Here is a 139104-nt window from a genome sequence, read left to right on the forward strand (position 1 = left end):
CCACAACACCTGGGAATTTAAGATGAGATTTGGGTAGGGACCCAGCCAAACCAGATCAGTGTGTTACAGTGCTTGTGATGAGGGACTGTTGTTACTTAGGTCTTCATTGGATGCAAGCAATAGAAACCATCTGCTCTAACTTGGATTAAAATAAAACTTTCTGGCCCGGTGCAGTGGCTCACACCTGTAATCCCAGCACTCTGGGAAGCCAAGGCGGGGTTGATCACCTGAAGTTAGGAGTTCAAGACCAGCCTGGCCAACATGGTGAAACCCTGTCTCTACTAAAAAATACAAAAAACATTATCCAGCTGTGGTGGCAGGCACGGGTAATCCCAGCTACTCAGGAGGCTGAGGCAAGAGAATTGCTTGAACCCGGAGGCAGAGGTTGCAGTGAGCTGAGATCGTGCCACTGCACTCCAGTCTGGGTGACAGAGGGAGACTCTGTCTCAAAAAAAATAAAATAATTTTTTTTTTTTGAGATGGTGTCTCTCTCTGTCGCCCAGGCTGGGGTGCAGTGCCATGATCTTGGTTCACTGCCACCTCTGCCTTCCGGGTTCAAGAGATTCTCCTGCCTCAGCCTGCTGAGTAGCTGGGAATACAGGTGCATGCCACAACACCTGGCTACTTTTTGTATTTTTTTTTTTTTTTAGACGGAGTCTTGCTCTGTTGCCCAGGCTGCAGTGCACTGGTGCGATCTCGGCTCACTGAAAGGTCTGCCTCCCGGGCTCATGCCATTCTCCTACCTCAGCCTCCCGAGTAGCTGAGACTACAGGCACCTGCCACCATGCCCGGCTAATTTTTTTGGTATTTTTAGATGGGGTTTCACTGTGTTAGCCAGGATGGTCTGGGTCTCCTGACCTTATGATCCGCCTGCCTTAGCCTCCCAAAGTGTTGGGATTACAAGCATGAGCCACTGTGCCCAGCCTGTATTTTTTAATAGTTTTCACCATGTTGGCCAGGTTGGTCTCGAACTCCTGACCTCAGGTGATCTGCCTGCCTCAGCCTCCCAGAGTGCTGGGAATACAGGCATGAGCCACCACACCGGGGCTGATCCTTCACTTTTTTAAAAGCCAGCACCCTCTACAGTCACATTGTCTTACGTGCCAGCCATTTGAACCCTCCCTTTCTGAACTTGTCCACTGGCGAACTCCTAATCAGCCAGCAGTGACCAGACCTATGCTGGAGATAGGAGACCAGTGAGACCCAAGCCATCACCACCCTTAGGGCAGAAGGGACAGGGAGGGAATTTGTTACCTGTCTCCAGGGATAGTCAGAGTTCCCAGAGGAGCTGTGGTTCAGAGGGGGAGGCCACGGCCACTGTGAGACTAAGGGAAGCAGAAAAGGGGCCCAGGAAGTGAGTGTACCCTGACATCTCTCCAATGACCCTGTGGATGGAGTTTGCACTAGGCCTATCCTATCACCCTTAGGTCTAGAAGACAGTTTTCTGCCACTCTTGGGTCAAAGCCTCCTCTCCTCCTCCCCTCACTCCCCACCTTTTGTCCCTTCCCCATTGCCCAGGTTCTGGGAAAGTAGCCCAGCGCTGCGGAAGCGTCCCTTTCATCGGGCATCCGGGTGCTCTTTCGACCCCTCGTGGCCAGTCTTGGACCTGCATGGAAAAATGCGCCAAGAAAGTTCTGCTGGAAAAGTGCTGGTGATTCTCCACGTGACCCTCCTCCGCGCCCCCAGGGTCAGTCTCAGCCTTCCTTCCCCAGCTCGAGGCCCTGGGAGACTGCAGTTTGCAAATTCTATCCTCAGGGTCGGTGGAGAGAGGTCAGGGTATTTGCTTCCTGGGCCCCTCCCTGCATCCCGCACTCACAGTGGCTGTGGTTCCCCTCCTCTGAGCTGCAACCCCTCTGGGAACTCGAGCTGTCCCTGGAGACTGGTAACAGACTCCCTCCCTGTCCCTTCTGCCCTAGGCCGGCGATGGCTTCGTGCCCAGTTCGGCTGGTCCCCTGGTGCCGCCCCATCCTTTGTGGCTTTCTCCACTCTGCCCATCCCTCTATAAACTGCCCATAAATGCTCCCAGTTAAACTCGGAATGGCCACTTGCTTCCCTCCAGGACCCTGATCAAGTCTCAGCATAAATTTAGGATGAGCCAGAGAGAGAAGGGGACCTTAAGCCCAGCAATGAGCATTCAGAATTTATCTTTTTACTATTATTAGTTTTTGAGTTAGTCTCACTCTGTTGCCCAGGCTGGAGTGCAGTGGCACAATCCCAGCTCACTGCAACCTCTGCCTGCCAGGCTCAAGCGATTCTCATGTCTTAGCCTCTCGAGTAGCTAGAACTACAGGCGTGTGCTACCATGCCCAGCTAATTTTTGTATTTTTAGTAGAGATGGAGTTTTGCCATGTTGGCCAGGCTGGTCTTGAACTCCTGGCCTCAAGCAATCCACCTGCCTCGGCCTCCCAAAGTGCTGGAATTACAGGCATGAGCCACCGTGCCTGGCCTGAAGGAAAAAAACATTTATTCCTGGCCGGGCGTGGTGGCTCACGCCTGTAATCCCAGCACTTTGGGAGGCCGAGGAAAGTGGATTACGAGGTCAGGAGATCGAGACCACGGTGAAACCCCGTCTCTACTAAAAAATACAAAAAATTAGCTGGGCACAGTGGCGGGTGCCTGTAGTCCCAGCTACTCAGGAGGCTGAGTCAGGAGAATGGCGTGAACCCGGGAGGCAGAGCTTGCAGTGAGCTAAGATTACACCACTGCACTCCAGCCAGGGTGACAGAGCGAGACTCTGTCTCAAAAAAAAAAAAAAAATTTTATTCCTATGAGTGTTGTTGGTCTCTCGGGTCTTTGATTAACCTGCTCACTTTGGCTTGGTTTGGTGGCTCTGGTAATCTCAGTGCTTTGGGAGGCTGAGGCGGGAGGATCGCTTGAGCCCCAGAGGTAGAGGCTGCAGTGAGTTATGATGGAGCCACTGCACTCCAGCCTGGACAAAAGAGTGAGACCCCATCTCTTAAAAGAAAAATCCCTGAGAGGAAGGGGCTAATGTGGTTCACAGAGGTAAAGTCACCTGTCCAAGGCCACACAAGATTATAAGAATAGCTATCTGTTTTTGTTTGTTTGTTTTATTAATTAATTAATTTATTTATTTATTTTTGAGACAGAGTTTCGCTCTTGTTGCCCAGGCTGGAGTGCAATGGCGCGATCTTGGCTCACTGCAACCTCCACCTCCCGGGTTCAAGTGATTCTTCTGCCTCAGCCTCCCGAGTAGCTGTGTTTACAGGCATGTGTCACCACGCCCGGCTAATTTTGTATTTTTAGTAGAGACGGGGTTTCTTCATGTTGGTCAGGCGAGTCTCAAACTCCTGACCTCAGGTGATCTGCCTGCCTTGACCTCCCAAAGTGTTGGGATTACAGGCATGAGCCACTGTACCTGCACTATTTATTTATTTTTTGAGACAGAGTCTTGCTCTGTCGCCCAGGCTAGAGTGCAATGGCGCAATCTCGGCTCACTGCAACCTCCACCTCCCAGGTTCAAGCAATTCTCCTGCCTCAGCCTTCTGAGTAGCTGGGATTACAGACATCCACAGCTACACCCAACCAATTTTTGTATTTTTAGTAGAGACGGGATTTCACCATGTTTGCCAGTCTGGTCTTGAACTCCTCACCTGAAGTGATCTGCCCACCTCAGCCTCCCAAAGTGCTGGGATTACAGGTGTGAGCCACCGCACCTGGCCGATATCCTGAGTCTTGATTTGGATGTTTAAGTACATGGTGTATCCAATTTTCAGGATTCCTTATATTGTTCCCTTAAGAGCTGAACATTTTAAGTAAATTTTTTGAGACTAATTGTTAATTAAATGTAATTTTTAATTACATTTATTTTTTAATCATGGCTAATTTTTATTTATTTATTTTTTTGTAGAGATGGAGGTCTCACTTTGTTGTCCAGGCTGGTCTCAAACTCCTGGGCTCAAGTGATCCTCCCGCCTTAGCCTCCCAAAGTGCTGGGATTACAGGCATGAGCCACAGAGCTCAGCTGCCCTTCTTTCCCCCTCTGTTTCCCAGGCTGTAGTGCAGTAGCGCGATCTTGGCTCACTGCAACCTCCGCCTCCTGGGCTCAGGTGATCCTCCCACCTTGGCCTGCGCAGTAGCTGAGACCACAGGCACGCACCACCCAGCTGGCTAGTTAAAAGAAATTTTTTTTTGTGGAGACAGAGTCTTGCTATGTTGCCCAGGTTGATCTCAAACTCCTGGCTTCAAGTGATCAGCCTGCCTTGGCCTCATAAAGTGATGGGATTACAGGCATGAACCACCATGCCTGGCCTACATTTTAATTTAATTTAAAAATAAACACAAAAGAGCCAGGCGCAATGGCTCATGCCTATAATCCCAGCACTTTGGGAGGCCGAGGCAGGCTGATCACTTGAGGTCAGGAGTTCGAGACTAGCCTGGCCAACATGGTGAAAACCTGTCTCTACTAAAAACACAAAAATTAGCCGAGTGAGGTGGCATACACCTGTAGTCCCAGCTACTTTTTTTTTTTTTTTTTTTTTTGAGACGGAGTCTTGCTCTTTCGCCCAGGCTGGAGTGCAGTGGCGCAATCTCGGCTCACTGCAAGCTCCGCCTCCCGGGTTCACGCCATTCTCCTGCCTCAGCCTCTCCGAGTAGCTGGGACTACAGGCGCCCGCCACCACGCCCGGCTAATTTTTTGTATTTTTTAGTAGAGACGGGGTTTCACCGTGGTCTCGATCTCCTGACCTTGTGATCCGCCCGCCTCGGCCTCCCAAAGTGCTGGGATTACAAGCGTGAGCCACCGCGCCCGGCCTAGTCCCAGCTACTTGAGAGGCTGAGGCAGGATAATCACTTGAACCTGGGAGGTGGAGGTTGCAGTGAACTGAGATGGCACAATGGCACGCCAGCCTGGGGGACACAGCAAGACTCTGTCTCAAAAAAACAAAAAACAAGCCAGGCGCCGTGGTTCATGCCTGTAATCCCAGCACTTTAGGAGGCTGAGGCGGGTGGATCAACTGAGGTCAGGAGTTCGAGACCACCCTGGCCAACATGGTGAAACCCTGTCTCTACTAAAAACAAAAAGATTAGCTGGGTGTGGTGGTGCACGCCTGTATACCCAGCTACGACGAGAGGCTGAGACAGAATCGCTTGTACCCGGCAGGAGGAGGTTGCATTGAGCTGAGATCATGTCCCTGCACTCCAGCCTGGGCACAGCAAGACTCTCTCTCAAAAAACAAACAAACAAACAAACAAACAAACAAACAAACAAACCTGACAGCTATCATTTTTTAGTATTATATGCCACGTCTATCTGAAGTCCCTTGACCAATACTGAATTCTCATGATTAGTTTATGAAAGATGTGATGTTAATAATAAAAATAAGCTAATGTTTTAGGAGCACTTGTCATTCATTTGTTCACTCCCTGAAAACAATGTTTTTTTTTTTGGTTTTTTTTTTTCTTTGAGACGGAGTCTTGCTCTGTCACCCAGGCTGGAGTGCAGTGGCGCGGTCTTGGCTCACTGCAGGCTCCGCCTCCCAGGTTCATGCCATTCTCCTGGCTCAGCCTCCTGAGTAGCTGGGACTACAGGCACCCACCATCACATCCAGCTAATTATTTTGTATTTTCAGTAGAGATGGGGTTTCACTGTGTTAGCCAGGATGGTCTCGATCTCCTGACCTCGTGATCTGCCTGCCTCAGCCTCCCAAAGTGCTGGGATTACAGGCGTGAGCCACCACACTCTGCTGGAAAACAATGTGTTTCACATCTATCACCTGCCCAGCAGTCTTCTAGGGCAACAGACATGCAACAGTAAACAAGCCAAACCCAAAAATGACACTCTTCCTAGTAGGAAGGCAGGCAACTAGAAAAAAAATAAGGGAAACAGAGAATGTCGCCTTCCCCAAAGGGTAGGGGAAAAGTGAGGCAGAGAAAGACGGGGAGTGTTGGGGTCTGGTTGGCATATTTTACAGACTTGATAGCATTGACAGCATTAAATGAGACCGCCAGGAGGAAAGGACCATGATTGCCGGGCTTGGTGGCTCAGGCTTATAATCCCAGCACTTTGGGAGGCCAAAGCAGAAGGATGGCTTGAGCCCAGGAGTTTGAGACCAGCCTAGACAACATAGTGAGACCCCTGTCTATAGAAAAAAAATTTTAAAAAAATTGGCCAGATGTGGTGGCACGCACCTGTAGTCCCAGCAACTCAGGAGGCTGAGGTGGGAGGATCACTTGAGCCTGGAAGGTTGAGGCCGCAGGGAGCCATGATCGTGCCACTGAACTCGAGACTGGGCAACAGAGTGAAACCCTGTCTCAAAAAAAGAAAAAAGGTGGGGCACGGTGGCTCACGGCTGTAATCCCAGCACTTTGGAAGGCCGAGGCGGGCGGATCACGAGGTCAGGAGATCGAGACCATCCTGGCTAACACAGTGAAACCCTGTCTCTACTAAAAACACAAAAAAATTAGCCGGGCGCGGTGGCGGGCGCCTGTAGTCCCAGCTATTCGGGAGGCTGAGGCAGGAGAATGGCGTGAACCCGGGAGGCGGAGCTTGCAGTGAGCAGACATCGAGCCACTGCACTCCAGCCTGGGCGACAGAGCCAGACTCCATCTCCAAAAAAAAAAAAAAAAAAAAAAAAAAAAAAAAAAAAAAAAGAAAAAAGGTGGGGCACGGTGGCTCACGGCTGTAATCCCAACACTTTTTGGAGGCTGAGGTGGGCAGATAGCTTAAGTTTAGGAGTTCGAGACCAGCCTGGCCAACGTGGTGAAACCCCGTCTCTATTAAAAATACAAAAATTAGCCGGGCGTGGTGGTGCGTGCCTGTAATCCCAGCTACTCGGGAGGCCGAGGCAGGAGAATCGCTTGAACCTGGGAGGCGGAGATTGCAGTGAGCCAAGATTGTGCCGCTGCACTCTAGTCTGGGCAACAGAGAATGACTCCGTCTCAAAAGAAAGAAAAAAGCAAAGCAAGGCAAAGAAAAGCAAAGAAAAGAAGGAAGGAAGCAAGCAGGCACCATGAGTGACCACCTTGATTCAAAGAGGAAACTGAGGCATGGAGATGTCACTAGCCTAAGGTCTGACAAGAGGCAGGCTGGAAGTGCAACCCCAGAGCTCCTTCTAGGGGTGGCCCTGACTTTGGAGTTGGGGACCCAACAGAACCCTTTATTCTCTCCGCTGTTGGGGAGGAAGATGCAGAAGGTTAATGACCAGAAGATGAATGACTGAGGCCTGGGGTCTCTAAGGGAGGAAATGGCTCAACCCAGAGAAGGTCAGTAGCGGGGGGCCTCCTCTTCCCATAGCTGAGGGCCTGATAAAGTTGGGGGTGTGTGGTTGGAGAGAGAGGACCTTCCAGCTGGGAACTTGGAAGGACTTGGGGGGGTGTTCCAGCAGCAGATGAGCCTCACCCGTGGCTGCAGGCGTTGAACGGGGTGAAGCCTGAAAGAGGTTAAGGGGCAGCGGCAGAGGTGGGGTTAATGGGGGCGGGCCTGGCCGGGGCGGGGCCTCGGCTGGCGGCACTGGCCCGGGGGCCGGGAGGAGCAGCCGCTGTTCTGCCCCGCGGGGGCATCCGCTGGGTCCCCGCGCCGTCGTCAAGACCGGGGACCTAGACGCAGCCGAGAGAGGTGCCGCCGCCCTCCCCGTCCAGTCGCCGCGCGCAGGTAAGTGCCAGGCCCTCCCCGGCTGCCCGCGATGCTGCGGGGTCTCACTAGGTTGCCTTGCTCGTGGCGAGACCGCTGCTACCCGCCTCCTCGGGGGCTGCCTCAGTCTCCCGCGCCGTCTGGGTGCCCGCCCCCTCTGTTGCTCTCCCTGGCTCTGCGTCTGTCCCCAACTCCCGCCTGATGTCTCCGTTTCTGTGGTCCCTCTGCCTCTGGACGTGTCTTTCCTTCTGTGTCTCTGGATGTCTCTTTTTCTTGATCTCTGCCTCTCTGTCTCCATCTGTCTCTGCCTCTCTGTCTCCATCTGTCTCTGCCTCTCTGTCTCCATCTGTCTCTGCCTCTCTGTCTCCATCTGTCTCTGCCTCTCTGTCTCCATCTGTCTCTGTCTCTCTGTCTCCATCTGTCTCTGCCTCTCTGTCTCCATCTGTCTCTGTCTCTCTGTTTCTGGGTCCCACCTCCCACTGCCCCCGCCTCTCCCCCGTCTGTTGTGGGACCTCTGTGGATGTCTCTGCCTCTGTCTCCATCTCTCCCTGTCTCTGTGTATCTCTTTGCTCTCTCCCTTCCTGTCTCTTCATCTCTATTGCCCTGTCTCTGTCTCTCCCTCTCTTACAACACTGTTTTGGCACCTTCAGCTCTGTCTTCTCTCCTTCCAAATCCTCCGCATCCCGGAACTTTCCTCTGGGCTGGAAAGCTGCTTGGGAGTGGGGTAGGGGGCAGGAGGCTTGTGACCTAGGGTAGACGGACTCTAAGTGATACCATGACCCCAGCGCCCCCTTCACGGAGCCACCCCACTGCCCCTGAGGTCGCACCCACCCCGCCCACCAATTTCAGGAATTCCTGGCTGGGGGGTGGACTTCCTCCCCTGCTTCCTCTCTTCCAGGATTTGGCTGGGTCACCATTAACTCTTTCCTGCTTCCGCCTCACTCTGCCCCCTGGAACTGGACAACCCCTCCTCCCAAACTAGGCTGAGGAATAGCTCTAGAATGTCTGTGAGGTATCGGTTGTGGGATGTGTGTGTGTGCATACTCGGGCTGGATATGCATTGGGGAATTTGCTTGGCGCAGAAGTGGAGAGGATGGGGCCACACCCTCCAGCTCCCCCTCCAGAGCCCACCATCAGCCCCCCTCCTCCTGAACCCACCTTGGGGGCATCCACCCCCGGCTCTGTCTTTGTAGATGAACTTGACTTCAGGTTTGGGGTGAGGATGAGGAGGTTTTCTTTTCTGGGGGAATCCCAGCTGAAGAGGATGAAAGACCCATGGGGGCTCCTGGAACCCTGGGAATCATATGATCAAGAACCTTGAACATGAACATCTTTGAATGGAAGGGCCCAGATGGAAGAAGGATCAGAGGGGAGGCCTGGGAATTCCAGATCCTTCCAATCAAAGGTCCTGGGGATACTAGAGTCCTTCAATGCAAAAAGAGGAGTGTTGAAATCTTGGCACGTTTCAGTGATGGCAGCTGAGAGCTGGAAAGGGTTTGCAGAGCCACCTAGGCCAAATCCCCCCGCCCCCATTTGATAGATGGAGAAACTGAGGTCCAAAAGCAGAAGTCCCCACAGTGAGTCAGTGCCAGGCTGGAGGGTTGGGACCCCAGTTTTCAACCGAAGCCCAAATCCAGAGAGCTGTCTTCTTCTGCTACCACTAAGTCGGATTAATTTGGGGAAAGAGGTCTTCTCAATGAGGAGGGAGAGACGCCAGGGTGAGTAGAAATGGCTGGAATCCAGAAGGGAGGGTTTTAGAAACGGAGGAGAGAAAATATTTCTAAAACCATGGTGGTGGGGAGGGAGAGGGGCAAGAGTTGGTTTGGGTGGAAGGGGTGGAGTTTCGGGAAGAGAGGGAGGGAGGTGGAGGGGAACCGGGATTAACTCCAGCTTCAGTCTCCTGACCCTCCGCCTGGAGCCCACCGTTCCCTCGGGGACAGGGCCTATAATTTGGTTTGTGTCTAGACAAATAATAACTCAGCTGGTGTGAGCGGGGAGGGCTGAGACTAGGCCCACTAGGGAAAGGGTAGAGAGGCGGCCTGGATATAGCATGTCACCCCCAGGTGGTGAGAATTTAGAGGCCAGGTGGAGGTGGTGACTAACACGCCCCTCTCTTCCCTCCGTGAAGCCATAGTTTCTTAGAATTCTGCACAATCTTAGAAATCAGGCTGCTGGAATGTTCAAAAGCAGGCGAGAGAAGGGGGGAAAGAAAAGGAAGTGAGGCTCACCGTATTTAGTGTATGTTCCCATTTCTGTAAAAGAGAAAAGGGAAATACGTGTTCCTGTTTGCTGGGGAAAGATAAAAATCACTGAGGGTTTAATAATAGATTATGAAAGTCATAGAATGCTTAAAAAATCATAGCGTGTTCTAACAATAGAACTTTCGAATCTTGGAATGTGACACTCCTAGAATATTGGAAACTTAGGGTAGGTACTTACAAAGCCACGATGTAATAAATAGAATGAAAGAAGAGTAACGCTCTAGAATGTTATAATAGAACATTCAACTGCGAAGTGAACTAAGGATAGAACCTGAAGACTGCAGAACCGTAGGGACCTAGAACGTCAGAGAGGCTGTCTAAGGACTGGTATCCCTAGTGGGCAGTGTGGGCATGGGGGGCACAGAGACCCCCTCAGTTGAAACAGGGGTACTGAGGTGCAGTGGGGTGGTCAGGGTAGCCCGAATGCCCCCTGGTTTCCGCTGGCCGCCAGGGCACCAGGTGGGGAGCGAGGACCGGTGATCACATTTCGTCCCTAATGAGCAGACCGGAGCTGGCTGGTCCCCTGGGGCTGCAGGGAGAAGGTGGGGGGAGGTGGGGGGAGCAGGAGCCCACAGAGGAGGAGGAGGAGGTGAGATAGTCTGGTGGCATCGGGGACAAGGCCAGTGAGTGAGCCCAGGGGTGCTGGGGGATGCGGGGGGCTGTAGCACTTCTCCCTCTTGTCCTCGAAATCCTCCAAGTTTTTCAGGTTTGCTGGGTTTTGGGGTGGCTGGCAGGATGCGGCAGCCGAGGCTGCTAAATTGGGGGGGCAGGTCTTCCTAGTCTTTCCTGTCCCCCACTATCGCTCCATCGTTGGGTATATTTCTCTTCCCCCCGACCCTCTGGAAGGGGCCAGCAGGGACCCAAGAAGTGGGGGCCTGCGGGACAGACAGGGGGAGCTTCTTGTGGACTGTGAGATTTGGGGGTTCACCCCATCAACAGAGCCTAAGTAAGGGGCAGAACTTAGATCCCAACCAGAGAGGGTCCTGGAAGGGGAACGGGGTTATGGGGATCAGGTGATGGAAGGTCGCTTGCTTTCTTTGTGGTGAGAAGGTCATATCTTCCAGTAGGTTCTCAGAGGGGCCAGAGACGCTCAGAAAGACTTGAGAAAAATTACAGAAGTTCAGAGAGTGAAGAGAAAAACCTGAGGGGAAGGGAAGCTGTTTAGTTAACAGCAACAGGAGGTTTGTCTTGAGACATCAAGTGACTTAGACAACTGTCTTGCTGCTGCGGGCCTCGGTTTCCCCATCTGTACCAGGAAGGGGTCAGAAATAGCCTCGCACCCCCAGCTGTCACACATACATCGGCTGCACTGTGGCGTTCTAAGAGTCTCACGTTCCATGCTGACTTTTGAGGTTTCCGTGTTGGGCAGAACTCACGTGGGGAAGAAGAGAGGGCTGTCTGGGCACCCCTCCCGCCATGTCCAGCATCCCCAAGATGGCAGCAGGTTGGGGAGGAGGGGTGGGAGGAAGGAGGGGTGAGAGCTGGACCGGTTTCCCCTTGAGGAAATTAGCAATGGGAAGTGTATTTCCTCCTCTGGCTGCCGGAAGTGTCTCCTGCCCGGGCACCCGAGTTAGGTCAGCAGAGCCCTGGGGGTCGACAGAAAGTGGGGCAAAGGGGACTTCTAGCCCTCAGTGGGTGCCTCCTGCCATGAAGAACTGGTTTATTTCTTGTCTCAGCCCCCTAGTTCCCGTGGAATAATAATAATTGTTCAAATACTGCATGTTATGGAGCTGATATCGCATTCTAGCAAGGACGTTCCAGTCTGTGATGTGATGAATATAAAGCCTGTGCCCCCTTTTACAGAAGGGGAAACTGAGGCTCCTGGAGACCTAATTCTCTAAATGTCACAGGAGGAAGGGAGAGACTAGGGGCAGAGAGATGAGGAGAGAGAGGGCAGAGGAGAGGGGAGGGAGGTTATTTTGAGTGACTTGGTCTGGGTGGGAGGTTTCAAGTGGAAGGGAGGGGCTGGATCACACTGTTCCAGCCTGGAGTACGCCCCCACCCATCCCATCTCCACAGGACCCACAAGCTTCTGCCCAGGAGTCTGGGGTGGGGGAGGCAGCTCTGCTGCTGAGGACCCCACAGGGGGCAGGACTTACTGAGCAGGACTCAGCCCTGACCTTTCAAAGTCAATTAAGAAGCGGATAGATCCTGCCCTTTCCAGCTCTCCCCTGACCACCTCTTCCCCTGGGAACGGACTCTTCTCCCTCCCTTCCCCCTCCTCCCCATGCCCTTGTTTGAGCCTGGGGTGGGGTGGGGCAGGCTCATGGGCAGAGAATATGTTTTTACTCCATGCCTCTGGCCTCTGCAAAGCTTCTGGAATGGTTTTTCCAATGGCAAATGGCTCTGTGCTCCCTGACCATGACCTTGGTAATTTATTGAGCACCTACTGTATGCTGGGCCTGTCCTGGGTGCTGGCGATACAGCAGTCAACAGGGCACACAAAGTCTCTGCCCTCCTGAAACACCTATTCTAGACAGACAGACACAAACAAAACACAGGGTGATGTGAGGAGAGGGTCCTGGGGCAGGGGAGAGTCAGGGACTGAATGGAGAGGGACTCCCGAGGAAGTGAACGAGGGAACGGAGCTACTCAGACTATCTGAAGGAAGAGCAGTGGCTCACATCTGTAATCCCAGCACTTTGAGAGGCCAAGGTGGGTGGATCACTGGAGGCCAGGAGTTCGAGACCAGCCTGGCCAACATGGTAAAACCCCATCTCTACTAAAAATACAAAAATTAGCTGGGCGTGATGGTGCACACCTGTAATCCCAACTACTCAGGAGACCAAGGCAGGAGAATCACTTGAACCCAGGTGGCGGAGGTTTCGGTGAGCCGAGATCGTGCCACTGCACTCCAGCCTGGGTGACAGAGTAAGATTCTGTCTCCAAAAAAAAAAAAAAAGAGCATTCCAGACTGAGAGTATGGTAAGTGTGCAAACGTTTGAGGCTGGAAAAGAAGGTCACTGGCCTTGAGCCTGCTGAGGCAGGAAGGAGAGGTGGGTGAGGCTGGCTAGGCTGCCGCAGCAGGCCAGACAGAGCCTTGTGACTCCGGATGAGGAGTCTGGATTTTACCGCAAGCCCATTCAGAAGCCATTGGAGGATTTCAAGCAGGGAAGTAACAAGAACTAGGCTGCATTGGTGGGTCATGCCTGTAATCCCAGCACTTCGGGAGGCCAAGGCAGGAAGATCTTTTGAGCCCAGGAGTTGGAGACTGGCCTGGGCAACGTGGGGAAACCCCATCTCCACAAAAAAAAGAACAATTAGCCAGGTGTGGTGGCACACACCTGTAGTCCCAGCCACTTAGGAGGCTGAGGTGGGAGGATCGCTTGAGCCCATGAGGTCAAGACTGCAGTGAGTCAAGATTGCACTACTGCATGACAGAATGAGACTCTGTCTCAAAAAAGAAAGAAAGAAAAGAAAAGAAGAAAAGAAAGAGCTGAGTTTCATGTCAGAAGGATCTTGGCTGGGCGCGGTGGCTCACGCCTGTAATCCCAGCACTTTGGGAGGCCAAGGCAGGTGGATCACCTGAGGTCGGGAGTTCGAGACCAGCCTGACCAACATGGAGAAACCCTGTCTCTACTAAAAATACAAAATTAGCTGAGCGTGGTGACGCATGCCTATAATCCCAGCTACTCCAGAGGAAGAGGCAGGAGAATCACTTGAACCTGGGAGGCAGAGGTTGTGGTGAGCCAAGATTGGGACATTGCACTCTAGCCTCAGTGACAAGAGTGAAACTCTCCGTCTCAAAAAAAAAAAAAAAAGAAGAAGAAAAGAAAAGAAAGATCTTTCTGGCTGCCATATGGGAAGTGATTTGAAGGAAGCCAGAGTAGCAGCCCAGAAAAGCAATGGTGATGCTACTGCAATGATCCCAGCGAGCGATGACGCTGACGCTGACGCAGAGTGGACAGTGGCAGGCGTTTGAGAGAGATGCACACAGATTCAGGAAGCACTGGGGAGGTGGAGCCGAGAGGACTTTCCCATGGAAAGATGCTCTGGCATCTGGGAGGCTCCCATGGACCTCCTTCCGTCCCCTCTCTGGGGCTTGGTTTCCTCATCTGTCAATAGACTCCACCTTAAACTCCACTTTTAAAATGTTTTTAAAGTGCATCCTGGGGATTCTTCAGAGCTGGCCTCTCCACCCCCACCTCATTTCACCAGAGCAGCTAGCAGCTCACCCTTTTCACTGTTTTAGATTGGTTTCTGGTTAAGATCTTGTTGGAAAAAAAAAAACAAAACAGGCTTCACATCCAAAAGAACTAAACCAAAAGACCCCTGGATGGAATGGCTCCTGAAGCTGCCAGTGACTCTGGACTTGGTTCTGCTTCTCTGCGGGGTTGATGATAGTCAGGGGCTTGGTCCATGAATATCCTTTGCCCTGTGTATGCAGATCTTCCCAGAACAAAGTGGGTGACAGGCTCAAGGTTCTCACTCAGGAAAACTGAGGGGGGGGTAAGGGCAGAGACAGTGAAGAGAGTGGTCCCTGAGGGAGAAGACTGCTGGCGCTAACCCCAGGGCTTCCTCATGCTCCCTGATCTTGATCTTGACCTTGACTGTTCCCAGCAGCTCCTGGCTCTCCCCTTTCCCTTACTCCTCTGCAGCTTTGGTTCCCAGTCCCCACTGGCAGCCCAGGGCCCTTTTCTGTCCAGTTATTCTTTTTTTTTTTTTTTTGGAGATGGAGTTCACTCTTGTTGCCCAGGCTGCAGCGCAATGGCACCATCTCAGCTTACTGCAACTTCCGCCTCCCAGGTTCAAGCAATTCTCCCACCTCAGCCTCCTAAGTAGCTAAGTAGCTGGGATTACAGGCATGCACCACCACACCTCGCTAATTTTGTATTTTTAGTAGAGACAGGGTTTCTCCATGTTGCTCAGGCTGGTCTCAAACTCCCGACCTCAGACCTCAGGTGATCTGCCCGCCTTGGCCTCCCAAAGTGCTGGGATTACAGGCGTGAGCCACCGTGCCCGGCCTTCTTTTTTTTTTTTTTTTTTTGAGATGGAGTCCCTCTCTTGTCTCCCAGGCTGGAGTGCAGTGGTGCTATCTGAGCTCACTGCAACCTCTGCCTCCCGGGCTCAAGCAATCCTCTCGCCTCAGCATCCCGAGTAGCTGGGATTACAGGTACGTGCCACCACGCCCAGCTAATTTTTGTATTTTTAGTAGAGACAGGGTTTCACCATCTTGGCCAGGCTGGTCTCGAACTCCTGACCTCAGGCGATCCTCCTGCCTTGGCCTCCCAAAGTGCTGGGATTACAGGCATGAGCCACTGTGCCTGGCCTGTCCAGTTATTCTGGGGTGGAAACTGAAGCACAGGCTGGAGACAAGGACTGACAGCGGAGATGGCTGCACTCCAGACATCAGGACCTTGGACAGGTCTCGGAACAGCCCTGTGCCTCAGTTTGTCGAAGAGAAAGAACAACTACTTTCCTCATAGAAGTCTTGAAAATTTCAATGAAGTGATAGCCATAAATCAGCCGGGCATGGTGGCTCACTCCTGTAATCCTAGCACTTTGGGAGGCCAAGGTGGGAGGATCTCTTTTTTTGTTTGTTTGTTTTGAGATGGAGTCTGGTCTGTCGCCCAGGCTGGAGTGCAATGGCATGATCTCGGCTCACTGCAACCTCCGCCTCCCAGGTTCAAGCGATTCTCCTGCCTCAGCCTCCCGAGTAGCTGGGACTAAAGGTGTGTGCCACCATGCCCAGCTAATTTTTGTATTTTTAGTAGAGACAGGGTTTCACCATTTTGGCCAGGATGGTTTCGATCTCTTGACCTCCTGATCCGCCCGCCTCGGCCTCCCAAAGTGCTGGGATTACAGGGAAGGATCGCTTGAGCTCAGGAGTTCGAGACCAGCCTGGGCGACACAGGAAGACCTCCATCTATTATATGTGTGTGTATATATATATATATATATATATATATTTTAAGCCAGGCATGGTGATGCATGCCTGTGTTCCCAGCTACTTGGGAGGCTGAGGCAGGAGGATCACTGGGAGCCCAGGAGGTTGAGGCTGCCGTGAGCTGTGATCATGCTACTGCATTCTAGTCTGGATGAAAGAGCAAGACCCTGTCTCAAAAAATAAATAAATAAAAAGAAATAATATGCATAAAAATGAATGCCTGGAATGGGATCTGCTATGTAGTAGGGCTCGATTAACATTTGCTGTTATTACCCTTGTTGACAAGAATGGGATTCCTGGGTAAGGAGTTGGAGGCTGGCCCCAGGCCTGGTCCTATTGCTGCCGTGCTGTGCATCCTTAGGGAGGTGACTCAGCGTCTCTGGGCCCCTTCTCTCTGTCTGTGACATGATAGAGTTAGACTAGTCTGGCATTTCCTGAAGCATGATATGACACCTGTGCCAGTTTTACAGGGATTCTGCAGGAAAATGCTAAAATCTGAGTTGGGTCATTTTTTTCCCTTTTTCTCTTTCTTTCTTTCTTTTTCTTTTCTTTTCTTTTCTTTTTTTTTTTTTTTTTTTTAAGACAGAGTTTTACTCTTTTGCCCAGGCTGGAGTGCAGTGGCGCGATCTCGGCTTACTGCAACCTCCGCCTTTTGGTTTCAAGCAATTCTCCTGCCTCAGCCTCCTGAGTAGCTGGGATTACAGGCATGCACCACCACACCCAGCTAATTTTTGTATTTTTAGTAGAGATGGGGTTTCACCATGTTGGCCAGGCTGGTCTTGAACTCCTGACCTCATGATCTGCCTGCCTCGGCCTCCCAAAGTTCTGGGATTACAGGTGTGAGCCACCGCATCCAACCTTTTTTTTTTTTTTTTTTTTGAGACAGGGTCTCACTCTGTTGTCCAAGCTGGAGTGCCATGGTCCGATTATAGCTCACTGCAGCCTGAATCCCCTGGGATCAAGTGATCCTCCTACCTCAGCCTCCCCAGTAGCTGGGACTACAGATATGCACCACCACACCTGGCTAATATTTTTATTTTTATTTTTTGTAGAGACTGGGTCTCACTGCATTGCCCAGGCTGGTCTTGAACTCCTAGGCTCAAGCGAACCTCCCACCTCGGCCTCCCAAAGTGTTGAGATTACAGGCGTGAGCCACTGCACCTGGCCTGAGTTGAGTCTTTATTCTAATATCTATCAGGGGAAAAATATGCCTGACACCTCAAATCTGTGTTCTCAGAGAGTGGTTGCTTAGGATGGGGCTGAAGTAGGCATTGTTGGGGTGTCCAGTCTCTGCAGTTCACAGCAATTATGGTGAGGAGTGTGGGGAGAAGAAGGTTGGAGTGTCCATGACTCCCTCACTGCTGTCCTCTCTCCCAACAGGCACTGCAGTCAGCGGTGAACTGACTTCATCCCAATCCCTCAGCCTCCACCAGTACCAGTCTGGAGTCCCTCCCCTGCCCCCATTGAAATTTCCCTTCTGTCCCCAAACTCACCTCTGATCTAGACCTTACTCACCTCCTTCCTGTTTCCTAAGACTCCTTCCTGCAGTCCCCAGACCGAGCCTTTCATCTTTGTCCACCCTGTGCCAGACACCTCCTTTTCCAGAACCTTCTCCTTACTGGTGACCTTACTTATCTCTGTTTCTTTCTGGGGTCCTAGGAAATGCCAGCACTCCCACCCGCATTGCCTGAACTTTCCAACACTCCCTAACTGCCCTGTGTCCTATCTCAACACTTTCTCATGTATTTCCTGTGTCTTCTAGAACATTCCCCCACCATTATTACTTCAATATGGCTACACATACTTCCTAACTGCCCTGCAAACATCTCCTTCTCACCATTGCCCAGCGATGCTTTCGTCTCCTCCATAAACACTCCCGGAGACCAATTTTTGTGTCACCCCCATACTCCCTCATTGACACACTGACTGACTCCATACATAACTTCCTTGAAAAACCTCTTTATTAATTTCACCATCCTCCAGACTTCCCTTCTGTCATAATTCTATCCCTCCTCCAACTTTTTCCTCTCAAGCTCTGCCTTTCCCAGCCCAGCCCAGCCTACCCAACCTCATCTCTTCCCTGTAGACCACATCCCACCATGTTCCCCTGAGCCTCCAAGGAAGGGGCTCGGGGGCCCCATGGCCTCCCGCTCCCTGTGGCCCCACAGCCCCCGTGGGCCAGGGGAAGCGCCCCAGAAGCCGAAGTGCCCACCATGGGCAACCACACGTGGGAGGGCTGCCACGTGGACTCGCGCGTGGACCACCTCTTTCCGCCATCTCTCTACATCTTTGTCATCGGCGTGGGGCTGCCCACCAACTGCCTGGCTCTGTGGGCGGCCTACCGCCAGGTGCAACAGCGCAACGAGCTGGGCGTCTACCTGATGAACCTCAGCATCGCCGACCTGCTGTACATCTGCACACTGCCGCTGTGGGTGGACTACTTCCTGCACCACGACAACTGGATCCACGGCCCCGGGTCCTGCAAGCTCTTTGGGTTCATCTTCTACACCAACATCTACATCAGCATCGCCTTCCTGTGCTGCATCTCAGTGGACCGCTACCTGGCTGTGGCCCACCCACTCCGCTTCGCCCGCCTGCGCCGCGTCAAGACCGCTGTGGCCGTGAGCTCCGTGGTCTGGGCCACGGAGCTGGGCGCCAACTCAGCGCCCCTGTTCCATGACGAGCTCTTCCGAGATCGCTACAACCACACCTTCTGCTTTGAGAAATTCCCCATGGAAGGCTGGGTGGCCTGGATGAACCTCTATCGGGTGTTCGTGGGCTTCCTCTTCCCGTGGGCACTCATGCTGCTGTCGTACCGGGGCATCCTGCGGGCCGTGAGGGGCAGCGTGTCCACCGAGCGCCAGGAGAAGGCCAAGATCAAGCGGCTGGCCCTCAGCCTCATCGCCATCGTGCTGGTCTGCTTTGCGCCCTATCACGTGCTCTTGCTGTCCCGCAGCGCCATCTACCTGGGCCGCCCCTGGGACTGCGGCTTCGAGGAGCGCGTCTTTTCTGCATACCACAGCTCACTGGCTTTCACCAGCCTCAACTGTGTGGCGGACCCCATCCTCTACTGCCTGGTCAACGAGGGCGCCCGCAGCGACGTGGCCAAGGCCCTGCACAACCTGCTCCGCTTTCTGGCCAGCGACAAGCCCCAGGAGATGGCCAACGCCTCGCTCACCCTGGAGACCCCACTCACTTCCAAGAGGAACAGCACAGCCAAGGCCATGACTGGCGGCTGGGTGGCCACTCCGCCCTCCCAGGGGGACCAGGTGCAGCTGAAGATGCTGCCACCAGCACAGTGAACCCTGAGTGGCACAGAACTCCCAGTTTTCCCCTCTCATCCCACAGTCCCTTTTCTCCTGGTCCGGTGTATGCAAATTGTATGGAAAAAGGGCTGTGTTAATATTCATAAGAATATAAGAACTTAGGAAGAGTGAGGTTGGTGTGTCACTGGTCAACCTTTGTGCTCCCGGATCCCATGACAGTTTGGCGGTTGTGGAGGGCCTCCTGGAGGAGGAGATGAGTAAATATATTGTTTTGGAGACAGGGTCTCGCTGTGTCACCCAGGCTGGAGTGCAGTAGTGCAATCATGGCTCACTGCAGCCTCCACCTCCTGGGCTCCAGCGATCTTCCCACATCAGCCTCCCGAGTAGCTGGGACCACAAATGTGTGCCACCATGCCTGGCTAATTTTTGTACTTTTTGTAGAGACAGAGTCTCAATATGTTTCCCAGGCTGATCTTGAACTCCTGGGCTCAAGAGATCCTCCTGCCTCGGCCTCCCAAAGTGCTCGGATTAGAGATGTGAGCCACCATGTCTGGCCAGATAAATTAAGTCAAACATTTGGTTTCCAGAAAATAAAGACAAATAGAGAAGGTTAGATTTTTTTTTTTTCCAACAAGTGGATAAAAGTCTGTGACTCGGTGGGAAAGTGGAAGGAGAAATGCAGCGGATATAGAGTCATTATGTTTGCAAAGCCCCTGGTCATACAGGCAAGGGAACATAAGACCGCAATTCTAAGTTTCTAGATAAACAGCAATCTCCAAGTCAAGACTGAGGATGAAGAGGGAGAATGTCAGAACTCAGGTGAAGGGCAATCAGCGCAGACTGCCTGGAGGAGTGATGCAGTAAGGTTTGAGAAGAAGGTGCGGGACAAGAAGAAAGGGTATTTATTCATTCATTCAACAGAGGTTTACGTAGGGCACTGTGCTGGGTGGGGCCGGGGATACAGCAATGACTGAGGCAGCCTGGCCTTGCCTTCACAGGGCTCACCATACACAAGTAAATAAAAAATATGTAATGTTTGGAATTGCTAAATGTGAAGGGGACATTTTTCCATGTAAAGCCAGTTGAGGGGATAGAGGATGACCTGGAGTCTGATCTAAATAAGGAGGGCAGAGGAGGGCTTGCTGAGGTGGCTTTCCAGCAAAGACTTGAAGGATGTGCGGCACTCAGCCCTGTGGCTGTTGTGGGAAGCGCATTTCAGGCAGAGGGAACTGCAGGTGCAAGGGCCCTGGGGTTAGAAAGTGTCTGAATTTTGGGTCGGGTGCCGTGGCTCATGCCTGTAATCCCAGCACTTTGGGAGGCCAAGACGGGCGGATCACCTGAGGTCATGAGTTCGAGACCTGCCTGGCCAACATGGTGAAACCCCGTCTCTACTAAAATACAAAAAAAGTAGCTGAGCGTAGTGGTGGGTGCCTGTAATCCCAGCTACTCAGGAGGCTGAGGCAGGAAAATCGCTTGAACCCGGGAGGCAGAGGTTGCAGTGAGCTGAGATTGTGCCACTGCACTCCAGCCTGGGCGACAAGAGCAAAACTCCATCTCAAATAATAATAGAGTGTCTGAATTTTGAAAGATAGCAGGTATGGCAGTGTGGCTGGAGAGGACAAGAGGAAAGGGGAAATGAGACAGGAGAGGGGACAGCAGGTCGTGTGGGGCCATGTAAGTCCCAGTGAGGACTCTGCCTTTTAATCTGAGATAAATGGGAGCTATGAGGGGGTTCTCAGTAGAAGATGAAGGTGATTTGACTTAAGTATTAACAGTATCCCACGGGCTGTTGAGAGGGGAGTAGAATATGGGAGATTGGCTGGGCACAGTGGCTCAAGCCTATAATCCTAGCACTTTGGGAGGCTGAGGCAGGAGGATTTCTTGAGGCCAGGAGTTTGGGACCAGCCTAGGCAACATAGGGAGACCCAGTTTCTACAAAAATTTTAAAAATTAGCCAGGCATAGTGGTGTGTGTCTGTAGTCCCAGCTACTTGGGAAGCTGAGATGGGAGGATCACTTGAGCCAGGAGGTGGAGGCCGCGATGAGCAGCAATTGCACCACTGCACTCCAGCCTGGGTGACAGAGTGAGACCCTGTCTCAAAATAAAAAAGGAATATGGGAGACAAGGATAGAAGCCAGGAGCCCAGTGAGGAGGTGACTGCAGGAGTCCAAGAGGGAGGTGCTGTCAGTTGGGCCGGGTGGGTGGTGGTTAACAAGGAGCAGTGATCAGCTTTTGGAGTTTTATTTTTGTTTGTTTATTTATTTATTTTGAGACAGAATCTCGCTCTGTCGCCCAAGCTGGAGTACAGTGTCAGGATCTCGGCTCACTGCAACCTCCGCCTCCTGGGATCAGGCAACTCTTGTGCCTCAGCTTCCTCCTGAGTAGCTGGGATTACAGGCATGCACCACCACGCCTGGCTAATTTTTGTATTTTTAGTAGAGACGGGGTTTCTCCATGTTGGCCAGGCTGGTCTTGAAATCCTGGCCTCAAGTGATCCTCCCACCTCAGCCTCTCAAAGTTCTGGGATTACAGGCTTGAGCCACCGTGCCCAGCCTTGGATTTATTTTGAAGGAATCCTTTAATGAAAGAAGCACAGGTGCCAGTGGGATTATGAAACACGAGTACTTCACTCATTCCAGGAAAAGGGTGACTAGGGGGTCTGAGCAGAAAAAACTTCCAGGAAGGATCCCAGGCCCTAGTCTAGGGCGGTCACCAGAGAGGCCAGGCGACCAGTCCAAGGTCGCATGGCTGGTGAGTCAGCGCTGGAGCCATCTTGGGTTCCCTCTCCCCTCCCCATCTCTGCTTGTGTTCCCACGCCCCAGGGTGGCCAAGGCTGCCCTCCCTCCCCTGGTCTCAGGGGTCACCAGGAATGGCCACTGTTCCATAACCAGGCTAGAGAGCAGGAAGAAGCACCCAGCTCTGAAAAGGCCTGGCCCTTCAGAGAAGGTCTCCTCTCCTCTTCCTCCTTATGGGTGTGTAAACAGACTCCTGAGGTGTGAAGATCCACCCACAACCCTTCTACTACCCCCACCCCGCCCTCCTCCCTCCACAGAGGTTCCCAGAAGACTTTCCCGGGACCCTTCTCAGAGAAAGGAAGAAGGAGGAGAGGAATAGGGGAAAAAAATGCACTCAATGATTTTTCTGGGGTGGGGGGTGGAGGGAGCACAGAGATGGGGGAAATCAAGGCTTTGGTGTTGGTGGGCTGGAGGGCTGGAGAAGAGAGGGAGGCCTGGGATCTAGGAGGCCTGGTAGTCTTCCCACCCCATCACACTGCCGTAAAGCTACGGGAATAGAGGTGTTGGGGCCAGAATTTTTCTTTTTTTTGGGACTGAGTTTCACTCTTGTTGCCCAGGCTGGAGTGCAATGGCGCGATCTCAGCTCACCGCAACTTCTGCCTCCTGGGTTCCAGCAATTCTCCTGCCTCAGCCTCCCGAGTAGCTGGGATTACAGGCATGTGCCACCACGCTCTGCTAATTTTGTATTTTTAGTAGAGACAGGGTTTCTCCATGTTGGCCAGACTGGTCTCAAACTCCTGACCTCAGGCCTCGGCCTCCCAAAGTGCTGGGATTACAGGCGTGAGCCACTGTGCCTGGCCAATTTTTTTTTTTGAGACGAAGTCTCGCTCTGTCGCCCAGGCTGGAGTGCAGTGGCGTGATCTCAGCTCACTGAAAGCTCCGCCTCCTGGGTTCACGCCATTCTCCTGCCTCAGCCTCCCAAGTAGCTGGGACTACAGGTGCCCACCACCACGCCCAGCTAATTTTTTGTATTTTTTTTAGTAGAGACGGGGTTTCACCGTGTTAGCCAGGATGGTCTCCATCTCCTGACCTCATGATCCGCCCACCTTGGCCTCCCAAAGTGCTGGGATTATAGGTGTCAGCCACCGCTCCTGGCCAATTTTTTTGTTTTGTTTTGACACAGTCTCACTCTGTCACCCAGGCTGGAGTGCATTGGCATGATCTTGGCTCACCACAACCTCTGCCTCCCGAGATCAAGTGATTCTCCTGTCTCAGCCTCTGGAGTAGCTGGGATTACAGGTGTGCACCACCACGCCCAGCTAATTTTTTGTATGTTTAGTAGAGATGAGGTTTCATCGTGTTGGCCAGGCTTGTCTCGAACTCCTGACCTCACATGATCTGCCTACCTGTGCCTCCCAAAGTGCTGGGATTACAGGCGTGAGCCACTGCGCCAAGCCTGGGGACAGAAATTTTATTTTATTTTATTTTTTTGAGACAGGGTCTTGTTGTGTTGCCCAGGCTGGAGTGCAGTGGAGCTCATGGCTCACCACAGCTTCAACCTCCCAGGCTCAAATAATCTGTAAAATGGGAAGGGGGCTGGTCCCAAGTGGATGATGGACCTTAGGTAGTCCCGAGTTTCTGCATACCTTCAGTCTGGAAGGGACCCTGGGAAAGGTTGTTTTTATGAAATCCTGGCATTCTTAGCAATTCAGAATATCAGGGTTCACACACACACCAGCACCATCAGTACAGATGAGGAAACGCAGGTCCCTCAGTGCCAGGAGCTTGACAAAGGACACTCAAGAGAGTCAGAGTGGATAGCAACGAAGTCCAGAGCCCCCTGATTCTGTGTCCTGAATGTATGTTTCCTCCTACACACCACTCCTCTGTTCCTGTTTTCTTTTCTTTCTTTTTTTTTTTTGTGAGACGGAGTCTTGCTCTGTTGCCAAGACTGGAGTGCAGTGGCATGATCTCGGCTCACTGCAACCTCCAACTCCCAGGTTCAAGTGATTCTCCTGCCTCAGCCTCCAGAGTACCTGGGATTACCAGTGCCTGCCACCATGCCCGGCTACATTTTTTTTTTTTTTTTAGTGGAGATGGGATTTCACCATGTTGGCCAGGTTGGTCTCAAACTCCTGACCTCAGGTGATCCACCCTCCTCAGCCTCCCAAAGTGCTGGGATTACAGGCGTGAGCCATGGCGGCCAGTCCTCTGTTCCTGTTTTCTTGTGTCCCTCTGCCTCCCAGAATCTCTCAATTACCCATCAGCACTCCATCATCCAGGAATTTCTCTCAACCCCTTCCTGACATTGTTTATATGATTTTACTCCCTGCTGGGTAAGAAAGGACAGTCTGGGACATGTCCTTAAACTTATTTCTGAACTAACTCCCTGGGGACCCTACCTCCTAATGAAGGAAGTTGGGTTGCTTGAGAACGGGTATGGTTTTATTAGCCAAGATGCTAGGCTATCAACCTCTGCAGGAACCTTGTGTCACCCCCTGCCCCGCTCTGGGCCTCAGTTTCCTTGTCAGTTACTTGGGAAAGGGTTGGATTCGCTGCTTCTGGGGGTGAAATGCACCCTCAGGCTGGAGCTAGCAATAATATGCAATTATTACCTGTATGGTAAGAAGGGTTATTTACTGAGTGCTTAGCTATATGAATGGCACCCTTCTAACCACTTCCCATGGTCCACTGTTTTACACTCAAGATTAGCATAGAAGCCTCACAACAACCCAAAGAGGCAAGTGCTATAAGGATTCCCATTTGGTAGACGGTAATACTTAAGTCCAGAGAGGTTATGCCATTCATCTAATATTACACAGCGAGGAAATGGCAGAGCTGGGATCTCAACCAAAGTCTGTATGACCACGTGGCTTCCTCTTAATCCCAATGAGAGCCCTAGCTTGCAGAGGAAGGTGTATTTGGGCCTCACAGGACTAATTAGGACTAATTAAGAGCCTCCTTTGGGTGGGGACGACAACTCGAAACGTGACATCACGAAGGAGCACAGTGACGTCTGCCAAGGCGGGCGCATCCGTTTAACGGCACCGCCCCCTGACCCGCCTCACTTCCGTGTATATTTGCATATTCAGCGAACGGACGTCGGTACGTCAGCGTCGACGGGGTGACGTCAGGATGCGCCTCTGCAGTTTCCCTCGAGCGTACGTACATACGTACTGACGCACGCATGGCCACGAGAGGGCGGGGAAGGAGTGAAGAGGTTAAGGCGCCCCGCCCAGTCAGCAGGGTTGCGCGTGCCCTGTGAGACCGCCAAGATGGTGGTAGGCGCGTTCCCTATGGCAAAGCTGCTATACTTGGGCATCCGGCAGGTCAGCAAGCCGCTTGCCAATCGTATTAAGGAGGCCGCCCGCCGAAGCGAGTTCTTCAAGACCTATATCTGCCTGCCGCCGGCTCAACGTGAGTCTGACCCGAATTCCCTCCAACCTTTTTCCGTTCTCCAACTCCTGTCCGGTGGTTGCTCAGGGGATGGACTTCTGTCTACGACCAATCACAGCCCGAACCGGCAAAGTCCAGTGGCCAATAGTGGGGGTTTCTGATAGAGGGGCGTGCGGGTGGCCCAATGTGAGGGCGGGTCTTGGCGTAAGGGGCGGGTCAAGGCGCCACCGCGCGAGTAGGAAATGCCGTCCAATAGAGGAAGAGAGCGCTTGGAGACTGATGCGCTGTTAAACCAATAGTGTGAGGGATGGGAAAAATTTGGACGGGGCTTTCCAAGATAGAGGAGCTAGGGGAGGGGCTGAGGAGAAACCGGACGGGGTCCTTTGCCCGGCCGTCCTTGGGCAACTTCATTTCAAAAGCGGCACCGTGTGCCTCATTTTCCCCACTGATCTGGGAGGTGATTGTATATCCTCCGTTTAGGACGTCGACGTGCCTCAGTTTTACTGTAGGCAGTAAGTCTGGATTAGGGGCATGGTTCGGGGGTGAAGTCTGGGTTCTGGAGGCATGGCCTGGGATTCTGGAAAAGGATTTTGAACCAGAGAGGACAGTCATCTGTGTATTCATTAATGCGCTCATACGCCGTCCTTTCATTCGGTTGACAGACTGCGGCCTTTTTGCTCTGCACTGGGAGATACACTCCTGATCCATCACTGTCAACCCAGAGTGGTCGGGAAAGTGGGAGCCCGGGAGCTCAGAGGAGCTGGCTGACCCAGGGACCTGAGGCCAGCAGGGCTGCCTAGAGGGGGCCGCCCGAGCTCAGATCTAAAGGGCATAGTAAGGTCTGGCGCGGTGGCTCACATCTGTAATACCAGCACTTTGGGGACCGAGGCGGGTGGATCACATGAGGCCAGGAGTTTGAGACCAGCCTGGCCAACATAGTGAAACCCCGTCTGTACTAAAAATACAAGATTTAGCTGGGTGTAGTGGCACACGCCTGTAATCCCAGCTACTTGGGAGGCTGAGGCAGGGGAATCGCTTGAACCCGGTAGGTGGAGGCTGCAGTGAGCCTAGATTGTGCCATTGCACTCCAGCCTGGGCGACACAGCAAGACTGTCTCAAAAAATAATAAATAGAAATAAAGGGCATAGTAAACACCCAAAATATAAACTATTTTAAAAAGGTGATCTTGCGGGGCGCGGTGGCTCACGCCTGTAATCCCAGCACTTTGGGAGGCCGAGGTGGGCGGATCACGAGGTCAGGAGATGGAGACCATTCTGGCTAACACGGTGAAACGCCATCTCTACTAAAAATACAAAAAATTAGCCGGGCGTGGTGGCGGGCGCCTGTGGTCCCAGCTACTCAGGAGGCTGAGGCAGGAGAATGACGTGAACCCGGGAGGCGGAGCTTGCAGTGAGCCGAGATCGTGCCACTGCACTCCAGCCTGGGTGACAGAGCAAGTCTCCGTCTCAAAAAAAAAAAAAGAGGTGATCTGTGTGCTACGTGGGACATAAAATAAGGGAATTTAGCATAATTGGTTGGGTCAGAGAATCACTGAAACCGCCTTTGCAAAATTATGACTGACACAGTGAAAGAGATCTAACTTAACTGACTCCATCTTGCTTCTAACCTCCAAGCTATCCTTGTTCATTCCTGGGCGAAGGCTGAACTAACTTTGGGAGAGATTTAGTTTATAGTTTATAGTTTAAACAAACATGGTAAGAGCCAGTTCCCAAAGCAGACCTCCTTCTTGTCTGGGGACTAGATTGCCTTTGTAGGACTAACATTAGCCACAAGATTAGAAATTATGGTTTAGGAGTCATGCAGCTGGAGGATACAAGATTCTGACCCTCCCTAAACTACTCCTAAGATCAGTGCTTGAGATATTTCACAGACCCTGCACTTGATGGATCAGCTGACCTTACCCAGATCAATAAACTGGCCCATCTGATCTTGTGGCCCCCCAACCCAGGAACTGACTGAGCGCAAGAAGACAGCTCCGACGCTCCGACTCCCTATGATTTCATCTCTGACCAATCAGCACTCCTGGCTCACTGGCTTCCCCTCACCCATCAAGTTATCCTTAAAAACTCTGCTCCACCGAGATCGCGCCACTACACTCCAGCCTGGGCGACAGAGCGAGACTCCGTCTCAAAAAAAACCAAAAAACAAAAAAAACTCTGCTCCAGCTGGGCCCGTTGGCTCGCGCCTGTAATCCTAGCACTTTGGAAGGCTGAGCGGGGTGGATCACCTGAGGTCAGGAGTTTACGACCAGCCTTGCCAACATGTGGAAACCCTGTCTCTACTGAAAATACAAAAGTTAGGCGGGCTTGGTGGCGGGCGCCTATAATCCCAGCTACTCGGGAGGCTGGGGCATGAGAATCACTTGAACCTGGGGATGGAGGTTGCAGTGAGCCAAGATCACGTCACTTCACTCCAGCCCACGCAAGAGGGTGAAACTCCATCTCAAAAAATAAATAAATAAATAAAATAAAATAAAATAAAAATAAAATCTCCCTGAATGCTCAGGGAGACTGATTTGAGTAATAGTAAAACTCCTGGCTGGGCGCGGTGGCTCACGCCTGTAATTCCAGCACTTTGGGAGGCCGAGGTGGGTGGATCACGAGGTCAGGAGTTCGAGACCAGCCTGACCAACATGGTGAAACCCCGTCTCTACTAAAAATACAAAAATTAGCCGGGTGTGGTGGCTCACATCTGTAATCTCATCTACTCAGGAGGCTGAGGTGGGAGAATTGCTTGAACCTGGAAGGCAGAGGTTGCAGTGAGCCGAGATTGCACCACTGCCCTCCAGTCTGGGCAACAGAGCAAAACTGTCTCAAATGAACAAACAAAAAGCCTCCCGCACAGCCAGCTCTGCGTGAATTACTCTTTGTCTTGCAGTTCTCCTGTCTTGATGAATCAGCTCTGTCTAGGCAGCGGGCAAGGTGAACCCCTTGGGCGGTTACACACCATTCATCCCTCCATCCATTCATTACTTCCTTTAGCTAGTATTTTGTAACCTTCTGCCCTGTGCCAGGCCTTGTGCTGGCAATGCTGGCAAAACAGCAGGGACCAAGCCAACACCAATCTGTGCCCTCAAGGAATTCCTAGTCCTGCGGGGGAAGGATGTATCCCCCAACAGTAGGCAGAGCTGAGATGGGGGAGCCCTCTGGGCACCTGATGTGGCATGGGGTTCAGGGAGGGCTCCCTGGCGGAGGAGACATCTGAACTGGGACCTGAAGAGTGAGGACAACATCGGGACAAGGAGCAAGGAAAGCATTGGGGCAGAGGGAGGAGCACACACAAAGCCCATATGGTTAAGGGAGTGCACCTTTTTTCCCCTCTGTAAGTTTGGATGCTTAAAGTCTGCTTTCCAGGGCCCAGAATCCTTGGTTGCTCGGTGTTTGGTAGGGTCTTTGTTGGGGCTGCAGCTCTTAGAATGGGAAAGTATTAGATTTCAGTTACCAAAGTTCTTTCCTGTTAACCATCTCATTTGGGCCCCACAGCTGTTTTGTCCCCATGTCCGGAAAGAGGAATGACTTCCTCTGGTTTATAGAAGGGAAAATGGAGGCCTTGAGGGCAGAAGTTAATTGCTCAGGTCATACGCAGAGATTTGTGCCAGAGGCGAGACTTTGGACACTGGATTCCTAGACCCAGTTTGTTTCCTGTCTCTGCCTGTCTTCCAAACACTGTGACATTCTTAGCATTGTGGTTTAGAAAATGGCAGCCGAGCGCGGTGGCTCACGCTTGTAATCCCAGCACTTTGGGAGGCCGAGGCGGGCGGATCACGAGGTCAGGAGATCGAGACCACGGTGAAACCCCGTCTCTACTACAAATACAAAAAAATTAGCCGGGCGTGGTGGCGAGCGCCTGTAGTCCCAGCTACTCGGAGAGGCTGAGGCAGGAGAATGGCGTGAACCCGGGAGGCAGAGCTTGCAATGAGCCGAGATTGCGCCACTGCACTCCAGCCTGGGCGACAGAGCGAGACTCCGTCTCAAAAAAAAAAAAAAAAAAAGAAAGAAAATGGCTTCTGGGGCCGGGCGCAGTGGCTCATGCCTGTAATCCCAGCATTTTGGAAGGCGGAGGTCGGTGGATCATGAGGTCAAGAGTTCAAGACCAGCCTGGCCAACATGGTGAAACCCTGTCTCTACTAAAAATACAAAATTAGGCAGGCGTGGTGGCACACACCTGTAGTCCCAGCTACTTGGGAGGCTGAGGCAGGAGAATTGCTTGAACCCGGGAGGCAGAGGTTGCAGTAAGCCGAGATCACGCCACTGTACTCCAGCCTGGGCGACAGAGCGAGACTCTGTCTCAATAAATAAATAAATAAATAAATAAATAAATAGGCTTCTGTGCCGGGCGCTGTGCCTCACACCTATAATCCCAGCACTTTGGGAGGCCGAGGCAGGCGGATCACCTGAGGTTGGGAATTAGAGACCAGCCTGACCAACATGGAGAAACCCCGTCTCTACTAAAAATACAAAATTAGCCAGACGTGGTGGCACGTGCCTGTAATCCCAGCTACTTGGGAGGCTGAGGCAGGAGAATCGCTTGAACCCGGGAGGCGGGGGTTGCAGTGAGCCAAGATCGCGCCATTGCACTCCAGCCTGGGCAACAAAGTGAAGCTCTGTCTCAAAAAAAAAAAAAAAGGCTGGGCCCAGTGGCTCACGCCTGTAATCCCAGCACTTTGGGAGGCCAAGGCAGGCAGATCACGATGTCAGGAGTTCAAGACCCTCCTGACCAACATGGTGAAACCCCTTCTCTACTAAAAATACAAAAATTGCCGGGCGCGGTGGCTCACGCTTGTAATCCCAGCACTTTGGGAGGCCGAGGCGGGCGGATCACGAGGTCAGGAGATCGAGACCACGGTGAAACCCCGTCTCTACCAAAAATACAAAAAAATTAGCCGGGCGTGGTGGCGGGCGCCTGTAGTCCCAGCTACTCGGAGAGGCTGAGGCAGGAGAATGGCGTGAACCCGGGAGGCAGAGCTTGCAGTGAGCCGAGATCGCGCCACTGCACTCCAGCCTGGGTGACAGAGCAAGACTCCGTCTCAAAAAAAAAAAAAAAAAAAATTAGCTGGGCATGGTGGCGTGTGCCTGTAACCCCAGCTACTTGAGAGGCTGAGGCAGAAGAATCACTTGAACGCGGGAGGCGGAGGTTGCAGTTGAGCTGAGATCGCACCACTGCACTCCAGCCTGGGGGACAGAGCAAGACTCCATCTCAAAAAAAAAAAAAAAAAGAAAAACAAGAAAGAAAATGGCTTCTGGAGTCAGACTGACATAGGTTTGAATCCCTACCCAGACTGGTGACTTTGGGTACGTCATTTAGCCCCTCTTAGCTTCAATTTCCAATTCTGTACATTGGGTGTTACATAATGGTCACATTAACTGGGCTCGTACTTTGTGCCACGGCTTGTCTTGAGCACCTCCCAGCCTCTGGCATTGGGTCCTCACCAATTAATGATGAGGTAGATACTATTATTATTCTTATTTTGTGTATATACTATATATGCATTATGCTATAAATAATATTTATTGTGTTGTGGTGAGGATTAAGTAAATGGATTTAAAATGTTAAGTCAGTGCGTGGCGTAGGGTCATGGCTGTCATGTAGATGTTATAGATACAACAGGCAGGAAAAAGCAAAACATCTTGCCCTCAGGTACCTTACATTCTTGTGGAGGAAGCCAGACAATAAATGAAATAAATAGTTGGCTGGGCCCAGTGGCTCATGCCTGTAATCCCAGCATTTTGGGAGGCTGAGGCGGGTGGATCACTTGAGGTCAGGAGTTTGAGACCAGCCTGGGCATCATGGCGAAACCCCATCTCTACTAAAAATACAAAAATTAGCCAGGCATGGTGGCAGACGCCTGTAATCCCAGTTACTCGGGAGGCTAAGACAGGAGAATCACTTGAACCCAAGAGGCAGAGGTTGCAATGAGCCGAGATTGCACCACTGCACTCCAGCCTGGGCGACAGAGTGACACTCCATCTCAAAAAATAGTTAAAAGATGAATTATATTAGATAGCAATAATTGCTCTAGGAAAAAAATCAGGGTTGTAGAACAAGGAGTATTTAAAGGAAGGCTATAAGCCTAGATAGGATTGTCAGGGCGAACTCACTGAAAATATGCAAAGGAGGCAGAACGAGCAGCGTTGGCATCTGGGGGAAGAGACGTTCCAGCCCAGAGGATCCCGCATACACACAGGACCTGAGGCACGAGCGTGCCTGGCACACAGGACAGAGGAAACTGATGACGGGAAAGGGGGACAGTTTGTATGGGGCCTGTGGGTCACTGCAAATGCCTTGGCTTTACTCTGAGTGGAACAGGACTTACTGGAGGGTTCTGTGCAGCAGAGGGACAATATCAGAGTTCTGTTTTATTTTATTATTATTATTAGTTTTTGAGACAGATTCTCACTCTGACACCCAGGCTGGAGTGCAATGTCATGATCTCGGCTCACTGCAACCTCTGCCTCCTGGGTTCAAGCGATTCTCCTGCTTCAGCCTCTCAAGTAGCTGGGATTACAGGTGCGTGCTACTGTGCCTGGCTAATTTTTGTGTTTTTAGTAGAGACTGGGTTTTGCCATGTCAGCCAGGCTGGTCTCGAACTCCTAGTCTCAAGTGATCCGCCTGCGTTGGCCTCCCAAAGTGCTGGGATTATAGGTGTGAGCTACTGTGTGCCTGGCCCACAGTTCTATCCATTTATTTATTTATTTATTTATTTATTTATTTATTTATTTATTTTTGAGATGGAGTCTCACTCTGTCACCCAGGCTGAAGTGCAGTGGCGTGATCTCTGCTCACTGCAACTCTGCCTCCCGAGTTCAAACAATTCTCTGCCTCAGCCTCCCAGGTAGCTGGGATTACAGGTGCCCGCCACCACGCCCGACTAATTTTTCTATTTTTAGTAGAGACAGCGTTTCACCATGTTGGCCAGGCTGGTCTTAAACTCCTAACCTCGTGATCTGCCCGCCTTGGCCTCCCAAAGTTCTGAGATTAAGTTGTAAGCCACTGCGCCCAGCCTGGAGATATTTTTTACCTAACTTCTTTTTATATTTTCAAGCCCTCAGAAAAGTTGAAAGAATAATATAATCATCTGTTTACCCTCTACCACCTAATTCATCATTTATTAACTTTAAGTTTACTTTGTTTTTGTTCTCATCTGTGTGTATGTGTATATCTATGTGTATATATACACACGTGTGTTTTTTTGTTTTTTTTGAGACGGAGTCTTGCTCTGTCACCCAGGCTGGTGTGCAGTGGCGCAATCTCGGCTCACTGCAAGCTCCGCCTCCTGGGTTCACACCATTCTCCTGCCTCAGCCTCCCCAGCAGCTGGGACTACAGGCGCCCGCCGCCACACCCGGCTAATTTTTTTGTAGAGATGGGGTTTCTCTGTGTTAGCCAGGATGGTCTCGATCTTCTGACCTCGTGATCTGCCTGCCTCGGCCTCCCAAAGTGCTGGGATTACAGGTGTGAGCCACCACACCCGGCCACAGGTGAATATTTTAACTATTTAAAAATGAATTGTGGACGTGACACTTCACTCCTAAATATTTCAACCTGTATCTCCTAAGAACAAAGACATTGCCCTGTGTAACACAGTACCAATATCACACCTGAGAAATTTAACATTGATAATCATATTGATAACAATATTATTGAATATATGGCTCTTCAGTTATACCCCAAAATGTCCTTTTTAGCTGTTTATTATTATTTTACATCTAGGGTCTGCCGAGGGATCATGTACTGCATTTAATGTCTTGCCTTTTTAATTTCCTTTAATCTACAACAGGGTTTGGCAATCCGGCTCACTGCCTGACTTTGTAAATAAAGTTTTGTGGTAACACAGCCACGCCCATTTGTTTATGTATTGTCTGTGGCTGTAGAATTGAGTTTGTATGGCCTACAAAATCTAAACTATTATTTATTTATTTATTCTTTTTTTTTTTTTTTTTTTTTTTTTTTTTTTTTTTTTTTTTTGAGATGGAGTCTTGCTCTGTCACCCAGGCGCTGGAGTGCAGTGGCGCAATCTCGGCTCACTGCAAGCTCCGCCTCCTGGGTTCACGCCATTCTCCTGCCTCAGCCTCTCTGAGTAGCTGGGACTACAGGCGCCCGCCACCACGCCCGGCTAATTTTTTTTTTTGTAGTTTTAGTAGAGACGGGGTTTCACCGTGGTCTCGATCTCCTGACCTCGTGATCCGCCCGCCTCGGCCTCCCAAAGTGCTGGGATTACAAGCGTGAGCCACCGCGCCCGGCTTATTTATTTATTCTTGAGACAGAGTCATGCTCCATCTCCCAGGCTAGAGTGCAGTGTTGCGATTCCGGCTCCCTGCAACCTCCATCTCCCAAGCGATTCTCTTGCCTCAGCCTCCCGGGTAACTGGGACCACAGGTGCCCACCACCACTCCCAGCTAATTTTTGTATTTTCAGTAGAGATGGGGTTTCGACTTGTTGGCTGGGATGGTCTCGAATTCCTGACCTCAAGTGATCCGCCCTCCTCGGTCCCCCAAAGTGCTGGGATTTTAACCACCCAAGGGGTTCATCTTGCCTGCTGCCTAGACAGACCCGATTCATCAAGACAGGGGAACTGCAGCAGAGAGAATAATTCACACAGAGCCGGCTGTGTGGGAGACTGGAGTTTTATAATTACTCAAATCAGTCTCCATTCAGGGAGCAGAGGTTTTTTGTTGTTGTTGTTGTTTTTAACACGGAGTCTCACTCTGTCGCCCAGGCTGGAGTGCAGTGGCGCCATCTCGGCTCACCACAACCTCCGCCTCCCGGGTTCAAGTGATTCTCCTGCCTCAGCCTCCTGAGTAGCTGGGATTACAGGCATGCGCCACCATGCCCGGCTAATTTGTATTTTAAGTAGAGATGCGGTTTCTCCATGTTGGTCAGGCTGGTCTCTAACTCCCAACCTCAGGAGATCCACCTGCCTGGGCCTCCCGAAGTGCTGGGATTACAGGCGTGAGCCACCGCGCCTGGCCCGGGGAGCAGAGTTTTTAAGGATAACTTTGTGGGTGAGGGGAAGCCAGTGAGCCAGGAGTGCTGATTGGTCAGAGATGAAATCATAGAGAGTCAGAGCTGTCTTGTGCTCAGTTAGTTCCTGGGTGGCAGTGGGGGAGGGGGAGAGCGGGCACAAGATCAGATGAGCCAATTTATTGATCTGAGTGGGGCCGGCTGATCCATCAAGTGCAGAGTCTGCAGAATATCTCAAGCACTGATCTTAGGAGCAGTTTAGGGAAGGTCAGAATCTTGTAGCCTCCAGCTGCAAGACTCCTAAACCATAATTTCTAATCTTGTGGCTGATATTAGTCCTACAAAGGCAATCTAGCCGCCAGGCAAGAAGGAGATCTGCTTTGGGAAAGGGCTGTTACCATGTTTGTTTAAACTGTAAACTAAGTTTCTCCCAAAGTTAGTTTAGCCTTCACTCAGGAATGAACAAGGACAGCTTGGAGGTTGGAAGTAAGATGGAGTCAGTCAAGTTAGATCTCTCTCACTGTGTCAGTCATAATTTTGCAAAGGCGGTTTCAGGATTACAGGCGTGAGCCACCATGCCTGGCCTCAAAATCTAAAATATTTACTCTCTGCCCCTTTACAGGAAGAGTTTGCTGACCCTGCTCTAGAATAGTATCCCTGCCCTTGTTTTTATGACATTGACATTGGAGCCAGTCCTCCGATTGATACTGTGTCCCGCTGTCTGGAGTCTCCTGATTGCTTCCCCTGATTGGATTCATGTTGAACATGTTTGGCGGGAACACCACAGACTGGAGGTGCCTCCTAAGGACATCCCTTCAGAGGGCTCCTGAGGTCTATTTGTTCCGTCATTTGTGATGGTAACTTGGATCGCTTGGTTAAGGTGTGACCATGTCAAGAACCTTTCTTGTTCCTCTTAGTAATGAATAACCAGTAGATTTGTTTACAAGGTAGAGCCAGCAGGATTTCCCGTGGATTGAGTGTGAGACAGCCTACCGGAGGAGGGGCAGGTTGGACAGAAAGACCTGGAGCTCAGTTAGGGACAGGTCGAGTTGGAGATGCTACCAGATATTGCAATGTACTGGCTTCTTACATTTACACGTTTTAATTGCATCATTAGTGTCTTCACACTGCTAATTGCCCTTTGCTCTGGCCCCCAGCCATGGCGATTGGAATTTCCCAGGGTGCACTGGCAGCCCTGGATTCTCTCAGGTCAGGCGTCCTGAGCTGACCAATAAATCCAGTATCTGTACCTTTGGCTGAGATACTTTTGACTCAGCAGGCTGGGCCCAGCTGTCTCACAGGAGAGGCTGGAGCAGTAGCTGTGGCTGCCTGAGGAAAGAACAGTACATGCTAGAAGCATAAATCATCGATGATGCACCCTGCTGGGGAGGCAAAGATCTTTTTAAACACAGAATTCCTTTGTTTAAATTATTTTAACCCAAAAGTAAAGGAGGTTGGTGATGCTAGGCAGGTTGAGGCCATGCCTGCAAAGTGCACTTTTGGTGCTCCCAGGGAGGCTGTGAGATATCTCTGGGCAGTGGGAAAATTCCAGCTCATTTGTGTTTATTCTTTGGAGTACACTGGTCCTTTTTCTGGTTTATCACACACAGTAGGCAGTAGAGTGACTAGTCCCCCGAAGATGTCCACATCCTTATCCCAAGAACCTGTTGAATATGTTACCATGCACAACAAAGGTGCTTTGCAGATGTGATTAAATGAAGGATTTGGGGATGGGGAGATGATCCTGAATTACGCAGGTCAGGTCAGTGTGATCACAGGGGTCCTTATAAGGGAAAGAGGGAGGCAAGAGAGGGAATGATTTGAGGGATGCTGCCCCGCTGGCCTTGAAGATGGAGGAAGGGAGGCATGAACCAAGGAATGCAGGCAGCCCCTGGAAGCTGGAAAAGCCGAGGAGATGGATTCTCCACTGGAGACTTCAGAAAGGAACACAGCCCTGCGGACACCTTGAGATTAGCCTAGTGAAAGCCATTTTGGACTTTTTTTTTTTTTTGGGATGGGGTTTCACTCTTGTTGCACAGATTGCAGTGCAGTGGCACAATCTCAACTCACTGCAATCTCTGCCTCCTGGGTTCAAGTGATTCTCCTGCCTCAGTCCCATGAGTAGCTGGGATTATAGGCACCCGCCACCACACCTGGCTAATTTTTTGTATTTTTAGTAGAGATAGGGTTTCACCATGTTGGCTAGGCTGGTCTTGAACTCCTGACCTCTGGTGATCCACCTGCCTTGGCCTCCCAAAGTGCTGGGATTACAGGCGTGAGCCACCGCACCCAGTTTTTTGTTTTGTTTTGTTTTTTGAGACAGGGTCTCACACGGTCACCCAGGCTGGATTACAGTGGCGTGATCTCAGCTCCCTGCAACCTCTGCATCGTGGGTTCAAGCGATTCTCCTGCCTTGGCCTCCTGAGTAGCTGGGATTCCAGGCGCATGCCACCATGCCTGGCTAATTTTTGTATTTTCAGTAGAGACGGGGGTTTCACCATGTTGGCCAGCTGGTCTTCAACTCCTAACCTCAGGTGATCCACCCGCCTTGGCCTCCCAAAGTGCTGGGATTACAGGCGTGAGCCACCACACCTGGCCCCCATTTCAGACTTCTGACTTCTGGAACTGTAAAATAATAAATTTAGGGCAGGTGCGGTGGTTCATGCCTGTTATCCCAGCACTTTAGAAGGTCGAGGCTGGAAGATCACTTGAACCCAGGGGTTCAAGACCAGCCTGGGCAACAAATCGAGACCTTGTCTCTAATAAAAATAAAAAACAATTAGTGGGGCATGGTGATGCATGCCTATAGTTTTAGCCACTCAGGAGGCTGCGGCAGGATTGCTTGAGCCCAGGAGAGTGGGGCTGCAATGAGCTGTGACCGCACCACTGCACTCCAGCCTGGGTGACAGAGCAAGACCCTGTCTCAAATAATAATAATAATAATAAATTTGTGCTGTTTTAAGCCACTGCATTTGTGGTACTTTGTTATAGTGGCCATGGGAAACGGATACACCACGATCATTCATTCACGTTGCTGAGGTCATTTTTTCAGAAGTGCTCAGCACTGTGGCCATTCTTATGAATTTAGGCCATGGACTTGGTTTCAGTTTTCTTTTTCTACATAGCCATCTGGTCCAAAGCTTGGTGGCTTAACATAGTAACTCTTACCAGGTGCAGTGGCTCATGCCTGTAATCTCAGCACTTTGGGAGATTGAGTTGGGTGGATCACTTCAGGCCAGGAGTTCGAGACCAGCCTGGGCAACATGGCAAAACCCTTTCTCTACTAAAAATACAAAAATTTAGCGGGTACCTGTGGTCCCAGCTTCTTGGGAGGCTGAGGCAGGAGAATCGCTTGAACCCGAGAGAGGTGGAGGCTGTGGTGAGCCGAGATCGTGCCACAGCACTCCAGCCTGGGCAACAGAGTGAGACCCTGTCTCAAAAAGACAAAAAACCCAGTCACTCTTCGTTTCTGTTACCTTTGTGGCTTGTCTGGGCTCAGCCGGACAGTTCTTTTGCTGGTTGCTGCTTGGCAGGCTCTTATCCAGGTGCAGGCGGAGGTGGCTGGGCTGGAGTCATCTGGAACTGGCACTGGGACTGGGGAGCTGGTTCCCTCTCAGTGCAGTAGTCTCTGGGCCTCTCTTATCCACGTGGTCTCTCCTGTGGGGTAGCTGAATATCTCACATGGCTGCTCAGGACTCCCCAACAGCCAGATTTTCATGAGGGAAGAAGCAGAAGCTGCAGGTTATTTAAGGGCAAGGCCTGGAAACTTCCAGCATCATTTCCACCACGCTATTGATCAAAGCAGCTCCAGGCACAGACCACAGTGAGTGTGGGAAAGAACTGCACAGGGTGTGATACGAAGGGGTCCTTGATGGCCCCCTGCTCTGTCTGCCACAGAGTAGGTACTCTTGGCTTTGGATCTTGGCACTGCCGCTTATTAGCTGTGTGACTTTGAGCAGGCAGCTTGACCTCTATGAGCCTCCATTTCCATATTTATCAAATGGGATAATAATAGAACTTATCTCCCAGGATTCTTGTGAGGATGCAGCAGGATAGTGGATAGGCGAGCCCTGGTCTGGGACACGCCCATCTGGTTGCTACTACAGGCTACAGGGGATATACATGGAATCCCTTTTTTTTTTTTTTTTTTTTTGAGATGGAGTCTCGCTCTGTCGCCCAGGCTGGAGTGCAGTGGCGCGATTTCAGCTCACTGCAAGCTCCACCTCCCGGGTTCACGCCATTCTTCTGCCTCAGCCTCCCGAGTAGCTGGGACTACAGGCACCCGCCACCACGCCCGGCTAATATTTTTTGTATTTTTAGTAGAGACGGGGTTTCACCGTGTTAGCCAGGATGGTCTCGATCTCCTGATCTCGTGATCCGCCCGCCTCAGCCTCCCAAAGTGCTGGGATTACAGGCGTGAGCCACCGCGCGTGGCCCCCTTTGTTTTTTTTGAGATGGAGTCTAACTTTGTTGCCCAGGCTTTTGCCTTCCTGAGTAGCTGGGATTACAGGCGCCCTCCACCATGCCCGGCTAATTTTTGTATTTTTAGTAGAGACAGGGTTTCACCATGTTGGTCAGGCTGGTCTCCAACTCTTGACCTCAAGTGATCCGCCCGCTGTGGCCTCCCAAAGTGCTGGGATTACGGGCGTGAGCCACCGCGCCCAGCAGGAATCCCTTCTTGTCATTACTGCCCAAGTGCCAAAACCTCTGCTTCTAGATAAAGACTTCATGCACTTAGATCCTTGCCCTGCTGTTTACGTGGTGTGTGTCCTGCATGAGTCCCTCTGCCTTTCTGTACCATATAGCACTTACCTCATAGATCTGATGTTCCCTCAGCACCATTCAGTAAACAGTGTTTAGTGTTTACTGTTTACTGTTTACAGCCTGGCCTCGAACCAGGCTGCCTCCTTATCTATCCCTGCTCTGCCACTTTCTGTGTGACCCCAGGGAGAGTTATTTAACCTCTCTGGGCCTCAGTTTTATGCTTGTAATTGGGTTGCTATGTGGATATTAATATCCATAAAACATAGAAGTGTACCTGGCCCTCAAGTACTTTGTACATGTTTATTTACGTATTTATTTATTTTATTTATTTATTTATTTTTTTTTTTTGAGACGGAGTCTCGCTCTGTGGCCCAGGCTGGAGTGCAGTGGCGCAATCTCGGCTCACTGCAAGCTCCGCCTCCCGGGTTCAAGCAATCCTCCTGCCTCAGCCTCTCCCAGTAGCTGGGACTACAGGCGCCCGCCACCACGCCCGGCTAATTTTTTTGTATTTTTAGTAGAGACAGGGTTTCACCATGGTCTCAATCTCCTGAACTCGTGATCCGCCCGCCTCGGCCTCCCAAAGTGCTGGGATTACAAGCGTGAGCCACCGCCCCCGGCCAACTTATTTATTTATTTTTTGAGACAGAGTTTTGCTCTTGTTGCCCAGGCTGGAGTGCAATGGCGTGATCTCAGCTCACGGCAACCTCCGCCTCCTAGGTTCAAGTGATTCTACTGTCTCAGCCTCCAGAGTAGCTGAGATTACAGGCATGCGCCACCATGCCCGGCTAATTTTTTGTATTTTTAGTAGAGACGTGTGAATATAAGATGAGATTTGGGTGGGGACACAGCCACACCATATTATTTGGCCTGGGGGATGGGGACTATGCTGTGGGGGAACTGGGTAGGCAACAGCCTTGTGTAGAACCAGGTCTCTGGCAAGGTACCTGGTGAACTAGAAAAAAACCTCCTTCTGAAGGCACATAAGCCTTTGCCCTAGGTAGAGACTGATATGTTCTCCTCTGAGAATTTGTAGCCACTGACTGTCCCTCATGTGGGCTTGGGGCCTCTTTGAAAGGTCCTGGAAGTTGCAGGCTGAGAATGAACCCCTAGGGGTACCTAATTGTGTCTAAGCACCTGGCAAGGGCAAACATAAACTCTTCCTGCCTGTGCTCTCTCTGCCCAGGCCTTGGAGAAATCCTTCAGACAGAGTTCCAGCACATACAAGCTCACAGTAAAAAAACAAAATATATATATATAGATATACCGTATGATATATATATATCTATATATATAGATATACCATATGATATATATATCTATAGATATACCGTATGATATATAGATATGTATCTCATATATATATCTCATATATATGATATATATCTCTATTAATATCTTTTTTTTTTTTTTTTTTTTTTGAGACGGAGTCTTGCTCTGTCGCCCAGGCTGGAGTGCAGTGGCGCAATCTCGGCTCACTGCAAGCTCCGCCTCCTGGGTTCACGCCATTCTCCTGCCTCAGCCTCCCGAGTAGCTGGGACTACAGGCGCCCGCCACCACGCCCGGCTAATTTTTTTGTATTTTTAGTAGAGACGGGGTTTCACCATGGTCTCGATCTCCTGACCTCGTGATCCTCCCGCCTCGGCCTCCCAAAGTGCTGGGATTACAAGCGTGAGCCACCGCGCCCGGCCTAATATCTATATTATATATAGATATATATATATCTCATATATATATCAGACCAACCTGACCAATATGGAGAAGCCCCGTCTCTACTAAAAATACAAAAAATATATATATAAAAATATATATATCGATATATATATATACCATATGAAAAAAGCAGCCACCATGAGCGAGAGCCAGCAGAAAAACATGGCAGGTCAAAACCTGCAAACATGGAATTATCAGATGTGGATATAAAATACCTAAACTTATCTGTTAAAAGGATAAAAGAGAAGGATATTAAAACACAAGTAAAATGAAAAATTGCCAGGAAGCTGGAAAAAGAATTAAACAGAACTTCTAGAAAGGACAGCTACAACAGTTGGTGTTCAGCTCTCAATAGAAGGGCTAACTAACCACCAGATTAAACACAACTGCCAAGAGGATTGGGGAGCTGAAAGGTGCGCAATATGGAGGAAAACTAGTGAGCTTTGTGGGGCGCTTCCGGTAGATGCCCACGAGTGCTACCTGCAGGTCCTGATTTGGTGGACGTGGGGAAGGGGTGGACGCGTTTATTTTTAGCAGTCTCTAGAGTGCATTCTCACACGCACCAGTGTTTGAAAATCACTTTGCTGGAGTCTATTTATAATCACCAGAGCGTCACATCAGTTATATTATATGGCAGCCAGGCTGCTGCTGGTGACCTCCAAACATTTGTTATTATGTCCTCCTATCAAGGAAACACTTCTGAGATTCCTTCCCTAGCATATATGTATGCATGTGTGTACACATATGTAAAATTATTTAGCAGTCAGCCGGGCATGGTGGCTCACGCCTGTAATCCCAGCACTTTGGGAGGCCAAGGCGGGTGGATCCCATGAGGTCGGGAGTTCGAGACCAACCTGAACAACATGGAGAAACTCCGTCTCTACTAAAAATACAAAAAATTAGCCAGGTGTGGTGGCGCATGCCTGTAATCCCAGCTACTTGGGAGACTGAGGCAAGAGAATCGCTTGAACCCAGGAGGTGGAGGTTGTGGTGTGCCAAGATTGCACCATTGCACTCCAGCCTGGGCGACAGAGCAAGACCCTGTCTCAAAAAAATAAAATAAAATAAGTAAATAAATAAACAAATGAACGTATTTAGCAGTCATGTATAGCACTAACATATAATAGTATGTTTATATTATATGCATTTAAAAACATACACAAAAATTATAGGGATGAAACGAACATGTAAAAATTTTTTAAATAAACTTATTTATTGGTGCCCCCCCCCCAAATATTTTTGCTCTCACTGAAAACATTTTCCTGTGCAGACATTATTAAGTAAATTTGGAAACTCTTGGTGAAACCCTCTGTGAGAGTCTGGCTTTGAATTTTTTTTTTTTTTTTTTTTGAGACATTTTCTCGCTCTGTCACCCAGGCTGGAGAGTAGTGGCACAATCTCAGCTCGCTGCAACTTCCACTTCCCACGTTCAAGTGATTATCCTGCCTCAGCCTCCCGAGCAGCTGGGATTACAGGCTTCTGCCACCACGCCCGGCTAATTTTGTTTTGTTTTTGTTTCTTTCCCCAAGACAGAGTCTCACTCTGTCATCCAGGCTGTAGTGCAGTGGTGCGATCTCGGCTCACTGCAACCTCCACCTCCCAGGTTCAAGCAATTCTCCTGCCTCAGCCTCCCAAGTAGCTGGGATTACAGGGGTGTGCCATTATGCCCAGCTAATTTTTTTTTGTATTATTAGTGGAGATAGGGTTTCACCATATTGGCCAGGCTGGTCTTAAACTCCTGACCTCAGGTGGTCTGCCCACCTCAGCCTCCCAAAGTGCTGGGATTACAGGCATGAGCCACCACTCCCAGCCAGCTTTGGCATTCTTTGTTTGTGGCTGTCACAGCTGGCAAAGACCTAACTAAGGCACACAGTCTCAGATGGAAGAAGTGTGTTATTGGCTGCATTTAATCTCGCTGCTCCTTTTTAGTCCCACCCTTCATTATGCAGAGGCATTTGCTGGAATTTGCTCATGTACTCATGGCTAAATCTTCTGGCCGATTTCTGAACAGGGATCTTTTTCAGAAGCCCCTGTGTAGAGGGCTGGCTGATTTGCAACCTGAGTGCATCCCAGGGAATCTACTTGCCCTGGCCGCAAGCAGTATGCCAAGTGGACAGGAGAGGGCGCCCGTGTCAGCCTGGGGATGGCGCCTGCCTGAGAAAGCCCCAGAGGCCATCTCAGTCACTGACCCCGGTGTATCTCTGTATTAGTTTGTGCTCATCTGTAATTAATTGAAAACCCAGCCAGTAAATGTCAATCAAACCTTAAATCAAAAGGGTGTTTTTTGCTGGCTTTTCAGTAAGTCCTGAGGAAGGCCTTGTCGTGGTTGGTTTGGTGGCTCAGTGGTGTCATTGGGAACCTGAGGACTCCGTCTCTGCCGTGTTGGTGCTCAGGCAGTCCTCATGGCCCCAGTAGGGCTGCTGCGGCTCCAGGCATTGTGCCTTTATGTTTCATAAGGGAGGAAGTCTATGCGTGTGTGTATGGAGGGGCGGGTGGTCAGGTAAGTGAGGGTAACGCCTCAAGGAGGAAAATCCTTTTCCAGAAGCCCCCAGGAAACTCCCCTCACTGCCAGCTTACCACAACCGGGTCACCTCCCGCCCCTTGGTGTATGGGAGGTTGCAGTGGTGTGTATCGGCTTCTAAACTCTAATGGAGGTGGGGAGGATGGAATTACTAAGACAGTAGAGAATAATATAAAGTAGCACTGGTAATCAGAAGCACTAAAGTTGTTCTGAAATCTTTTTTGTTTATTTTGAGGCAGAGTCTTGCTCTGTCGCCCAGGATGGAGTGCAGTGGTGCGATCTCGGCTCACTACAACCTCTGCCTCCTGGGTTCAAGCAATTCTCCTGCTTCAGCCTCCTGAGTAGCTGTGACTACAGGTGCCTGCCACCACGCCCGGCTAATTTTTGTATTTTTAGTAGAGACGGGGTTTCACCATGTTGGCCAGGGAGGTCTTGAACTCCTGACCTCAAGTAATCTGTCTGCCTTGGCCTTCCAAAGTGCTGGGATTACAGGCGTGAGCCACTGCGCTCAGCCCTAGCCTCTCTGTTAATTGCTTCCTCTGAGCCTTAGAAACTCCTGAGTGGCCTCTATACCAAGTTGAGTTGGTCTCTCCAGGCCTGGGAGGAGAGTAGAGGTGGGGATCGTTTTCTGGGATGTGGCTTTGCTTCAATCCATTAGGAGGCTGAGTAATTCATTCACTCAACAAATCTTTATTTAGTGCCTGCTGTGTGCCAGGAACTGTTCTAAGAGGCATGACTCAGTAGTCAACAGAACAAAGATCCCTGCTCTCATGGGGCACATTTGAGCGTATTAGTTACCTGCCTAGTGACCCTAGAGCACAGAGGGGTGCTTCATCCCGGATTTCCCACCAAATCCCCAGGCTGAATCCAGTGGTCCACCCTGCGTCGCATCCCCATCCCAGCACAGTCTCTGTGGCCCAGGGAAAGCAGTGCCTTAATTAGCCAGGCTCAGGAGTGGGGTTACCTCCTCCTGAATCCCTTGAACCAAAAGTTGGGGAGATAGGATCCCCCAAGATGCTGGGCAGATGGAACCAGTCATGCCCCTCTGGTAACTGGAGCACTGTGTGTTACTGCAGTCTCGGGTTGCTGTAATGGAAAGATGAAGCCAGGTCTGTGGGAGGGAGCACTGCCTATTGTGGCCTGCACAATTCTGTTAATACTTGAAGCACTGTTAGGGCAAGCTTAAAACTGGCTGGATTGGGCGGGGCACAGTGGCTCACACCTGTAATCCTAGCAATTTGGGAGGCCGAGGTGGGCGGATCACCTGAGGTCAGGAGTTCGAGACTAGCCTGGCCAACATGGTGAAACCCCGTCTCTACTAAAAATACAAAAATTATCCAGGTGTGGTGGGGCATGCCTGTAATCCCAGCTACTTGGGAGGCTGAGGCAGGAGGATGGCTTGAAACCAGGAGGCGGAGGTTGCAGTGAGCCGAGATCATGCCACTGCTCTCCAGCCTAGGTGGCAGAGCAAGACTCTCTCAAAAAATAAATAAATAAATAACAAAATAAATAAACTGACTGGATTGCCAGGTGGGGTGGCTAACACCTGTAATCCCAGCATTTTGGGAGATTAAAACTGGAGAATCACTTGACCTCTGGAGGCTCAGGTTGTAGTGAGCTGAGATGGCACCAGTGCACTCCAGCTTGTGTGATAGAGTGAGACCGTGTCTCAAGATAGCAATAATAATCATCGTCATTATCATCATCATCGGACTGGGTCACATCTGGGGAAGGGCAACCAGGGCAGAGACTGGCTTGAAGCTACGTTTACCCTGAATAATAATTTATTGACTGATAATAACAGCTTTTATTTAATATGCTTTCCATTATCTCAGCAAATGATCTTAACCACCTTATTAGGGAGTTTATGACCATCCTGGTTTTATGAGTGAGGAAATCTCTCAAAGTGAGAGAAACAGGTTCCCTGAGGCAACACAGGATAAAAAGTCATATCCCACTGGCTCCCAAACTCCTCCTCTTATGTTTAGTTATTGGCACTTGATTTTTTTGGTATATTCTTTGTTGAGATATAGTATCTATACAATGCAAGGTACAGATCTAAAGGCTACAGTTCAATGAGTATTGGTACATGCATATACCCATGTAACTAGTACCCAAGATATAAAACATCGTCATCACTCTAGAAAGGTCCCTCCTCACCTGCTCTGTCTCCTTATCTGACTTCTCTCCTTATTGATTAGTTCTGCTTGTTGTTCAACTTGATGTAAATGGAATCATACACTATGAAATTTATGTTTAGCTTTTGTTCGTTTGATACTTTTGAGATAATTCTTGCTGCATGTATCAATAGTTCATTTCTTTTCTTCTTCTTCTTTTTTTTGACACAAGGTCTCCCCGTCACCCAGGCTGGAGGGCAGTGGCACAAACATGGCTCACTGCAGCCTCAACCTCCTGGGCTCAAGCAATCCTCCTGCCTCAGCCTCCTGAGTAGCTGGGACCACAGGCACATGCCACCATGCCCGGCTAATTTATTTTATTTTTTGTAGAGATGGATCTCACTAAGTTGCCGTTCGTGGTCTTGAACTCATGGGCCCAGGTGATCCTCACCGCTTGGCCTCCCAAAGTACTGGGATACAAATGTGAGCCACCATGGCTGTCCAGTTTATTTTGTTGTTTTGTTTATTACTCTTAATAAAAGTGTATTCTTTTATTCCGGTATATGAATATGCCATGCTTTGTTTAATAACTGTCCTAATGATGGGCGTTTGGGTTGTTTCCAAGTTATTGCAAGTAAAGGTGCTATGAACATTTGTGTACAAGCCTTTATATGGATGTTTTCATTTCTCTTGGTAGAAATGAAATTCTCCCAGTAATTATCTAGGAGTAAAATTTCTGGGTTATATGGTAAGGGTAAATTTAATTTTATAAGAAACTGGCTGAGCCATGCGTGGTGGCTCACGCCTGTAATCCCAGCACTTTGGGAGGCTAAGGGGGGAGGATCACAAGGTCAGGAGATTGAGACCAGCCTGGCCAACATGGTGAAACCCCGTCTCTACTAAAAATACAAAAAAAAAAAATTAGCTGGGCATGGTGGCACGTGCCTGTAGTCCCAGCTATTTGGGAAGCTGAGGCAGGAGAATCACTCGAACCTGGGAGGCGGAGGTTGCAGTGAGTCGAGATCGTGCCACTGCACTCCAGCCTAGGTGGCAGAGCAAGACTGTCTCAAAAAAAAAAAAATAAATAACAAAATAAATAAACTGACTGGATTGCCAGGTGGGGTGGCTAACACCTGTAATCCCAGCATTTTGGGAGATTAAAACTGGAGAATCACTTGACCTCTGGAGGCTCAGGTTGTAGTGAGCTGAGATGGCACCAGTGCACTCCAGCTTGTGTGATAGAGCGAGACTCCGTCTCAAAAAAACAAACAAACAAAAATACAAAAATTAGCAGGGCACAGTGGTTTGCGCCTGTAATCCCAGATACTTGGGAGGCTGAGGCAGGAGAATCACTTGAACTCTGGCAGCAGAGGTTGCAGTGAGCTGAGATTACGCCTTTGCACTCCAGCCTGGGCGACAGAGCAAGACTCCATCTCAAAAAACAATAATAATAATAAAAAAATATTAAACCAATCTTATATTCCTGCAGAAATCCCACTTGATTATGCTATATTATCTTTTTTATATATTGCTGGCTTTCGTTTGCTAATATTTTCCTAAAGGTTTCATCTGTGGTCATCAGTGACATATTCTGTAATTTTGTTTTCTTGTATGTCTTTGTCAGATTTGATTGATTGACTGATTTGATTAAGACCAAGTGTCACTCTGTCACCCAGGCTGCAGTACAGTGGCAGGATCATGGCTCACTGCACCCTTGAACCTGGGGGCTCAAGTGATCCTCCTATCTGAGCCTTCTGAGTAGCTGGGGCCATAGGCGTGCACCACCACGTACAGCTAATTTAAAAATCTTTTTGTGGCGGGGCACAGTGGCTCATGGCTATAATCCCAGCCTCTGGGAGGCTGAGGCAGGTGGATCACCTAAGGTCAGGAGTTCAAGACCAGCCTGACCAATATGGTGAAACCCTGTGTCTGCTAGAATTACAAAAATTAGCCATAATTAGACTAAATACAAAAGTTAGTCTCACTCTGTCGCCCGGGTTGGAGTGCAATGGCATGATCTCAGCTCACTGCAACCTCCACCTCCCAGGTTCAAGCGATTCTCCTGCATCAGCCTCCCGAGTAGCTGGGATTACAGGGTCATGCCACCATGCCTGGCTAATTTTTGTATTTTTAGTAGAGACTGGGTTTTACCATGTTGGCCAGGCTGGTCTCAAACTCCTGACCTCAGGTAATCCACCCGCCTCGACCTCCCAAAGTGCTGGGATTACAGGCGTGAGCCACCACACCCAGCCACTAGAAATCAAATTATGTAATGCGTGCAGTTTGGATCAGTGGTATACTAATAGAAATTGCATGATAATGCAATCCAAGAGAAAAGGTTTTTGTTTGTTTGTTTGTTTTGAGATGGAGTCTTGTGTATCACCAGGCTGGAGTGCAGTTGCGCCATCCCGGCTCACTGCAACCTCCGCCTCCCAGGTTCAAGCAATTCTCCTACCTCAGCCTCCGAAGTAGCTGGGACTACAGGCGCGTGCCACCACGCCGAGCTAATTTTTTTTTCTTTGTTTTTAATAGAGATGGGGTTTCACCATGTTGGCCAGGATGGTCTCGATCTCTTGACCTCATGATCCGCCCACCTCGGTCTCCCAAAGTGCTGGGATTACAGGCGTGAGCCACCGCGCCTGGCCGAGAAAAGTTTTAACTAAAATCACAAAGAATGAAATTTTTGATTTTAATTTATAGATACATTTTTGTTTCAGAGACATATGATACGACATTTGAGCATAAAAAAGTCACATTAGGATAAAACTTTATAGAGAAAGTAAAATGTAGGTGGAACTTCAAAGACAGCAGGGAACAATGCAAACTCAAAAAAGAGCTAGTTGGTGTATTTTTAAATGGCTTTGGAGGGAGACAGAGAAGCAGGGGTCTGGGAGCCACTGGGATGTCTTTGACCCAGATCCTTCCCATTGTCATCACCTCATGGCCAGGCTCACAGCTAAGCAGAGCCCCTATCTGGACCTCAGTGGCGGGTGTGGTTTTGTCCCCAGCAACACCATGCAGGGTTACTGGAGTTCAAGGCCAAGGCTGAGTGGGCTCTTGACATCTGCATTGCCCACCAGCCCCATGCCAGAGGAACAGGCTTGTTTTCAGTGTGGCACTTGCCCCCTGGGCTGTTCTCGGAGTCCTCCTGGTTTACCCCCAGTCAAGGAGGGATCCTGGGCTTAACCCCACCCTCAGTCACCTTGCACGTGTGGTCCTAGTCTCCAGTTCCTTCTGCTTCTTGCCACCGCCCTTTCCCTCTCTCCCCTTCCTCCCCCTACCTGCCCCCTTCCAGGGTGCCTAGGTCTCAGCAGCCTCCCTGCTGGCTCAGTTACCTCTCAGCCATCTGCTCCCGCCTCAAGGCTTGCATTGATTCCCTCCCCTTCCGCCTAGTCACATACCCTCCCATCCCCCCCCACTACCACCGCCACCCTGCTGCTTCCCTTTGTTCTTGTGGCTTCTGCTGTCTTTCCGTCCAGGACTGCTATTTTACTGGGTTTTGAGGAGGGAGCAGAGGTACAGAGGTATAGGCTTAACCTGTGGAATCCTGGGGGCCAAGGTGGCTTGTTTGATTTTTTTGAAAAGAGTTTTAATTATCTGTTTTGGCCAGGCACAGTGATGCACACCGGTAATCCCAGCACTTTGGGAGGCCAAGGCAGACTGATTGCTTGAGCTCAGGAGTTCAAGACCAGCCTGGGCAACATGATGAAATCTCATCTGTATTTAAAAAAAAAAAAGACCGGGCACAGTGGCTCACACCTGTAATCCCAGCACTTTGGGAGGCCAAGGCAGGTGGATCATGAGGTCAGAAGTTTGAGACCAGCCTGGCCAACATGGTGAAACCCTGTCTCTACTAAAAGTACAAAAAGTAGCAGGGCATGGTGGCGTGCGCCTTTAGTCCCAGCTACTCGGAAGGCTGAGGCAGGAGAATTGCTTGAACCTGGGAGGTGGAGGTTGCAGTGAGCCAAGATCGCATCATTGCACTCTAGCCGGGGCAACAAGAGTCTCTGTCTCAAAAAAAAAAAAAAATTAGCCAGGCATGCTGGTTCTTGCCTGTAGTCCCAGCTACTTGGGAGGGTGAGGTGGGAGGACTGTTTGATCCCTGGGATTCCAGGCCACAGTGAGCCATGATCCTGCTACTGTACTCCAGTCTGGGTGACAGAGTGAAACCCTGTCTCAAAACAAAAACAAAAAACAAGACTTCCTCACTCTATTTCAGTTGCTGACAGAAATGCTGGAATTTATGAGATTATAGTGTCAGAGGGTCTCTCTTGGCTTTTTAATTGTTATCATAGGCTGGGTGCGGTGGCTCACACCTGTAATCCCAGCACTTTGGGAGGCCGAGGCGGGTGGATCATGAGGTCAGGAGATTGAGACCATCCTGGCTAACACTGTGAAACCCCGTCTCTACTAAAAATACAAAAATTAGCCGGGCATGGTGGCAGGCGCTGGTAGTCCCAGCTACTCCGGAGGCTGAGGCAGGAGAACGGTGTGAACCTGGGAGGCGGAGCTTGCAGTGAGCCGAGATCCAGCCACTGCATTCCAGCCTGGGCGACAGAGCGAGACGCCGACTCAAACAAACAAACAAAAAAATTGTTATCATACACTATGCTGCAGGATTAAGGAGCCCAGCAAGGGCTTTCGCACCTGGATAGGTGAACCTGGCATAAATGCCCAGAAGCAGAATGACTGACTCCAGGGTGTGCCTGGATTTACACTTACACCAGCAAATGGGTGAGAAGGTCCATTTCCTCACAGTCGAGCCACCTGGGGGCTGTTTCTGTTTTCGTTTTTCTACTTTGAACTAATTTTAGATCCACAGAAGAGTTACAATAAAAGTACAGAGAGTTCCCTCATACCTTTCAGCCAGAGTCTCTGGATGGTAACATTTTACATAACCACAATGCAATGAGGCGACGCAGGAGATGAACACTGGTATAAAGCCTGCAGGCCTCATTCCTATCTCAGCAGTGTTTCCACCGGTGTCCTTTTTCTGCCTGTTCCAGGATCTTCTCCAGAAACGCACGTTCATTTAGGTGTCATTTCTTTTATTTATTTATATTTTTTTTGGGACTGAGTCTCGCTGTGTCGCCCAGGCTGGGCAGTGGCGTGATCTCGGCTCACTGCAACCTCTGCCTCCCAAGTTCAAGCAATTCTCCTGCCTCAGCCTCCTGAGTAGCTGAGATTACAGGCGTGCGCCATCACACCCAGCTAATTTTTGTATTTTTAGTAGAGATGGGGTTTCACCAGGCTGATCTCAAACTCCTGACCTCAGGTGATCTGTCCACCTCGGCTTCCCAAAGTGTTGGGATTACAGGCGTGAGCCCCTGCGCCTGGCCTGGAGTATGGTTTCTACTTAATGCTTATTGCTTTCACACCCTCATAAAGTTGAAAAACTGCTAGTTGAACCATCATAAGTCAGGGACTGTATGTACGTAGGCTAAACAGTCTGATAGTTGTATGGTTTATGATAGAAGAAAACCCAGCCGCCTCTTTTTCTTTTTTCCTTTTCTTTCTTTTTTTTTTTTTTTTGAGACGGAGTCTTGCTCTGTCGCCCAGGCTGGAGTGCGGTGGCACGATCTCGGCTCACTGCAACCTCCGCCTCCTGGGTCCAGGTGATTCTCCTGCCTCAGCCTCCTGAGTAGCTGGGATTACAGGCAGGCATCACCACACCCGGCTAATTTTTGTATTTTTAGTAGAGACGAGGTTTCACCATGCTGACCAGGCTGGTCTCGAACACCTGACCTCGTGATCTGCCAGCCTCGGCCTCCCAAAGTGCTGGGATTACAGGCGTGAGCCACTGCGCCCGGCCCCCAGCTGCCTCTTTTTCTACCTCAATTTCTGCTTCCCCCAGGTAGCCACTGTAACTCTTTCGGCTATTTTTTTGGTATTTATCCTATTTCTTTTTTTTGTTGTTGAGACGGAGTCTCACCCTGTCACTCAGGCTGGAGTGCAGTGGTGCGATCTCAGCTCACTGCAACCTCCGTCTCCTAGGTTCAAGAGGTTCTCCTGCTTCAGCCTCCTGAGTGGCTGGGATTACAGGCGTGTGCCACCACGCCCAGCTAATTTTTTTTTTTTTTTTTTTTTTTTGAGACGGAGTCCCACTGTCGCCCAGGCTGGAGTGCAGTGGCGCAATCTCGGCTCACTGCAGACTCCGCCTCCCGGGTTCACGCCATTCTCCTGCCTCAGCCTCTCCGAGTAGCTGGGACTACAGGCGCCCGCCACCACGCCCGGCTAATTTTTTTTTTTGTAGTTTTAGTAGAGACGGGGTTTCACCGTGGTCTCGATCTCCTGACCTCGTGATCCGCCCGCCTCGGCCTCCCAAAGTGCTGGGATTACAGGCGTGAGCCACCACGCCCGGCCTACCATATTTCTTAATAAGGGAATTTCTTTTTCCTTTTTCTTTTCTTGGTTCTTTTTTTTTTTTTTTTTTTTGAGATGGAGTCTCACTGTATCACCCAAGCTGGAGTGCAGCACCATCTCAGCTCACTGCAGCCTCTGCCTCCTGGATTCAAGCGATCGTCCTGCCTCAGCCTCCCGAGTAGCTGGGATTACAGGTGCGCATTACCACTCCCGGCTAATTTTTTATTTTTAGTAGAGATGGGGTTTCGCCACGTTGGCCAGGCTGGTCTTGAACTCCTGACCTCAAGTGATCCACCGCCTCGGCCTCTTAAGTGCTGGGATTATTATAGGCGTGAGCCATCATGCCTGGCCCTAATAAGAGAATTTCTAAACATTTCCTCGTTTGGAAATTTTTTTCTCATCTTTTATTATTTCTTCCCCATCTTTTATTTTTTATTTTATTTTATTATTTATTTATTTTTGAGATGGAGTGTCGCTCTGTTGCCCAGGCTGGAGTGCATTGGCATGGTCTCGGCTCACTGCAGCCTCTGCCTCCTGGGTTCAAGCGATTCTCTTGCCTCAGCCTCCCAGGTAGCTGGGATTACAGACACTTGCCACCACGCCCAGCTAATTTTTGTATTTTTAGTAGACACGGGGTTTCACCATATTGGTCAGGCTGGTTGCGAACTCCTGACCTCAGATGATCCACCCGCCTCGGCCTTCCAAAGTGCTGGGATCATCCCTATCTTTTATTATCAGCCCACTTCCTTGTATGGAAGATAAAGATTTGATGTTTTTCCTTTCCCTCTCCCATATTAAATAACCTCTCCCTCCTCACTAGTAAACAGTTCCGGTTACCGGTTCCATGGGGTTTAGCCTCTCAGTAGCCAGCATGTTCATCATGGCCCTCTTGCCATCGCGGGCTCTAGCAGTCACTACTGTGTCCTTATGACGACTCTTCACCGTCGAGTAGTGGACCCTATGAGGAATACCTTCCCTTCATTTTATGAGGAAGCAGCCATTATGTGCAGGCGTGTTCCCAATAGTGGGGGAGAGGTGCTTTGTTCTTTTTTTTTTTTTCTTTTTTGAGATAGAGTTTTGCTCTTGTTGCCCAGGCTGGAGTGCAATGGCACGATCTCGGCTCACCATAACCTCCACCTCCCAGGTTCAAGCGATTCTCCTGCCCCAGCCTCCTGAGTAGCTGGGATTACAGCCACCATGCCTGGCTAATTTTGTATTTTTAGTAGAGACAGGGTTTCTCCATGTTGGTCAGGCTGGTCTTGAACTCCCAACCTCAGGCGATCCACCCACCTCGGCCTCCCAAAGTGCTGGGATTACAGGCGTGAGCCACCGCGCCCAGCCTGTCCTATTTGTCCATAAGCTCCCGAGCCCCGGTCCCCCACCATGGAGGGAGCTGTTTCGTCTTAGCAACACATTTCCTGAGGAAAGGGTTGCATTCCAGCCACCTGCATTTTCATGCTCAGAAAAATCTTGAACAGTAGTTAACTATGGCCAAGTATGTCACTTTACTTGACTCCGTGGGTTAAGATATCCCTCCTTTCCCCGGGAAATCTCCTCCCTGGGCCTGGTCAGCCACTGTGTTGTGACCTAGAGTGTCTGAAGTGCCTGTGGCCTGGAGCTCTGGGGCTGAGAGAGATCTGGGCATAGGAGTTTGGGTCCTGAAGTTCTGAGTGGCTCCTGGAAGTAGATGTGACAGTCGAGTGAGAAGAGGGCTTGGGAAATGGTGCCCTGAGAAATGCCAGCCACGGAGGCCAAGGAAAGGGTCTATACCAGAGACAGATGGGTGGAGGGGGGCTGGAGCCAATCCAGGAGGAGGGGCGATACACAGTGCCACATTCTCGAGGGGACAGATAACACCAAAAGCATCAGGAGTTAGAGAAGGGGGACCGGGGAGCCAGAGACAGGGAGCCATACCCATCGTCCATGGCCACCTCCTGGGCACCTCCACAGATCAGCTTTTTCATTAAGTGCCTGCTCTGTGCCTGTCTGGGGTTGGGGACAGTGCAGTGACCGAGTTAGCCTGAGGCCCTGCCTGCATCGGCCTCACAGTCCAGTTGGAGAGACAGACTTGTCACCATGCAGTGAGGACCCAGAGCAGTCAGAGCTCAGATAGAGGAGCCCAGAGGTCTGGAGGTCAGGGAAGGCTTCCTGGAGGAGGGGATATCTGAGTTGGGATTCTCCAGTATGGAAGACAGATGAAAGGGAGTGAGTCTGGAGGGAGAGAGTTCAGGGAGGAGACGGAAAACGATTCTATGTAACCCAAGAGTAGATTCAGACCAGTGGGTAGGACGTACTTCCAGGAATAAAATTCTAACAGGAGTCAGGAAGAGGATATTAGGTTAACATTTACAAACTGAGCATTTTCTCCCTTACTCTGTCATTGCCATTCTCCCAATCCTGCCAGTTGAGTATTTTAACCCGAGTTTTGATAAGGAAACACCAAGGCTCAGCTTGCATATCCAGAAAGTGACAGAACCAGGATTTGAGTCCAGATCTGTGTGACTCCAAAGTTCTTGCTGCCATTTATTAAGGCTGACCTCGTGTTAAGCCTAGGGAGCTTTGAGAACCTTGAGAATGTGTCTGACCCAGCCTGTGGTTCAGGGAGGGCTTCCTGGAGGAAGAGACAGTCCAGCTGAGATCTAAAAGAAGAATTGGGAAAAGACAGGAAGAGAGAAATGGAGGGGGCCAGGTGCAGTGGCTCACGCCTGTAATCCCAGCACTTTGGGGGGCTGAGGCGGGTGGATCACGTGAGGTCAGGAGTTCGAGACCAGCCTGGTCAACATGGTGAAACCCTGTGTCTACCAAAATATACAAAAATTAGCCAGGTGTGGTGGTATGTGTCTGTAGTCCCAGCTACATGGGAGGCTAAGGTGAGAGAATCACTTGAACCCGGGAAGTGGAGGTTGCAGTGAGCTGAGATTGTGCCACTGCAGTCCACCTGGGACACCATGGTGAGACTCCATCTCAAAAAAAAAAAAAGAAAAAGAGGGAAAGAAAGAAGAGAAAGAGAGAAGAGAAAGAAAGAAAGAAAGACCATTGTCCAAATTCTTTTAAATAATAGGGAAAGTAGGAATACTGACATACTCATTTTATGAGTCCAATAGAATACTGATATCAAAGCCTGATAAAGTCATTACAGAAAAGGAAAATTTTAGGTTAAGATCTCTCATGAAGTTAGAGTCAGGCCAGACACGGTGGCTCATACCTGTAGTCCCAGTACTTTGGGAGGCCAAGGTGGACGGATCACTTGAGGTCAGGAGTTCGAGACCAGCCTGGCCAACATGGTGAAATCCCGTCTCTACTAAAAATACAAAAATTAGTCAGGCATGGTGGTGGGCACCTGTAATCCCAGCTACTTGGGAGGCTCAGGCAGGAGAATCACTCGAACCCGGGAGGCAGAGGTTGCAGTGAGCCAAGATCGAGCTACTGCACACCAGCCTGGGCAACAAGAGCAAGACTCTGTATCAAAAAAAAAAAAAAAAAAGCACCAAAGTCTCATGAAGCAGCACTCAGAGGGTCTTCTCTCTGCCTTAGTCACACCACACTGGAGAGTGTTAACATGGCCCCTGCATTGTAAAGTGGAGATCACGCCACTGCACTCCAGCCTTGGGGACCAAGCGAGACTGCGTCTAAAAAAAAAAAAAAAACAGAACATAGAATAGTAAACACTGCATATAAATCCCCTGTAGAAATGGGGGAGTGGAGAAAGGGCAGGCCACGTGGGGGCAGAGTGCTCACCTTTCATAGTGGGGCTGGATTATGAGTAGGTAATGGTGGTGTAGATCTGAACAAACCTCCAATTGAAGAGTTCAGAAATGAGTGAGATATGCTTACTACGGGCTGTCCAGGAGATGGCGCTAGGGGAAAACAGGCTGGTGATGGCAGTAGTTGAGGGTTCCTCTGAGGAGGAGACTTTGACTTTACATTTTATAGTTTGAGTATTTTGTTTTCTTGCAATGTGTTACTTTTATTTGCGGTGGGAATTGGGGGTGGGGCGACGGGGAATGGTAGGTTTGTTCTTTTCTTTTCTTTCTTTCTTTTTTTTTTTTTTTTTTGAGACAGAGTCTTGCTCCTGTTGCCCAGGCTGGAGTGCAGTGGCGTGGTCTTGGCTCACGGCAACCTCTGCCTCCTGGGTTCAAGCGATTCTCCTGCCTCAGCCTCCTGAGTAGGTGGGATTACAGGGGCCTCCCACCACTCCCTGCTAATTTTTTGTATTTTTATTAGAGATGGGGGTTTCACCATGTTGGCCAGTCTGGTCTTGAACTCCTGACCTCATGATCCGCCTGTCTCGGCCTCCCAAAGCGCTGGGATTAAAGGCCTGAGCTACCACGCCCAGCCAGTTTGTTCTTTTCTTCTCACCAATTCCTTCTGATTACTGCGTGGAGGACAATTGCAGAGGGTGAGGCTGGGGCCGGCAGGTGGGAAGGAGGCTGGAGGCAGGACTCACTTATGTGTTAAACTTAGATCTAATGAGCATCATGCGTGTGCCTGGCCTGGCACTAGGCAGTGCTGGGGACACAGCAGTGACCGTGACAGCCCTGGGCCCCGCCCTTGTGAGGCTTACAGGACAGTGGGGAGACTGATTGCAGACAAGTAACTGGATAGCCACTATTCCTGGTTGTGATAGGCACTCAGAAGGGGATAGACAGGCTGTATTCCTCCTATTCAGGAGGTCAGGGAGGGGAACGTTGGTCAGAGCTGGGATGGATCCTGGACCAGGACAGCAGAAGGGAATCCACTGGGAGAGATATTCAAGATGAGAATGGACCCGACACGCAGCTGAGAGGCCATGGGAGAAGGGGAACAGCTGGGATGAGGCCCCGGTCTCTAGCCGGGGGACAGGTGTGGGGCCAGAAGCTGGGTTCAGGTTTGGATGTGCTGAGTGTGAGAGGTCTAGGAGACATCTGGAGCGTGTTGACCCCCACAAGTCTGGTGAGTCCTCCAGCTTACCCTGTCCCAGCCCCTCACAGCTATCCCTTCTAGAATCACAGCCCTGTGATTCATCTCCACCTGGGTCTTGTTTCCTGATCCCCACATCTGACTGCTGGCCCAAGGGAGAATGCTGTGTCGGCCCCTGCTCTGAAAGCCCTGCAAGCCCATGCCTGCATGCACACACACACACACACATACACACACACCCTCTTGATTTGATTTCCTGTGGCCTGGGTATGTGCCCACTCCCATTGGCACACCCAGACCCACCTGCTGGCCCAGATCCCCATGCTTGGTCTGCACTGAGACACTTGCATTTCCACGCTGGGAACCTCACCCAGGAAGGCCAGAGGAGCCGGAACTCTCACCCCTCACCACTCTCTGGCCACCGTGCTAGGTGTCCCTGACATGAAGGAGGCAGTGACAGTTACGGGCCCAGCTCTGGGCCACCACCAGGGCTGGCGAGTGTCATTGTCAGGATGATGCTGTCCTTCCTGTGTTACAGAGGGGCCTTGGGGCAGGCTGTCATTGCCCAGGCAGCAGGTGGCGGAGCCCTGGGGGGACCCCAGGTCAGCCTGACCCTAAGACCTCAGTGTGGGAGGGGTCTCCACAGCCTGGACCCCAGGAACCCACAAGCCCAGGGCCTAAGCCAGAGTCAGCTGTAACAGTAACTGCAGCAGCTGACAGTGACAGTGACAGTGACTGCTCGGACCCTAAGCTCGCGCCTCAGGTCTTCCCTCCAGCTCCAGCAGAGCTCCCCAGGCTTTCCTGCCGCCCCACCCCTTTGAAGATGAAAAATGTGTAGTGGCTGGACGCAGTGGCTCTCTCCTGTCATCCCAGTACTTTGGGAGGCTGAGGTGGGATGATTGCTTGAGCCCAGGAGTTCAAGACCCACTTTGGCAACATAGCAAGACCTCGTCTCTACAAGAAAAAAAAAAAAATTTAAAAACAGCCAGGCATGGTGGGGCACCTGTAGTTCTAGCTGCTCCAGAGGCTGAGGCAGGAGGATTGTTTGAGTCTAGGTGTTCGAGGTTGCAGTGAACTGTGATGGAGCCACTGTCTTCCATCCTCGACCACAGAGTGAGATCCCATCTGTTAAATAAATAAATAAGATGGAATATGGCAAGACCCTGTCTCTACCCAAAAAAATAAAATTAGCCAGGCATAGTGGCATGCACCTGTTGTCCCAGCTACTTGGGAGGCTGAGGTGGGAGGATGACTCGAGCCTGGGAGGCGGAGGTTGCAGTGAGCCGAGATTGTGCCACGGTACTCCAGCCTGGGCGACAGAACGAGATCCTGTCTCAGAAAAAGAAAAAAAAGATTGTGTGCCCTCTAGTGTATTTTCAAGTTGACAAGTAAAACTTTTCTTTATAACCTTAAGTAGTTGTGAAGGATGGAATTTCTGGTTCTGATGTGTTATGATATTGACATGTTCAAACAGCTGGTGCATCCTTCCCTTCATATTTATTGCAGTTCACATACAATAATAATGATTTGATGCCTACCAATGTCTGGTTGAAAGACATATATATAAAATATATAAAGGCCAGGCATAGTGGCTCACGACTGCAATCCCAGCACTTTGGGAGGCCAAGGCAGCCAGATCGCTTGAGCCCAGGAGTTCAAGACCAGCTTGGGCAACATACTGATAACCCCCATCTCTATTTAAAAAAAAAATACAAACATGACTGGGCACGGTGGCTCACACCTGTAATCCCAACACTGGGAGGCTGAGGCGGGCGGATCAGGAGGTCAGGAGATCGAGACCCTCCTGGCTAACATGGTGAAACCCCATCTCTACTAAAAATACAAAAATATTAGCCGGGTGTAGTAGCAGGTGCCTGTAGTCCCAGCTACTCGGGAGGCTGAGGCAGGAGAATGGTGTGAACCTGGGAGGCGGAGCTTGCAGTGAGCCGAGATCGCACCACTGCACTGCAGCCTGGGCAACAGAGTGAGACTCCGTCTCAAAAAACAAACAAACAAATAAAAATTAGCCAGTCATACCTGTAGTCTCAGCTACTCAAGGGACTGAGTTGGGAGGATCACTTGAGCCTGGAAGGTCGAGGCTGCAGTGAGCCATGATTGCGCCACTACACTCCAGGCTGGGCGACAAAGCAAGACCCCGTCTCAAAAATAATACAAATAAAAACAAGCTCTTCTTTTTCAGTCAGAAATATCACATGGTTTCTTTTTGTTCATGTACTTTTGTATTTACAGTCCACATACCCACAGAATTCCATCTAATGATTTATATGTCGGCAACCAAAATACATACAGAAATGTACATGTTAATTTCCTGTGACCATAAGGTTCTAAATGCTAAGTTATTTTCTTCTGGATTGAGCTAATTTTGAAATTACTATTAGTGCGCAGTTACTTTAAAATGTTCATCTTTTGGATGGGCATGGTGGCTCATGGCTGTAATCCCAGCAGTTTGAGAGGCCAAAGTGGGTGGATCACGAAGTCAGACGATCGAGACCAGCCTGGCCAACGTGGTGAAACCCCTTCTCTACTAAAAATACGAAAAATTAGACAGGCATGGTGGCGCATGCCTGTAGTCCCAGCTACTCAGGAGGCTGAGGCAGGGGAATTGCTTGAACCTGGGAGGCAGAGGTTGCAGTGAGCCAAGACTGTGCCACTGCACTCCAGCCTGGCAACAGAGTGAGACTCCGTCTCTAAAACAACAACAACAAAAAGTTCATCTTTTATACATTTTCATGAATAATTACTAAACCTTAAAAGTAAAAGGAGATGTTGCAAATGAGTCTGCAAAGGCACCAGACAAAGGTTCCCTCTGTGGTTTCATGTGCCCTTGGATGAATATTAATTGTTGCACAAGTGAGTCAGGGTGCAGCATCAATTCTACATTGGTTTTAAAGACTCAAGTGCTGAGAATCTTCCTTCATAAAGAAGCAGCTAGGCAAGGATGGAGTTTTTGTTCCAGCAGCACCACTCACCTCTTGAGCTTCCACCAAGGTATGTGCCCAAAACCTTACTGTGAAGAGCTCGCAGCTCTTAGCTGCACCTTCAGGGCTGATGAAATTCTAGGATTGGCGCCATTAGACTTGCAAAAATGATTGATTATTACAAGTGTATCTAAGTGTTCAGAGGCACTTAGCATCGACTGCCACCTTAAGCTGCCCTTTGGAGCCAGGAGCCCCCCTCCCCCCCATCTGTAGCCCCAACTTTGCACTTTGGGACAATAAAGCAAGAAAGGGGGTTGGTCTTTCTCCTGGGAAGTGGGTGGGATGACAGTGCCAGGGCAGGACAGCCAGGATGGCAGTGGCTGAAGGGTGGAACACAGGGAGCTAAGCATCTGGCAACTGGACCTTTACACCGTCCATGAACTTGGCGCTGTGGAAGGCCCCGTGGAAGCTCCTGGTGTCCCTCTTGGGGCGTGGCCCCTCAAGTCTGAGGACCTCCTTTCTGGGGCAGTGTTTCTTATTCCAAGCTGCTCGCTAGAATCGTCTGGTCTTTTAGAAGACCCCTGGGTTACCCAGGCTAGGTGACTGCATTCCCTGGGTGAGAGAGGTGGGGCTTGCAGGGGGCTCCCAGGGCGCAGCCTGACCCCTCTCTTCCCCCGCAGTGTACCACTGGGTGGAGATGCGGACCAAGATGCGCATCATGGGCTTCCGGGGCACGGTCATCAAGCCGCTGAACGAGGAGGCGGCAGCCGAGCTGGGCGCAGAGCTGCTGGGCGAAGCCACCATCTTCATCGTGGGCGGCGGCTGCCTAGTGCTGGAGTACTGGCGCCACCAGGCGCAGCAGCGCCACAAGGAGGAGGAGCAGCGTGCCGCCTGGAACGCGCTGCGGGACGAGGTGGGCCACCTGGCGCTGGCGCTGGAAGCGCTGCAGGCGCAGGTGCAGGCGGCGCCGCCACAGGGCGCCCTGGAGGAACTGCGCACAGAGCTGCAAGAGGTGCGCGCCCAGCTCTGCAATCCCGGCCGGTCCGCGTCCCAGGCAGTGCCTGCGTCCAAGAAATAGGAGCTTGCTGGAACCTGAGTTTGGACATGGCCTACGTACCTAACGTGGCCTTCTTCCCGCACCACCCTTGCCTGCGCTGGCCCAGTGGAAACCACCAGGATCTTGATGCAACTTGGCATTTGGTTACCTCTGCTGATGAGAGCAGCGGTTACCTGGCATTGGGACCAGCAGGTGAAGCGTTGCAACATAGCCCCCTCCATCATCCTTCACCCCCATCCCCCACTCCAAACCAGGACAACCTGCAAGGTCCCAGCCAGCAGGACACCGTGGGCACTCTGGCAAATGAAAAATGGAACCTGGTCTTGAGCTGAATCAATGTGTTATTGTTACCCCCACCCCTGGTTTACCTGATCAGTGTTAACCTTTACTGGGACACTCATCTGTTACACTGGAACACCCCCTTCTTTTTGTCAATCGGTACAGACCACTGTAAGGAAATGCAGTGTGTTGCAGTGGCCTTTTCTCCCCCTCACCTTCTAAGATCAGCTCTAGCTGAGCATCAGTGCTCTCTTAAGGAGAAAAAAAAATGTGCGGCCGGGAGCCATGGCTCACGCCTGTAATCCTAGCACCTTGGGAGGCCGAGGCGGGCGGATCACTTGAGGTCAGGAGTTCCAGACCAGCCTGGCCAACATGGTGAAACCCCATCTGTACTAAAAATACAAAAATTAGCCAGGTGTGGTGGGGTGCGCCTGTAATCCCAGCTACTCAGGAGGCTGAGGCAGGAGAATTGCTTGAACCCATGAGGTGGAGGTTGCAGTGAGCCAAGATGGCATCATTGCACTCTAGCCTGGGCGACAGAGCAAGACACCGTCTTAAAACCAAAAGTTAACCGGGCGTGGTGGTGGGTACCTGTAATCCTAGCTACTTGGGAGGCTGAGGCAGGAGAATTGCTTGAACTTGGGAGGTGGAGGCCGAGATTGTACCACTGTATTCCAGCCGGGTGACAGAGCAAGACTGTGTCTCAAAAAAAAAAAAAAAAAAAGTCCTGGCTGGGCACGGTGGCTCACACCTGCAATCCCAGCACTTTGGAAGGTCAAGGTGGGCGGGTCACTTGAGGTCGGGAGCTAGAGACCAGCCTGACCAATATGATGAAACCCCGTCTCTACTAAAAATACAAAAATTAGCTGGGCATGGTGGCATGGACCTGTAATCCCAGCTACTTGGGAGGCTGAGACAGGAGAATTGCTTGAACCCGGGAGGCAGAGGTGGCAGTGAGCCGAGATTGCGCAATTGCATGCCAGCCTGGGCAACGAGCAAAAACTCCATCTTAAAAAAACCCACAAAAGGTCCTGGCCTGCAGTCAATCCATGGAATCATTGTACCTTCCCTTGAGACCCAACGTGGACTTTTCCCACAGAACCACCTCACCCTTGAGTCTGTGGCACAACCCACTGGAATGGCGCTACAGGATCTTTTCTGTGAATGTCCTCCAACCCCCTTTCCATGGTGGGACATTTGATCCTGACTAGGGCTAATCTAGCCTGTCCTTCAGCCTCAGCCCCCTATTTTCCTGTCCTCAGAGTCCCTGGAGCTTATACTGTGTGGCGTGTCCTTTCTTGCCTTCCCCACCTTGTTCAGTAGCATTTCTCGGGGCCCCAGTCGAATCCAAGCCCATGGATTCAATTGTCAAGTCCTTCATCTTCCACACTTGATCTTAACCAAAAGGCCGAGAAGCGATAAGTCCTTCATCTTCCATCCGCATCTCCTAATCTGTGTGCTCTTGCTTGCTTTCCTCGGAGCTCTGGACTGACCCTACAGCCCGTCTTCATGTAGCAGTACCCTCCTGCCTCCGTAGCCCCCGGTCCCATCCCCATCCTACCAATTAGGCCACCAGCTGGCCTTAACTCCTTGATTAATTTCCTCAGGCTGTCATAACAGATCACCACTGGGTGGCGAACTTGATGGCTTAAGTTCAGCAGGAATTTAATTCACACAGTTCTGGAGTCCAGAAGTCTGAAACCAAGGTGCTGACAGGGACACGCTCCCTCTTCCAGCTCCTGGTGATTCCAGGCCTTCCTTGGCTCTGCCTACAGCTTCACATGGCTTTTTTCCTCTTCTATTTTGTCTCTTACAAGAAGACCTATCATTGCATTTAGGGCCCATCTTAAGTTCAGGATGATCCCACCTCAAGACCCTTAATTACATCTAAAAAAACACTTTTTCCAAATAAACTGTCATAAGCACAGGTCCTGGGGGTTAGTATGTGGACATGTCTGTTGGGGGCCCACCATTCAAGCCATTCAGCTCACTTTATTCCTCCTCACCCCAAGAGTATGCTGGCGTCCAGGTGCAGTGGCTCACACCTGTAATCTCAGCACTTTGGGAGACCAAGGCAGGGGGGATCTCTTTGAGCTCAGGAGCTGAAGACCAGCCTGGGCAACATAGTGAGACCCCATCTCTACAAAAATAAAAAATTAGCCAAGTGTGGTGGTTCATGCCTGTAGTCCCAGCTACTTGGGAGGCTGAGGCAGGAGGATCACCTGAGCCCTGGAGGTCAAGGGTGCAGCGAGCCCTGATTGCGCCACTACACTCCAGCCTGGATGACAGAGTGAGACCGTTTCTCAGGAAAAAAGTACCCTGGGATTCCTGCCAACCCCGCGGGCCATTTGGCCTTCCTGCTAGCTGAGAGGAACAGTCTAGGAACCACCCTTTTCTACTGGGTTTCTCTTTCAGGATCTGCCACTGAAGCGGGAGGTGGGGGCGGGGGGGGGGTGACCACTAGCCTGCAGTCTGTCCTTCTGACTGTAGCTGTCTCCTCATTAGAAGAGCTGCAAGGTGATGAAGGCATCCTGAGGCTGTATCTGAGAACCATCATGTGGATCTCCACAATGGGTACAGAGCTTATTAAAATCAGGAGGGAAAGTGGGAGGGTTCTGATGGGGAGAGGCCCAAGAGTCACCCTACGAGGTGGGGAAACTAAGGCCAAGGGTAAGCAAAGGGACTTGCCAGAGATGCCACAGCCAGTGAGGGGCTGACTGCCCAGGGTGGTGAAGTAGTAGGGGCAGAGTGAGGGTCTTGGATTACCCCAGCTGCAGAGTGAGGAGGGAGAGGCGATGGCTGAGCAGAGGCTGGGAGGGTGGCGATCTCTACACAGAGGCCCAGACCATCCCAGAGGTGGCATTGACAGTGGGAGACCCTCTCTATCCCCGCTCAGGACAGCCCCGGATCACACCTGAGATCATAGCATTGTGTAAACGGGGTGACCATTCCACCTGGGCCCGCTTTTGGGAAGCTGCAGGTGAGAGTGGGAGGGCCGGGCTTTCCCCGACTTCCATCCTCACCTCCCTTCTCTAAAAAGGTAAAAATGGCCTGGACCAAGATCTGCCCAGATAGAAAGCCAAGAAACAGTTTCTGAAACCTTTTCTTCTTTTCTCTTCTTTTCTTTCGGAGACAGAGTCTAGCTCTGTCACCCAGACTGGAGTGCAGTGGTGCAATCTCGCCTCACTGCAACTTCCACCTCCCAGGCTCAACCAGTGCTCCTGCCTCAGCTTCCAAAGTAGCTGGGATTACATGCGCCCACCACCCACGCCTGGCTACTTTTTGTATTTTAGTGGAGACGGGGTTTCTCCAGGTTGCCCAGGCTGGTCTTGAACTCCTGACCTCAGGTAATCCACCCGCCTCGGCCTCCCATTGCTGGGATTACAGGCCTGAGCCACTGCGCCTGGCCTGAAACGGCATTTCAGTTCCTTCTGGAAGCGGGGGAGAAGCTGGAGCAGAGGGAACTGACCGAGTGGGTCCTGAGTGGGGCTGTGTTTAAAACTGGGAGTGACCCAGGCCAGGTGTAGTGGCTCACGCCTCTCATCCCAGCACTTTGAGAAGCCAAGGTGGACTGATCACATGATGTTAGGAGATCGAGACCAGCCTGGCCAACATGGCAAAGCCCCGTCTCTACTAAAAATACAAAAATTAGCCGGGCGTGGTGGCACATTCCTGAATCCCAGCTCCTCGGGAGGCTGGGGCACGAGAATTGCTTGAACCCAGGAGGCGGAGGTTGCAGTAAGCTGAGATCGCGCCACTGCACTCCAGCCTGGGTGACAGAGTGAGACTCTGTCTCACAAAAAAAAAAAAAAAAAAATAGGTGGGAATGTGAAGACAGGCAGGAGCTCCAATTCCTGACCCCAGCGCTGTCCTGACCCGTATGGAGTGCTGCTCTCACATCTCAGAGACTTCGCACTCAGCCCTGCCCTGCCCTGACAGGCAGCCAGTCCTCGTGGGCAGCAGGGCCATCTACTTCCCCCACTGCGGTGTCAGGGGTGGCCAGGGTGTGTGGAAATGGAAAGAACGTCCTCTCAAAATGCAAGAGGCCAGAGGATGGTTCACTGCTCGTGTGTTCTACTAGCTAAAATTCTGTGTACCTTGCAATTTGGGGAGAGGGGTTAGAATAAATTTGTAAATGAAGCTGATTGTCTTCAAGTTGATGCATTCTTTTTTCATATTTAAAAAGTCCTTGGGGCTGGGCGCAGTGGCTCACACCTGTAATCCCAGCACTTTGGGAGGCCAGGGTGGGTGGATCACCTGAGGTCAGGAGTTCAAGACCAACCTGACCAACATGGTGAAACCTCGTCTCTACTAAAAATACAAAAACTAGCTGGGCATGGTGGCGCGCACCTGTAATCCCACCTACTCGAGAGGCTGAGGCAGGAGAATCTCTTGAACCCAGGAGGCGGAGGTTGCAGTGAGCCGAGATCATGCCATTGTACTCCAGCCTGGGCGACAGAGCAAGACTTCGTCTCTAAATAAATAAATAAATAAGGTCCATGTCAACCTTAGGAAAAATATCCTTTATTTATTCTTTCACTCAAAAAACTCACTGAGGTGGTCCCGCACCGGGACATGGACCCAGTGTCCTTGGTAGGACGTCTCCTGCAAAAAAAAAAAAAAAAAAAAAAAAAAAACTCACAGTTACCCACTCTGCCCCACCCTATACTGGGGTCACAGCGGTGACAGAGACGGCCCCAGCCCTGCCCTCACCGGGTCTTACACACGCTCACACGTACATTTCTTTTCCAGTGTTCCCTGCCCCACCCCATAGTTGTTTAGGAAGCAGGAGCTGGGCTGAATCCCGAATCCTCCCTCTGGAGTGACTCAGGACTATAAACCCATTCATCCCAGCTCACAAAACCCTGGGAGGTGCCCTGAGGGCTGTGCCCCTCCCATCTCCTGGCAGGCCGTGCTGTCTCCCTTGGTTTCTCTGTAGGGCAGGCCGTTTCTTGGAGGGAGGCAAAATGGCTGAGAGTCACCCCAGGAGAAAATGGGCTTTACATAAGCCCCAACCTGATCTATTGGCCCACAGACTCGCTCCTGGGCCGGTCGCTGTTGCTGAGTGGCAGGCTTGGGTCCCCCAGTGGCAATGGCTTGTAGCTGGAGTTGGTGTGGACAGAGAGAGGAGAAGGATGGCAACTCTGAGTGTACTGAGGATCAACTGCACCAGGCTCTGTTCTAGTAGCTGGGAACCAGTTGGGAGCAAGCAGAGGCCCTCACTGGAGCTGATATTCTAGTGCCAGAGACCGGCATTAAAGAAGGAAAGAGTGGCCGGGTGCGGTGGCTCACACCTGTAATCCCAGCACTTTGGGAGGCTGAGGCGGGCCGATCCCCTGAGGTCGGGAGTTCGAGACCAGCCTGACCAACATGGAGAAACCCCGTCTCTGCTAAAAATACAAAATTAGCAGGGCATGGTGGTGCATGCCTGTAATCCCAGCCATTCAGGAGGCTGAGGCAGGAGAATCGCTTGAACTCGGGAGGCGGAGGTTGCAGTGAGCCAATATTGCATCATTGCACTCCAGCCTGGGCAACAAGAACGAGACTCCGTCTCAAAAAAAAAAGGAAAGAGCTAATCCAGCATGGGGTGATGAGGACTGAGAGGAATGGAGGCAGGCGAGGAGTTCCGGACTTACGGGCACCGCTGATCTAGACAGGTGCGTAGGGAGGAGGCAGCGCTTCAGATGGAGATAGAAAGAGGGCTGTGAGTATCTGTGAAAGTCCTAGGACAGATGTGGCATTGGCCTGTTCCTGGAACAGCAAGAGGTTCTGGCTGTCAGAATAGAGCAGGGGCTCGCTGACCAAGGCCTTTGGGCCAAATCAAGGGGACCTTTGCTACCTGTCTTTGTAAATAAAGACTTATTGGAACCCAGGCACTCATTCGTTTACGTATTTTCCACAGTTGCTTTTGCAGTACAGTGACAGAGCTGAGTATTTGCACAGAGATCCTAGGGCTCTTGTACTCTGTGGCCCTTTACAGAAAAACTTTACCATCCCCTGGAATAGAGTAAGCAAGGGGAGAAGTTGGGTGAGGGGGCCAGGCAAGCAAAGGCTGCCCCTTGCCTTGATTGGCACAACTGTGGAGGTCATCCCAGCTCTGGAGCCCCCACAGGATCGCTCAGGCCTCTGCTTCTTCCATCGCATCTGGCTTCAGCTTCCCCCTCTGCAGAGTCCACTCTCCCTCCCTCCCTCCTTCCCCACAGGAAATATCCCCAGTGCTCAGCAGTAACCCCCACTGCGCGCAGATCTCAGAACCTCTACTTCAATCTACAGCCACGTGCCACAATAAGAAGCAGAGTTTTAGGCCAGGCGCGGTGGCTCATGCCTGTAATCTCAGTACTTTGGAAGACCAAGGTGGGAGGATCACTTGAAGTCAGGAGTTCGAGACCAGCCTGGCCAACATGGTGAAACCCCATCTCTAATAAGAATACAAAAATCAGCCGAGTGTGGTGGTGCACGTCTGTAATCCCAGCTACTTGAGAGGCTGACATAGGAGAATTGCTTGAGCCCAGGAGGTGGATGTTGCGGTGAGCCAAGATTGCACCACTGCACTCCAGCCTAGGTACCAGAGCGAGACTTGGTCTCAAAACAAAAAAACAAAACAAAACAAAAAATTAGCCAGGCATGGTGGCACACACCTGTCGTCCCAGCTACCTGGGGGGGCTAAGGCAGGAGGATTGCTTGAACCTGGGTGGTTGAGGCTGCAATGAACTGAGATCACGCCACAGGACTCCAACCTGGGGGACAAAGTGAAACCCTGTCTCAAAAAAAAAAAAAAAAAGAAGCAGAGTTTATATAATCCATCGTGTGCATATTTATACAATAATTTATAATTCTATGTATTTTAAAAGCATATAATTCATATATTATGTGATACAATATACAGTGGAATATAAAATATATATTTTATGTCATGTGTAACATAACATCATATATGTAGTGTATATGCCTATGTACATATCATTGGAATGAAAGTTTCATTAAATAATTATCCTTAATATTTGCAGTCCAGTTTAATATTTCCTATTTTATTGTATTCCATTTCATGAAGAATAACTACAGATATATATGCATTCTATATACTTAATATATATTATAAACATATGAAACCCATTATGTGTGTTCTATAACACATTGGATATGTTAATATCATACATTATATATAATACGTCCTGTTAGAACAAGTTTCTCTGAATAATAATTGTTCTTATGTGTGATGGGCAACTTTGTTACTTTTTATTCTCCTTTATTTTGTTTCTTAAAGAAAAGCGTGGCCTGTCACACCTGTAATCCCAGCACTGAGGAAGGCTGAAGTGGGAGGATTGCTTAATCTCAGGAGTTCAAGACCAGCCTGGGCAACATGGTGAAACCCCATCTGTACTAAAAATACAAAAAATTAGCCGGGCGTGGTGGCACACACCAGTAGTCCCAGCTACTTGGGAGGCTGAGGCAGAAGAATTACTTGAACCCGGGAGGCAGAGGTTGCAGTAAGCCAAGATCGCACCACTGCACTCTAGCCTGGGCAATGGAGCGAGACTCCATCTCAAAAAAAAAAAAAAAAAGAAAGAAAGAAAAGCATGTACATATGATGTATGTATTATACAAACCTGTATAATGTGGGCTGCCTTGGGCCAGCATGAAGACTAACTTTTACTCTGGGAAGAGACTTTTAAGCTGGGATTACAGGTGTGAGCCACTGTGCTCAGCCCCTGGTTGTTTTTTTTGTTTGTTTGTTTGTTTTCCATTTGTTTGTTTCATTTTGGACAGGGTCTTGCTCTGTCACCCAGGCTGGAGTGCGGTGGTGCAATCATGGCTCACTGAAGCTTCAGCCTCCCAGGCTCAAGCAATCCTCCCATGTCAGCCTCCAGAGTAGCTGGGAATATAGGTGTGCCACCACTACACTCAGCTAATTTCTTAATTTTTTGTAGAGATGGGGGTCTCTTTATGTTGCCCAGGCTGGTCATGAACTCCTGGGCTCATGCCATCCACTCGCCTCAGCTCCCAAACTGCTAGGATTACAGGTGTGAGCCACCACATCCAGCCCCTTTTTTCTCTGTTTCAAAGTAGACGCCCATCCTGCCTTGTCTTGATTTCCTTTTTTTTGTTTTTTTTGAGACGGTGTCTCGCTCTGTCGCCCAGGCTAGAGTGCAGTGGCGCCATCTCGGCTCACTACAACCTCCGCCTCCTGGGTTCAAGTGATTCTCCTGCTTCAGCCTCCTGAGTAGCTGGGATTCCAGGCGCCTGCCACCATGCCTGGCTAATTTTTGTTTTTTGTTTTTGTTTTTGTTTTTTTGAGATGGAATTTTCCTCTTGTTTCCCAGGCTGGAGTGCAATGACACGATCTTGGCTCACCACAATCTCCACCTCCTGGGTTCAAGCGATTCTCCTGCCTCAGCCTCCCGAGTAGCTGGGATTACAGGCATGGGCCACCATGCCCGGTTAATTTCCTATTTATTTATTTATTTATTTATTTATTTATTTATTTTGAGACGGAGTTTTGCTCTTGTTGCCCGGGCTGAGTGCAATGGCACGATCTCGGCTCACTGCAACCTCCAGCTCGCAGGTTCAAGCTATTCTCCTGCCTCAGCCTCCCGAGTAGCTGGGATCACAGGTGTGCACCACCACGCCTGGCTAATTTTGTATTTTTGGTAGAGACAGGGTTTCTCCATATCGATCAGGCTGGTCCCGAACTCCCGACCTCAGGTGATCCGCCCACCTCGGCCTCCCAAAGTGCTGGGATTACAGGCGTGAGCCACTGCGCCCAGCTGAATTTTGTATTTTTAGTAGAGACGGGGTTTCATCGTGTTGGCCAGGCTGGTCTTGAACTCCCGACATCAGGTGATCTGCCTGCCTTGCCCTCCCAAAGTGCTGGGATTACAGGTGTGAGCCACCGTGCCTGGCCCCCATCATCCCTTTTTGTGGCTGAATAATAGTCCATTGTGAGGCTAGACCACAATTTGTTTATTCATACATCTGTTGAACGTTGGGTTTGTTTCCTCCGCGTCGTGGCTACGAATAGGGCTGCTATGAACGTGCATGTAGCTTGCAGTCTTTTTAGGCTTAGATCATTTGTCTCAAGAGCAGTGAAGCATCATGGGAAGGGCATGGGCTCTGATCCCAAAATGCCTGGAGTCAATCCCTAGCTGTGCCTCATACCAATTGGATGAGCTTGGGCAAGTCACTGGGTATCTTGTGCCTGATAACAGAACTTCATTTGTAAGTTTATTATGAAAGTGAATCAATTAATACATGCAAAACACTTAGGAAGTTGCTTAGCACAGAGTAAACAGTTGCAAAATGACTCTGCATTGCCAGCAACAGGAACCTTCCTGGGCTAACTGAAGCAGAAAAAGAACTTACTGGAAGGATATCAGGTAGCTCACTGGAGGCTAAGAAAACCAGCAGGAACCTTGAGAGGTTTATAGTTAGAGATGCCGATGCTGTAACAGAGACCCAATATGTGTAATGATATTGAGTGAATGGAGTTTAGTTCTTGCTTCTAAAATAGTAACGTCAGCCAGTTGCAGTGCTCACGCCTGTAATCCCAGCACTTTGGGAGGCTGAGGCAGGAGGATTGCTTGCACTCAGGAGTTGGAGCAACAGCCTGGGCAACATAGCAAGACTCCTCCTCTACAAATAAAAATAAATTATAAAAATTAAAATACAGCTGGGCGCAGCGGCTCACGCCTGTAATCCCAGTACTTTGGGAGGCCAAGGCAGGCAGATCACTTGAGGTCAGGAGTTCGAGACTAGCCTGACCAACATGATGAAACTCCATCTCTACTAAAAATACAAAAATTAGGCGTGGTGGCATGTGCCTGTAATCCCAGGTACTCCGGGGGCTGAGGCAGGAGAATCACTTAAACCCAGAAGTTGGAGGCTGCAGTGAGCCAAGATCGCGTCACTGCACTCCAGCCTGGGCAACAGAGCGAGACTCCGTCTCAAAAAAAAAAAAAATTAAAATTAAAAATAAAAATAAGTCAGTCGTGGTGGCTCATGCCTGTAATCCCAGCACTTAGGGAGGCCAAAGCTGGAGGATCACGTGAGCCCAGGAGTTTGAGACCAGCCCCTGGGCAATATACAGAGACGCTATCTCTACAAAAATACAAAAGTTAGTCAGGCGTGGTGGCATGCTCCTTTAGTCCCAGCTACTAGGGAGGCTGAGGTGGGAGGGTTGCTTGAGCCGGAGAGTTGCAGGTTGCAGTGAGCCAAGATCATGCCACTGCACTCCAGCCTGGGCGACAGAGTGAGACTCTGTCTCAAAAGTAAATAAATAAATAAACAAACAAAATAAGACAAAACAGTGAAGTCATAGGCCGGGCACGGTAGCTCACACCTGTAATCCCAGCACTTTGAGAGACCAAGGTGGGCGGATTGCGAGGTCAGGAGATTGAGACCATCCTGGCCAGCATGGTGAAACCTGTCTCTACTAAAAATACTAAAATTAGCCGGGCATGGTGGCAGGCGCCTATAGTCCCAGCTACTCCAGAGGCTGGGGCAGCAGCATCGCTTGAACCAGGGAGTTAGAGGTTGCAGTGAGCCAGGATCACACCACTGCCCTCCAGCCTCCTGGCGACAGAGCAAGACTACGTCTCAAATAAAAAAAAAAAAAAAAAACAACAGTGATGTAATGCACAGTGCAGTGGCATGATCTTGGCTCACTGCAGTCTCCGCCTCCCGGTTTCAAGCGATTCTCCCGCTTCAACCTCCAGAGTAGCTGGTATTAGAGGCACACGCCATCACGCCCGGCTAATTTTTGTATTTTTAGTAGAGACGGGGTTTCACCATCTTGGCCAGGCTGGTCTCAAACTCCTGACCTCAACTGAGCCACCTGCCTCGGCCTCTCAAAGTGCTGGGATTACAGGCATGAGCCACCGCGCCCAGCAAAGTATGAATTCTGATGGAATTAAGAGAGCCTCAAGGCCGGGCACCGTGGCTCACACCTGTAGTCCCAGCACTTTGGGAGGCTTTGGCAGGAGGATCGCTTGAGCCCAGGAGTTCCAGACCAGCCTGGGTAACGCAAGGAGACCCCGTTTCTACAAAACATTTAAAAATTAGCCAGGCATGATGGCGCGCGCACGTTGTCCCAGCTACTCTGCAGGCTGAGGCGGGAGGAGGATCGCTTGAGCCCCGGAATTTGAGGCTTCAATAAGCCGTGATCTCGGCACTGCACTACAGCCTGGACGATAGAGCGAAACCCTGGCTCAAAAAATGAAAAATTAAAGAAAAGAGCATCAGCATCTTCTGTGTTTATAACGATGCAAAAGCTGACACCCAACCTTCACATGAGTAAGTCATTAGTTAAGGAAGTTTTCCCTAGAGGATTCTGGGTGTGAGGCCTGCGCTTGTCTTCGTTAAGGCGCCCCCTCCAGCACGCGTCTGACTGTGATGACTACATCCCCATTGCTACAACGGGGACATCGAAGCACAGAGAGTCGGGGCTTGCAGGAGGCTGCCCTGCAAAAGATCCCTGACTCCTGTCTTTCCCTGCAGTGTACCACTGGCTGGAGATGCGGACCAAAATGCGCATCATGGGTTTCAATGCCGCTGCCATCAAGCCGCTGAACGAGGCGGCAGCCGCCGAGCTGGGCGCGGAGCTGCTGGGCGAGAGCATCATCTTCATCACCGCCTGCAGCTGCCTGATGCTGGAGTACTGGCGCCACCAGTTGCAGCAGCGCCGCAAGGAAAAGGAGCGACGCGTTGCCAGGGAGGCGCTGCGGGGCGAGGTGGGCCACTTGGGGTTGGCGCTCGAGGAATTGCAGGCGCAGGTGCAGGCGACATCGACGCAGCTCGCCCTGGAGGAGCTGCGCGCTCAGCTGCAGGAGGTGCGAGCCCACCTCTGCCTCCGAGACCCGCCGCCTGCACCCCCAGTTGCGCCGGCGTCGGAGAAATAGGTCTCGGGGCCCTGGTCTTGGAGGCGACTGCTGCCTGGACTGCGAAGTCTCTGTCTTAGCCTGTTCTCCGCACTGTCCCATCCTGGACCGGCCCAGCTGACACCACCCAGTCCTTCGAGGGCGCTGGAGAGATCCTGGGCTGGAGCTGATCCAACCTCCCTACTAACCTGCCCAGTGGTACCTTCCATGGGACTCCCCCCCTCCTGCAGGTGGAACGTTCCAAGAAGGACCCCGCCCTCTCCCACCCCGCCCCTGCCAGCGCATTGGTTGAGCACTTTGGAAAGACAGCGTCTTTTATCAGACCTCACCTCCCTACCGCTAGGTAGGCCAGCAGGACGTCCACTTCTTTTGGCAAAACAAAATTGGATTCTGCACCTGGATTTAGCCACCTCTCATTCTGTCACCCGCACCCTCACTCACCTGAGTGGACCCTTCCTCTAGGACGCTCATCCTTTGCACCGAACACCCCCTACCTCCTCCTCATTGGTACAGACCATCGTAAAGATGCACAAAGTTCCTACGGACTTCCCGACCCGCCCCCTTCCATCTACCTCAGTCTTAGGGGGAAAGGTGGGGGTGAATCCTGGACTGCGTTAGCTCCAGTGAGTCACCACCCTGTGGCTCCTGACCTTAATCCATCTTAGTACCTGCCATTGACATCCTCCCCTCCCTGAGTGGATCGATCCAACAGAACCCCCCTCTTCTTCCGCCTAAGGCGCACCCCACTGGCATGGCTATGCTGGATCTTCCAGGGCAACGCCTCCCAGCCCGTCATTCTGTGGTCTATTCCAGCAGGACGTGGCCTTTTGGGAGGAAAAACCGGTCTTGACCAGGGCTAGTCCATTCTGGCTTTCAGTCTCAGTCACTTGGTCACCAGTCCCCAGTCCTGGACCTACTGCTACTGTCCTTTTATCCGGTCCTGCCTCGCTGTCCTCTTCAGTCGCCTTTGCTAGGGACCGGCCTGTGCCTTTACTACCAAAGTCATTGTCAGTTCGCCCAACTTCCCTCTAAATCTGCCCCTCACAGTACTCAGGGATCGTCCTTCCTTCCTGCCTTTGGACTGGCCCAGGTCCTCCTCCGCCCTCCTTCACGCAAAAGCCTCCTCCAGGGGGACTACCTGTCCGCCAGCCCAGAGGTCCCCCTGTCCAAGCAGGGTATTCCACCAGGCCATATGACCTACCCACCCGACAACTGAAGGGGGCGTGGATGAGCTCTGTGACTCCAAATGCTACTTTTTAAATAGACCGTCAGCGTTTTATAATTAAAGGAGTTCTGGGGTAAAGATCTTAAGAACGTGTCTGAGAACCATGATGTGTGTCTGCAAAATGTCATTGAAATTAGGAAAGAAGGCCGGACACAGTGGCTCACGCCTGTAATTCCAGCACTTTAGGAGGCCAAAGCAGGAGGACTGCTCGAGGCCAGGAGTTAGAGACCAGCCTGGGCAACATAGCAAGACTGCATCTCTATGAAAAATGAAAATATTAGCTGGGCGTCATAGCAAATGCCTGTAGTCCCAGCTACTTTGGAGGCTGAGGCAGGAGGATCCCTTGAGCCCAGGAGTTCAAGGCTGCAGTGAGCTGTGATCCTGCCACTACACTCCAGCCTGGGTGAAAGAGCAAGACCCCAACTCATTAAAAAAAAAAAAAAAAGAGGAAAGAAGCTGGGAGAGTGGTACAGAGAGTGGGGCGGAGAATCATCTTATGAGCCCTTTCCCAAATCAGAAACTGAGGCCTGGGGTAAGCAAATGGACTTGCCCAAGGCTACACAGTGAGGCTGCTTCTGGCCTCCCCTAGGGTGGTGAAGGGCCAGGTGGGATGGGGAGGAAGTGGCCTCCTAAGAGGCATGGGGAAGGAGGCTGGAGGGGGCAGAGATCATCCTGGCTGCGGGCCTGAGGATGCGTGAGCAGGCGCGATGTGCAGGGTGGCAAGAAGATGAGGGGAAGGTGGATTCCTGGGCGGAGGCAAGGGTTCTCGGCAGAGGACCAAATCTCCCTGGAGGGGCACCGGGGGCCGAGCACGCCTCTATCCCCATCAGTACAGCCCGTCAAATCACTCCAGAGATCTTAGCATTTATAAAAACTGGCAGATTTATTCTGCAGGGGCCCATTTTCAAGAAGCTAAAGGTGAAGGTGGGAGGAGAGAAGTTTCCTCCCCTTTTCCTTTCTCCCTCATCTTATTTCCTCCAAGGGGTAAAAAAAATGGCCTGGACCCCAAAACCTACCCAAATAAAAAATCAAAAAACTGAGGTTCCAAAAAGTTACAGCATCTTATTTCCTCATAGAAAAGGGGGAGGAGCCAGAGGGAAAGGGAGTCCCTGGGGTGGGGGGATATCTCACCCCCAGCCTGGTGAGACATCCCTTCCCCTTAAATAGCTGCCCCAAATGGGGCAAGCCCGGGGCTATAGCATTTAAAAACTCCCACACCCCATTTTATCAAAACCAAAGAGAAAAAAAAATTTCCCTTTTCCCCCAAAACCCAAATATATATATATATATATATTTTTTTCTTAAAAAAACAAAACTTTGAAGGCATTAAGCGTTAAAGTGAATCTAGAACAAGGGAATGTGAAATTCCCTCCTTCCTTCCCCCTTCCTGTGGGGTTCATTGGTGCATCCCCAGCAGAGGGACCCGCCCCAAGGGGATGGCAGAGGGGAAGGACCTAAGGGAGAAAAGGGCGGGGGCCTCCCCAGCCAATCAGCAGCCAGTGTGGGTGTGAGCAGGGAAGCCACACCCCCTTGGAGTTTTCCAAGTGGGATGGGGAGTGGGAACGATGCATTCCTGTGTAGTCTTCAGCCAAGTCAAGTAGAGGCAGGGAAAGCAGGGTGACAGGCGGGGTGTGTGGACAGGAGAAACGGGTCTTCTGGGTCCCTGTGGTCAGGGAGAACCCCGCTTCCTCAGCTCCTGGACGAAGGCTGGAAGGAATCAAGGAGCAGAGCTCAGGGGCAGAGTCTGCCTCCTCCCTTCCAAAACAGGGCTCTTGCCCAGGGACATGATGCCTCCAAAATAAGTAAATGTTTAAGAACAAAACCAATCCAAACCAAACCACCTCACCTTCAATGATTTCCTCTTTCACTTTCTGCAATTCCTTCTTCACCTCTTCCAGAAGCTCCTAAAATTAATGGGGCAAAACTAATCAGGAGGGGGTACCAGGACTTGCAGGAAAGAATCCCCCTTCTTTTATTTTTTGAGAAGGGAACTTGCTCTGCTGCCCAGGCTAGGGTGCAATGGCACAATCACAGCTCATTGCAGCCTCAACTTCCCAGGCTCAGGTAATCCTCCCGCCTTAGCCTCCCAAGTAGCTGGGACCATAGGCACCTGCTGCCACAATCAGGTAACTTTTTCTTCTTTTTCTTTTTTTTGAAACAGTCTCCCTGTCGCCCAGACTGGAGTGCAGTGGCCCAATCTCGGCTCACTGCAATCTCTGGCTCCCGGGTTCAAGCGATTCTCCTGCCTCAGCCGCCCAAATAACTGGATTACAGGTGCCCCCCACAAGGCCCAGCTAATTTTTGTATTTTTAGTAGAGACAGGGTTTCGCCATGTTGGCCAGCTGGTCTAACTTTTGACTTCAGATGATCCGTCCCCATCAGCCTTCCAAACTGCTGGGATTATGGCTGTGAGCCACCATTCCTGGCCTAATTTTTGTATTTTTAGTAGCGATGGGTTTCACCATGTTGGCCAGGCTGGTCTTGAACCCCTGACCTCAGGTGATCCACCCATCTCGGCCTCCCAAAGTGCTGGGATTACAGGCATGAGCCATCGCACCTGGCCTTCTCGGGTAACTTTTAAAAGTTATTTTTAGAGACGGGGTCTCCCGATGTTGCCCCAGGCTGGTCTCAAACTCCTGGCCTCAAGCAATACTCCCACCTCAGCCTCGCAATGTGCTGAAATTACACATGAGTCACTGTGCCCTGCCAGAGTCCCCTCTTTCTTGTTGATGGAAAAGCCAGAGGGAGTAGGTTTGAGACCTACCCCTACCTTTACACCATGACATCGCTGTCAAGGTCGCAGAGTGACTGGAGGATTCTAGGGGAGAATTCTGGATCCTTGGAGACGGAAAAGTACTAGAGAACATCCAGTACCAAGGTTGGCAAGCGCGTTCCAGCCTCCTGCCAACTCCAATTGGTGATGGACAGCTGGGTCAATGTGCGGAAAGAATTCAAGGCACTCATCGGGAATGAGCGCGGTGATAGATTAATAATGTTTGTCACAGGCGCCAGAAAAGGGGGTGTGGAGTCTGGGTCATCCTTGACCCAATCCAGTCTCTCCATTTGTCAGATTGGAAACCTGAGGTTTCTGAGATGTTATCTAGGATCATACGGCATGCCAGTGGCAGGGGCCAGACCTAGATCTCTCTTGCTGTGGTCCCCAACCTCCCCGCAAGTTACCTGTTTCACCCTCTGTAGGTCCAAGTAATCACTGGAGCTGGGCGTGCAGGGTTGGGTCTCGGAAGTGGTCACCGAAGAAGACGACTTCATCCTGGGGGAGTTGGTGTGGTTTGGGACAGCAATGAGGTTAAAGAGAGGACCCGCTTCCCCGCCTCCTATTCCAGGGATCACATTGAGCTCTGCCTTATAAACTGGGCAAGTCCAAGTATTTTGGGGGCCCCAGTTTTTTGTTTTGTTTTGTTTTGAGACAGTCACATTCTGTTTCCCAGGATGGAGTGCAGGCACGATGATGGCTCACTGAAGCCTCGACTTCCTGGGCTCAAGTAATCCTCCCACCTCAGCCTTCCGAGTAGCTGGGACCACAGGTAAGTGCCACCACGCCTGGCTAATTTTTGTAGAGATGGGGTGTCGCCATGTTGCCCAGGCTGGTCTTGACCTCCTGGGCTCAAGCGATCTGCCCACCTTGACCTCCCCAAGGGCCCCAGGACCGATGGCCTACCTTGGCAAGGTTGTGCTGTTCTTCTCCCAGGGTCTCCGCACAGATTCTGGGGATAGGCAAGAAATCAGAAAGATCAGGGACAAAAGACTGCCCCCCAATCAATCTTACTCCCCCAACCTCATCAGCCCCTGGTCAAAGCCCCATCTCAGGAGACTACAATCCCCAGCACCATTTGCCCTGACTCTCCTATAAGGGTGCTTAACATGTGAGAACAGGGCATTCTGGGATTTGTAGTTCCTGTGGCTGGACTGGGCACTCACTCACCACTCTGGGCCGGGACTCTGGCCTCTGGCTCCTCCTGCTGGTAGGAAATAAAACTGCCATGAGCCAGCCCCTGCCACACCTCTGCCCATTTCCTCTTTCAGGTTCAAACCCCACACATCCCACTATCCCTACCCTCATGGTACGGCCTAAGAGGTGTAGGGCAAGAAGAGCCCCTGACTTACATTGGCAGATTCATCCTTGGGGGTTTTCTCCCCAACCTGCGTGGCTTTCCTTCTGCAGGAGAGAAAAGCAAAAACACATGCTTCCGTCACCCAACCCATCCCCTTCCGAGGGGAGTTCTAGAAAGGTAGATCCCAGCGCATAGAATTCTGGAACTCAGAAAACCTAAGGAAACTGTAGTTTTAGAAATTCAAGAGATTGTGCTGGGCGCAGTGGCTCCCGCCTGTAATGCCAGCACTTTGAGAGGCTGAAGCAGGTGGATCTCTTGAGGTCAAGAGTTCAAGACCAGCCTGGCCAACATGGTGAAACCCTGTGTCTATTAAAAATACAAAAATTAGCCGGGCATGGTGACTCATGCCTGTAATCCCAGCTATTCAGGAGGCTGAGGCAGGAGAACTGCCTGAACCCAGGAGGCGGAGGTTGCAGTGAGCCGAGATCATACCACCGCACTCCAGCCTGGGTGACAGAGCGAGACTCCATCTCAAAAAAAGAAAAAGAAAAAAAAAATTCAAGAGATTGTGGTTCTAGAATCAGGGTGGAGGAGGTTCTATGATTCTTATATTAGGGAATAGTAAGATTCCGAGGGTGGAGCGGTGCTGTGTTGGAACACTGAGATTGCAGGAACCTGAGTTCCCAGAATTCCGAGGCAGGATCTCCTACGGTTCTAGAATTCTAGGTTTTAGAACATTCTACAGGCTACCTAGGTGGTTGCAAGCCTCAGCCATTTCATGACAAACCCCACCATTATATCCTGAACCTGGTTATCAAAGGGGGAACATTCACCAAAAGAAACAAACTAAACAGGAATTGGCGCACTCCCCTCACTGGGCCCTACTGAACTGGAACTCCAGGTGACTCGGGGGTCCAGGCTCAGGCTCACCTCCGGGCCAGCATGGCGTTCATCTCTTCCATGAGTCCCCCACCTCCGCTTCGACCGCTCTCAGCTTTGGGGGCTGTGGGCCCCCCTGAGGCCTCCTCCTGCTGGAGAAATTTAAAAGGGGCAGGAGCTTTAGGGGCAGGCCTTTTGGCCTTCCAACCCTATGACACCGCCGGCAGCCCTGGCCTCATCCCCCATAAAAGCCCTGTTGCCCCCTGCCCACCTCTCCCGGCCCCTCACCTTGCTGACTTTCCTGAGTTTGGCTCCAGCAATAGCTGCGGCCAGGCCTGGGGCCCCAGCTCCCCCACCACCAGGGCCCTGTGCTGCCGGGAGAGGGGGTGCAGGGGGTGGTCCTCCCCCTGCTCCGTGCGCTCCAGCTGGGACCCCCGAGGGGGGCAAACCTGGGGGTGGGGGGGGACCTGGAGGAGGGGGAGGTCCTGGTGGTGGGGGTGGACCCCCAGCGGGGGGAGCAGGTGGGCCTCCTGAAACAAACACAGAAAAAGGGGCAGCTGAGAGAGAGAAGCCTCATTCTTCACTGTCCAGCTGGCTGGCCACTTCCTCCAGGGAGGCCCCCTCCCAACTCCCGAAGCCATCTGAGCATCACCTGCATTGGAGACCCGGCGCTCTATGTGCTCCGAGGGGCCAGGCTGCTGCCTGTGGGGGGAGGCGAGGGAGCTGCCGTCAATCAGGGCCCTAAGGATGGCCAGCGACCTCCGTCCTCTCTCTCAGAGGTCTCCAGGGAGGCTGGCTCCTAATCCTCACCCAAGCTTTCCTCCCCTAGGGAACCAAGAAGGGGGCTGGGTGAGAGTAGGGGGAATGGAGGGCAGGGCAGCGACAGGGAGAGATCAGGATGCGAGATCCCAGTCACTAAACTGTCAGGAACATCCGAATTACAAAAATTACAAAATACCCAAGATTCTTTTTTTTTTTTTTTTTTTTTTTGAGACTCTCACCCAGGGTGGAGTGCAGTGGCTCGATCTTGGCTCACTGCAACCTCTGCCTCCCGGGTGCAAGCGATTCTCCTGCCTCAGCCTCCCGAGCTGTGACTGCAGGCACGGGCGCCACCATGCCGGGCTAACTTTTGTTATCTTCAGTAGAGACGGGATTTCACCATGTTGGCCAGGCTGGTCTCAGACTCCTGACCTCAGGTGATCTGCCCGCCTCAGCCTCCCAGAGTGCTGAGATTACAGGCGGGAGCCACCACGCCCAGCCACAAGATTCTTTCAACCACCATAATCTGATTTCCAGGAATCTGCAGGGACCAGGAGGTTCTGCAACTCTGAGTGTCAGAAGTTTCTTGAACATTCTGAAAACTGCAAGTTGGCTGGGTTCTGAACTCTAGGAGTCAGGTGTTCCAGAACATATGGAACTCTGGCAGCTGCTAAAGTTCCCCACCCAGGGCCCAGCCCCACCTTTTCTGCTGCTCCACCTCCTCCGGGGAGGGGCCGTTCGGGACCGACCAGGTGGGAAGTGCTGGGGGTGGAGGGGGCCCAACTCCTGGAAGGTGAGAGAGAGAGGGCCACGAGTCAGTCCTGGAACTCTGCTCAGCCCTTGGCGCTTCCCTTGCTCTCCCAGGCCTCCGAGGAATCCTGCCCAGAGGCGCTCACTTCCTCCTTCCAGAGGCCCTGAGGCTCCAGGCCCAGGAGAACGCACATGAGGCAGCACCAACTTCCCTGGCCTGAGTTGCCCTAAGGTAGGTGCTGTTGTGATGTTCCAGTGAGAGGAGAAGCTAAGGCCCAGGGGTAAGGCTAAGGCCCAAGAAACTTGCCCCAAATTTCTCCAGGGTGGAATGTGCAGGAACAAGACTTGAATTCAGGCTGATTCCAGCAGCCAGGCTGTTAACCACTGTTGGTTTGTTTTGAGACAGAGTCTCACTCTGTCACCCAGGCTGGAGTGCAGCGGCGCAATCATGGCTCACCACAGCCTCCGCCTCCCGGGTTCAAGAGATTCTCCTGCCTCAGCCTCCTGAGTAGCTGGGATTACAGGCGCCTGCCACCATGACTGGCTAATTTTTGTATTTTTAATAGAGACAGGGTTTCACCATGTTGGCTAGGCTGGTCTCGAACTCCTGACCTCAAGTGATCCACTCGCCTCAGCCTCCCAAAGTGCTGAGATTACAGGCGTGAGCCACCGCGCTTGGCCCCTGGCTAGCTCTTAACCACTGTTACAGCCACTCGGACCTTACCTAAGAACCTGGAAAGGTAAAGAGCTTCTTCCTCACCTACCTCCAGGCCTCTGGCCCTGGCACCTGAATTGAATTGGCTACGAATTAATAATGAATTAGCCCCAATTTACAGATGACTAAACTGAAGCCCACTGTATTTTTCTGTGTGCCCCAGAGGAGCAAGCCCCTTCCGCACTAGCACAGGAGTTGTCCCACGAAGCAAACACCCCCGCATTTGGTGACTTTCAGTTCTATAGCAGTGATTCCAGGCCAGATGCACGGCAGTCACCTAAAACCTCGCTACTCAGTCACGTCCGCAGACCAGCAGCCTCAGTATCACCAGGGCACTTGTGAGAATTCGAAGTCTCAGTCTGCCCAGCCCACCTGCACCACAGCCTGCACTTTAACCAGATCCCCAGGTGATTCATGTGCACATTAAGGTTTAAGAAATAGCAACTGGGCTGGGCACGTGGCTCACGCCTGTAATCTCAGCACTTTGGGAGGCCGAGGCGAGTGGGTCACCTGAGGTCAGGAGTTCGAGACCAGCCTGGCCAACATTGCGAAACCCCGTCTCTACTAAAACTACAAAAATTAGACAGGCATGTTGGTGCACATCTATAGTTCCATCTACTCGGGAGGCTGAGGCAGAATTGTTTAAACCCAGGAGGCGGAGGTTGCAGTGAATCGACATCACACCACTGCACTCCAGCCTGGGAGAGCGAGACTCCATATTAAAAAAAAAAAAAAAAAAAAAAAGAGCCGGGCGCCGTGGCTCACGCCTGTAATCCCAGCACTTTGGGAGGCCGAGGCGGGTGGATCACGAGATCAGGAGATCAAGACCATCCTGGCTAACACGGTGAAACCCTGTCTCTACTAAAAATACAAAAAATTAGCCGGACGTGGTGGCGGGCGCCTGTAGTCCCAGCTACTCGGGAGGCTGAGGCAGAAGAATGGCATTTACCTGGGAGGCGGAGCTTGCAGTGAGCGGAGATTGCGCTACTGCACTCCAGCCTGGGGACAGAGCGAGACTCCGTCTCAAAAAAAAAATAAATAAATAAAATAAAAAATAAATAAATAAAAACAAAATACAAAAAAATAGCTGGGCATGGTGGCACATGCCTGTAATCCCAGCTACTCAGGAGGCTGAGGCACGAGAATCACTCGAACTTGGGAGATGGAGGTTGCAGTGAGCTGAGGTTTGCACCACTGCACCCTAGCCTGGGCGACAGAGCAAGACTCTGTCTCAAAAAAAAAAAAAAAAAAGAGCCAAGTATGGTGGTACACACCTGTATTCCCAGCTACTTAGGAGGCTGAGGCAAGAGGATCAGGAGGTGAAGGCTGCAGAGAGCCATGATTGTGCAACAGAGCAAGATCCTGTTTCTGGGGCAGGACCTACCTACGTCTTGATCTGGGAGGTGGTTTCCCGGGAGTGTGCCTGTGTAAAGTTCATGGAGTACTGATCCCTGAGTAATCGCGCATTTTTTTGTGTTTGTTTTCTGAGACGTAATCTTGCTCTGTCGCCAGGCTGAAGTGCAGTGGCGCAATCTCCGCTCACTGCAACCTCCACCTCCTTGGTTCAAGCACTTCTCATGCCTCAGCCTCCCGAATAGCTGGGATTACAGGTGCGCACCACCACGCCCAGCTAATTTTTGTATTTTAATAGAGATGCAATTTCACCATGTTGGGCACGGTGAAACTCCTGACCTCAGGTAATCCACCTGCCTCGGCCTCCCAAAGTGCTGAGATTACAGGCATGAGCCACCGCACTGGGCCAGTCGTGCATTTTATACATAGGTGCACACGGTCACACTGGAATGCACAAAATCCTCGTGATAATTTCCCATGATAGCAATGAATTTGCTCCATTTTACCGACGAGTAAACCAAGTCCCAGCGGGGTAAAGCGGCAGCCCCAGGCCACGCAGCCGCATTCAGTGGTCCCCTTTGCCCCCCCCACTGCCCACCGCCATTTCTGACCTTCCAATGCCTCTAGGGCACTAGCCATGCCGGCGGCAAACTGGGCCGCATCCTCCTTGCTGCCGAAGTTGAGGCCCCAGACCTGGCGAGCGTCGCGCCACTGATGGAAGTTAGGGGTGGCCTGATTATACTTGACGCCCCGGACGATGGCACAGTTGATGACCACCTGGTGGGAGGGGAAAGGGGGGTGAGGGGCGGCGGGCGCAGGGGTGGGGCGGGTAGGGGTTCAGCCTGCAGAGAGGGGGCCGGCGGGAAGCTGCACCTGCTGGTCGGGCTGCATCTTCCGGCCCACGACGCGAAAGGAATTGGCCGTGGGGTTGTGGTAGATCTGGACGCGGCTGAAGGCCTGGGGACCTGTGCCAGCAGGGAGCCATCGCTTGTTGCCATCATCATAAAGCATCACAGTGGCCCGGCTGGAACAGATGACCGTCTCACTGCAGGCGGGAGGAAAAGGGAGAGGGGCCGGTCACCTTTCTCATCTGGGCCTCCCTGGGAGATTCCAAGGGACAAAGACGGTGTGGAAGGAAGAGAGTGAGACACAGAGGGAGGCAGGAGCCAGGTGGACAGAAAGAGAGGGGGAGACAGAACAGGAGAGAAAATCAGATCAGGAGAGAGAGGCAAACACACAAACAAGATGTAAGAGACAGACAGGCAGACACGGGGAGGGAGAAACTGGAAGTGCAAGAGACAGACGCAGAGAGAGGTGGGAAAGGGAGAGTCGGGTTGACAAAGGGGAGAGAGACAGACTGAAAGGCAGACAGACAACAGATGAACAGATGGGGGAAAAAGGATGGGCAGACAGGGGACCTGGAGGAAGAGGCAGACAGGGGACCTAGAGGAAGAGGCAGGACACAGAAAAAGATAAAGATGGTCTTGGCGCGGTGTCTCACACCTGTAATTCCAGCACTTTGGAGGCTGAGGCAGGAGGATCACTTAAGCCCAAGCATTTCAGACCAGCCTGGGCAACGTAGTGAGACCCCATCTCTAATAATAATAATTATTATTATTATTTTTATTTTTGAGACAGAGTCTTGCTCTGTCACCCAGGTTGGAATGTGGCCTCGATCTCCTGAGCTCAAGCGATCCTCCCACGTAGCTGGGACTACAAGCATGCACCACCACACTCGACTAATCTTTTTTTTTTTTTTTTTTGAGACAGAGTCTCACTCTGTCACCTGGGCTGTAATGCAGTGGCACGATCTCGGCTCACTGCAACCTCTGCCTCCCAGGTTCAAGCCATTCTCCTGCCTCAGCCTCCTGAGTAGCTGGGATCACAGGCATGCACCACCAAGCCCAGCTAATTTTTTGTATTTTTAGTAGAGACGGGGTTTCACCGTGTTGGCCAGACTGGTCTCAAACTCCTGGGCTCCACTGTGTCCCAGGTGGACTGCAGTGGCACGATCTCGGCTCACTGCAACCTCCACTTCCCGGGTTCAAGTGATTCTCTCACTTCAGCCTCCCATGTAGCTGGGACTACAGACACATACCACCACACCTGGCTAATTTTTGTATATTTTGGTAGAGACAGGGTTTCACCATGTTGACCAGGCTGGTCTCGAACTCCTGACCTCACGTGATTCACCCGCCTCAGCCCCACAAAGGGCTGGGATTACAGGGGTGAGCCACCACACCCAGCCTACAAAAAAACTTTTTTTTTTTTTTGAGACGGAGTCTTGCTCTGTCCCCCAGGCTAGAGTGCAGTGGCACGATCTCGGCTCACTGCAAGCTCCGCCTCCCGGGTTCACGCCATTCTCCTGCCTTAGCCTCCCGAGTAGCTGGGACTACAGGCGCCCACCACCACGCCCGGCTAATTTTTTTGTATTTTTAGTAGAGACGGGGTTTCACCGTGTTAGCCAGGATGATCTCAATCTCCTGACCTTGTGATCCGCCCGCCTCGGCCTCCCAAAGTGCTGGGATTACAGGCGTGAGCCACCGAAGAAAACTTTTTTAATGAAAAATAAAAAACAACACAACAAAACTAATAAGAAGGAAAAGATAAAGATGGAGAGACAGGCTGAGGGGTTTAAGAGGCCGAGGCCAACGCCAGTGGGAGGATGCAGGTTGGCAGAGCAGAGGGCAGGAGGGAAGACAGAGGGGCCAGAAGGAGGCCAAGAGCCCAGAGCTGCACTAGGGACCAGCCCCTGCCTGACCTCAGTTTCCCTATCTCTACCAGAGGCTTGGACAGGCACCCCCCACCACCACTGCCTGCTCAGGAAGAAGCTGAGGCTTGGGAGGGCAAGTGTGAGGCCTGCAGCAGGTTGGGGACCCATCCCAGACCTCTGAGCTCTTCCTCCAAAGGGACTTCCTACTGCCTACCCATCGCCTGCCTCCCCAGGGCACTAGCGGCCATTCCCCAGATACTCCCTGCTCTGTGTCTGGCCCATACTGGGTGGGGCTGAGGATGAAGACAACAGTGATCCAGACAGCCCCGGCACCACCCTCCTGGGGCTCACAGTCCAGTGTGGGAGACACAGCTGTCCCCAGACGGTACCAACCCAGGGATAGGACCAAGGAGCCCAGGGTCTGGGGGGTGCCCTGAAGGAACGCCTGCCCCAGCCTGGAGAGTCAGGCAGGACTTCCTGGAAAAGGCAACGTCTGACTCAGCCTGAGTGGGATGTGTCAGTAAACTGGTGCAGAGTTCAGGAGCTGATATCCCCAGACCTGGGTTCAAATCCCCACTGAGCCACCTACTTCATGTGACTCAGGCATGTGACCTTCCTACTCATGACCTCTTCTTGCCTGTGAACTGGGAAAATGACAGTCCTGGCCAGGCGCAGTGGCTCACGCCTGTAATCCCAGCACTTTGGGAGGCCGAGGCGGGAGGATCACAAGGTCAGGAGATCGAGACCATCCTGGCTAACACAGTAAAACCCCGCCTCTATTAAAAATGCAAAAAAATTAGCCGGGCATGGCGGGTGCCTGTAGTCCCAGCTACTCAGGAGGCTGAGGCAGGAGAATAGCGTGAACCGGGAAGGCGGACCTTGCAGTGAGCTGAGATTGCGCCACTGCACTCCAGCCTGGGTGACAGAGCGAGACTCCGTCTCAAAAAAAAAAGGAAAAGAAAATTACAGTCCCCACCTCTCCAGGGCAGGGGGGGAGGGGCACATGACTCTGGGCACCTAAAGGGCTTGGTACAGCCGGCTGTGGTGGCTCACGCCTGTAATTACAGCACTTTGGGAAGCCGAGGTCAATGGATCGCTTGAGCTCAGGTGTTCGAGACCAGCCTGGGCAACATGGTGAAATCCCGTCTCTACAAAAACGTACAAAGATTAGCTGGGCGTGGTGGTATGCACCTGTAGTCTGAGCTACTCAGACTACAGGAGAATTGCTTGAACCCAGGAGGTGGAGGTTGCAGTGAGCTGAGACCATGCCATTGCACTCCAGCCTGGGCGACAGAGCGAAACTCTGTTTCAAAAAAAGAAAAAAAGCTAAGTGCTTGGTACAGTGTCCAGCACACGCCAAGAGCTCAGTAACTGTCCACATCCATCTCATGGGCACCACTGGGGCCCAGGACAGCTACAACCCTCAGGACCCTCCCACCAGCCCCTCTGGGAGGTTCAATCCCCTCTCCCCCAGTGAGGAAACTCAGGCCTAGACAGGAACTCAAACAGGAAGTGACTTGCCCAAGGTCACACAGGGGAAGGGGAAGCACTGGTCTCCTCCCCACCCCACCCACACTGGGCTTTTTCCTGAAATGGGGAAGTTGGTGGTCAGAGGTTTCCGGGGACAGAAATTAGACACCCCCCTCCAAAGCCTCTGTCTCTAGGAGGGCTGGGGGCTGGGTGATACTGACGCTGGGAAGTCAGGGCAGGGAAAGTCCCTAGGCAGATTCAGCTGTGGGGAGGGACCTGGAGTAGGGACCCTCAAATTTACCTAATTGTGCCATCTCCCTCTTACTAGGCATTTCAGGTGGATCAGGGCCTTAAGCCCCTCCCCCAAAGTCACTCATTTTATTCTCACTGCAGCTTATCCAGAGAGCCACTCTTTCATCCTAATTTTGCAGGTGAGGACTAGAAGCCCAGACATGTTGAGTGACTTGCCCACAGTCACACAGCTAGGGAGGAACAGAGTGAAGATGTGAATTCAGGCTCCCAAGCCTTAACCACTGGGACTGTGTGTGCCCCACCCAAACACCAGGTGCCCTTTCCAGACAAGCACAGCCTCGGGGGCTGTTTCTGGCTCCTGCTGCCCCTGGCAGGGCAGGGTTAAGGCCTCGGCCTCACCCACACCTGCCACCCACACCCAGGGCCGACTCTGGCCAGGAGCCCGGGGCTGCTGCTGCCCCGCCCTGGCTGCACTTTGCTCTCCCAGGCAGACCTGCCCTGCTGACGCTCTGGACTGGCCGGAGAACGGGGCGCAGGCTGGGTGACCAAGGGGTGGTCTTGCCCCTCTCCAGGGCACACCATCCCCATCGTAACAGAAGGATCCTGTTAAAACACAAGGTGGGGCAGGGAACGGTGGCTCATGCCTGTAATCCCAGCACTTTGAGAGGCCGAGGCGGGAGGACTGCTTGAGTCCAGAAGTTCAAGACCAGCCTGGGCAACATAGCGAGACCCCATCTCTAAAAAACAAAACAAACTAACAAAAACCCACAAGGTGGAATGTCCCTTCCTCTTCTTGAAAGCTCCAGGCTCCTACAGAATCAATGCCAGTTCCTCTCCAGGGCCTCCTGTGTGTCCTCAGATCTCATTTCTTCCCGCTCCACTGTCCCTTGGGTACTCTGTTCCAGACCCTAGGCCTCCTACCCTCATGCTGCTCTTCCCGCAGGCCAGACACATTCCTGCCTCGGGCCTGTGTGCTGCTTCTTCCTCAGGCCTAGCCTCTCCCCACTTTCAGGTCTCTCCTTAGATGTCACCCCTTCCAAGAAGCCATTCCTCACTCCCTTAGCTGGAAACGCTTCTTTCCTTTTCATCCCCTGCTGCACGTTTCATAGCAGTGACCCCTGCCCAACACAATATTTGTCTGTCTCCGCTACCAAAAAGGCAGAAATTTGTGTCCCAATTGTTCACTGCTGTGTCCCCAGAACCTAGAATGGCGTCCAACACATAGTAAGGACTCAATAGTTACGAAATATCTGTAAAAAAAGGGCAAACTTTGGCCAGGGGAGTTGGCTCGTGCCTGTAATCCCAGCACTTTGGGAGGCTGAAGCAGGCGGATTTCTTGAGGTCAAGAGTTCGAGACCAGCCTGGCCAACATGGTGAAACCCTATGCCTACTAAAAATACAAAAATTAGCCAGGCGTGGTGGCTCATGCCTGTAATCCCAGCTACCCGGGAGGCTGAGGCAGGGGAATCACTTGAACCCAGGAGGCGGTTGCAGTGAGCTGATCTCGGACCACTGCACTCCAGCCTGGGAGACAGAGCGAGACTCTGTCTCAAAAAAAAAGAGAGGAGAGAGACTGGCTTGGGCAAGATGGTGACATCTGTCTGCACAAAAAATTTTAAAATTAGCCGGGTGTGGTGGCGCTTGCCTGTAGCCCCAGCTACTCAGGAGGGTGAGGCAGGAGGATCGCTTGAGTCCAAGAGGATGAGGCTGCAGTGAGCCATGTTCAGGTCACTCGTACTCCAGCCTAGGCGACAGAGCAAGACTCCCTCTCAAAAAAAGGCAAACTTACCAAGGGCACCTAACATTTCTCAGTCAGCCTGGGTCCCAGACACTCTTCTTGGTGCTTGACACCAATTTCCCTGCTGCATGACTCTACAACCTCATGGGATAGGCTCTGATGCTCACCCTTTTGACAAGGGGGAATTGCAGGCACAGAGGAGTGAAGGCACTTGCCCCAGATCACACAGCAAGTAAGCAGAGGGGCTCATAGTTGAAATGAAGTTCCCACAAGTTCTTAACCTCATTTAAAGATGAAGAAGCAGAGCTAAATTGAAATTTTTAAAAGCCAAAGTACAAGGTAGTGTTGATCAGAGGCTTTACAAAAAAAAAAAGGGCCGGGTGCGGTGGCTCATGCCTGTAATCCCAGCACTTTGGGAGGCTGAGGTGGGCGGATCACAAGGTCAGGAGTTTGAGACCAGTCTGGGCAACATAGTGAAACCCCATCTCTACTAAAAATACAAAAAATTAGCCAGGTGTGGTGGCGGGCGCCTGTAATCCCAGCTACTTGGGAGGCGGAGGCAGGAGAATCGCGTGAACCCGGGAGGACAAGGTTGCAATGAGCCACGATCACGCCACTGCACCCCAGCCTCAGGCTGGGGACAGAGCAAGACTCCGTCTCAAAAAAAAAAAAAAAAAAAAGGTAGGCTAGGCGCAGTGGTTCATGCCTGTAATCCCAGCACTTTGGGAGGCCGAAGCAGGCAGATCTCTTGAGGTCAGGAGTTTGAGACCAGCCTGACCAACATGGTGAAACCCTGTCTCTACTAAAAATACAAAAATTTGCTGGGTGTGGTGGCGCGTGCCTGTAATTCCAGCTACTCCAGGAGGCTGAGGCAGGAGAATCGCTTGAACCTGGGAGGTGGAGGATGCAGTGAGATTGCGCCACTGCACTCCAGCCTGGGTGACAGAGCAAGACTCCAACTCAAAAAAAAAAAAACAGTGAGGAGCACATATACATACATCTGCACCCAGAGTGGTGATATATGCAGAGACTGTTTCCCAAGACACTAACTGTGGCTGCCCCCATTGAGGGGAACTCAAGGACTGGGGAGGGAGGAAACAAATATTTTGCACCATTTATCTTTTGAGACAGAGTCTCTCACTCTGCACCCAGGCTGGCAGTGGTGTAATCTCAGCTTCCTGCAGCCTCCACCTCCCAGGTTGAAGCAATTCTCCTGCCTCAGCCTCCCAGCCTCCATCTCCCAAAGTGTTAGGATTACAGGCATGAGCCCCTGCCTTGGCCTCCCAAAGTGTTAGGATTACAGGCATGAGTCCCGGCGCCTGGCCCTATTTGACTTTAATAGGCACCTTGCCTAACTCTCCTGTGCCTCAGTTTCCCCATCTATAAACTCAGTACCGGCATGGGGAGGCCACAAGGTTGTAATAGTATCATTGTTAGAACTGCCATGAGGGGCCAGGTGTGGTGGCTGATGTCTGTAATCATAGCACTTTAGGAGGTTGAGGCGGGTGGATCACCTGAGGTTAAGAGTTTGAGACCAGACTGGCCATCACGGTGAAATCCCATCTCTACTAAAAATATAAAAATTAGCCGGGCATGGTGGCAGGCACCTGTAGTCCCAGCTACTCGGAAGGTTGAGGCAGGAGAATCGCTTGAACCCAGGAGGCGGAGGTTGCAGTGAGCCGAGATCATGCCATTTCACTCCAGCCTGGGCAACAAGAGCAAAATTTCCGTCTCAAAAAGAAAAAAAAGCCAGAATTGCTGTCAGGCACAAAAATGCCCCACATAAAATAGATGCTTGATCAAATGGTCTCTTATTTTTAAAAAATAGAAATAGCTATTATTGGAAGGAGAAAGAAATGGACCCCAATTCTCCCCAAGTCCCTTCTGCCCTGAGATTCTAGACCTCTGCCTCGCTTCTCTGTCTTCCCAGCACCCCAGCTCCAGTCCCGGACACAGCCAACACTCAACAAACATTTGTTAAACTGGGAGAAAAAGAACTATATCTTGTAATTTTCCATCTTAACATCCTCTCTTCCAACTGCCCCCAGGACTGTCCCCAGCCAAACCAGCCAGAAATCAAGAGGATCCTAGGCTCCTCCACCCCTCCAACATTGCCTAGGAATTTCTGAGGGATCCTGGCCATGTCTTTTTCTCTTTGAGCCTCAGTTTCCCCAGCTGGGTAATAGGGGCATGGGTTTTGAATCCTGGCTGTCCTTGGAGAAGAGGCACAGCCCAGGAAGTCGGGTGTGACCACCTGCAGGGGAGACTCCCTGGAAAGGTGGGAGTGGCCTTCTGGTGGGACAGACATCTGGTCACTTCTGCAATGCACCCCACCCCAGCACCCCCACAAGACGGGATGCTTGGCCACCACCACAGCAAGAGGTGGGCCTTGTGGGAGGGCCAGGGCTTCCAGGGCTGGTGCTGGTGGTGGTGGTGGTTGTGGTGGTGGTGGGGAGGACAGGGGGCCGGCCCAGACACCGCTCCTGCCCTTTTACGGTTGCAGTGAGTGAGGCAGCACTAACTCGGACATCCGCCATCCGCCTTCCACCGAGCCTGGGACCGGAAACGCGAGGGGGGGTGGAGGGGCGGGGCTGGGGGGCAAGGGGAGAGAAGAGTCCCGGAGGAAGAGGGCGAAGGAAGAGAGCGACGCTCCCTTAACTGACCCCTCTCCAGGGCGGACTTGGAAGGGATGTTGCTATAATGGGGAGCGGATAGGCAGGAAGTCTTGAGGGTATCTGTGGGTGTCCTCCTTGCTCCAAATTTTCCAGCCATGCCTTTCACATCAGAAGAAACAAACGCGGGAGGGGGATTCTCTAGTGGTCATAAAAAGGAATGCCACGCCTCTCCGATGTCAAAGGGCAGGGGTTCAGGAAATGCGGGGGATGTGGGCACCACGGGGTTAATCCCCAGCCGTCCCCAGGGGCCTCCCTGCTAAGGCTGGGGGCTTTGGGGCAGGAAGTCCCAGAGAGAGTGGAGGAAGGGAGATAGTATTGTCAGGCTCTGGCCCCATGGGAGAGATTATGGGGGACCAGGGGAGGGGAGAATGGGGGGATGGTTGGGTCCCCTGCCCACACTGGCCCCGCCCTCAGGTAAGCCCAGGAGTTCGGGGGAGGCCCCGGCCAGACCAAATCCCTGGGTCCCTTGGGCCGCCACCCCCAGGATTACATTCTTGGGAAGATAGCTGGAATTATCTGGGAAGCCTGGGTCCCTAGGGAAGAGGGCTATGACCTTGAAGCTCTCCAGCTCCCCCTCCTCCAACCCCAAGGCTCCGGATGGATGGGGGGCGGTGAGCAAAGGGGGAGGGGCCGTGGTGGGGAAGGCAGCCGGCCTACAGCGCTCGGTGCCCGCCCTCCACACCAGCTGTCTCGACAGGTGAGTCAGGAAGACAAAGGCCCCCTTCCCCCAGCTGCCGCGCCCCCTCCCTTCCCAGGGCCGCGCAGGTGGGGGAGCCGGGCCGCCCTTATGGCCCGGGGCGGGGAGCCGCCCTCTGCTCCGAGCGCCCGCTCGGTCCTAGGCACGGCCTGTTAAGCAGATTGTGTGCGGAGCGACGGGGAAAGGGGGGTCCCACCAGACTCCGGAGGCTGCGTCCGGGTCCATGGATCGGTTCACACTAGCCTTCTACACAGGAAGACCTAAGTGCCCCCCAAAATTCAGGGGATTAAGAAGTACCCCCGAAGTTAAGGAGCGCAGTCCCACTTGGGGAGACTTTTTCCAGCACCACGTAAACGGGGAACCTGCACACCCAGGGTCTGAGTCTCAGTCTCTCTTCCAAGTCCCAGGGTCTCCCAAATCGGTCCCCCACAATCCTTCCCGGACTTCGAGCTGAAGTTTGGGGGGAGGGGGAGGAGAGTCTGAGCCCTGCCTCAATCCTGGCATCCCTGCGGGGAGTCGTTGCCAACTTTGAGGTCCTCTGAAAAAAAGTCTTAACAATTCGGGAGTCCTCCGAGCGACCCCAAATCTTGAGGGCTCCCAGGAGAACCTCACCGCCACCACCCCCCGAGCTTGGGGAGTCAGTCGTGAAGAAGTGATCGACGGTTTTGGAGCTCGTCCAAGGGGATTCAGCCCAAATCCGAGGTTCCCAAGGATCTGTCCCCAAATTCCAGCCCGGAGCTAGCTGGAGGGGGGAGGGGGACAAAGGCGGGGCGCGGAGCCCGCCCGGGCGGGGACGGGTCGGGGGGCAGGTCCGGCTCACCTCATGGCTGCTCGGCGGGCGGGCGGCTCGCCCACGGGCTGGCTGCTCCCGGGGCGCCCCTGGCTGGAGGTTCAGGGGTTCGGGGCTGGCTCCGGGCTCGGCTCAGGCTCCCCCAGGGTCCCGCCCCATAGAGTCCGGCTTCCTGGGGAGAATGCGGACCGGGCCGGGGCGGGTCTCCGGGCGCCGCTTCCCTCAGGCGGTCTGATGAGAGGTCCCTGCGGCAGAAAGGGGATGCAGCGTCGGCTCCCCGGCGCGCACCCCTTGCCGGTGGCGGCTACAGTGTTACTCTTACTACTGTACTTCTCTTCGTTACATTTCGTTCCAAAATTCCACTCCCCGCACCCACAATGCCCCGCGCCTTAAAGGGGCCGCGCGCGCCTCCAGGCGAGGGGGTGGAGGGCGCTTAAAAGGGCAACTCTGCACCCTCGGCTTCCGCGATCTCGCTCCTCTCCCCAACGTTGTAGCCCAGAGGTGCACCCTGGGAGTCACCCCCACCTGGAGGGGCAAGCTTGGTGAAGGGGAAAGGGAGTTCCCTCGCTCCCTAGTTCGCTCCCACTGTGGGAATTCTCAGGAGCGTCTCGGAAGGGGCACGACTTCTTTCCCCATCGACTTCTCCATCTCGTACTTCGCTCAATTTTGGGGGTCGAGGAGGATCCTCCAGTTAAGCAAGTGGTCTCAGATTTTCTCCCTGAAATCCCATCTTCGGAACCCCGCCCCTCCCCAGCGTCTCTCTTCTGTCAATTTCGGAGAGGTTACTAAGGGGTCGAGCCCCCCACCCGCAAGGGAGGGGAGGTGGGGGGAGTAGGGCCCCACCCCCTCACCCCACCCAGCCCGCCCCGGGAAGGTGAGGAGGAAGTGGGCCAAGGGGGCGCGGTCGGTCGCTGACTCATAGCCGCAGGGTCGGGGGTGGGGGTGGGGGTGGGGGTGGGGGTGGGGGTGGGGGTGGGGGTGGGGACTGCCTAGGAGTGCGGGAGTGGGGAGCCTGGCGTTCGCCCGCGGTGGGCAGGAGGCGCCGGCTTCTTGGGTGTGTAAAGCCTCCGACCCACGCACGCCCCGCTCTGACTCAGTTTCGCCTGCGGAGGACAGCAGGATCATCCCAGCCCTCAGGAGGGCCCGGAGGTGAGGAGACCCTCCCGGGAGCCCCCGCCCCCACACGCCGGCTCCGGGCTGAGCCTAGACACCGAGGCTTCCGCAGCGTGTCTTGCCGGCCCCGCCCCGAGTGACGTCACTGATGTGGTCGCGCCCCTTGGGTAGAGCGCCACCTGGCCCGGGTGAGGCGCCTGAGCCCTGGGAAATCAGTTCCACTTTTACACATGGGTAAACTGAGGCCTGGAGACAGGGAATGAATCTGGCCTATGGCCCTCTTGCCTGAGTCCCCACAAACCAGAAAGCCACCAAGGTCTGAGTGTAAAACCAACAGTTCTCAGGGCTAGCTGACTATGTGAGAGGATCCACTTTTCCAGCGTATGTCCAAGCGGAGTCCCATGTCTGGATGTTGATGTTGTCCTGACCTCCTTTACCTGGGAAGCACGTCATCCTTCCGGGCCAAGCTTTGACATTAATTCCCCTCCCATTCTCCACCCGACTCCAGGAGACCTTGAACCCTGTTCCTCGGAGGTTATCTTTGTTTCTCAGTGTGTCTCCTCAGGCTGAGTTGTCTGGGAGAATGGGTAGACTTAATTTCTTTTTTCTTTCTTTTTTTTTTGAGATGTAGTCTCCCTCTGTCACCCAGGCTGGAGGGCACTGGCTAGCTCCCGGCTCACTGCAACCTCCCCCTCCTGGGTTCAAGCAATTCTCCTGCCTCAGCCTCCTAAGTAGCTAGGATTACAGGCACGGGCCACCAAGCCCAGCTAATTTTTGTATTTTTAGTAGAGATGGGATTTCACCATGTTGGCCAGGCTGGTCTCAAACTTATGACCTCAGGTGATCCGCCTGCCTCATTCTCCCAAAGTGCTAGGATTACAGGCATGAGCCAATGCACCCAGTTGACTTAATCAATTCTGGACCTCACTCACCCCAGCCAGGCCCGGCTCAGCAGCACAACAAACTTACCTAGTTGAATTAGTTACCAGTTCTTTTTTTTTTTTTTTTTTTTTTGAGATGGAGTCTTGCTCTGTCGCCCAGGTTGGAGTGCAGTGGCGCAATCTCGGCTCACCGCAAGCTCCGCCTCCCGGGTTCACGCCATTCTCCTGCCTCAGCCTCCCAAGTAGCTGGGATTACAGGCATGCACCACCACACCCGGCTAATTTTTGCATTTTTTAGTAGAGATGGGGTTTCTCCATGTTGGTCAGGCTGATCTTGAACTCCTGACCTCAGATGATCCGCCCACCTCGGCCTCCCAAAGTGCTGGGATTACACATGTCAGCCACTGCGCCTGGCCGAGACCCCATCTCTAAAAAAAAAAAAAAAAAAAAAAAAAAAATTAACTGGGTGTGGTATCATCCATATGTGTTCCCAGCTACTTGGGAAGATAAGGTAGGAGGATTGCTTGAGCCCAGGAGTTCGAGGCTGTGGTGAGCGATGATTGCGCCAGTATACTCCAGCTTGGGATAGAGACTTATACTTTGTCTCTTAAAAAAACGGGTGGCATGAAGTGTGTAAATGACATAGGTGACATAGAATGAAAACATCCATTAAGTGGATAAAAAGTTGCCAAAGATACAAAGGGAATGAAAAAAATCAAGGAAACACCCAAAATACCATATATTAATACATGTAAAAAGTCCACTTTAAACTCATTGCAAGGGTTACCAGTGAGATAGAGAGTGTGGGATTAATTTGGTGGTCACAGAGATCTTTTATTTTTTGTTTTGTAGAGACAAGGTTTTGCTATGTTGCCCATGCTTGTCTCGAATTCCTTTAATCAAGCTGCCTCGGCCTCCCAAAGTGCTGGGATTACAGGTGTGAGCCACCGCACTTGGGAGGTCTCAAGTCTGTCTTGAAAATGCCAAATTTGGCCAGACCTGGTGGCTTATGCCTGTAATCCCAGCATTTTGGGAGGCTGAGGTGGGTGGATCACCTAAGGTCAGGAGTTCGAGACCAGCCTGACTAACATGGTGAAACCCCGTCTGTAGTAAATACAAAAAGTTAGCCGGCTGTGGTGGCACGTCCCTGTAATCCCAGCTATTTGGGAGGCTGAGGCAGGAGAATCCAGGAGGCGGAGGTTGCAGTGAGCCGAGGTTGCACCATTGCACTCCAGCCTGGGCAACAAGAGTGAAAACTCTGTCTCAAAAAAAAAAAAAGGGCAAATTTTATCCTGCTTCTAAACCTTCATACTGGTTGTTCCCTCTGCCTCAGAACACTCTTTGGGATATTTGCAGAGCTGACTCTTCTCTGTCAGGTCTCTGCTCAATTGTCCCCTCCTCAGAGACCTTTCCTGATCCCCGTTTCAAAAGTTACCTCCCCCACCATGGAAAATTGAGTGGCTGACGTGTGAGAGGGATGGAGAAAGACTTCATTGTATGCCATCTTGCACTCTTTGCATTTCAAACCAAGTGAATTTATTACCCATTCCAAACTACCTGAATTAAATAAATTAAAATTTTAAAAATTGAAAAAAGTAAAAAACCTGAAATAGCTCCGCTAGTCATTTTCTCAACACATCCTCCTGTTTTATTTTCTTCGTGACACTTGTCAGTGTGAAAGATGACTTTTTTTTTTTTTTTTAGTATTAATTACAGACTGGGTGGGAGAATGGCATGAACCCAGGAGGCGGAGCTTGCAGTGAGCCGAGCAGGCACCCTTGCACACTCCAGCCTGGGTGACAGAGCGAGACTCCGTCTCAAAAAAAAAAAAAAAAAAAAAAATTACAGATTGCGTCTTGCTGTTTCCCAGGCTGGTCTCGAACTCTTGGGCTCAAGTGATCCTCCCACCTCAGCCTCCCCAAGTGCTGAGATTACAGATGTGAGCCACTGCGCCTGGCGAGATGACTTTATTTATTGATTCCCTTGTTTGCTGTGTCTCCTGACCAAGAGGTCAGCCCCACGGTGGCAAGGATCTTGGTGGGTCAGCCTGGTTCATGGCTGTGAGGCTAAGGCCTGGCACACAGCAGGTGCCCTATATCGTATTTGCTAACAGACTAGGCAAAACATGTTTTTTTATTTTTTACAAGAAAATGTATTTGGACTTGGCCGGGCGCGGTGGCTCACGCTTGTAATCCCAGCACTTTGGGAGGCCGAGGCGGGCGGATCACGAGGTCAGGAGATCGAGACCACGGTGAAACCCCGTCTCTACTAAAAATACAAAAAATTAGCCGGGCGTGGTGGCGGGCGCCTGTAGTCCCAGCTACTCGGAGAGGCTGAGGCAGGAGAATGGCGTGAACCCGGGAGGCGGAGCTTGCAGTGAGCCGAGATTGTGCCACTGCACTCCAGCCTGGGCGACAGAGCGAGACTCCGTCTCAAAAAAAAAAAAAAAAAAAAAAAAAAAAAAGAAAATGTATTTGGAATCACTTATGTAAATAAAGTTTAATAATCAAAACTCCACTTCCCCTCAAAAACAGATGACTAATAAGAATGAAAGAGGTTATTGGACTGGGTTATCTCTCAGAATCTGTTCGGCTCTGAGTATTTCAAAAACATTTGGTTGGGGTTTTTTTTGTTTTTTGTTTTTTTTTTCGTTTTGGGCTTTTTTCTTTTTGGTCTGGATGTTGGTGGAACTTCCCCTCTCGTAAGACTTTTCTGTGAGAGGGAAGTAAGAGAAGAAGAAATAAGCATTTTGGGTTCCTACATTGGCCTTCCTTCCTTCCGCTGGTACATGTAGTTGGGGAAAGGGTCGGTTTTCTTCTTTAGTTCTGTTGAGGCCCCAGAGAAGCAAAGGATCCCCAAAGGACAACAGCTGTCAGGGCTCCATGTCCAAGGCTGAGCCCAAATGCGTGGGGGTGGACTTCCCAGCCCCATCCTGCCCCTTCTGTAACACAAAATGTGGGAGAAGGTAATTAGAAATCCTGTCTTATCTCCTGGCACCTCTTCCTTTTCCTTTGAGGGACCACCATACCCCATCTCACAATCCATTAAGGTTTGAATGGAATGGACCCCAACCCCAAGTGCGACCCCAGCCTGGCCAATCAGACACAGTGATTGGTCAAGCATGTGACCTGGTGTGGCCAATGAGAACCAGCCCCCAAAGACCACTGCTGCAACTCCGGGGAAATTGGCAAACTCTCTCCCCTGGGGAGGACAGGCTGCTGGGGTGTAAGCCTGGAGCTGCAAGTCTCTGCTATCTCAGGAGAAGACCCTGAAAGGAAATGAAGCCAACTTGGAGAAAATAAAAAGAGCCCATTCACGATGACATCATCTGACAACTGGATGCAGCCATGCCTTAAGACTCCAAACTCTTCAATTACATGGCCCAGTAAATTCCCTGTTTTGGTTTCCCAGCTTGAATTGGGCTTCCATCTCTCACGACTCAAAGAAAACGGACAAATACCTCCTTCAGATAGTGAGAAATTATCAACAATCCTCCCTCATCAACATGATAATAACCAAACTCCCATCTCTGCCACGCAAAGGCCTTGGGGCTCTAAACCCAGCTTCCTCCCTCCCATTTCTTCCCTGATCCCACTCCATGCCTTGGTCCACCACTACCTCTGGATATCTCCAAATTCTCCTTAGCTATCTGGGCCCCATTACAGCTTCTCTCATCTAAGACCTGGATCATACTCATATATGTCCTGATGGTATCTGCTGTGCGTCCAGGCCTTGGAATTAGTCATTAGCATTCCCTGAATGTTTCCATCTTATTCTTGGACGTGGGAAGCACTTAGGCTGATGGGGCAATGTAGAGCATTGCAGGCTCACATTTCTTGGAGGGAATCACAGTCTCTTCTCTGCATCTGCGTCTCCCTCCTCATGCCTTGCACAATGCTTCAGGGCTGGGAGTAGGAATGTATTAATATAGCAAGCTGGCTGTGTTGCAGTGGCTCCCGCCTGTAATCCCAGCACTTTGGGAGGCCAAAGCAGGAGGATCTCTTGAGCCCAGGAGTTTGAGACCAGCCTGGGCAACATAGTAAGACCCAGTCTAAAAAAAAGGAAAGAGAGAAAAGAAAGGAAGGAAAAAAAGAAGAGAAAGAAGAGAAAAGAGGAATAAAATATATCAGGCAAATCCCTTATCCTCACTAGCTTCAATTTCCCTGTCACTAAGAGGGGTGTGGGGGGGGTCCTCTCCTAAGAGAAACATTGGAGAGAACACAGGATCCTTACCTCTCTGCACTCTTCTGAGACCTGGCAGATCTGAGAATAAACTTCAGCAATGACAGTGGCCCTGGAGAGCACAGGAAGGCCCTCAGGAGGGGACTCTCCTCCTTCCACCCCACCCTCATTCCACCCCACCCTTCCTCACCCCAACTTACTTGCAGTCCAACCCTCCCCCAGGAGGTAAATCTGGGATGTCCTCTGAGGCCAGAGTCCTGAAAACTGTGTTCAGGCTGGGGGGCTCCTGAGCAGAGGCACACAGTTCTGAGAAAGAGTCAAGAGTTAGGCTGGGCACAGTGGCGCACGCCTGTAATCCCAGCACTTTGGGAGACCAAGGCGGGCGGATCACTTGAGGCCAGGAGTTCGAGACCAGCCTGGACAACATAGTGAAACCCCGTCTCTACTAAAAATACAAAAATTAGCCGGGTGTGGTGGTGCATGCCTGTAATTCCAGCTACTCAGGAGGCTGAGGCAGGAGAATTGCTTGAACCCGGAAGGCGGAGGTTGCAGTGAGCCAAGATCATGCCACTGCACTCCAGCCTAGGCGACAGAGCAAGACTCCATCTCAAAAAAAAAAAAGAAAAAGTTATGGCAGAGCCTTCCCTGGCCAACCACCCCTCCAGCTGGGCCCCCCGAGCCTGCTCACCAGCGATTCTGCGGCCCAGGGCTGCGTCCAGTGCTAGCTCCCTCCTGATCGCCTCCTCAGAAGGCCTAGGGGCCCCAGGGAAGCAGACCAGGATGCAGGTCATGTTGTCCAGGCTGCCCTGAAACCGGTGGAGAAAACGGAGCCCGGTGGGGGAGAGTCGAAGGCAGAGCTTCCCAACAATCCCCAGGTTCAAGTCCCCCACTTCATTCTACTTATGCCCATTTCTTTCACGTCCCACCCACCTGCCAATCCTCTCCTACTGGGACCAAACCCGGTCCTATGCCCTCTCAATTGAGAGAACAATGCCCTTTCCCTAAAGCTCCGCCCGCTCTGATGTTTACCTGCTCTTCCACCTTCCAGCACTAATCAATACTTCAGGCCCGGCTCCTACGACCCCGAATCGCCCCATTCCAAAAGACCACTCCCTTTCTCTTAAATCCCTTCCACTAACTCTCCCCTCGTGCCTCATAGCATCCCTCGGGCTCCCCCTCTGTATTTTGGCCCTGCCCACTTCAGGCCACGCCCTTCGCTCGAGCCCCATCCCCTCCTTCTCTAGCTTTACTCTTGCCTCTCCATCAAAGCCCTCCTCCCCAAAACCCCGAGGCTCTCTCCCTCTGCTGCACCAAGCCTCAAAGATACCACGCCACGCCCCCAGGACCTTGCACAGACACGTGTCCAACAGCTGCGCGCAGAGAAGCTCTGGGGCCAGGCCCAAGCGGAGGCGCGAAGCCACCAGTCCCGCCAGGGCAGCACCAGACACAGTGTCCCAAACGCCGTCAGAGGCCAGGAGCATGAACTCGTCCTCAGGCTGGCGTGCCAGTGCGGCCACCTCAGGCTCCGCAGAAACGAGCTGTAGCTCGGGGGGCCTCCCCGGAGCCTCCTTGTAGGCAAAGTCGCCCAACGCTCGCGAGACTGCTAGAGAACCCTCGACGCGGCGGCGGCGGATGGTGCCGCCAGCGGCGTGGATGCGCTCGCGTTCCCGGGGTCGAAGGGGCCGGTGGTCCTCTGTGCTGAAGGCCACGGCGCCAGCGCGGCTCAGCACCGCGCGGGAGTCACCGCAGTGCGCCAAGTACAGAAACCGCGGGGAGACCAGCAACGCCACGGCCGTGGAGCCGCCCGTTTCCACGCGGGGCCAGAGGGAGCGCAGGTGCTCGTCGGCGCTCAAGAAGGCTCGGCGCAGCGCCTCGCGCACGCCCTCGGGCTCCCTAGGCTGTGGGCCCAGCTCCTCGAGCACATGGCCTGGCAAATGGCGTGCACCGAAGCGGGCAGCTCGAGCCCCACCGTGGCCGTCGAGGACGGCAAACAAGGCCCAGCCCGGGGGCAGACCAGGTAAGGAAAGCCAAGTGCAGTGAGCATCCTCCATGCGCGCGCGCCAGCCTTGCGCCGCGCTAGCCCCGAAGCGCAGGCCCCCAGACGCCTCGGCACCCCCGTGCGGCCGCTGGGCGCGGCGCGGCGCTGTCAACAGAGACCGAGGCCCATCGGGGGCCCTGCGCCCCGCCTCCTCTTCCTTCTCTTCCTCCTCCCCCTCCTTCTCCCTCTCCTTTTTCTTGCAAGCGGTCCAGAGGAGACGCTGCAGCTGGCGGGCCAGGGCCGCCATCCTTCAGCCCTGGGATCAGGAAGGCTCCACCCCGTACACCTGCCCGCCCCCTCCATTAATCCCCTCCGCTATGAGATTTTAAACCATCTAAATCTCCTTTCTGTCCTTTGACCTGCTCTTTAGGCGGGTCACTAGAAGGAATTACATTTCTGGGTCTCCTCTCTCCTGCACCTACAAAGCGGGGTTTGGGATCTGAATCAGGAAAAAAAAAGAAAAAAGATAATACTGTACCAGTGGCAAACTATTACATAGTACTAATGTGTCACACACTGTTATACATCATCATCTCCAGTTTACAGATGGAAGAAGAAACAGTCACAGAAGTAACCGGTGTTCCAGGGAAACTAATTCTAGAATCTGTGTTCTCAACACAACACGCAGTCCAAGCTCCTCCCACCTCAGTGGTACAGCCCCCAACCTCAATACCTGTAAATGCCATACTTGGCCGGGCGCGGCGGCTCACGCCTATAACCCCAGCACTTAGGGAGGCCGAGGCAGGCGGATCGCTTAAGCCCAGGAGTTTGAGACCAGCCTGGGAAACACAGCGAGACCCCGTCTCCACAAAAATTAAAATTTAGCCAGGCGCGGTGGAACACATCTGTGATCCCAGCTACTCAGGAGGCTTAGGTGGGAGGATCACCTGAACCCGGGAGGTCGAGGCTGCAGTGAGCCGTGATCCTATCACTGCACTCCAGCCTCGGCGACAGAGCGAGACTCTGTCTCAAAAAGCTATATACATATTTTTTTTTCTTTACTTTTTTTAGTTCTACCCCTCCCCTCTGGGGCTTCGGTTTTCTCTTCCAGGCCCCGCCCATCCAGGGTTCACGCACACAGCTCCAGACCCTTCTAATTTTCGCAGACCTGGAATCCGACCCCACCCAGTTATAGTTGAATAATTCCCTGTTGCTTTAGCCCCGCCCAGGTTTGAGCTCCTGCGCGTGCCCCAAAAGTTTCTGAATCGTTTCTTTCGGCCCCCTTTCTCGCTCCCTCTGCAAATCTAGGCTCGGACCCTACCTCAGAGCATTAGAATCTTTCCACCCCCTCCTCAATGGCACCCCGAGTTCCACCCCAACCCACTCAGTCTCGTTCACCATCCTCTCCCAAGTCCCCCGCCCGACTCCAGGCCTCCGCCCCTCTTCCCCTAAAGGCTGCGCCCTCTGCGTTCTAGGCTCCGCCCTTCAGGCTGCTTTCCCCTCCTTCCTGGCGCCGTAGCCCACCCTCTTGGCTCCGCCCCTTTAGTAAGAAGGTCACGCCCCTCTGCCTGATCCTCGGCGTTTCCCCGCCCCTCGCCCTCCCTCTGGTACCGCCCCGCCCGTCCTCTGGCCCCGCCCCCGGCCGCGCGCTGCAGTGCCTTCCCCACCTCGGCCCCGCCCGCCCCCGCCGAGCCGAGCACAGGGCGGCGGCGGCGGCGGCGGCGGCTGCTGCTGCTGGAGCAGCCCGGGAGGAGGAGGCGGCGAGGATGGCAGCGGCGTCGTGGGCGCGGCGGAGATGAATGCCCGCGACCCCGGGCCCAGGGCGGCACAGCCGGAGTGGGCGGGGGTCCCGATGCAGGCCCGAGGGGGGCCATGGGGCAGGTCCTGCCGGTCTTCGCCCACTGCAGTGAGTAGAGGAAGGCTGGGGCCTGGTGTGGGCCCCAGAGGTCCAGGTGGGGTACTCCCCGGTGTCCCCTCGGCGCTTGCCCGCAGAAGAGCCGGGATGGGGGGAGGAGGCATAGGAGACAAAGGAAGCTCTCCCCTCCCCCGCGCTCTGGCGGCGACGGGGGCAGCCTGACCCGGAGGACCTGGACGAAACAGGGCGGAGGTGAGGGGGCACTGAGACAGCAGGCGGGGGGCGCGCTGCTCTCTGGGATGTACCGCCCGGCCCCGCCCGGGAACGAGGACGCGCTTGGGGAGCTGTCCCCTGTCTCTGGTGCTGGCCGCAGCTGGCGGGGAGGGGGTTGAACGGAGGGTAGGGCCAGAATGGAAAACAGGGGTCTGGCTCCCAATCACTTGTCTTCGCATCCCACCCCCGTTTTCTGTCCAAGAGGCAGCCCCGACCTCGCCCAAACTGTCCAACCCCCTGTCCCGGGAAAACAGCCATCCGTGGTTTGGGGGCAAGGACTCATGGGTCCTTAGAGGTCTTTACCACTGATTAATGGTAATCCCGGGGAAGACCCACACCATTCCAGGCCTCTCATTCCCCAGCTGAGGAAACGAGGTGAGGGCACGGGGCGTCAGATTTCAATTTCCAAACCGCATTGAGCATCATCTATGTGCAAAGCTCTGAACTAGCTCTAAGGGGCCGGATTCCCAGCTGAAAACGCCTCGCCTGATCCTCACAATCTCTGAGCTCACAGCTATAACAGTCCATGTCTACCGTTCTCTGTCCCACACATGGGGGTTCTGACAGCTGGGGATTTCAACACCCTTAGATCTAGCCACTTCCATGTCTTGGGTGTCCAGATGCCAAAATTCTAAGAATTGGTGATTTCAGCATTTTCGAGTATCATCCCAACATTCTAAGATCTTGTCGTTAACTTCAGATTACAAAGGGAGGACCATCCCATCTGTCTCTCCCCACCGCCCTTACCTCTCTGTTCTCACCTCCCACCCCTCTCCTCCTCAGTCACTCTTCTCCAGTCATATCTTTGCACCTCTCTATTCCTCAGATGCCAAGCATGGTGCCTGGCTCAGGGCCTTTGCACTGGCTTCCTTCTCTACCTGGAAGACGTCCCTGAACATCTGCATGGCTTCCTCACTTCCTTCAGATCTCTGCTCAAACGTCATCTTATCAGAGAAGCCTTCTTGACCACCCTATGACAAACAGCACCCCTTCACTTTCTTCACTTTCTCTTCCCCTACCCTTCTTTACTTTGGTCCATATGCTTATCTGCACCCGACATCATGTATTCACTTGTTTATTGTTTGTCTATCCCAAAGAGTGTCAGCTCCAGGAGGGCAGGGATTTTGTCTGTTTTCTTCACAGCTGTATCCCCAGGACCTAGAACAGTGCCTGGGGATACGTAGTAGAACATAGTAGGTGCTCAATAAATGGTTGTTGAACGAATGAATGAATTGAAACCTCCTAAGATTCCTACTTTGAAGACTCTAAGATTAAGATTCCTGGATTTGGACTTCTAAGACTCTGAGCTTCATCAGGCAGTGACGCTAGGTTTTAGAGTCTATATGCAGAATGTTCTAAAAGTCCCGTGATTCAAATATTCTAAGATTCCAGGACTGGGACACTTCTGTGATTCGGACAGTCTAAGCTTCTAAGAGTCTTCGATTCTTTCCCTCTCGCAGAAGAAGCTCCGTCTACAGCCTCCTCAACTCCTGATTCCACAGAAGGTAAGTGGAGGGGAGCATGTGAAGGGGCTCAGGGCTGGGCAGCTCAGGGACCTGCTGAGGGAAACAAGGCTCTCCTTCACCCACTGCAGGAGGGAACGACGACTCCGATTTTCGGGAGCTGCACACAGCCCGGGAATTCTCAGAGGAGGACGAGGAGGAGACCACGTCGCAGGACTGGGGCACCCCCCGGGAGCTGACCTTTTCCTACATCGCCTTTGATGGCGTAGTGGGCTCCGGGGGCCGCAGGGATTCAACTGCCCGCCGCCCCCGCCCCCAGGGCCGCTCAGTCTCGGAACCACGAGACCAGCACCCTCAGCCCAGCCTGGGTGACAGCTTGGAGAGCATCCCCAGCCTGAGCCAATCCCCGGAGCCTGGACGCCGGGGTGATCCTGACGCCGCCCCTCCATCCGAGCGCCCTCTGGAAGACCTGAGACTTCGGTTGGACCAGCTGGGCTGGGTGGCCCGGGGAGTGGGATCCGGGGAGGACTCTTCCACCAGCAGCTCCACCCCGCTGGAAGACGAAGAACCCGAAGAACCCAACAGATTGGAGGCAGGAGAAGCTGGGGAAGGTGAGATATCCGAGGTGCTGGGACCGAAGCCAAGAGGGGTGGGTGGTTTCTCCTTGGGGCACCTCCAAGAAGAAAGCTCATGGCCTTCTCTCTCTACCATGTCAGAACTGGACCTACGACTCCAACTTGCTCAGCCCTCACCGCCCGAGGTCTTGACTCCCCAGCTCAGTCCGGGCTCTGGGACACCCCAGGCCGGTACTCCGTCCCCATCCCAATCGCGAGATTCGAACTCTGGGCCCGAAGAGCCCTTGCTGGAAGAGGAAGAAAAGCAGTGGGGGCCACTGGAGCAAGAGCCAATAAGGGGACAGTGCCTCGATAGCACGGACCAATTAGAATTCACGGTGGAGCCACGCCTTCTAGGTAAGCAACGTGTATGAAGGAAGATGCTGCACTGGTCCACAGAAGGCAAAGGGTGAGAGGATTTTGAATTAAAGGGACCAGCCTCACAAAGGAATAGCAGATAGTGGAAAAGGGAAGAGGTATTGCTACTGGCTAGACCTGATAAACTCCGCTCTTTTAAAAAATTTCCCCGGCCAGGCGTGGTGGCTCACTCCTGTAATCCCAGCTCTTTGGGAGGCCAAGGCGGGCGGATCACTTGAAGTGAGGAGTTCGAGACCAGCCTGGCCAACATGGTGAAGCCGTGTCTGTACTCGGGAGGCTGAGGCAGGAGAATCGCTTGAACCTAGAAGGCAGACGTTGCAGTGAGCCAAGATCGCGCCACTGCACTCCAGCCTGGGCGACAGAGCGAGACTCCGTCTCAAAAAATAAAAATAAAATAAAATAATCCTCCCTTTTCTGGAGTGCTCCTCCTAGTGGCTGATTTTGGACAGGCCAAATCCCTGAAAAAATACAGTTCTCTCCTTATTTAGATGTGGCCGTAGAATATTTATAAGTAAACTCTGTGCCTTTTAAAAACTCTTCTTTTTGGCCGGGCGCAGTGGCTCATGCTTGTAATCCTAACACTTTGGAAGGCCGAGGCGGGAGGATCCTTGGAAGCCAGGAGTGCAAGACCAGCCTGGGCAACATAGGGAGACTCATCTCTATTTGAAAAAACAAACAAAAACCCTCTTTTTCCTGACCACATCTATTGGCCAGTTGTAAAATGACCCAGCCTTACTTTAAAATATGCTCCGCCTCCAGGAACAGCTATGGAATGGTTAAAGACATCATGGCTTTTGGCTGTTTACAAGACGGTTCCAATTTTGGAATTGTCCCCACCTCTATGGACAGCCATTGGCTGGGTCCAAAGGGCCCCCCCCCCCCCCACTCCTGTCCTCCGGGTTCTACTGAAGTGGGCAAAATCCCCGAGAAGCAGCGGTGTCCCCAGCCTCTCACTCGGAGCCGATATGGGGAGTAAAGGTGGGCTTGCGGAACGGGCTGGACGGGGGCTGAGGTCGGCGGAAAGGGGTCCAAACTCGCCTTTATCTCCTGCACATCTGGAGCATTTTTATTACTGGTCTGCTTCCCCAGCGCTGCAGGCTGGGGCTAGGGGGCCGAGGGACAGTATAGGGAGGGCCTAGAGGGTGCATGGGGTCCCTTCTCCTCCTAGCCAGCACTTTGGGGCCCAGGGGCAGGGAGGACCCCCTCCCCCAGCCTTGGCCCCAGGCAGCGCTGTCACTCGGGGGCCGGACGGGCCAGAACAGCTGCGGGGAGGCCCCCTCCCCCCAGCGTGCCTAAACTTAGCCCCCGCCTCAGGCGACCTGGCCCCTCCCCCATCCACTGGCGCCGGCCACTAGGAGCCTGCCTGGGAGGGCCCTGCGATGGGGAGGGAGGGGGCTGCCCTATTTAGAGGTAAATAAGAGGAGATGCATTGGAAGGATAGGGAAGTGAGGGGTGGGCCTCTAAGAGGGACGGGTCGGAGGGGTCAGTTGGAGGGAGGGTGGGAGGATAGAGAGGATCTGGAAAGGAATAGAAAGGTACTGAGTTCCTGGTTTTCGGGACTCAAATGAAAGCAGACTACTACAGTTTCTTTTTCTTTTTAAGCCGCAGAGTCTCCCTCTGTCGCCCTTTCTGGAGTGCAGTGGTGGGACCATAGCTCATTGCAGCCTTGAACTCCTGGGCACAAGTGATCCTCCCACCACAGCCTCCCAAGTAGTTGGGACTAGAGCCACAGGCCACCACACCTTGCTAATTTTCTTATTTTGTTTGTAGAGACAGGGTCTCACTATGTTGTCCAGGCCTCAGGTGATCCTCCCGCCTCGGCCTCCCAGAGTGTTGTGATTACAGGAGTGAGCCTAAAATTAGACAGATGAGATGAAGGTTGGGGTACAAAGGTCACTGGTCAGGGCTGAGGTTGGGTTTAGGAGGTGTGTTTTAGGGTCTCAGAAAGGGGTCAGAAATTTGAGTTAGGCCCTGGAAAGGAGTATGGCGTTATTAATACGTTTAGGACTTAGAAACGTGTTGCTAAGGGCATCAAGGGGATATCACTTTACACCTGACAGATTGGCAAAAGTTAAAAAGAACTACAACCCACTGCAAGGCAGGATGCTGGGAAAAGATCTTTCTCTTGCTTCTTGTGGAAATAAGAACGGTTATGGTCTTACTAGTAAGCAGTGTTTCATTAAAAAAATATATATGACCGGGCACGCTGGCTCATGCTTGTAATCCCAACATTTCGGGAGGCCGAGGCGGGAGGATCACTTGAAGCCAGGAATTCAACCTGGGCAACATAGCGAGACCCTATCTCTACAAAATATTTTAAAATTGGCCAGGTTTAGGAGGCCGAGGTGGGCAGATCACAAGGTCAGGAGATCGAGACCATCCTGGCTAATATGGTGAAACCCTGTCTCTACTAAAAATACAAAAAATTAACCGGGCGTGGTGGCGGGCGCCTGTAGTCCCAGCTACTCGGGAGGCTGAGGCAGGAGAATGGCGTGAACCCGGGAGGCAGAGCTTGCAGTGAGCCGAGATTGTGCCACTGCACTCCAGCTTAGGCAACAGAGCGAGACTCTGTCTCAAAAAAAAAAAAAAAAAAAAAATTAGCCAGGCCAGGCATGGCGGCTCATGCCTGTAATCCCAGCTACTTGGGAGGCTGAGGCACGATAATCTCTTGAACTCGGGAGGCAGAGGCTGCAGTGAGCTGAGATCATGCCACTGTACTCCAGCCTGGGTCACAGAGGAAGACTCTGTCCAAAAAAAAAAAAAGAATTAGCATGATATGGTGGTGCCACCTGTAGTCCCAGCTGCTAGGAGGCAGAGGTAGGAGGATTGCTTGACTCTGGGAGGTAGAGGCTATAGTGAGCCATGATCATGCCACTGCACTCCAGCCAGGGTGACAGAGTGAGACTCTGTCTCTAAAAATAAAAATAAAAAATAAAAATAAAAAAAATGCGGCCGAGGGGTCAGGCGCGGTGGCTCACGCTTGTAATCCCAGCACTTTGGGAGGCCGAGGCGGGCGGATGACGAGGTCAGATCGAGACCACGGTGAAACCCCGTCTCTACTAAAAAAAAAATACAAAAAATTAGCCGGGTGTGGTGGCGGGCGCCTGTAGTCCCAGCTACTCGGAGAGGCTGAGGCAGGAGAATGGCGTGAACCCGGGAGGCGGAGCTTGCAGTGAGCCGAGATCGCGCCACTGCACTCCAGCCTGGGTGACAGAGCGAGACTCCGTCTCAAAAAAAAAAAAAAAAATGCGGCCGGGCGTGGTGGCTCACGCCTGTAATCCCAGCACTTTTGGAGGCCAAGGCGGTGGATCACCTGAGGTCAGAAGATCAAGACCATCCTGGCTAACATGGTGAAACCCCATCCCTAACTAAAAATAACAAAAAATTAGCCAGGCGTGATGGCACATGCCTGTAATCCCAGCTACTCGGGAGGCTGAGGCAGGAGAATCGCTTGAACCCGGGAGGTGGAGGTTGCAGTGAGCTGAGATTGCACAATTGCACTCCAGCCTGGGCAACAAGAGCGAAACTCTGTCTAAAAAAAAAAAACCAAACCAAGGCCAGGCGTGGTGACTCACGCTTGTAATCCCAACACTTTGGGAGGCTGAGGTGGGAGGATTACTTGAGGTCAGGAGTTAGAGACCAGCCTGGCCAACATGGTGAAACCCCATCTCTACCAAAGTATAAAAAATTAGCCAGGTGTGGTGGAGCCCTCCTGTAATCTCAGCTACTCAGGAGGCTGAGGCAGGAGAATTGCTTGAACCCGGGAAGTGGAGGTTGCAGTGAGCCAAGATTGTGCCATTGCACTCCAGCCTGGGCAATAGAGCGAGACTCCATCTCAAACACACACACACACACACACACACACACACAACCAGTCCACCCAGCAATTCCACCCTGGGAATCTATCTCAGAAATAGTCACTCCAGGAGGTGAGAATATCTGTTGGAGGATGTTGCTTGCAGCCCTGCTTGCGGTGAAGGGGTTAGGAAACAAACTGAATGACCCAGCAATAGGTCAAATAAATAATGGTTAAATAAATAAATAATGGTTAAATAAAATGAATGATAGCACAGGAGCACAGCCACAACACAGAATACTATGCAGCTCTTTAAAAGAATGAATTAAGGCCAGGCACGGTTGCACGTGCCTGTAATCCCAGCACTTTGGGAGGCTGAGGCAGGTGAAATGCTTGAGGCCAAGTGTTTGAGACCAACTTAGCAAACCATAGCAACACCCCATCTCTACTGAAAATACAAAAATTAGCCAAGCATGGTGGCATGTACCTGTAGTCCCAGCTACTCAGGAGGCTAAGGTGGGAGGATAGCTTGAACCCAGGAGGCTGAGGTTATAGTGAACCAAGATCACGCTACAGCACTCCAGTCTTGGCAACAGAGTGAGACTCTGTCAAAAAAACAAAAAAGAATGAATGAATCGAAAGCTAATCAGGGATGGTGGCTCACATCTGCAATCCCAGTGCTTTGGGAGGCCAAATGTGAAGGATCACTTGAGACCAGAAGTTCGAGGCTGAAGTGAATTATGATGACACCACTGCACTCCAGCCTGGGCAACAGAGCGAGACCCTGTCTTTGGAACAAAAGGGGGAGAGGGAGCTATTTCAGTTGATTAGGAGGAAAAGTGGAGTGAAGTATGCCTGATGCAGAAAAGTGTGTATATAATTCCATTTGTCTTTTTTCTTTCTTTCTTTCTTTTTTTTTTTTTGAGAGAGAGTCTTGCTCTGTCTCCCAGGCTGGAGTGCAGTGTCGTGATCTCGACTCACTGTAACCTCTGCCTCCCAGGTTCAAGTGATTCTCGTGCCTCAGCCTCTCAAGTAGCTGGGGTTACAAGCGCCTGCCACCAAGCCCAGCTAATTTTTGTATTTTTAGTAGAGATGGGGTTTCAGCATGTTGGCCAGGCTGGCTTTGAACCTGGTGATCTGCCTGCCTCGGCCTCCCAAAGTGCTAGGATTACAGGTGTGAGCCACCACGCCCAGCATAATTCCATTTTTCATAAGAAATGACCAAGAAGCATCAGTTTGTATTTCTGTGTCCACACATAATTATATGGGGAGGAGTAAGATTAATGGGACTTGCTAGATGGTTAACTTGGGTTTTCCAGGGGGAGAAGAAGGGAGGTAAGCATGGAAGAAAAGAGGCCACTAAAAATTTGCGGCCGAGCACGATGGCTCATGCCTGTAATCCCAGCACTTTGGGAGGCCAAGGCGGGTGGACCACGAGGTCAGGAGTTCAAGACCTGCTTGACCAACATGGTGAAACCCCGTCTCTACTAAAAATACAAAAATTAGCCGGGAATGGTGGCACATGCCTGTAATCCCAGCTACTTAGGAGGCTGAGGCAGGAGAATCGCTTGAACTAGGGAGGCAGAGGTTGCAGTGAGTCGAGATTGTGCCACTGCACTCCAGCCTGGGCAATAGAGAAAATAAAATAAAATAAAATAAAATAAAATAAAATTGCAAATCAGGCTGTGTGCTGTGCCTCACACCTATAATCCCAGCACTTTGGAAGGCTGATGCGGGAGGATAACTTGAGGCCAGGAGTTCGAGACCAGCCTGGGCAGCACAGCGAGACCTCCCCAAAAAATTAGCTGAGTGGTGTGGTGCACGCCTGTAGGTCCCAGCTACTGAGGAGGCTGAGGTGGGAGGATCACTTGAGCCCAGGAGATCGAGGCTGCAGTGAGCTATGATTGCACCACTGCCCTCCAGCCTGGGCGACAGAGTGAGACCCCGTCTCTCAAAAAAAAAAAAAAAAAAAAAGGAAATCAGGTTATGCTCAAACAGGTGTGTCGAGAAGTCATTTTTCAGCTGTAGGACAGGGAAAGGGAGGTGAGGAGAGCAGCCAGGTCAGGTACAAGCCCTGATGCCCCCCACCCCTCCACAGTGGCCGACCTGCTGTACTGGAAGGACACGAGGACGTCAGGAGTGGTCTTCACAGGCCTGATGGTCTCCCTCCTCTGCCTCCTGCACTTTAGCATCGTGTCCGTGGCCGCGCACGTGGCTCTGTTGCTGCTCTGCGGCACCATCTCTCTCAGGGTTTACCGCAAAGTGCTGCAGGCCGTGCACCGGGGGGATGGAGCCAACCCTTTCCAGTGAGAACCCCTGGCCCCTGACCTGAGCCCCTGTCCTGACCCTAAAGCATGACCCATGACCTCAAATCAGGCACTAACTCCCACCCGGACCCTGACTCATCTTGATCATTTTTCATCCCGATCCCCTAACCTACCCTTCAATCCTAATCTCTGATCCCAACCTGGTACCCTTCATCCTGGATCCCTTCCCCTGACCCTGACCCTAACCCCAGCCCTCTACAGGTGGTTCCTCTGAGCTGCCCCTCAGTCCTAACTCTGATCTTCTCCCAACCGCCATTCCTCGCCCTTGTTTCAGCTGCCCCTGCACCAGTCTGAGCTGGTCACCCACTGAGTCGCCCCACACTCCTTTGTCCCCGCAGGGCCTACCTGGATGTGGACCTCACCCTGACTCGGGAGCAGACGGAACGTTTGTCCCAGCAGATCGCCTCCCGCGTGGTCTCGGCGGCCACGCAGCTGCGGCATTTCTTCCTGGTAGAAGACCTCGTGGATTCCCTCAAGGTGGTCTGGAGCTCTCAGCCCCTCCTGGGTTCCCCCATTCACCTCTGCACAGCTAAGCGGTGGGAGGGCGACTGTTGGGTAAATTCACAGCATGGGAGGGAATTCCCGGTGGGCTCTGCTGACCCTGACCTTCACCCCCAGCTGGCCCTCCTCTTCTACATCTTGACCTTCGTGGGTGCCATCTTCAATGGTTTGACTCTTCTCATTCTGGGTGAGCTGGGAAGGCCGTGAGGGGCAAATGGGGACTTGGAGTCTGGTGGGGGACAGGGCTCCAGATGGAACTGTTCATCTCTTGGGAACACCCTGACGCCCCCGTCTCTGTACCCACAGGAGTGATTGGTCTATTCACCATCCCCCTGCTGTACCGGCAGCATCAGGTGAGTGTGACACCCTCAGTTGTCAGCACCCCAGCTAAACATGGGGGTCTGACCATCTCCTTCCAGAACCGGGGTCCCATTGACAGATGTCCCGGCCAGACACAGGTGTCCTGGCTGCAGCACCTTCTCAATACAACCACAGTCTAACTAACATGTCTTATCAGCATCAGCCAGGGACAGGCTTTTTGTTTGTTTGTTTTTGTTTTGTTTTGGGTTTTCTTTGAGACAGAGTCTTGCTCTGTTGCCCAGGCTGGAGTACAGTGGTGTGATCTCGGCTCACTGCAGCCTCCGTTTCCTGGGCTCAAGCAAGTCTCCTGCCTCGATCTCTGAGTAGCTGGGATTACAGGCATATGGCCACCGTGCCCAGCTAATTTTTGTATTTTTAGCAGAGATGGAGTTTTGCCATGTTGGCCAGGCTGGTCTCAAACTCCTAGCCTCAAGTGATCTGCCCACCTTGGCCTCCCAAAGTGCTGGGATTACAGGCGTGAGCCACTGTGCCCAGCCTTTGCTGCCTTTTTTTTTTTTTTTTGAGATGGAGTCTCACTCTGTTGCCCAGCTGGAGTGCAATGGCACGATCTTGGCTCACTGCAGCCTCTGCCTCCCAGGTTCAAGCGATTCTCCTGCCTCAGCTTCCCGAGTAGCTGGGATCACAGGTGCCTGCCACCATGCCCGGCTAATTTTTTGTATTTTTAGTAGAGACCGGGTTTCACCATACTGGCCAGGCTGGTCTCGAACTCCCGACCTCAAGTGATCCGCCCACGATGGCCTCCCAAAGTGCTGAGATTGGCCTTCACTCTTGATTTTAACTGACATGTCAGTTAAATGCCACTGCATTCCAGCCTGGGTGACAGAGCAAGAGTCTGTCTCAAAAAAAAAAAAACAAAACACCAAAAAATCAAAATCAAAAAATCAAAATAAAATCAAGAGTGGGATGGCTGTTGCCCACAAGACTGACATTAGCAGGACCGCTGATATCCATCCTATCCAGAGACAGGCGGATGGACTGACAGCCCCTTCTCTAGCACAGCTGGGAGCTACATGATAATATGCCCTGCCGGTTAGTCCTAACTCTGTCCTTCACAGGCTGGAATCACCAAGACTCACAATTAAACTGTATTTAAATCAGGCCAGGCACAGTGGCTCACAACTGTAATCCCAGCACTTTGGGAGGTTGAGACAGGAGAATTGCTTGAGGCCAGAAGTTCAAGACCAGCCTCGGCAACATAGTAAGACCCCCTATCTCTACAAAAAGGTTAAAAATTAGCCAGGTGTGGTGGCATACCTATAGTCCCAGCTACTCTGAAAGCTGAGGCAAGAGGATGGGTTGAACCCTAGGAGGTCGAGGCTGCAGTGAGCTGTGATCATGCCACTGCACTCCAGCCTGGGCAACAGAGCAAGACCCTATCTAAAAAAAAAAAAAAAGTGCTGGGCATGGTGGCTTACGCTTGTGATCCCAGCTTTGGGAGGCTGAGGCAGGCAGATCACTTGAGGTCAGGAGTTCGAGACCAGCCTGGCCAACATGGTAAAACCCTGTCTCTATTAAAAATCCAAAAATTAGCAAGGATTGGTGGTGTGCACCTGTAATCCCAGCTACTCGGGAGGCTGAGGCAAGAGAATTGCTTGAACCCGGGAGGCAGTGGTGGTAGTGAGCTGAGATTGCACCACTGCAGTCCAGCCTGGGCCACAGAGCAAGACTCCGTCTCAGAAAAAAAAAAAAAAAAAAGTACAAGAAGAAAAGAAAAAAAAAATCCAAAAATTAGCCGGGCATGTTGGTGCACACCTGTAATCCCAGCTATTTGGGAGGCTGAGGCAGGAGAATCGCTTGAACCCAGGAGGCTGAGGTTTCAGTGAACCAAGATCATGCCACTGCACTCCAGGCTGGGTGACAGAGCGAGACCCTGTCTCAAAAAAATAAATAAAAATAAATAAATAATTTTTTAAAAAACACGAGTATATAAATCAATCCACTCAGGGACTCGGTGACCAGTACCAATGCCTTCTGTTCTCACCCTACCCCACAACACGCACATAAGCAAACTCACTCAAAGATTAACCATCTTGCCCAGGACACGGCCTCACTGCCAGATACTTGTGTGTTCCACTTGACATCACTCTCCATAGAGTATGGCCCAACTCACTGACCCTACAACTGGCATCTCTGGCATCTAATGTATTCTATGAAGTTTAGAGCCAGGGGTGGCATGGTGGGCCACTCCTCACAACTCTTGATTTGTAGGTTGGGGAGGAAGCAGCCTCCTATGTGACTAAAGAGAAGAAACCCCTCTAATCCCTTCTTTCACTCTTTTTTGGTCTCCCCAGGCTCAGATCGACCAGTATGTGGGGTTGGTGACCAATCAGTTGAGCCACATCAAAGCTAAGTAAGAGCATGGGGCGGAGGTCGATGGGAGGGGGAAGTGGGGGAGCTTGGGAACCTTTCTACTCTCGCTGTCCTCAAATCTCCTGGGGTAATGTCCCCTTGAAAAGGCTGAGGAGGCAATTCCAATGCGGGCCACTAGGTGGAGGGCAGGAGCTGGCTTCGGGCTCTTGGTCAGTTTCCCACCCAGCTTTCCCCGTCGTCCCCAGATGCCCACCCCCCGTCTCTTGTCCCACCTCGTGATCCCACCTGTTTCTCCTTCAGGATCCGAGCTAAAATCCCAGGGACCGGAGCCCTGGCCTCTGCAGCAGCCGCAGTCTCCGGATCCAAAGCCAAAGCCGAATGAGAACGGTGTCTCTGCCCGCAGGACGCCTGCCCCCACCCCCCGCAGCCCTCTGCCCCCCTCCATCTCCTGTCCGTTCCCACCCACCCCCCTCCTCGGCCCGAGCCTTTTCCCGGTGGGTGTCAGGATCACTCCCACTAGGGACTCCGCGCTAATTACCTGAGCGACCAGGACTACATTTCCCAAGAGGCTCTGCTCCAGGAGTCCAGGAAAAACGAGGCACCTCTGGCCGCGGGGCCTGCTGGGACTTGTAGTTGCCTAGACAGGGCACCACCCTGCAGTTCCGGACCCGCCGCTGGAGGCGCCGTGAGGCGTTGGTGTTTCCCGGACGCTACTAGCCCCAACGCCGGGGCTTTGCATGGGGCCCAGGGGAGGCCTGAGCTTGGATTTACACTGTAATAAAGACTCCTGTGGAAAACCCGAGGCCTCTTGTGCTTCCAGAACCCTCCAGTTGTTCACCTTTCTGCACTGAAAAGCACTTAAGTGACACTCCAGGAGAACCCCATCTCTGGGGAAGAAGCTCCCTCTGCCATCCGTGTAGGTTATGAAATGATTGAGGGGAGGCCAGGCGCAGTGGCTCACGCCTGTAATCCCAGAACTTTGGGAGGCCGAGGAGGTTGGATCACTTGAGGTCAGAAGTTCAAGACCAGCCTGGCCAACATGGTGAAACCCCATCTCTACTAAAAATACAAAATTTAGCCAGGTGTGGTGGTGCATGCCTGTAATCACAGCTACTCGGGAGGCTGAGGCATGAGAGTCGCTTGAATCTGAGAGATGGAGGTTGTAGTGAGCCGAGATTGTGCCACTGCACTCCAGCCTTGGCGACAGAGTGAGATTCTGTCTCAAAAAAAAAAAGATGATTGAGGGGAAGATGCTGACAGACCACCCATTCCAGGGTTAGCCAAGCCTTGGCAGCCACTTCCCATGCCTGTGCTCAAGGCAGACATCACTCATGGATCCCACACCCTGCCTACTGTGCAGCCACCTCAGCTGAGCCCAAACCCACGTGTCCAACGGTCTCTGGATGCCCCTTCCCCCCTAAATCTAAGCAAACGTCTTCTTCATCCTACCTGATTTCTAACTCAGGGATGTCTTCACTGCCCACGGTGTCACCAGGCCAGACACCCAGGTATGGCTCTGGACTTCTACACACTCACCTCCCACAAATAATCAGTCACAATGCTGTGTCTATCCTGCCTCACAAACGTCTCATCCACCCACTTCTCCCCATCCTGATTGCCTCGGGAACAAATACAGGGCCTCCCTGGACTTCCAGTTTCAAAACTGTAATCCGAGGCCTAGCATGATGACTCACATCTGTAATACCAACACTTTGGGAGGCCAGTGTGGGAGGATCACTTGAGGCCAAAAGTTTGAGACCACCATGAGCAACATAACAAGACCCCCGTCTCTAAAAAAAAAAAAAAAAAAAAAATTAGCCGGGTGTGGTATTGCATGCCTGTAGTCCCAGGTACTCGGGAGGCTAAGACAGGAAAATTGCTTGAGCCCAGGAGTTCAAGGTTACAGAGAGCTATGATCACACCACTGCACTTCAACCTGAGTTACAGAGGGAGACCCTGTCTCTAAAAAAAAAACAAAAACAAAAACAAAACACAAAAAAACTACAGACTGGGCGTAGTGGCTCAAGCCTGTAATCCCAGCACTTTGGGAGGCCAAGGTGGGCAGATCACTGAGGTCAGGAGTTCCAGACCAGCCTGACCAAGGTCACGAAACTCCATCTCTACTAAAAATACAAAAATTAGCTGAGTGTGGTGGCGCATACCTGTAATCCCAGCTACTCGGGAGCCTGAGGCAGGAGGATCGCTTGAATCCAGGAGGCAGAGGTTGCAGTGAGCCAGGATCATGCTACTGCACTCCAGCCTGGGCAACAGGGCGAGACTCTATCAAAACAACAACAACAACAACAACAACAACAACAAACAACTAAACTGGGAAAGGATGAAGCAAAGGGACCCATGGGAAGACTGGGAGGACTCTGAGGTCTAAAGATCCACAGACCTGGGTTTGAATCCTGGCTCTACTACTCCTTGAGTGTGTGACCTTGAGCATATGACTTCACCTCTCAAAGCCTCAGTTTCCTCAAATGGAAAACTTATTAGGCCGGGCATGATGGCTCACATCAGCAATCCCAGCATTTCGGAAGGCCGAGGAGGGAGGATCACTTAAGGCCAGGAGTTTGAGACAAGTTTGGGCAACATAGCAAGACCTCATCTCTACAAAAAAATTAAGTAAGAAAAAAACAGGCCGGGCGCAGTGGCTCACACCTGTAATCCCAGCACTTTGGGAAGCCAAGGAAGGCGGATCACCGGAGGTCAGGAGTTCAAGACAAGCCTGGCCAACATGGTGAAACCCCATCTCTACTAAAAATACAAAAATTAGCCGGGTGTGGTGGTGGGCGCCTGTAATCCCAGCTACTTGGGAGGCTGAGGCAGGAGAATCGCTTGAACTCGGAAGGTGGAGGTTATAGAGAGCCGAGATTGCGTCACTGCACTCCAGATAGGGTGACAGAGCAAGACCCTGTTTCCAAAAAAAAAAGAAAAAAGAAAAAGAAGAAAACTGTCAACCATAATTATACCTACATGTAAAGGCCTTGGCATGGGGCCTGGCATATAATAAATGCACAGTAAGCAGTTATAATATTGTTTCCCAAACCCCAGTCATTCCCCACATGACCTTCATCATCTTTCTCCAACCTGTTCTGCTATTCATCTAATATTTTTCTTGAAAATTGGTTTAATATTTAATAATATAATAACAAATGTATTTCAAGAAGAAAGGTTACTTTGCCACCAGAAACCAGTATTGCTTGCCAGAAATAGAAGACAATAGTAAAAATAAACACAAAAATGTTGACATTTAAAATGTTTGTGCAGCCAGGCGCAGTGGCTCATGCCTGTAATCTCAGCACTTTGGCAGGCCAAGGCAGGTGGATCACCTGAGGTCGGGAGTTTGAGACCAGCCTGATCAACATGGAGAAACCATGTCTCTACTAAAAATACAAAATTAGCCGGGCATGGTGGTGCATGCCTGTAATCCCAGCTACTTGGGAGGCTGAGGCAGGAAAATCGCTTGAACCCGGGAGGCGGAAGTTGCGGTGAGCCAAGATCACACCACTGCACTCCAGCTTCGGCGACAAGAGCGAAACTCCATCTCAAAAAAAAAAAAAAAAAAAAAGGCCAGGAGCGGTGGCTCACGCCTGTACTCCCAGCACTTTGGGAGGCCAAGGCGGGTGGATCATGAGGTCAGGAGATCGAGACCATCCTGGCTAACGCAGTGAAACCCCGTCTCTACTAAAAATACAAAAAAAAATTAGCCAGGCGCGGTGGCGGGCGCCTGTAGTGCCAGCTACTAGGGAGGCTGAGGCAGGAAAATGGTGTGAACCTGGGAGGCAGAGCTTGCAGTGAGCCGAGATCGCGCCATTGCACTCCAGCCTGGGCGACAGAGCAAGACTGCATCTCAAAAAAAAAAAAAAAAACAAAAAACAAACTCACTTGTTCATCATGACACATGTCACATATTAGGAGACAGATAATGGTGTTCCAAGGAGTCCTTACAGCCTCAGAATTTGTATACAGAGGTGCCTAGCAGCAACTATCTAGTTAAAACAAAGAGGGTTTAGGGGATGTATCTTGAATCTGGATTTGCCAAGCAGAGGCAATACTTTTTTTTTCTTTTTTTCTTTTCTTTTCTTTTTTTCTTTTTTTGAGACGGAGTCTCACTATGTTGCCCAGGCTTGTCTCGAACTCCTGGGCTCAAGCTATCCACTCACCTCGGCCTCCCAAAGTGCTGGGATTACAGCGCCTGTCCAAAACTTTCTAAAGATATCCTTAGTTAAACTTCCCACAAGACAAAATGTTTATTGATCTATCACAAAAGTGGTGGAAGAGGGTCTCATTGAGATTTTGGGTCCAGGAATGACTAAAGCCTCCAAGCTCAAAACAGATTGAAGATTGAAACAGCCTTTATTGGCCAGGTATAGTGGCTCACGCCTGTAATCTCAGCACTTTGGGAAGCTGAGGCAGGTGGATTACCTGAGGTCAGGAGTTCAAGACCAGTCTGGTGAGCAAGCATGGTGAAACCCCATCTCTCCTAAAAAAAACAAAAAACAAAAATTATCTGGGTGTGGGGGCAGGCGCCTGTAATCTCAGCAAAAAAAAAAAAAAAAAAAAAATTTTTTTTTTTTTTTAGACAGAGTCTCACTCTGTCACCCAGGCTGGAGTGCAGTGGCACAATCTTGGCTCACTGCAACCTCAGCCTCCTGGGTTCAAAGGATTCTCCTGCCTTAGCCTCCCAAGTAGCTGGGATCACAGGCGTGAGCCACCATGCCTGGCTACTTTTTGTGTTTTTAGTAGAGACAGGGTTTTACCATGCTTGCCAGCTGGTCTGAAACTTCTAATCTCCTGTGATCCACCCGCCTCGGCCTCCCAAAGTGCTGGGATTACAAGTGTGAGCCACCGCGCCCAGCAGAAACAGCCTTTACTGAGCTCCTCCCAGTTGCCTCATCCAGTGTCAGAATTTTATATCATGATTTCTCCTGTAAGATCAGTTGTACTAGTCTGGTTATACAAATGAGAAAACTGAGGCTGAAAGAAGGATAGTGAGGCCAGGTGCTGTGGCTCACGCGTGAAATTCCAGCACTTTCGGAGCCCAAGGCAGAAGCATCACTTGAGGCCAGGAGTTCGAGGCCAGTCTGGGCAACAAAGCGAGGCCCCTGTTTCTACAAAAAAAAATTAAAATTAGCTGGGTGTGATGGCATATACCTGTCATCCCAGGGAGGCTGAGGCAAGAGGATCACTTGAGCTTGGGAGGTCAAGGCTGCAGTGAGCCATTTTTGTGCCACTGCATTCCAGCCTGGGTGACAAAGTAAGATCCTGTCTAGAAGAAGAATGAAAAAAAGACAGTGATGATATTATTTTATTCATTCCACAAACATTTACTGAACATCTGCTATGTTCTCAAGCACTGTTTAGGCACTAGAGATACAGCAATGATCAAAAATAAAGTGCATAGTTTCATGGCGCTGATATTCTACAGAAGCAAACAGACAAGCAAATAGACACAGAAAATGGCAGGTGGTGATCAGAGTGGTGGGGAAATGTCTAGCAGGGTAAGGGGATAGGGTGACAGAGCTCGCTTTTTTTAATTTTTATTTTATTTATTATTATTACTTTTATTTGGAGATAGAGTTTTGCTGTTTTCACCAAGGCTGGAGTACGATGGCACCATCTCAGCTCACTGCAACGTCTGCCTCCCGGGTTCAAGCGGTTCTCCTGCCTCAAACTCCCAAGTAGCTGGGATTACAAGCGTGAGCCACTATGCCTGGCTAATTTTTGTATCATTAGTGGAGATGGGGTTTCACCATGTTGGCCAGGCTGGTCTCGAACTCCTGACCTCAGGTGATCCACCCGCCTCGGCCTCCCAAAGTGCTGGGATTACAGGCATGAGCCACCAAGCCCAGCCACTCGCTATTTTATTTATTATTTATTGAGACGGAGTCTCGCTCTGTCCCCCAGGCTGGAGTGCCGTGGCGCAATCTCGGCTCTGCAAGCTCCGCCTCCCGGGTTCACTCCATTCTCCTGCCTCAGGCTCCTGAGTAGCTGGGACTACAGGCGCCCGCCACCACGCACAGCTAATATTTTGTATTTTTAGTAGAGACGAGGTTTCACCGTGTTAGCCAGGATGGTCTCGATCTCCTGATCTCGTGATCCACCCGCTTTGGCATCCCAAAGTGCTGGGATTACAGGCGTGAGCCACCGCGCCCGGCCACCACTCGCTATTTTAAACTGGGTGGTCAGGGAAGGCCCCACTGAGTGCTGGTCACTCAGTGAGTTTTTGGTATTGACATTTGATCAGATGACAGAGTGAAGGGAGGCGATGAGCCATGGAAACATGTGAAGAGGAGATCCAGGCTAGGGGATCAGCAAGCACGAAGTCTTTGTGGTGGTAGCATGATCCATGTGTGCAGCAAGACATCTGTATGCCCAAATCTAATAATATCCAAGGGAAGAGGAGTATGTGAGACACGGTCAGAGGGACCAAAGGGGCTGGATTACAGGGATTTGTAAAGCAGGGTGAGAACTTTGACTTTTACTCTGAAATGGAAGTCATGGGAGAGTTTCATGCAGGAGAATGGTATTGTCAAAGAATCACTGACTTAGAATATTGAATAATATTTCGTGATGAGTACACCTAAAAGCCCAGATTTCACCACCATGCAATCAACATATGCGTGTAGAAATCGGCACCTGTACCTCCTAAATATATAAAAATTTAAGAAAAAAGAATCACCTTTTTTGTAATAAAAATTGTAACACAAGTTCGATTTCCCTAAGTGGATGGGCTGTTTTAACTGGAATATGGTACTATCCGTTTCTGAATCTGTCTCAGTTTCCCCAACCATAAAACACAAGTGCAGAAATTGGTTATGTCTAGTGTTTAAACTCCATCGCGACAGGATGTCTGTCGTCACCAGCACCGAGACAGTCCCTGGGACTCAGTAGACGCTCAATAAACGTTTGAATGAATGTGGCGCTGCATCGGCCTACGCAATTCCATTAAAGAACAGCAGGTGTCGCACCAGCCCTATAGCCGCCTGCTCAGAGCCTTTGGGGCCAGGGTGAATCAGACTCTAACAGGAACCCACTCACCACTCCTCCGCAGAAGGAGAATTCGGAATTTTCCGAGAAGGCGCTTCTGAATGCCGAATCATGAATCTCTCCTCTTAAAAAGCTGACTTTTCATTTTGGAAAAAGGGGGTCCTGGGCCCTTTAACAGCTTGCCAGGTGCTCAGACGCTGCTTCCCAGAATGCGTGGCGCTATGTAAATGAGACGGTTTTGGGAGCGAGGATGATTCATACTATATGAAGTGAAGACAACATTTTACAAGGACATCCTTCGTGATACATGAATGGGGAGAATTTATAGCCCTTGAAGTCAACCATCTCACACCTTCCCAAAGGACGCGACCATAACTCTAAAAGGTAAGCATTTATGATCCTTATATAGCTGCGCGGGAGAACGGTTGTCTTGCCCGGATGATCCTCAGTGGTCTGGGGTGCAGGCTTCAAACCTGTAGCTGTCTAGCGACAGAGTGGTTCAATTCCACCTTTCGGGCGACGGTAATAAGCGTCTAAACTTTACTTTATCGAACCGCACTTGTTTTGCTTCTTGCCCGAGAGGCGCTTCTCCAGCCTGCACCTGGAGAGGTTGCTGCGCTCTGTTACTCGAATCTGTGAGTGTTGTTACTTATTTCCTCCTCCAGAGTATCAAAAACCACTCCAAAAGATAGAGAAAAATGTCATCTACACAGTTCTGGAATGTTGGCAGTTTGGAAATTATCCTAGATCTCTCCTCTTCAATTGCTTACTCATTCAGTCATTTGCTCACTCATTTATTTAATCACGCATGCAGTGATTAATCAGTCAAATACTTGCCCATTTGTTCTTCTGTCATTCACTCAACAAATAAGCATTTGCTGAGGACGCAGCGGTGGTGACAGCCCTGGCCTTGGTCTCCTGGTGCAGTCAGCCCAGTGGGGGAGACAAACATTAAGCCATCATGTAATTACACACTTAATTAACAACTACAAAGGGGATAACGGCTGCAAAGGAAATAGAACAGTGAGGCCCTCTCATAAGGAGAGCTGAGCTGGTAGGGTGTCACGGGAACATTAGGGCAGACACTTGAAGGATGAGAGGGGGGATATTATGGGATATCGAGGGATCAGGGTGACCCCAATAAAGATGATGGGGGTAATGATAATTGCACCGTCACTCTGCACTTAGCGCTGGCAGGCACAAGCCTTGCAACTTCTCTTAACAGCCCCCATTCTACAGATGAGGAAATGGAGGCTCAGGGAGACGAAGTCTCTTGTCCAAGGCAACCCAGCCTTTTTTTTTTTTTTTTTTTTTTTTTTTTTTCTTTCTTTCTTTCTTTCTTTCTTTCTTTCTTTCTTTCTTTCTTCCTTCCTTCCTTTCTTTCTTTTTCTTTCTTTCTTCTTTCTTTCTTTCTTCTTTCTTTCTTTTTTTCTCTTTCTTTCTTTCTTCTTTCTTTCTCTTTCTTTCTTTCTTTCTTTCTTTCTTTCTTTCTTTCTTTCTTCTTTCTTTCTCTTTTTTTAAAATTTTACTTTAAAAACTGCTCCTTGTAGAGCAGGGTTAACTCATAGGCAGTGTTTTTTTTCTTTTCTTTTCTTTTCTTTTCTTTTGAGATAGGGTCTTACTCTGTCACTGAAACTGGAGTGCAGCGTTATGATCATAGCTCACTGAAGCCTCAAACTCCCAGGCTCAAGCAATCCTCCCACCTCAGCCTCCTGAGTAGCTGGGACCACAGGTGCGTGCCACCACTCCCAGCCTCACTCAGACCACTTGGCCCATGCTGTTTATTACTGCCCTGTATTTTCCTTCCCAAGCGGGATGCTCACCAAGCCGCAACTGTCCTGCCTCCAGAATGTCTCCTGAATCCTTCCCCTCCTCTCTGTCCCATGTCCCTAGCCCTGTTCTGGGCTCCTCCTCACCCCATCCTGCAGAGTCCCCACGCCACTTCCTCCCTGGTCTCCTGCTCAGTCTCACTCCTCTCCCTTCCGGTCACCCTCAGTCTGGGGCCAGAGGGGTCTTTCCTAAATCACAAACCTGCCCCTGCCCCTCTCGTGTTCAAAACCTGCAATAGCTCCCCAGTGCCCTGAAGAAAAGATCTAAACTCCTTAGCCTGGGAATTTCATTATAATACCTGCAGAATCTGGTCTCTACTAACCCCTCTCTCCACGCCTGTGGTTCCAGTCTCCACGAATCCCTAAGCTTTCTCTTTTTCTTTCTTTCTTCTTTCTTTCTTTTTTTTTTTTTTTTTTTTTTTGACGGAGTCTCGCTGTGTTGCCCGGGCTGGAGTGCAGTGGCGCAATCTCAGCTCACTGCAATGTCCACCTTCCAGGTTCAAGCGAGTCTCCTGCCTCAGCCTCCCGAGTAGCTGGGATCGCAGGTGCCCACCACCATGGTTGGCTAATTTTTTTTTTTTTTTTTTTTTTTTTTTTTTTTTTTTTTTTTTAGTAGAGACAGGGTTTCGCCACTTTGGCCAGGCTGGTCTTGAACGCCTGACCTCAGGTGATCCGCCCACCTCGGCCTCCCAAAGTGCTGGGATTACAGGCGTGAGCCATCGCACCCGACCCTCTAAGCGTTCTCAATGTATCAAGTCTTCTCCCCACCAACAGGTCTTCGGCTGTGCTATTTTCTTGGCCTCGGCCTTTTTCTAGTTTTTTCTATACTCTCTGTCCTCCTCTAGGACTCAGCTCAGCTGTCCCCTCCTCCAGGAAGTTTTTCTCTACTCCCGGTCCAAGCTAGGTGTCCCTGCTGCGCTTCCCTAGCCCCGTAGGCTTCCCAACCAATCCACTTTAGGTTGTCCCTGACTGGCAACGGTGTGTGTCCCCCAGTGGACTGTGAGCTCCAGGAGGGCAAGACCTGAGGTTCAGTCCCTATAGTGCCCCCAACCCCCAGCACAGTTGGGTAGGTGCTTAGCACATTTTTTTGAGTGAATTAATAAATGGATTCCACCATGACAAATTCCCTTGCTTATTGATTTACCAAAGCGTCTGAGCGACCCCTGGACCCTCACCTCAATTCCCAGAGGACTTGCTGTTATGCAAATAAGAGACGGCTAGGATTGTGCAATGGGGATGGCTCCACTCTATCTGTAAACAAAAAATGGTCATATATTTGCTTTGGTCATTCTTGGGTTGGCCCCAGTAGTGGTCATATGGAAAACAAAAGGAAACACATCTTCAGTGTAAAATAATCGTTTTTTGTAGTTGTAGTTTGTAAAAGATCCAAGATGGCTCCTCATTCCTAGCCTGAGTGGTCTTTAGTAGTTTGCTGTGCAATTTTCTCAAGGTCCTCTTTTTTTTTTTTTCTCAACATAGTGAGATGGGTTGGGGTGGGGGGGTGGTCTCACTATGTTGCCCCAGGCTGGTCTCGAACTCCTGGCCTCCTACCTTGGCCTCAGAAAGAGCTGAGATTACAAGTGCAAGCCACTGTGCACAGCCCATTAAGCTTCTTCTGTGTGTAGTTTATCTCCTTAGTGTCTGTTTTTAACCCATAGAGCATACAAGCTCCATCACTAGGAGACCTCTGTGACCCCACACCTGCAGGCTAACCTTCTGACTCCTTACTTTTTTTTTTTTTTTGACAGAGTTTCACTCTGTCACCCAGGCTGGAGTGCAGTGGTGCGATCCTGGGTCACTGCAACCTCCACCTCCTAGGTTAAAGCGATTCTCCTGCCTCAACCTCCCAAGTAGCTGGGATTACAAGTGTGCACCACCACACAAGGCTAATTTTTGTATTTTTTGTAGAGACAGGTTTCACCATCTTGGCAAGGCTGGTCTCAAACTCCTGACCTCAAGTGATCTGCCCATCTTGGCCTCCCAAAATGCTGGGATTACAGGCGTGAGCCACTGCGCCCGGCTGTGGCCGTTACTTTTTCTAGTAGGAGGCACTGCCTGCGCGTACGGGAAGTCCTCCTGTCTGCCTTCCTTTTATCCTACTGTAGACCCATTGACTAGAAGGATTTCCTGCATAGGTGTGTGTCTGTGTGTGTGTGTGCATGTGTGTATGATCTCTCTGTGTGTGTAGTCCTTCGACAATCTAACCTAACCCTCTCTTACTAAAAGGAAGCCAGGCAATGGATGTTAGGAAGAAATAAACACTGTAGCCTGGCGAATGCGTTTTTAAGAGCTTTTTATTGGCAACAGTGCAGAACCAAGGGGAGAGGGGACGGCCCATCGCCAATCTGCCCCAGCCCCCCGGGGTCAGGTGCAAAATACAAAAAGAGAACCACAAATACAGCATGGGGTGGGGGGGTCGGGGATTCATTGAATTGTGGTTGGCAGGGTCAGGCCCTGCTCACACTCTCACACTCGCACCCAGAATTGTCAAAGATAGATTGTAAAAATCTAGGATCCCTCAGGCTTACTCACAAAAAATAAAATCTCATGTCCCCAACGAACCCAGAGTCAGACGACAGCTGGAGCATCGTCAGGGACAGTCAGAAAGGAGATAAGTGAAAACGGTCAGATGGACACAGGCGGAGGAGAAAAGACAGAGGGAGAGAGACCATCAGGAACAATCAGAGGGGCCGAGACGATCAGAAAAGGGTCAGCCCGAGGCAGGCTGAGCCAGAGTTTCTAGAAGCAGTTTCCAATTCAACGGCTCGCATTGAGGGCCAACGTGACCTAGGCCGAGGCTGCAGAAGCGCTCACACACTCACGCGCACGCACACACACACATCCATATATAATATACTTATTTATACATAATAGATATAATTGCCTTTCGGAAACCAGGAAAGGGATAAATAGCTATGGAATGGGTCTGGGATCAGGACAGGAGACGCGCGACAAGGGGCACGTGGAATGTTTTTCATGCAGCACGGATGGAGGGCGGCGTGGTCCACCCCCCGATATTAAAAAATATAAATTTGCCTCATAAAGAAATCCTCATGAGATGAAGCGCAGGGAACGGCGGGGTGGGAGAGCCAAAACCAGGGTCGGGGCTGGGTGGACTCGGGAATGGAATCATGAGATTCCAGCCCCTTGAGTCTGCCAGTCCAAAAATATTGGGGGTTTGGGGATACCAAAGCCTCAGCTCTGAAATCTTCTCCGGAAAAATGTCACAACCCCTCACTCCCTTCCTAGAGAGGATGTGAGGGGCCAAGGGGTGGGAGAAGTTGGCGTCCTAGGCTGGGGATTGGTCGGGGGGCCTTAAAGAAAAAGGCCAGGGCTGAGGGTCCTGAGGAGAGAGAGAGAGGCCACGTGGATGGAGGACTGTCACCCCCTTCTCGGTTCTGTCACCCCCTTGAGTCTAACTCACTGTTGAGGGGAGGAAGAAGGGGGATGGACGGAAGGGAGACCGAGGAAAGGCTTTCGGGAGTGGGGGCATTATCCCTCCAGAGGGGTGCTGCCCCACCCAGCTGCACCCCACAATCTGGCCAACTCATTTCACAGTATAAATCACTCCAGCAGGACGGCATCACAGCACCCCCTGCTGCCTGAAATCAGAGCGGCCCAACGAGGACGGCCAGGAGGGTCGGCTGGCAGGAGGCAGGGTCTTGGGATAACACTGTCATCAGAAACAGGGCTGGGGGCTGATTTCGGGGTGGGGAGCTTTAGGAGGCCAGAAATTCCAATCAGAGCCAGTTTTTCTGGGAGGGAGTGGCTAGACAGTCAAGGAAGAACGTTCACATTTCAAAAGAAGTCTGGTCGGGTGATGAGATTATTCTAGGGGGGCATCGAATTCCCTTTAAGGGGGGCTCACTTCTGCCCAGAGTAAAGGGGATCTAACCCCATGGAAATGTGGGATCGATAAGCTAAGGTCGGGAGTGCAGGGGAAACCAACCTAGGCACCCCAAAAAAAGGGTGGGTGTGGGAGACATTGGGGGGGTGGCATTTTTCCTTGTTGAGCCTCTCTGGAGAGGACTCCAGCCCACCCCACAGCCTACCTCCCACCTCCGTCCCTTCATCCTCACACAGGACTGCCCGAAGGTGGGCGTCACCACCCCCCCCCCCCATCCCCAGAGCTTGGGTTGACGTCAGAGAGCCAACAGACAGCTGGGGGTGTCCATCCTCCTCCCACCCCCTGTCCCCAAAGTCACCAGCTCTCCGGCCTCGCCGGGGCACAGAAACAAGAGGCAGGACAAAACACAAGGAATCCTCCTGTCCGATGGCAGTGGCGCAGTGGCCGCAGAGGGTCAGACGGAGGAGCCAGGGAGGCCACACACCCACTTTGTCTCTTCCCCTCTCTCTCCTCCTCTTCCTCCTCCTCCTCTTCCAAGTCTCTCTCCCCCGTGTGTTTGTTTGTTTTGTGTGTCTAAAGAGTTCACAGAGCGAGGAGGGAGGGCGAGTTCAGGGGATCGGAAGGCTGGTCACTGCCGCTGGTGCGTTGGGCGCCGGCGAACGCGGAGACCTCCGGGCAGGTGAGGACAAACGAAGAAGTGTACGAAGGGTTAACAACGGGGAAGGGGTCGCCGAGGACTTGAACTTCACTGTGTGTAAAGAGAGAAGCCGTCAGGTTGGGGGGTGCGTCTTGGCTGGTCTGGAAGGGCAGGGGCGGTGGTGGCGGGGGCGGCAGCAGCCAGCTGAAGCCATCTTCCTTAGCCGGTGCTGAGCCCGGCAAATCTCTCACCTCCGCCAGCGGGCCCGGCCCGGGCCCCTCTTCGTAGGGGATCTTGCAACCCGGTTTGTGGGCCACCAGCACAAACTCCAGACGTTCCTTCTCCTTTTGGAGCTCGGCGATCTCCGACTCCAGCTCTGCTTTTTCTTCCTCCAACTGATCTGTCTCCTGAGGCCAGGGAGGCCAGGTCACAGAAGAGAGAGAGGAAGGAGAAAAAAGCATGTCAGTGACCGGGAAACTCGGGTCATGGCTCCCTTGGACTTGCTGCTGGAAGGCAGCCCCGGGCTGAGATGGAGTCCTGGTGGCCATGGTAGTTGGGGCAAGGGTCTTGCCTTCCAGGAGCCTCAGTTTCCCCCATCTGTCCAAAGGATGGTAGGGAAGGGGCCAGGTTTATGGGGAAGTTTCTGGTGTGCAGAAGGCACTCAGAGGTTTGTTGAATGAATGAACAATCGTTATGTGGTTGGTTTTGTTTTGCTTTTGAGACAGAGTCTCGCTCTGTCCCCCAGGCTGGAGTGCAATGGTGCAATCATGGCTCACTGCAGCCTGGACCTCCTGGGCTCAAGCGATCCTCCCACCAAAGCCTCCATAGTAGCTGGGACCACAGTGGTGTGCACCACCATGCCCAGCTAATTTTTTTTTTTTTTTTTTTTTTGTAGAGACAAGTCCTCCCTATGTTTCCCAGGCTGGTCACAAACTCCTGGGCTCAAGCAATCCTCCTGCCTTGGCCTCTCAAAGTGCTGGGATCACCGGCATGAGCCACTGTTGTGTGTTTTTAATGTGTTCCCTTCTATTACCCCTCCCTCTCTACCTCCCAGGGAAGAGATCAAGTAGAGAAGGAAAGTTGACAATTCCCTTGTTCCCTCAAGGAGTAACAGCTCACCCTGCAGGCATACAGCAGGGAACTCTCAGACCAAGGGAGGACGTAGGAAGGGAGTGGGTTTTGGGGGATGCCACCAGCACCAGGAGAGCTGTGGGTGGCTAGGGCAGAAAGTGGAATAATTTCATTTCACAGGCTTTCCAGAGTGTTAAGGGTAGAAAGAGCCTGGGAGATTTGATGAGGGTTTGGAGAGATGGAGAAACTGAGGCAAAATGGGTTGTTACTTGCTGAACACCAAGTGGGAGAAATGATGGGAGCGCACCTCTCCTCAAGGGCCCCATGTGGCCCCTAGGGATGAAATGAAGGCTAGGAAAGTAGTGCGTGGGGTGAGGAAATGAGGGGGACCAGGAGTTGACTTAAGTCCATGGGGGTCTGTGTTTGTGCCCTGGGCTACCCCGTCTGGCCACACCAGTACCTAGTTCCATGTGTGGAACGTCTAGTTCTCAACCCAGGACAAGGGTACAGGTGGAGAGGGGGCAGAGAATGGGGAGAAAGCTCCCCTCAGCATCCCCTCTCCCACCCCAGGGCCTGTCCTCACCGCCTGGAGTCGGTCGGTCAGCTCCCTCCGCCGGTTCCTGCATTTAGCTGCTGCTAGTTTATTTCGTTCCCGGCGCACCCTTCGCTTCTCCTCTTCCTCTGGGGTAAGCTGAGTCAGGGAGATAGAGGCCATGAGATTTGGGGATACAGCACTCCTCCACCCATCCCGAACCTCTACTTCTTTCAGAACCCCCAAGAGCCAAAAAACAAGCCTCCAGTCCTCGCTCGTGTAGCAAGGATCTTGGGGTTTCTGTAACACTGAGGCCTTAGTGGAGCCCCCCTCCATTCATAAGAAACTTCCTGCCTCTCTTGCTTCCCCCGACCCAGGCCAAGTTCTGATGTCCCTTACTCACCGTCTCCTCTCGGGGTCTCCTAGGCCGGGCTCGGGCTGGGCGGGCAGGCCCAGGCCCACTGGTAGTTCCGCTGGTGGAAGGCCCACCACTGCCACTCGCTCCGCCACTGCTGTAGCCACTCATGCCTGGCGTGGAGTAGCTGGTTCCCGGCATGTCGTAGGGGTCGACGACCGGGGGCTGGGAGGCCAGTGGCTGCCCCTGGGACTGGGCCATGGAAGAGATGAGGGTGGGTTGCACAAGCCACTGGAGGTCCTGGCTGGTTGTGATCGCGGTGACCGTGGGCACGAAGGAACCGGGCATTTCCCCGAGACCGGCGCACTCCTACGGGGTGACACATACACACACAGGCGTAGACACACAAACAAAGACACCGACACACACACACCCAACACACATAACACACACCGACCCCGTGAGTGAGCACAGGGTGAGCGAGTGTGGATGTGTGTGTCACAGGGAAAAAGCCACAACACCCACCCTTCCACTACACCGTGACGCAGTGGTTAATGAGAGGATTTCTGCTCAACTGGCTTCTACCTCCTCCTTCTTCCTCGGGGAAAGGTTGCACGGTTCCAGCGGGTGGTGAATCACACCCCGGGTTGGTGACTCTTAGGTGTGGGGGGTGGAGAGGAGGCTGGACACAGCCGGGTGACAGAACCCCCGGGACGGAGCCACAGCCACACACACAGCCACAACACCCCACCCCCACCCCAGAGGCAAGGGGAGGGAGAAGGAGAGGCCTTAGGCCAAGCCTTCCTCTACACTCACACACACACACACCCCCCTCTGCGCGAGGTCCCATGCCGGGGCGGGGGTCCCAGTCAAAAAGCTGTTTGGGGGACGGGCCTAGGAGTTTAGAACAACGTTTCAAGTTACTGTCTCTTTTCAGAGTGAGACTGACGAGTGACAGTTTAGGGTGAACGGACAGGTAGAGAAAAGTAACCACTGGGGCTCTCTCAGATTGTCGCGGAGGGGGAATGGTGCGGGACCCGAGCCCCCAAGCCTCAGCAGCGCTCATCTCCCCCCTCCCGTAAATGGACTCCTGGAACTGCTCTGAAGGCTTAACTACTCTCTCGGGGGGCGTGGTGAGGGAAGGGCTGGCTCGCCGACCAATCAGCGTCCTGGGAACCCAGAGGGGGCGGAGCTCCCGGAGACCACCTGGCTGGTTGCCCTTCGGCTCGCGGTTATAGTCCTGTCTTGGGACACACCGGAGGAACCGGGCATGAGGAGCAGAGGGAGTGGGAATGTGTCTGTGTGTGCCTGGAGAAGAGGGTGACAGCCACCGTATCTCTCCAAGAAACGCCGGCACACAAGCAGACACCCCCTGCTCCTGAGAGCCCAGGGACCAGATCCCCGCAAGGGCCTCGCAGATCCATTGGGTCGCAGAGAGCCGCTCTTGTCACGACAGGGATCCCCTCCCTCTGCCTCTAGAGGCGCGGAAAAGAGACCTAGCCGCCAAGGAACCACGGGTTCCGGGGACAGAGGGGGAAGGAAAATGCGCCCTACAAATAGGAAGGAAAAGCTGATTGGCCAAGGCGTGCGCCCCGGCGGCCAATCGAAACGCCGGGCTGCCCCCTCCCTTAGCAACGTGGCCCCGGCGTTCCAAAATAGAACGCTCCCGGGACGTCAGGGGCGGGGCGGACGAAGGGGGCGCCGCGCGCCGTGCGTGCCCCGCGTCAGACGGAGGATTCCAGCGCGTCAGCCGTTACGCACGGGTCCCCCGTTACGTCTCCGCGCAGGAGGCGGAGGCAGCGCGGCTGAGGGTTCGAGGCCCCTCTTCCCGATGGGTGGAGGGCGACCCAGCACCGAAGTGGGCGCTCCGAAGGAGGAGGAAAGGAAGAGAGACTACTGGAAGCTTCCCCGGGATTTCCCCCACCTGCCTAACTGCGCTAGCTTCAGGTCTGGGACTCGAGCAGGGGGCAGTCCCGGGGCCGGCTCAAAGTTCTCAGCCCCGCTACCGCATACACGTTGCACCGAGCGGCGCGTTACCCACCCCACCCCCACCCCGCCCCAAAGCCTACCCTCCCTGCCGCGTTCCCTGCTTGCGCTCCACTCACGCAACCAATTGCAAACATCTCCCGACTCTTTGCAGTTTGCAAAGTGCGCTATGAGCCTTTTCCATCTCAGATCTAGGGTTCTGATGCGTCTTTATGTGGGGGTTGGGGGTTATTCTTTTCACCCTTGACTTAAAAACTAAAACCTACAAAGCAGCACCCCTACTATCAAAAACTTACCTGGGAGGCGGCGGCGGTGGGTGGACTGCCGAAAGAGTCCACCGAAGACAGATATTGAGACTCGGCAGAAGGTGAGGAGCTGCACCGGGAGCCGGAGTCGTAGTCTCCGGGGAAAGCCTGAAACATTTCCCTGGGCACAGGGGGGCCCCTGTGACCACGCTGAGGTCGCCGGGAAGCCAAGGCTATGGCCGGGTTGGGGAAGTAAGGTGCGAGTCCGGGGTGAGCCGTGGGAGTCCCGGATGAGCTGAGCGAGTCCTCAAAGTACGCCGTCCGGGGAAGCTCGGGGAAGGAGCAACGTCCCGTTCCAACAATGGCAAAGTTTCTATGCAGTCTCCCTGCCGTGCCCAGGCCCCCACAGGATGCCGCTGTACCTCCTGAAAGTGCAGGCTCCGTAGGACCAAGGGGCGAGGGAGGGGTTGCTCCCCCAGGGGCAGAAAGCGCTGTCCCGCTGTACAGAATCAGCTTCAGCTACGGTCTCCTCCACGCGTCCGGCGGGTCCCACGGGGGGAGGGGAGTAATAAGGCGAAAAAAGTAAGTCGGTCCTCCAAAAGAAAATGAAGAAATATCTAGAAGAATCTTTCCAAAAACTTTCTCCCCGGAAAAAAAAGATTAATGAAATTTCATAACCCCCAAGAAGAACCACAATAATCAAGTTTCCAAGTCTTGGTTCCGCGTGTCCCTGCCGTGGCCGTAGCTCTGAGTCTTATGAATGAAGCACAGACCCGCCAGCCTGTATTTATATGCCCGGGACCCGCCCCCCTGCTTACGTCACCCGCCCCTTGCTGGACAAACTTCCCCAAATCTCCGGCCCCACCAAATCGAGTCCCGCACTGTCCAGCAAGAGGTCTGTTCTAGACTCGATCTGGACACTTGCATGACCCTCGGGGCCCTGGGGGTCTCGGGGGTTGCGTTCCGGGCCACACGGCGGCAGGGGATCCCGGCCCCGCCTTCCCGGAGTTCCTGTGACGCAATTAGCCATATAAGGATCTCGGCCGGCGCGGCGGAGTGTTTGTTTGGTATCCTAGCAATGACGTCAGAGGGAATCCCTCGCTCGCTCGCGCGCGCGCCCGCGCCCCGCCCGCGCCTGCGCAGTGCCACGCCGCCCCGGGGGCTGGTAATAATAGGTGCTTAGACTAGCCTCGCAGGGCCCCCGCTGACCCGGGCGGGGAAGACCCCAGCCTGCAGGTCCCCTTCACCTCTGGCGCCCCCACCCACCCTGTTCTACCGCTGGTGCAGCGCCCCCATTCGAGAAGAAGGGCAGATCTCCAAAAGGAGACCCTGATTAGTGTGGTGTGGTCACGTAGGTGGGGAAACTGAGTCCCGAGCGGGCTGTGATGCTCAGGTGAAAGTGCAGGTAATGGAGGGATTCCGAGGCTCGTCCTGGTTTCTGACCTGATTCGCTGTGCGAGCTTAGGAAATGTTTTCCCTCTCTGAGCTTTAGCTTTAATCTTCCCGGCTGGGCAAAGGATGTGTGTCTTGGACCCTGCTGGCCTTCCAGGTCCGGCGTTTGGGAGGGATGCGGATTTGGAGGGGATGGGAAATGAAACTTAGAGAGAAGCCTCTCTTCTGATGGTGTTGGTAGCCTCTCCTTCCACCTTTTAATCCACCTGGAGACAAAGAATGTGTAAGAGGGAGGGGATATTATTATTAATTCTAATAATAATAATTAATGCCTTGTATTTGGCACTTGCCAAGCACAGCTCCTGTGCTACGCCTTTCAGTACAACATTTGTAATCCTTAGTACAAGATTTGTAATCCTTAAAACAGCTATGGAAGGTTGAGAAAAATCTTCATTTTATAAAAGAAAAAAATGATACTCAGGGAGGTTAAATGACTTGCCCAAGATCCCATCACAAGAAATTCAAACTCAGAATTGTCAAACTCCAGATTTCCTACCCTTTCCATTTCTTTTTTGATTTCTGAGACCCGCCTGGTTGGATGAAACTCCCTGAAAAACCTGTGTCTGGGGTTTGTTTAAATGATAATGGCAATATTAGTAGCTTCCACTTGTCAGGTCTTTTTTTTTTTTTTTTTTTTTTTTTTTTTTGAGATGGAGTCTTGCTGTGTGGCCAGGCTGGAGTGCAGTGGCGATCTCGGCTCACTGCAACCTCCGCCTCACCTTAGCCTCTCGAGTAGCTGGGACTACAGGCACGGGCCACCACGTCAAGCTAATTTTCATATGTTTAGTAGAGACGGGGTTTCACCATATTGGTCAGGATGGTCTTGAACTCCTCACCTCGTGATCCGCCCGCCTTGGCCTCCCGAAGTGTCGAGATTACAGGCGTGAGCCACTGTGCCCGGCCTGTCAGGTCTTTCTAAGCTTTACAAACGCCTTCTTACTGCTCTTAGCGTGTACTGTTGCAATCTCGACTCAGAGGAGTACTAACCTGAGCAAATCTAGTTAGCAAATGGGGTTCATGAATCTGACTTTTTTTTTTTTTTTTTGACAGAGTCTCACTCCGTTGCCCAGGCTGGAGTGCAGTGGCACAATCTCGGCTCACTGCAGCCTCCATCTCCCGGGTTGAAGTGATTCTCCTGCCTCAGCCTCCTGAGTAGCTGGGATTACAGGTCTGCGCCACCACACCTGGCTAATTTTTGTTTTGTTTTGTTTTTTGAGACGGAGTTTTGCTCTTGTTGCCCAGGCTGGAGTGCAATGGCACGATATCGGCTCACCGCAACCTTCGCCTCCCAGGTTGAAGTGATTCTCCTGCCTCAGCCTCCAGAGTAGCTGGGATTACAGGCATGTGCCACCATGCCTGGCTAGTTTTTTTATATTTTTAGTAGAGACGGAGTTTCTCCATGTTGGTCAGGCTGCTCTCAAACTCCCAACCTCAGGTGATCCGCCCACCTCGGCCTTCTGAAATGCTGGGATAACAGGCGTAAGCCACTGTGCCCAGCCTAATTTTTGTATTTTTAATAGAGATGGGGGTTTCACCATGTTGGCCAGGCTGGCTTCGAACTCCCAGCCTCAGGTGATCCGCCTGCCTCGGTCTCCCAAAGCGCTGGGATTACAGGCTTGAGCCACTGTGCCTGGACTGACTCAGATATTTCAGATGCTATAGCCCTTAACTCTTAAGCACCCACTGTGAAGGGTGCTACCAGCTATTTCACAAACCTCAGAGAACCCAGCACTTCCCTCCCAGTGCACAGCCTGGCCCAGCCCTAGGCACAGAGGAAGAAGCACTTTTAAAACATTGGATTTCACAGGTTCAGAGAGGGGCAGGGCCTGTCTCAGGGCCACACAGCAAGCCTGTGGCAGAGCCAGGGCGATGGTTCTTAATTTTCAGAGAGTCTTGATTCCCTGCCCCAATAGTAGGGAGGGCGTAGGGAGATGTGGAAGCCTAGAGGGACGTGGGGGCATAGGTGGAGGTTCAAGTTTCCAGACAAAAGTCCAGCCTCAAGCCCACCCCCTGCCCTGTTCCCCCACGCCCCCTCTGTCTGCCACCAGCCAGGAGGGAGGGACAGAGACTGGGAGATGACACAGCAGCCACTAGTAGGCAGTGACTCGGCCCCAGCATCAGACAGGGAGTGACCCCTCATTCTTCTGTCTCATCCAAGCCCCTCATCTCCTCCTCCATGGAATAAAGGAAACATGCAAAGACCTACCCTGGCTGGCCAGAGACTCACACCCGACACAGGCAACACAGACATCCACACAGCCGCCCACCAGGTCACGCGTGGGCAATCACCCATAGCCACATAGAAACAGCTTCACAGACACACACCAGCATGTGGAAACACACACTGTCATATGGTTATCAACACACGTGACACACATCCCTACACACACAAGAAGACGTAGGGTTCAGGTGTACAGCCAAGGACAGGTACAGACCCCCAAAACACACAGAGACCCCTAGTTCTTTACTAAAGATGCATATATTATCTCACACATTGACACACACACAACACTCAGAGATCAAGAGAGCAACACACACATATACACATATACGCACACATATACACACATATATACACACATATACGCACACACATATATACACACACACAGACCAACAACCATGCAGCCTGCAGAGGGACTCATGTAAATCTCTTCACACAACCATAACAAGAGCTAATTCTTCCCAAGAGCTTATATTAACTTATTTAATTCTCACAACACTCCTGTGAGGTACAAATGGTCATTTTACAGGAAGGAAAACAAAAGCCCAGAGAGGTGAAGTTATTCACCCGGAGTCACACAGCAAGTAGCAAAGCTGGAATAACACCATGCAGGGTGTCAGGCTTCAAAGTCTGTGCCTTGAACTATTATTGTTATTTTGAGATAGGATCTTGCTCTGTCATCCAGGCTAGAGTGCAGTGATGCAATCATAGTTCACTGTAACCTCGAACTCCTGGCCTCAAGTAATCCTCTTGCTTCAGCCTCCCAAGTAACTAACAACTACAGGTGCGTACCACCATGCTTGGCTAATTTTTTTTTTTTTTTTTTGAGACAGAGTCTCGTTTCTTCGCCCAGGCTGGAGTGCAATGGCATGATCTTGGCTCATGCAACCTCCACCTCCCAGATTCGAGCAATTTTCCTGCCTCAGCCTCCCCAGTACGTGGGATTACAAGCATGTGCCACCACGCCTGGCTAATTTTTGTATTTTTAGTAGAGAGGGGGTTTCACCCTGTTGACCAGGCTGGTCTCGAACTCCTGACCTCAAGTGATCCACCCACCTCGGCCTCCCAAAGTGTTGGGATTACAGGCGTGAGCCCCTGTGCCTAGCCTAATTTTTTTATTCAAAAAAATGTTTTTAGAGTCAGGGTCTCACTTTGTTGCAGGCTGATCTCAAACTCCCAGCTTCAAGCAATCCTCCCACCTCAGCCTCCCAGAGTGCTGAGATTGCAGGAGTAAGCCACGGCACCTGGCTTTAAAATGTATTAAATGGGTTTATGTATGTCAATTTATTCATACACGGATACTTATGTTCATGAAGACCCTGGGCATTTATCCCCATACCATCACAGACCCAGAAGCTAGGTGGCCTGGGCTTATGTTCTGCTTCTATCACCAAGTAGCTTGGTGAACTTGAGGTAGGACATCTGGGGCCTCAGTTTCCCTACCTGACAAAGGAGAACAGGATACAGCGCCCACTCATGAAACTGGTGGGAAGATATCATAAGGCTCCTGACAGATTGTAGGTGCTTGTTTTGTTACTAAAACAAAGTCTTCCTGAACTTTATACATGTATACCCTCCTGACCCATATCTGTGGGTCACTTAAATTTATCATGGGCCTGAGGCACTGTGCCCCTGGGCCTAAGGGAGAAATTGGCCCTGAAGACACACACACACACACACACACACACACACACAGACATGACACACCTGCCCGCAGAGCATGGAGTGGGTAAATCAAGTTCTTCTCCATAAGGCTCATTCCTTGCCAGGCTCAGTGGCTCGTGCCAGTAATCCCAGCACTTTGGGAGGCCAAGGTGGGCAGATCACTTGAGCCCGGGAGTTCGAGACCAGCCTGGACAACAATGGCAAGACCCCATCTCTACTAAAAATAGAAAAACTAGCCAGGTGTGGTGGCGTGTGCCTATAGTCCCTATTTGGGAGGCTGAGGTGAGAGGATCACTTGAGCCTGGCTGCAGTGGGCCATGATCGCGCCACTGCCCTTCCAGCCTGGGTGACAAAGTGAGATCTTGTCTCAAAAATAATAATAATAATAAATAAAATAAGAGGCTCCTCTAGGAAGGAGAGCTTCCGGGAGGAGGAGGACCTGAACATGGGGGAGAGGGCTGGATCTCTGCTCTGGCTCCCAAGGGCTCAGCTCTGCTTGGGGGAGATGGGTAGGGGAGCCTTAGCCTTCTGCCTCCCACAGGGTGGAGGTGGGTATCAGTGCCCATCCTGGCTTTCCTCAGAGTATCCTGTAAACAGCCCCCCGGCAGAGTCTGTGAAGGCCAGCCACACCACGTCCTTCCCACCTTCCTCTGGCCAAACCTCTGCTCCTCTGTTCCTCAGTTCCCCCATCTGTAGAGCAAGAAGGTTGAGTGACTGCAGTCTTCGAAATTCCTTTCCAACTCTGAAATTTAATAATACAGAGGAGGAGGAGGGCTGGGTGTGGTGGCTCACGCCTGTAATCCCAGCACTTTGGGAGGCCTAGGTAAGAGGATCGCTGGAGGCCAGGAGTTCAAGACCAGCCTGGGCAACACAGTGAGACCCCCCCACTTCTACAATAAATTTAAAAATTAGCTGGGCATGGTGGCACACGCCTGTAGTCCCAGCCACTCGGGAGGCTGAGGCACAGGCATCACATGAGCCCTGAGAGAATGAGGTTGCAGTGAGCTATGACTATGCCACTATACTCCAGCCTGGGCAAGAGAGCGAGACCCTGTTCTCCCCCAAAAAATAAAAATAAAAAAATAGAAAGGAGGAAGAGGAGCTGCTGAAAACAAGCACTTAGGAAGCTGTGCTTAGCACTTTCACTCTCATTATCTCAGTTAAGCCTCACTCCACGTCAGTCCTCTACATGGATTCTGTTTTGATCTCCTTGTACAGAAAAGGAAACTGAGGTACAGGGAAGTTAAGCCTGAGAGCAGCACTTCTCAATTCGTGGTGATCACGAATTGCCTGGAGAGCCGGCAGATCTCCTGTGGTCATCTTTTTATTTTTATTATTTTATTTTATTTTGAGACGGAATTTCACTCCTGTTACCCAGGCTGGAGTGCAGTGGCGCGATCTCAGCTCACTGCAACCTCTGCCTCCCAGGTTCAGGTGATTCTCCTGCCTCAGCCTCCCGAGTAGCTGGGATTACAGGTGTGTGCCACC

The 139104-nt window shown here is 51.9% G+C and overlaps 5 protein-coding genes and 1 non-coding gene across 19 annotated transcripts; 4 read left to right on the forward strand and 2 right to left on the reverse strand.

Annotated features, from left to right (window-relative positions):
• Positions 1 to 7467: 7467 nt before the first annotated feature.
• Positions 7468 to 19173, forward strand: GPR4 (G protein-coupled receptor 4). The gene is made up of 2 exons (XM_055251180.2): positions 7468 to 7609; positions 17117 to 19173. The coding sequence occupies exon 2, from the start codon at positions 17950 to 17952 to the stop codon at positions 19036 to 19038; it is 1089 nt and encodes a 362-aa protein (XP_055107155.1). The 5' UTR covers positions 7468 to 7609; positions 17117 to 17949; the 3' UTR covers positions 19039 to 19173.
• A 5681-nt stretch (positions 19174 to 24854) lies between these two features.
• OPA3 (outer mitochondrial membrane lipid metabolism regulator OPA3) lies at positions 24855 to 73947 on the forward strand. 2 transcript variants are annotated; one of them, XM_055249561.2, is made up of 2 exons: positions 24855 to 25154; positions 60108 to 64899. In XM_055249561.2, the coding sequence occupies exons 1-2, from the start codon at positions 25013 to 25015 to the stop codon at positions 60503 to 60505; spliced, it is 540 nt and encodes a 179-aa protein (XP_055105536.1). In that variant the 5' UTR covers positions 24855 to 25012; the 3' UTR covers positions 60506 to 64899. The 2 variants fall into 2 exon arrangements, with proteins under 2 accessions (XP_055105536.1, XP_055105535.2); XM_055249560.2 differs by lacking the exon at positions 60108 to 64899 and adding an exon at positions 72257 to 73947 and having other exon boundaries at positions 24912 to 25154.
• Positions 73948 to 74719: 772 nt separating this feature from the next.
• Positions 74720 to 93578, reverse strand: VASP (vasodilator stimulated phosphoprotein). Of its 4 annotated transcripts, none has more exons than XM_055251162.2 (13): positions 92756 to 93578; positions 83264 to 83435; positions 83002 to 83167; positions 80274 to 80358; positions 79466 to 79515; positions 79102 to 79343; positions 78865 to 78965; positions 77987 to 78038; positions 77805 to 77841; positions 77541 to 77586; positions 77042 to 77132; positions 75708 to 75765; positions 74720 to 75568 (listed from the first exon to the last, which is right to left on the reverse strand). In XM_055251162.2, exons 1-13 carry the CDS (start codon positions 92758 to 92760, stop codon positions 75531 to 75533), a joined length of 1143 nt encoding a protein of 380 aa, XP_055107137.1. In that variant the 5' UTR covers positions 92761 to 93578; the 3' UTR covers positions 74720 to 75530. The 4 variants fall into 4 exon arrangements, with proteins under 4 accessions (XP_055107137.1, XP_055107138.1, XP_063476890.1 ...); XM_055251163.2 differs by having other exon boundaries at positions 78865 to 78962; positions 92756 to 93111; XM_063620820.1 differs by having other exon boundaries at positions 77805 to 77838; positions 78865 to 78962; positions 92756 to 93103.
• A 6811-nt stretch (positions 93579 to 100389) lies between these two features.
• RTN2 (reticulon 2) lies at positions 100390 to 115576 on the forward strand. Of its 4 annotated transcripts, none has more exons than XM_063620750.1 (11): positions 100512 to 100918; positions 104468 to 104512; positions 104602 to 105081; positions 105187 to 105441; positions 106222 to 106440; positions 111357 to 111564; positions 111924 to 112062; positions 112204 to 112273; positions 112393 to 112439; positions 114759 to 114817; positions 115078 to 115576. In XM_063620750.1, exons 1-11 carry the CDS (start codon positions 100534 to 100536, stop codon positions 115157 to 115159), a joined length of 1989 nt encoding a protein of 662 aa, XP_063476820.1. In that variant the 5' UTR covers positions 100512 to 100533; the 3' UTR covers positions 115160 to 115576. The 4 variants fall into 4 exon arrangements, with proteins under 4 accessions (XP_063476821.1, XP_063476820.1, XP_055107120.1 ...); XM_055251145.2 differs by lacking the exon at positions 100512 to 100918 and adding an exon at positions 102526 to 102785; XM_063620751.1 differs by lacking the exon at positions 106222 to 106440 and having other exon boundaries at positions 100390 to 100918.
• Positions 115577 to 122205: 6629 nt separating this feature from the next.
• Positions 122206 to 122292, forward strand: TRNASTOP-UCA (transfer RNA opal suppressor (anticodon UCA)). The gene has a single exon. It is a non-coding gene; the product is annotated as a tRNA-Sec (tRNA).
• A 3586-nt stretch (positions 122293 to 125878) lies between these two features.
• On the reverse strand, positions 125879 to 133037 carry FOSB (FosB proto-oncogene, AP-1 transcription factor subunit). 7 transcript variants are annotated; one of them, XM_055251191.1, is made up of 5 exons: positions 132327 to 133037; positions 130093 to 130413; positions 129741 to 129848; positions 128338 to 128493; positions 125879 to 128197 (listed from the first exon to the last, which is right to left on the reverse strand). In XM_055251191.1, the coding sequence occupies exons 1-5, from the start codon at positions 132450 to 132452 to the stop codon at positions 128195 to 128197; spliced, it is 714 nt and encodes a 237-aa protein (XP_055107166.1). In that variant the 5' UTR covers positions 132453 to 133037; the 3' UTR covers positions 125879 to 128194. The 7 variants fall into 7 exon arrangements, with proteins under 7 accessions (XP_055107166.1, XP_055107165.1, XP_055107163.1 ...); XM_055251190.2 differs by having other exon boundaries at positions 128327 to 128493; positions 132327 to 133027; XM_055251188.2 differs by having other exon boundaries at positions 125879 to 128493; positions 130093 to 130296.
• Between the last annotated feature and the right edge of the window lie 6067 nt (positions 133038 to 139104).

The sequence above is a fragment of the Symphalangus syndactylus genome, chromosome 17, assembly GCF_028878055.3.
Source record: "Symphalangus syndactylus isolate Jambi chromosome 17, NHGRI_mSymSyn1-v2.1_pri, whole genome shotgun sequence".
Lineage (NCBI taxonomy): Eukaryota > Metazoa > Chordata > Mammalia > Primates > Hylobatidae > Symphalangus > Symphalangus syndactylus.

Bases quoted from the DNA above. Each gene is read 5' to 3' on its own strand.
- FOSB (XM_055251186.1), bottom strand. From the start codon at position 132,452: ATGTTTCAGGCTTTCCCCGGAGACTACGACTCCGGCTCCCGGTGCAGC. The intron at 130,414-132,326 runs GTAAGTTTTTGA...GTCACCCCGTAG, and splicing joins CCACCGCCGCCGCCTCCCAG to GAGTGCGCCGGTCTCGGGGA. The intron at 128,494-129,740 runs GTGAGGACAGGC...CCCTGGCCTCAG, and splicing joins TGACCGACCGACTCCAGGCG to GAGACAGATCAGTTGGAGGA.
- VASP (XM_055251162.2), bottom strand. The intron at 80,359-83,001 runs GTCAGAAATGGC...CTCACCTTCCAG, and splicing joins TGCCCTAGAGGCATTGGAAG to GAGTTGGGCCCCCTCCACCC. The intron at 77,842-77,986 runs GTAAGTCAGGGG...ATTTCCTACCAG, and splicing joins CCAAGGATGAATCTGCCAAT to CAGGAGGAGCCAGAGGCCAG.
- RTN2 (XM_063620750.1), top strand. From the start codon at position 100,534: ATGGTGCCGCCAGCGGCGTGGATGCGCTCGCGTTCCCGGGGTCGAAGG. The intron at 106,441-111,356 runs GTGGGCTTGCGG...ACCCCTCCACAG, and splicing joins AGCCGATATGGGGAGTAAAG to TGGCCGACCTGCTGTACTGG. The intron at 112,274-112,392 runs GTGAGCTGGGAA...CTGTACCCACAG, and splicing joins TTTGACTCTTCTCATTCTGG to GAGTGATTGGTCTATTCACC.
- OPA3 (XM_055249560.2), top strand. From the start codon at position 25,013: ATGGTGGTAGGCGCGTTCCCTATGGCAAAGCTGCTATACTTGGGCATC. The intron at 25,155-72,256 runs GTGAGTCTGACC...CTTTCCCTGCAG, and splicing joins CTGCCTGCCGCCGGCTCAAC to TGTACCACTGGCTGGAGATG.
- GPR4 (XM_055251180.2), top strand. From the start codon at position 17,950: ATGGGCAACCACACGTGGGAGGGCTGCCACGTGGACTCGCGCGTGGAC.